The 144,179-nt window shown below is 43.5% G+C and overlaps 2 protein-coding genes across 2 annotated transcripts; one reads left to right on the forward strand and one right to left on the reverse strand.

Moving 5' to 3' along the window:
• Positions 1–4,894: 4,894 nt before the first annotated feature.
• On the forward strand, positions 4,895–79,094 carry STK4 (serine/threonine kinase 4). The gene is made up of 11 exons (XM_077831844.1): positions 4,895–5,031; positions 10,615–10,695; positions 13,640–13,768; positions 15,392–15,506; positions 16,062–16,226; positions 16,678–16,845; positions 17,919–18,056; positions 19,621–19,749; positions 23,386–23,572; positions 37,671–37,828; positions 75,588–79,094. Exons 1-11 carry the CDS (start codon positions 5,000–5,002, stop codon positions 75,744–75,746), a joined length of 1,461 nt encoding a protein of 486 aa, XP_077687970.1. The 5' UTR covers positions 4,895–4,999; the 3' UTR covers positions 75,747–79,094.
• A 22,391-nt stretch (positions 79,095–101,485) lies between these two features.
• On the reverse strand, positions 101,486–119,240 carry KCNS1 (potassium voltage-gated channel modifier subfamily S member 1). The gene is made up of 2 exons (XM_077832273.1): positions 118,275–119,240; positions 101,486–101,941 (listed from the first exon to the last, which is right to left on the reverse strand). The coding sequence occupies exons 1-2, from the start codon at positions 119,238–119,240 to the stop codon at positions 101,486–101,488; spliced, it is 1,422 nt and encodes a 473-aa protein (XP_077688399.1).
• Between the last annotated feature and the right edge of the window lie 24,939 nt (positions 119,241–144,179).

Genomic DNA, 144,179 nt, shown 5'->3' on the forward strand with positions numbered 1-144,179 from the left:
TCACCCTCAGCTCCCCCGACCGCCGCTGCTCTGTGCCGTGTCCCCTCACGCCCCCGCTGCTCTGTGCCGTCTCCCCTCACCCCACAGCTCCCCCGACCCCCCGCTGCTCGGTGCCGTCTCCCCTCACCCTCAGCTCCCCCGACCGCCGCTGCTCTGTGCCGTCTCCCCTCACCCCACAGCTCCCCCGACCCCCCGCTGCTCTGTGCCGTCTCCCCTCACCCCCCAGCTGCCCCGACCCCCGCTGCTCTGTGCCGTGTCCCCTCACCCCACAGCTCCCCCGACCCCCCGCTGCTCGGTGCCGTCTCCCCTCACCCCCCAGGTGCCCCGACCCCCGCTGCTCTGTGCCGTCTCCCCTCACCCCCCAGCTGCCCCGACCCCCCGCTGCTCGGTGCCGTCTCCCCTCACCCTCAGCTCCCCGACCGCCGCTGCTCTGTGCCGTCTCCCCTCACCCCCCAGGTGCCCCGACCCCCGCTGCTCTGTGCCGTGTCCCCTCACCCCACAGCTCCCCCGACCCCCGCTGCTCTGTGCCGTCTCCCCTCACCCCCCAGGTGCCCCGACCCCCGCTGCTCTGTGCCGTGTCCCCTCATCTCCCAGCTCCCCCGACCCCCGCTGCTCTATGCCGTCTCCCCTCACCCCCCAGCTGCCCCGACCCCCGCTGCTCTGTGCCCTCTCCCCTCACCCCCCAGGTGCCCCGACCCCCGCTGCTCTGTGCCCTCTCCCCTCACCCCCCAGCTTCCCCAACCCCCAGCTCCGTGCCGTCAGCCCTCACCCCACAGCTCTCCTGAGCCCCCTGCCTTCAGCTCCATACCTGTCACCGTGAACCCTCAGCTCCATGCCTCTCACCCCCTTACCACAGCTCCCCAGCACCCTCTGGTCCCTCACTGTGGTTCCTTGGACCCCAAAACATACTTGCACACTCTCCACAGCCCAATGCCTACCAGCCCCCTTGCCACATCCTCCTGGTACTCAGCATCCATCAGCCCCCTCGCTGCATCCCCTGGTGCCCAGCACCCACCACCACCCCACCACATCCCTGTGGTGCCCAATGCTCACCAGCGCTTTCACCGCATCCCACGGGCACCCAATGTCCACCAGCCCATTCACGGCATCCAATGGGTGCCCAATGCTGACCAGCCCCTTCATTGCAACCCCCTGGTGCCCAACACCCAGCAGCCTCTGCTGCATTCCCTTGGTGACCAACGCCCACCAGCCCCTTCACCACATCTCCCTGGTGACCAACACCCACGAGCCCCTTCACCTCATCCCATGGGTGCCCAACACTCACTAGCCCTGCGCTGCATCCCCCTGGTGCTCAGCACCAGCAACCCCCTTGCCAAATCCCTGGGGAGTTCAGAGCCCACCTCCTCATTTATATCAGCTCCTTGAAGCCAACTAGCTACCTTGCTGCAGCTCCTGGAGCCCCTCATTCCCAAGTGTAATCATTATGCAGTGGAAGTGCCCCCTCTCCATGGCCCCTACAGCCCTTGCCAGCCAGTTCCCTTGCTGCAGCCCATGGGCTCAACACTCACCAGCGCCCTCCCTGCAGTCTACAAACCAAGGACTGTTTGCACAATGATTTTGAATAGTGAATAAAATTTGAACAATGTGGTGAATTCTCCATCACTTGAAGTTTTTATAGCAAGACTGGCTACATTTCTAATAGAGTTGCTATAGCTCTGACAGAAGTTATGGCTTGATGCAGAAATTATTGGGTGAGGTTCTTTGTGTAATGCAGGTCAGATTAGATAATGATATCTTTTGACTTTAAAAATCTATGAATATCTTAATCTTAACTATAGCAGAGCTGGTATTCTACTATAATGGGAAATGACTGCCTAGGGAGGAGTACTGCAGAAAGGGATCTGGGTGTCATAGTGGATCACAAGCTAAATATGACAGGTTTCAGGGTAGTCTGTATCCGCAAAAAGAAAAGGAGCACTTGTGGCACCTTAGAGACTAACAAATTTATTAGAGCATAAGCTTTCGTGAGCTACAGCTCACTTCATTGGATGCATGCAGTGGAAAATACAGTGGGGAGATTTATATACACAGAGAACATGAAACAATGGGTGTTACCATACACACTGTAACAAGAGTGATCAGGTAAGGTGAGCTATTACCAGCAGGAGAGCGGGGGTGGCGGGAACCTTTTGTAGTGATAATCAAGATGGGCCATTTGAGTCAACAGTAAGCAAGACATGGGAAGTTTCAGAGTAGCAGCCATGGTAGTCTGTATTTGCAAAAAGAAAAGGAGTACTTGTGGCACCTTAGAGACTAACAAAGTAATTCTTCTGCTCTACTCCATGCTGATTAGGCCTCAACTGGAGTTCTGTGTCTAGTTCTGGGTACCCCATTTCAGGGAAGAGGTGGAAAAATTGGAGAAAGCCCAAAGGAGAGCAACAAAAATGATTGGAAGGGAAGATTGACAAAATTGGATTTGTTTAGTCTGGAGAAGAGAAGACTGAGGGGGGACATGATAACAAAAGTTTTCAAGTACATAAAAGGTTGTTATAAGGAGGATGGAGAAAAATTGTTCTCTTTAACCTCTGAGGATAGGACAAGAAGCAATGGGCTTAAATTGCAGCAAGGGAGGTTTAGGTTGGACATTAGGAAAAACTTCCTAACTGTCAGGGTGGTTAAGCACTGGAATAAATTGCCTAGGGAGATTGTGCGATCTCCATCATAGAGATTTTAAAGAGCAGGTTAGACAAACACCTGTCAGGGATGGTCTGCCACAGACCCTGCCCCCACTCCACTTCTTCCTGCCCCCTCCTCTGAGCCTGCCATGCTCTCACCCCTCCCGGTCAGAGCCTCCTGCACACCACGAAACAGCTGATGGGGAAGGAAAGAGAGGTGCTGATTGGCGGGGCTGCTGGTGGGTGGGAGGTGCTTTGAGCAGGCGGGTTGGGGGAAGCTGATGGAGGGTTTCTGACATATTACTGTGGCTCTTTGGCAATGTATATTGGTAAATTCTGGCTCCTTCTCAGGCTCAGGTTGGCCACCCCTGCTCTAGATAATACTTAGTCCTGCCAGGAGTACAGGGGACTGAATTAAAAGACCTCTTGAGATCCCTCCACTACAGTCCTATGATTCTATGATTATATAAATATGGAGCAAGGAGCAATCTTTGTTACTGCTGTATGCTGTAAACAGGAACCTGGTATTATTCATTTCTTGGGGCTAACTTTGTAATGGAAGAATCAGAGCCAATCAAGGATTAAAGGAAGGGAGAAGAGAGAGTAAATATGTATCTTCTGACTCCCCCTTAGGGTGACCAGAAGAAACGGACAAAATATAGGGACACATGAGGGAAGCAAAAAAAAAAAAAAAAGCGTCCGGAGCCGAGTTGCCAAAGCAAAACAAAAAACAAAAAAACGCCGGAGTGGCCAAAGCTGCAACATCGGGACAAATGGCATCCCAACCATGCATCAGTCAGGACACGGATTTTATTGGGACATCTGGTCACCCTACTCCCTCTTCTGCTAATAACAGAGGGGAGCTCCCACTTCTCCTGGGCTGACATGGTGAGCCCTGCCCCTCCTCTTGCAATTAGCTTTAGCCTCTGGAGATAGTGTTCATGAACTACACCAGTCACACTGGTTCTCTTGTGCGAATAATTGAGCATCTTCCCCAGTGGCACCTTGGAGCACATTCACCCCAGTGGCCAGCCTGTACTCCGCTCTGATTTCATGGCCTGCTGGAGAGTTGGTGGCTCCTCCATAGGGACATGAGCCCAAGTATGTACCTGGTGCAGTTCACAAACTCCCCTGACACCTGTCCTTTGTGCAGCAAGAGGGAGACCTTAGTGCACATTTATGTATGGCACATCAGGTTGCAGCCCTTCTTCCAGCTTCTCCAGAACCTCTTACTGAGATTCTAGCTCCACTTTTCCCTACACCTTCTCATTTATGCACATCCCATCCATGGGCCCACAAAGTTGTGAGACCTCCTCCTTGTCACCTTTATCCTGGTGCTGGCCAAGATGGCCATCCATCACACCAGAAGGAGGAAGCTGGATGGTGGGGTGCTGTGCAACTGTGAGGCTTATTTCTGATCCCTTGTTATGTTACGCCTGCGAGCAGAGGTCTTCTGGGCAGCATCCACTGACTCCTTAGATACCTTTAAGGAGCAGTGGGTGCTGTTGGGAGTTCTCTGCTCAGACTGCCCTTCCAGTTCCCTGATTTTTAACCTTTAACCGTAACTCCTGTCCCCCTTTTTTCATTTGTTGTCCCCACAATTTACTTGGGTTCAATGGCCCTTCTCCACTGGTTAAGGGCCATTAACTTTGGGCAAGCTAAGGTCCTCTGTCGCCCAATAACCATAATAGGTTGGTGCACATTCAGGAGAAGGTTGACTGGATGGGAAAGCAGAGGGATAGGAAACAGGGCTGCTGGGCTCTACTTCCAGCTCCCAGAGCAGAGCCTGAAGGGATGGGGGTGGTTCCTAGGGCAGAGATCAAAGGGCTTCAGCGTCCATACTCCCCAGTTCTGGGCCTCAAAGTGACTGCCTTATGCAATCAGGATGATACTCATCCGATTGGATATTTAAATATATGTATCAGAGTAACAGCCGTGTTAGTCTGTATTCGCAAAAAGAAAAGGAGTCCTTGTGGCACCTTAGATTAAATATATGTAAACTGGTATGCAAAATAGGTGGAGGCGCTGGGGCTGCTGGGAAATTGTTGCTCCAGCCCTTAATGCACGGCCCTGTTCCGGTGGCTGACTCTGAAGCAGCCAGCAGCGATGAACAAGAGAACTGCCCGCACCCCCTCTTGAGTGGGGAGGGGCGGAGCCAGTGGAGGGACCACGCCCCTGCGGCCGCGGGAGGCGGGAGGGGCAGCGGTTTCTATAAGACCATGTGACATAACCCCGCCCCTTGTTTCCGGTGTGTGGAGAGGAGGCGGAAGTGAAGCGGAAGTGTCTTTGGAAAAGCGCCGGGAGAGAGCGGCTGGAGTCATGGAAGAATGAGCGCGCCCCCTGCCCTGCTGCTCTAGGGCGCCATGGAGACCGTGCAGCTGCGCAATCCGCGCCGGTGAGGGGCTTGGGCTGTGGGTGTCGGGAGTAGGGGTTGGGTCATGGGAGGTTGGGGGATGAGGGGAGGTGTGGGTCGGTCTGTGGAGGGATGAGGGGAGGTGTGGGTCGGTCTGTGGAGGGATGAGGGGAGGTGTGGGTCGGTCTGTGGAGGGATGAGGGGAGGTGTGGGTCGGTCTGTGTGAGGTTGAGGGTTGCCGGGGGGGGTCGGTCTGTGGGAGGCGGGGGGGATAAGGGGAGGTGTGGGTCGGTCTGTGGGAGGCGGGGTCGGGGGGTCGGTCTGTGGGAGGCGGGGGAGGGAGATGAGGTGGGTGGCGCTGTGGGAAATGTAAATAAAAAACCTGCCCACTGAAAGGTTAAATCCTCTAAAATCAGCCCAGGTTCATAAATGACTCATCCCTTAGATATACCAGGTTTTCCCAGAGAGAGCAGGGAGCCGTGGGATGGGTGACATAGCAACCAGCGTCACAGGACTCTTGTCCGCAGGCTAAAAATTCCCTCAGGCAGCATGTATCACTACAGCTTCACTAATATTGGTGCATGGACCCTATTGCAGTGGGAGTGTTAGATTTATCCAGGTAATTGTTATACTTGGGCTCCGTACATATTACATTTATTTTCCTTCAGTTGTTTATCATCCCTTGATGAATTTCTAACACTCCCACAAGTCATAGAAAGCTAAGAATAGGATTCAGAGTAGCAGCTGTGTTAGTCTGTGTTAGTAAAAAGAAAAGGAGTACTTGTGGCACCTTAGAGACTAACACATTTATTAGAGCATAAGCTTTCGTGAGCTACAGCTCACTTCATTGGATGCATACAGTGGAAAATATAGTGGGGAGATTTTATATACACAGAGAACATGAAACAATGGGTGTTACCATACAGACTGTAACAAGAGTGATCAGGAAAGGTGAGCTATTACCAGCAAGAGGGTGGGGAGGGGGGAGGGACGGGACTTTTGTAGTGATAATCAAGGTGGGCCATTTCCAGCACTTTACAAGAACAGTAGGAGGGGAAATAAATAAGGGGAAATAGTTTTACTTCGTGTAATGACACATTCACTCCCAGTCTTTATTCAAGCCTAAGTTAATTGTAAGAGACTTCAAGACTTTTCCGTAGGTTAAATATTACACAAGAAAGATGTAACCTGGAGTAATTGCAAACTACTTAATGTAAATGTGGTAAGCAGAACATAAAAATGGCCATTCTGGATCCATCTAGCCCAGTATCCTGTCTTCCGACAGTGGCCAGTGCCAGGTGCTTCAGAGGGAATGAACAGAACAGGTAATCATCAAGTGATCCATCTCCTGTTGCCCATTCCCAGCTTCTGTCAAATAGGGGTTAGGGACACCAAACCTTGAAAACAAAAGCCACATATCTTTCAGCAAAGATACCTCTATATAAGGCATCTGTCTTATGACCATCAAACAGGTATGTTAAAATTGTGACACTGTTCAGGATGGTAGAAGATTCAGAAGATAGTCGTCTTTCCCTGAGGCTTTTACAGTCTAAACAGACAACCAAACACACAGTGGGAGACCCAAAGAAATGTTTTATAACCCTCTTTTAAGAATATTTTTTTTTTGCAGTTTTAAGGAAACAAAAAAAAATCAAAATATCTCTGATATACAAGGTACCAAGAAAAACAATTTTTTTAAAAAAAGCTGGCTACAATTATAGAAAGAAGCAAAGAAAAACTGGTATCATCTTATCGTACCTCTTTACTATAATCCAATAGGGAAGACTACACTGGCTGGGATACTGATGTATCTACAATTTTTCTTTTGCATGAAACATCAGTTAATTAGGAGAGTATGGTGCTTGGAGTTGTTGCTAAATTATTTCGTTGAGGGAAACAAACCTGTGGACTTTCCTGTTGGTGATAAATTCTGTGCTACGCAATGAAATAACTGGCTATGTCTGTTTAATTGGTTAGTCACAAATAAATTTCAGTCTACATTTCTGTGCATCCAGAAACTGAATATTTCTGGACCTTGATATACTAAGTCTGTCAAGTGGTGATGATGATTTAGAGACTCTCTTCTCCTTAAGGGAGTACCTAAGGGTTTTATTTTATTGTTATACACGTGCACACACATGAACTCCATCATACCTGTCATAATTGCCATGTCTTATCTGACATTTGGGAAGATTGGCTTCCCAACAAATGAGCACTTGGAGATCAAGGAGGTATGCACTTTAAAAATACCTTAGAAACAATTCTGCCACACTTGTGGTGGCCGTTGCAGGTGATTGTGGTAATTTTCTGTTTCCATTAATGTACATCTCTTGTGACATTACACACAGTGTTATCTTTTAGGTTAGATCTGCTTGGTCCACATGTTCTTAGAATTTTTCAGTTTTCTTATGTCCATTTGTAAGATTGAGGAACTTGAACAAAAGAGGGGGAGAGATGGAGACTAGCTGTAGAACACCATAACCAATGGCAACACTTTGAATGAATGAGGGGCATCAGATTGCTTTAAAGAGAACCCCAGGGGGGTAGAAGCCTGGAATATTAAAACATTAATTGGTTTTTGTTTTTTTGCCACTAGATTAGTTTGATAGTGGGATCAGGCTTGCAGAGATGGGAATTTGTGAAAACAACGTTAGCATAATTGGGCCTCCACCCTTTGAGGAAACCCTGTCAAGTTGTGGAAAAACAAATGACTCAAACCTTTTCTATTGAAAAATGGAAGCATAAGTCTTGCATTCAAAAAACAACCCCCCCCCACCTTTTGTACTAAGAGATGTCAAGTCTGCTGTCAGGTTGCTTTTTGAATTGGTTTTGGGGGGGGGTGGGAAATCAGGCATAATTAGTCAATAATGAATTAGATGTTTAATTGCGGATGTCTCTCCTTAATAATAAGTTATACATCAGTAAAGGTCACTATTGCATGTATATTTGGCAAAAAGTGAAATTATGTTAGTTCTTTGCACTCTTGGCTATTCCATTAAATGGTCAAAATGTTTAGTCGTAGTGCAAACTAATTAGCATGATGGCAAGATGTTTGTTCTTTACAGTTATGCACAGAACCTTGTATACTGTTACTTATGTCCCTCAGTGTTCTTTATCTTATTTGTGTCAGCTACAGCAGTATCTGTTGGATGTGAAGACCAGTTATATCTTGGGATTTCAGTGAAACCTTTGAATAAAGCTGTTACCTTCCTATCATTTCACTGCAGGCTGTACTTGAGCAACCCGAGATAGGGGATATTTTAGAGGCATCTCAGCAATTGAATGAAGTTTCAGTTTGTCAAAATACTATCTGTAGCTTGCAGCTGCTTCTAACGGTATATTTGAATGATGAAGTGAAGAGGCAGCTTCCTTTGTTCTGTGGTGTAGATAGCAGTTGTTTTCTTTAAATGATGGAGTAACATTTCTACTAGTAGAAATGTGCATTTATTATATAACTGTTTATGCAAACATTTAACTATACTTGACCCAGATGGAGTGGGTGTCCATACAGTGTTGGAGTGTTCGTGTCCATACAGTAATGCTGGTTTTATAGTTTCAACCCTCTCTAAAAATGTACACTGTAAAATATAGGATATTCTAAATGAATTGGCTCACTCATCATTGATTCAGAACTTTTTAGTAATGATGAAATAAAACTTGAATTTCTGAGTTCAGAATCTGAGTATTCTGGTGGTGTCTGTAGAAACAGAAGTTAAGATGCATCCTATGAAGTGAGCTGTAGCTCATGAAAGCTTATGCTCAAATAAATTTGGTTAGTCTCTAAGGTGCCACAAGTACTCCTTTGCTTTTTGCGAATACAGACTAACACGGCTGCCACTCTGAAACCAGAAGTTAAGTTGGCTTCTAATGAACTTATGTAGTGCCTGGATTTTCTAAAATTCTAGCTTGATACTTAATGGTTGGGTCTCATTCTAGATGCTTTTTTTAGTATAGTATCTGTCATTTAGATTTCCACATTTCACACTGCTTGGAAATGGTGACTTATATGGTGACTATTTACTGATTTTTTTTCTTTCAAACAAGTAACGTTCTGTTGGTTTAATGCCTATCTTTGCAGAGAAGCTAGTGACTACTTTCAGTATTTCGCCATTTCCTGAGTCTGCTTGTTTGTAATATTTTCTTCGTTTCAGGAAGCCATTGTATATAACGCATGGGTGTACTGCTTCTGCTATATTGCTTTTGTATATAAACATAATAGAAAATGAACACAGCGTGGCTTCTATTCCTGGTTTTCAAAAACTTCATCAAAGCTTTTTACATTTGTACAAGCGTCTGATGAGCCACCTTAGTATCACAAATACAAAAACTGTATTTGCTGTCTTGATGTGTAGTAACTCCAGCTCATAGAAGCCATCAGATGTTTATTTGTAAGTTATAGGCTTACGCACATACTTCATCCTAAACATGGCTTAAGTGTGGGAATCAAAATTGGCTGATAACGGGGTTGTGCTTGACTTTTGGATCCACAACTGAGTTGTTTTCGGTTTAAAAGGAGACAATGTATCTTTTCCTGTGGCTATTATATGTCACTTAGTGGCATATAATAATGTAAAGGATTGGTTTTAAGAACTTACGGCCTTATGGAATGTTCGGAACCTTGTAGTGATTGTATGTAGTGTATGTTAAAAATAACCCGCAAAGACCAGCTTTGTGCTTTTCTTGCTGTTTTGTGATGATTGAGAAGGTTTATTTTAAAATTGAAAGAGCATAGGAATCTTTAACTCAGGCATCTTTGCTCCTAAGTGTTTCAACTATAGGAGACTTAAGCAGTTTGACTAAAAATCACTTTCTATCTCAGTTAATGAGATTTCAGTTTCATTAATTTTTTTTTTTTTGGTCATTATCCTACCAGTTCTCCAGTCATTCATAGTCTTCCAAGATGTACAAAATCTGAATTTAAAATGTGAAAAATAAGCAAGGAAAAGACCTCCCCCAACAAACCTTTTCTTTGTGCATCACAAAGCACGCCCCCCCCACAAAGGCATGAAAATAAATTTAATGTTTGTGTGGGCTCTTGGTACAAGCTTTGTATAGACATCATGATGTTCAAATGGTGTGGAAATGATCCTGAATATATTCTGATACTACATAGAATCATAGAATATCAGAGTTGGAAGGGACCTCAGGAGGTCATCTAGTCCAACCCCCTGCTCAAAGCAGGACCAGTCCCCAATGTTTGCCCCAGATCTCTTAATGGCCCCCTCAAGGATTGAACTCACAACCCTGGGTTTAGCAGGCCAGTGCTCAAACCCCTGAGCTATCCCTCCCCGCATTGAACTACTTACTGTTTCCTGCCACTGAGAGGAAATGTAGATCTTTGTGCTTGATAAAACGCTGCCCCCCGTACTACCTTTTGTAGTAGTAAGAAATAGCACTACCTGGTGTTCTGATTGTGCTAAATGCGGTTTACTTCACACTACATCTAACCACTGTATTTTATTCCTCAAGCAGACTAAATTTTATATTGTTAAGATAAAATGTATTTTTGTCAAATTATTAGAGTTGCATGGTTTAAAATGAGTTTTATTTAAAGTTCTGTTCTCAGAAATAACCAAATTACAGAATCTTAAACTCTTTGATTTCTACATCTTTATATGTATACAGGCAGCTGAAGAAATTAGATGAAGATAGTTTGACGAAGCAACCAGAAGAAGTATTTGATGTACTGGAGAAGCTGGGAGAAGGGTGAGTGTCTGAGACAATGTGGAGAATGTAAACCTGTCCAAGAACATATACACGTAATGGCCAACTATTTGTGAAGACCTGTTGTGTTTTTTTTGTTTTTAACAGAGAAATTTTTTTTGAGTCCGGTGGCATTTTGAATATATTTCTTGCAATTGGAGCACCTACATCTAAGCTCTGAGTTGTGTAAACACCAGTTTTAAACTGGGGAACTATTAAAAATGCTTGAAGGGACACTCAGGAAATAAAATCTATATTTTTTTTGATAGAGCCCTAATATAAACAAACTTTTTACTAGATAAAACAATAAAGACAGTATCAAAACTGTTTTATAGACATACGTACTGCTAGTTCCGTATTTCCAGTCAGTGAATGGGAGTGTTGGCTTTGGAGCTGCATTTTTAATGATACCTTTTAGCAGTGACCTCAGTTTGAATCAAAGTAGACAAAGAATCAGCATTCCTAGTGGAAAGTATTGGGAATCAGAAAACGTAAGTAGTTGTAAATTGTCTAACTTTTTTTGTTATCAACTCTTAATCCAAATATTAAAATGTAGAACATAAATTAAGTAAGAGAAGAATTAAATTGTTGAGAATAAAAATGACCATTTCAATTGTTGGGCGTTACACACAGTAGCCCTTTTGTTTTTCTGGTTTTTAATGTACAGGTTATAGCTAGAAAACATCACCTCGTTACTGAAGTATAAAAACCAAAAATTAATTGTAAACCAAGACACAGAGGCAAGCAAAAAATACATAACACTAGAATAGCAAGAGTGGGAGGCATATTTCCCCACAAAGTGTGGGAGGGGAAAAAAAAATACTTCCCTACTCCTAAGTGGAGAACCTGAAGAGTTGTATTAATGCTGAACATTGAAAACTGAAATTTAAAACGTTTTCCTTTTCATCTTAAAACCCCTTGTTGGAAATTCAGTGGAGTCTAGGGGGAAGATGCTAACTAGAAGAAACATAAAAGTTAAGGTTAGCTTGCATTCTGATGCTCAGGCTCTTCTTTTTAATCCTATACTGTGACTGAATAAGATATGTTGAACAAATCATGAGAGACAACTTCTGTAAACTTAGTAGTCTATTTCAAGATGAACCCATGAAACTGACACTACACTAGTGTCCTGTAGTAATATCTAGTTCTGGCAAAATGGGTGGACTGTAAATTCTTACTAACTGGCATCCAGTTAAACAGTTAAGTGCTGTGTGAAATTCTAAAACCGCAATAACTGAATACAGTGTTGAAGTCTAAACCTCTCACAGTGTACAAACTAATGCTGGAAAAGTTTTTCTTCATCAAGATAGCTGGAACATCTTTGGTCTATTTGAATTACAGTATATCAGTGGAGACAGACAACTGTGTTTGAGACAAGATTTAGGAATAGTTATAGTAGACACTAATGTTGGAGGAGAGGTTGGTAATAAAAAATGGAGAGCCTCAGAAAAGTAAATTCTTATGTTAATTCTTTTGTATTTATTTATAGTTTTATAAGAAATTATAACTTATTTATTCCAAGCCCTGCTGTCTCACAGGAAATTTCTTATTCAGATCCTCTTGTTCATTGAAGCAATAACTTGATTTAATTTTTGGGGTGAGAGGGTTATCCAAATACCTTGATTTTGTAGAAAAACGTAATATTGGAGTGTAGGGGCAAACCCATCTTATTTCTTTGTCTTTCTAATTTGCTTATCTCGGAACATCTTATACAATGTTTACTGTGTGGTGCTGTGAAATAGAGACTTTCTTGGCTACGTCTCCATCAAGCCCTGAAGATTTCTCTATATTATGGTCAGAACCGTGTCTTGTGAGAATCCATGCTGCATTAATTCATCTAGGAACAAAGTCCCTGTGTTATCCTATTTTTCCTGCATCTTTGAAACTATTGCAGTGCTTTACCTCTGTCTGAGATAATCTGGACACCATCCCTGTACCTCATGAATTAGATGGATATAAGTGACAGTTGGGTTTACTTCCCTGTTGCCGGCAAATTTATTGCCATGACATCCACTCATTTCTCAAGAGTTGTTCTGTATGCATTATAGGAAATTGTTGCTGTACCTTATTTGGAAATGGATGAAAACATAATTTTAAACATGCAAAATATGAAACTCCTATACCATGTGCCAATATATAAAAGTATGTAGTATTGCTCAAGATGGTCTAAAGCTCTGGGATGAGTACTGTGATTGACAGCTTCACTCCTCTGGCACAATGGAACTCAATAATAAGAATAAAGTTTGTTATATGGGAGACGGAACTTTCTCGGGGCTGGTCCAAGACACTGGAATGAACTTGATCAGACACTAAGGACCATCGTAAACCTCACCACCTTCCGTTCCAAGTTCAAAGCTCACTTTTTTCACTTTGCCTTCTCTAATATAAACATATATCAACAGATATATCTTGTATTCAAACAGAGAGAAAAAGCTACCAGAAGAAGACACTCCAGTGCACATGTTTCTCCCTCTGGGGAGAGGATGAGAGAACCAACAAGTGACAGATGTATAGTCATGTTGTTCAGTTACTATGGTGATGAGCATGATATAAAAACCTGTATAGACCAGTTTTTTACTGCACCTCAGTTAAATCTATATTGAAAATAGTTTAGACAAATGAGTTTGCTGGAGTTTGGGTAAAAAGGTGTATTTAAGGTTATTGGGAATGGTGATTAGCATCTTTCCTAGGTATTTCTCATTGTTACTATAGCACCAGGAGCTTGTAGATTAACTGAAGTTTTGCAAATACTCCTGTTTTATTATGTCCAAGTTGGATGTGGTGTTCAAAAAATCAACTATTAAGATATTCTTAGTAGGAGAGGTCATTAAACAATGTTCCCTTTTTTCCAGATTATGGTGCACTTCTAAGTGTAAACCAGAAAGTGTGCCAGTTTTTAACCTGTTGTATTGCTTGTATTTAGTATTTCACATTTTGATTGTTACAGATCCTATGGGAGTGTATTCAAAGCTATTCATAAAGAAACAGGTCAAGTTGTTGCAATTAAACAGGTTCCTGTTGAGTCTGACCTGCAGGAGATCATAAAAGAAATATCCATAATGCAGCAATGTGACAGGTAAGTGCATGCAATTAATCCCATCTGCAACCCCTTAAGAAAAGTATTGCATGTGATCTGCTTAGCAGTTGAATCTAGGAAACACTGTGTTGTATTAAACACTTCTCAGAAGTGAGACCAGCTGTTGGACTGAGGTGGACTAGTCAACATTTATCAAAGAGACATGATTTACATCCAGTTTTTTTAAAAATATTCTTATGCTGGCTTCTCCTCAGTCTAGTTTAATAGACTATCTACATTTGTTTACAATAAGTGCCATTTGGAAAACTGAAAGAGCAGGCGATGTATGCATGTTTTTTTTTGTTTTTTTCTTTCTCTCTCTCTCTCTCCCCCTCCCTTCCCCCCACCACCTCAGTATGCCTCCACCTGAGTTCCACTTATGTGTTTCACTTTGCATATGTACAGGCTAGTGTGCTGTCTGCAAAGGTGACAGAATTCTCATTTGCAGAGCCATCACTAGCGTGTGCAGATTTTTGTGCATTAAAATATGTGACTAAGTTGGAGGACACTCAAAATTCCTCTTGCACAAGTAGGGTGGTTGTATTATGAAAGACCAGGCCCTGTGTATCTCCCACTGATTTCACTCATTTCCTTTGAAAAAACTGTCTGAGCAGAAAAGCTTATGAAGAGATCATATACACAACTGCCCTCCTGCTACAAAAGTGTTTCCCTTGCTTAAATACTTAAAAGCCACATACCATTTCTAAGTCCTTACTTAGTCTAGTGTTAAGCCTCCAGTCTGAGGAACTTTATTTTTTAAACTGCAAGCAAGCAACAAAGCTTAATATGAATAAGATTTGCAGTACTAAAACATGGACACAATGATTTATAATTCTGCTGAGTACACTTCTACAGCTGTTCCCTCTTCCTTCTGGTAATCGTTGTCTGACTCAATAAAATGTAACTTTTTTAGAACCAGTTCATAAAGTATTCTGTGAATTAATTTACAAAATTCATTAGGCTTCTTTGAGTGTTTTCTTTTTAAGAGAGAGAGTAGAAGGCCTAAAATGGGACCTTTCATTTTGCCCAACTGCTCGACACTTGTGAGCAGTAGGGATAGTGAATCATGGAATAGCTCTGTTCTCTGCACAAACATTCTGGGGAGACTCCTACATGGTGACTAACTCTTCTGATATCAACATTTAAATTCTTACATGAGAGAGTGTCATTCATAGAGCAGAGTAAGTTTATTTTTGGTCCATTTATAACTGTTCCATTTTTGACAGCCTTTGGCTTCTTTCTAAAGGACAGAGGGTCATTCTCGTGATCTGATATGTTAATATAGAGTAGCTTATTGCTTCTTGGGCAGCCAGGTAGTAGCTGTAGATAAGATAAACTGATCTAGTGTACTGTAAAGACCTAACTCTTATTAGATTAGTAAAATGCATCATGTCTCGGAACTAAATTGCAGAACTGGGAGGAATGGTTGTTATGGTATTTAAGAGGAAATCCCCAAATGCAGGATATGAGCATTTCCTGCACTCTTATATCAGCCTGAAGTCTGGGATCCCAAGTCTGACCCTGAACTCTTAGCATCTTTTTTTGGCTGTGCTTTATGTTGTGCTCCTATTTATAAAATTGCTTTCATCAATAATATCTGACTCTCTCTCTAATTTTCCATAGTCCCCACGTAGTCAAGTATTATGGCAGCTATTTTAAGAACACGGACCTGTGGATAGTCATGGAGTATTGTGGAGCTGGATCTGTGTCTGATATAATTCGATTACGAAATAAAACAGTATGTCCTTTCCCCTTACAATCCATATTTATACAATGCCGTGTTTTAAGTATCCACTCTAAATATTACATATTATAGTAAGCAGCTTTGTAGTAGTCTATGCGTAGTTCTTTGGCCTGATTTTTCCTGAGCATCCTGAGCTCTCATTAGCTGTCCTGTGAGCTGCAAGTGCCCAGCACTCCTAAAAACCAGGATGTTTAGCTAGGTAGCTAACCTGATCCTTCAAGTTTAATGTAATGTTTTCTGGTTAAAATGATCTGTATGTCTGAAAAAATAGAATACTGATTTTTTCAGTGCTGGGATTTTTATAGCTGACCTTGTCTAGTCACATTGGTCATGTAATAGCAAGTTACCTGCGAAAGGGCCATGCACACAAAATACATGAAGGGAGACCAAGTAAACCAGTTGTACAGTGTATAGATAATACTATATCTTGGTAACTGGAACTGCCTAGAATTTTCTGCTAGTTGGTATGGGAATCTAGTATTTGTATTTCAAGGAAATGTCGGTCTTCAGCATGAGATACCAATCTAACTGCTTTTTTTTTCCCTTTAGTTGACAGAAGAGGAAATAGCTACAATAGTACAAGCAACCCTCAAAGGACTAGAATATCTGCATTTTATGAGGAAAATACACAGAGATATCAAAGCTGGAAATATATTACTAAATACAGAAGGACATGCTAAACTTGCAGATTTTGGGGTAGCAGGCCAACTTACAGTGAGTAAAATTGTTACTTGGGTTGTGTATGTAGAAATGTCTCATTCAGCCTACAGGTACAAGTGAAACACTTACTGGAGAGATTATGCTAAATTCAATTGTTTAGCACTACATGAATGCATTGCACATGCACTGCAGTGGGGCCCAGAGGAGGGACAGGCGGGCTGACACTCTGGCTTTCTTGTTCAGAGAACTAAAGCACCAAAACAGTTGTGTATAGTAGCACATACTGTAGTAACATCTACTGTTTTCTACTGAGTCCCCACACAGCTCTGCCAGTGCATCTAAATCCTGATGTGCAAAATTCCTTATTTCAGTCTTACTGAATCATTTTTGTGTATAATCTTTAGGGAGAGTGTTATTTATTAATGAATAGCTGGCAAAGTTGTTCCTTCTGCTTGCCAAATTGTCTGTTCTTCTGCTCTCTTCCCACCCCCCCCTTCCATTTTAGGATACCATGGCAAAACGGAACACAGTTATAGGAACCCCATTTTGGATGGCTCCAGAAGTGATCCAAGAAATAGGGTATAACTGTGTAGCAGATATCTGGTCACTGGGAATCACTTCAATAGAAATGGCTGAAGGAAAACCACCATATGCAGATATTCATCCAATGAGGGTAAGGACTGAGGCCTCTTCAAATATAGCTCTCTTGCAGAATGCAGGTAGCCTCTGTTGGCAGTTAGCTGAAAAAACATTTTATAAGATGCTATCTAGCTTTTAACCTAGAGAAAATGAGCAAGCTCTTTTTTTAACCTGTGCTTTTTAATATTTAGTAAAATAGGGAAAAACAATATTCAAAGGAGAATCTGTCAACTTGATTCTTTTGTGTCAAGGCATGCGAAATTACCAGATTTGTTCAGAATATGCATGCATGGAAATGGGTAGTCTTGAGTTTGATCCAAAGTGAATCTTTTCGTCACAACCACCAGTAAACACAATTTTTCAGGTCATCATCAGAGCTTATTGGTCCAAAATCTCAGCCAAGATCTGGTGTTATCACTTATCTCGAATAGTTCCTTGGGAGTACAGCATGTTGCTAGAGGACAATGTGTCAGTCAGTGCTCCAGTCTTTGCTTAGGGTCTCCACATTTGCCTGTGGGGTCCATTCCTCCGCTTCCACTTGGTCATATTGTTTCCAATCTTTGCCATCCTAATTCTCACTAGATTTAGTGTACACCAGTGTTTTTGTTCGAGGTCAGTTCCTGTAAGGAGATGTTCTGAAGGAACAAGATCATTGGTAATTCCCACCATTTTGTTACTCCATTGCTTTCCACTGTGGTATTTTTGGGTAAGGGACTTTTCAGAGGCAAACCTCTTTTGGGAGTTCCATCCCTTGAGTGGTGGAATGTGTCCATGCAGTGGGTATCCTGTATTACGCACCTGTTTTTCTCTTTCATTTTTAGTAAAGGACTTTTAGTGGTTTAAAATAGCAGATGTCACCCTCTATGCAAAATAGTGGCTTTGCCATAGGAGGAAACGTGCGGAGTACAAATCCCTTGCTCTCTTCGGAGGGGAATATACATAGCATTGGCATAAAGACTTGAGAAGCCACAGAGGGTTTTGGTACATGAATAACTTTGCAAGGGTCTGTCTCTATGCTCTGATCTATGTCTGTTCTGTGTTTTTTATCTTAAAGATTTCCAAAATCAGTTAACTCTAGAACAATACTTATTTTATTTTTATTATCAGGCAATTTTTATGATTCCTACAAATCCTCCTCCAACATTCCGGAAGCCAGAACTCTGGTCAGACAACTTTACGGACTTTGTAAAACAGTGTCTTGTGAAAAGTCCTGAACAAAGAGCAACTGCTACACAGCTTCTCCAGGTTTGCTATTTGTTACCTGGGGTGCTTTCAGAGGGTATCGGAGGGAGTTCTTAACTAAACAAACCGCAGTGCAGGCAATGAGTATTTGTGCAATTTGAGATGTTGGTTTCCCTTCGTGCTTCCCCTGTACAACTTGTACAGTGTAAGATCAAGTTGCGTGAGGTTTTTAAACCTTTAGTTTCTTCCCTAGAAATTAGACCGTCTCCTACTTTCTGTTCCCATACTCATACACACATCTTTATGCCCCCAGGCTTTTGTCAGTGTTTCAAGATTTTGAGAAAGAGAAATCCTGGCACTTACTATTAAGCCATACAGTTTATCCCTTAACTGACCCTATGCTTAGAAAAGAGCCATATCTGATTATGTTATGTCAAAGTCCTCCATTTCCTAGCTATCCCAATTTGCCTCTAGTTGTTCTGTGACCTCAGAGCAGGAGTGGGCAAACTTTTTGGCCGCCACATCAGGGTTCCAAAACTGTATGGAGGACTGGGTAGGGAAGGCTGTGCTTCACCAAACAGCCTGGCTCCCATCCCCTATCCGTCCCCTGACCCATCCAAGCCCCCCCCTGCTCCTTGTCCCCTGACCGCCTGGGGCCCTGCCCCCATCCACACCCCTGCCCCCGACAGGCCGCCTGCTTATCCCACGCTTATCCAACCGCCCCCCATGTTCCCCGTCCTCTGACCCCACCCCCCCCCGAACCTCTGCCCCATCCAACCCCCTAGCCCCCTTACCATGCCACTCAGAGCAGCATGTCTGGCAGCCGCGCTGCCCGGCTGGAGCTAGACACACTGCCGAGCTGCCCTCCATGAGCATGCAGCTCGGCCGCCCAGAGCACTGCCTGCGCGGGGGCGTGGCTGCAGGGGAGAGGAGACAGCGGGGGAGGGGCTGGGGTCTAGCCTTCCCGGCCAGGAACTCGGGGGCTGAGCAGGATGGTCCCGCAGGCCGTAGTTTGCCCACCTCTGCCTCAGAGGCTACTACTTACAGAGATCCAAGCAAAGCTAATCAATTTCTAAAGCACTCTCTGCGTTTTAATAACTAACCTTCCTTTTGCTGTCTTTGAGCTGATGGAGGTTACCTGCCCTCTGCACCATGTTAGAGGAGCCCCAGTTTTTTCCTCTAAAGTACCTCTTCCTTTCCATGACAGAGGTGCATCTTGGTTCATGAAGCATTATCAAGGGATTATCTCTATGGCTTTTCAGTTGATCCTTAGAATGTCAGAAGCAGAAGGCAAATAACGAAGGCAGACTGTTGGCCTCTTATTGGAAAGCGATAGTCATAGTGTTATCTTGGGTGTCATGAATTTATCTCATTTCTAGATATGCCAGTTCAGAAATAAAGTATGAATGCAGGGTCATACAGGAATGCCCTTTTAGCGTGACTCAGTATGGGTCTCTCATTCTCCATCACTAAAAGGGTAAATTATGAAATAAAAGTTTATTATAGAGTTTTTACTTGGTTGTGTACACCAACTGTAATTCAGCAGGGATAGGCATAGCTCTGGATAACAGCGTTTTACTGCTTTGTCTTCATATTTGCTGCTTATAAAATGTATCTACTTTTTTAGCATCCGTTTGTTAAAAGCGCAAAAGGAGCGTCAATCCTGCGGGACTTGATTAATGAGGCAATGGACGTTAAACTGAAACGTCAGGAAGCACAACAGCGTGAATTGGATCAAGATGATGAAGAAAACTCAGTGAGTGTTTAATGGACACAATAACTTTAAAATATTGATGCTGATATATGTGCGAGTAGGTGCCTTTCCCAAACTGCTCTAAAGTAGTCCACATATGTGGTAGAGTCTTATATTCCTCCCGCCTGATTATTGTCATTGTTTGTATTATCATAATACCTAGGAGCCCTAGTCTTGGATTAGGACCCCACTGGCTGCTTTAACACAGAAATTAATAATAATACTACATAGTGTTCAGCTCAGTCACTGATTCCAGCGTTGATTTTTTCCTGGGTTTTTTAGCTTAGGACTGCTCAACTCATGTCCTGTAGCTGCTCTCTATTAGCCCACTCCCACCTCCTTTATATTCAACCGTATTGAGCTACTTGCCTTAGTGAGTCAGCGGAACGTAGACACAACACCTACCACAGGACAGTTACTAGCCCAAGAAAATACTTTTAAAGATATGTAATAAATTTGTAGAAGACTTCAAATACATTTTCCCGGCTGGATTGAGTTTTTCCTATAGTAGAGAGGCCTTTTGTTTGTAGTCTTTGATGTGTTCTATTTTGCCATATAACACAAGTATGTTGTTTTCTTCATGCCATCTTCCTGATTTAGAAACCCCTTTATAGAAACTTCATACTTACAATAAGAAACAGACACAAATTTAAGGAGAGGGGATGTGTGCTTAGACTTCTTTTGATGGTGTAGTGCTGTGAGCTTGAGTTCTGTGCTTTTTTTCAGTCCAGAGTTGCAGACTAAGTAATTGCTTGTTCAGATGCTACGTTTTGACTTTTGAATAAGTGTTGTAGTGTGAGTGGTGGTTTTTCAAAAGCATGTCAAAAGCCAACTTGAAGCATGCTCCGTCAGTTTCAACCTGACTGAATAAAATGGACAACAGACGGTTATTCTATAGAGCAAGCCTCTTTTGAAGCTAGATTTGAATAGCATGCTTTGCAATGAAATATAGGTTTGTTAAATGCAGTGTTTCCTCACTGTGAAGTTAGGGCTGCATTGTGCTTTGGGATGGAAGTAATCTTTACTCACAGTGTCAACATGATATTGACTTTAAGGTTATGTGCAGCTGCTTATGTGCCTGAATTGTGATTGCATCACTGACAGCTGATGCCAGATAGTTGGAGGTGGAATGATTCCTCTAGTGTAAATGTTTTCCTGTGGCCTCTCTGCCCTGCCACATTACCGCTGCTAGAAGGGAAGAGTTACCAAGAGCTTCCGTGGCACTGTAGGTTTTCTGCTGCAGCGTCTCACAATGCTGGAGGGGGAGTTTATTGCCCACCTGCAGTAAAACTTCATCCCATCCCCCTCCCCCCCCCCAATTAACTTTTGAAGTTCATCCTTTTCCCAGTCTTCTCGGTTTGGTGTTCAGGAGGTTCGGCTGTGAACTACCAGCACCCTTAGTGGGACAGAGGCCTCAGACATGGAGGCACTGGAGGAGGGCAGTGTGGGACACCATGTTGACAGTGGTGAGACCTTGTATTGTAGCTCTGTGAGACGTGTGTGCGTTAGCCCTGTGACACTAGCTTGGATCACAAAGGCCACAATCACATATACACAGCAACTGGGGGCTTACCACTTATAACAAGTGGCCTTGTGAACATCATGGATGATTTTTTTTATGAAATTCACGGCAGTGTCAAGTATTGATATCCCTCCCCCCCACCCCGAATATGCATGGCCGCTGAGTCCTACCCTCCCCCACCAAACTGCTGCGATTTTTTCAACAGAAGGGAGGTAGAAGTGGGCATCTGTGTGCACTTGTCTCTTGCTTAGTGCAGCTCATAGCACCCGGCAGGCCTTGTGTTGGAGCTATAGTTTGGGGGCGGACTGGATTTGGTGACCAGTTTTACGCAAGGCACAGTAGTCAGCACCACAACTGCTTGGAACATGTGCTACAAACCACACCGAGCACAAGATCGTACATGCTCACTTCTGCTTCCTTGCTATTGGGAAAACTGAAGTAATTTGTCCTTGTCCTGCTCCCTTCTGACCTTTAAAGCTGTACAGCTCCCGGCCTTTTACTGTGCTATACCCAGCAAGCCAGCCTGCCTAAAGGCCAGTGCCTGAGTGTTGCTTTCTCTCTAAAGACTGTGAACAGCATATTGCCAGCAGTTACAAATTACCACACTGCTCTTTCTAAGCAACCACCTTTATTCTTAAGGTAAACGCATTACAGAGAAAACAGAAGTTTCTATATGCATGCTTAAAGCTTACCAGAGGTCACCCCTCAGTCTTTCTGTCTTAGCAGGGCCCCAGGTCTTTGCAGACTTTCCACAAGGGTTGGGATCCCCTTTGCTCAGAAGGTCCTGTCCATTTGCTGGATCAGAGAGAAGGGTCAAGAGTCAGTTTAAATGCAGCGTTTTTATACCAAAAGCTCTTTCTTTGTCTGTTAGCCTCTGGAATACCGACTTTGAACTAGTATGTGCAAGCCTCCCTGGGGTTGGTACCTCTTTAGTTTTTACAATCTGAGTGTTTCACCTTAATCACCGCGCACTATTTTTAGTTCGTGGTGAAGCTGTGCAACCCTCCTCCCTCTGGAGTTTTGTGCAGTCCCTGGCCCACAATGTTACACAACCCAATCATAACTATCATACAGTATGTTCTCCCGAAGATGCTGCGTGGGATTGCAATATCTGTCACAATGTTAATGTGTGGTAACAAATGGAAAAAAATATTCTCTGAAAAAAATGACTGGGTTTGATTTTAATGTACAGTTCTTTTTTTTTTTTTTAAAGGCTTGCAAATTCAGTTTATTTCAATTCCTTAAGAGTTTATTACTAGTGATAAACTATTTTAAATCTCAGCTTCTAAAGTTTGGCATTATCTCTTCAGCATGCACACACACACTATAGACTAGACTGAATACTGCTGCCATCTAATAACTGTTCAGTGATCTCTAGATCATTTCAGAATGGAATTTTAGGTCAACTGTATCTGGCAATCTTTGGGCTTGTCTACACATCTATGCTGCAGGGATCGATCCACCGGGGGTCGATTTAGTGGGTCTAGTGAAGACCTGCTAAGGCGACCGCTGATCGCTCCCCCATCAACTCCGGTACTCCACCGGAATGAGAAGTATAAAGTAAGTCGCCGGGAGAGTTTCTCCCATCGACCCAGCATGGCGTAGACACCACAATAAGTCAACCTAAGTTCACGTAGCTGGAGTTGCGTAACTTAAGTCGACTTAACCCCATAGTGTAGACCTGCCCTTAGAGACAGTAAGGGCTGAATGAGTATTGCGACTTAATTACTCCTAGTGATAGGCCATTGGGTCAGGGCTCAGATGCCAGCTGGCTGTGTTGGGACGCTTGTACTGCTAATATCGCTCTTATGTAGTTAAGTGGAAGACTTCAGTCTGCAAAGTGGTCATCGCAGCATATTTCTAACAATAGATAAAGCTAGAGGAAAAGGAATGGAGAAGATCTTTCATTACCCATTTGGGAATAGGAAGGAGAGAACAAAAGGCATAATTCGTTACATCTTGCTGACCTTACAAAAATTTTGTAAAACTCTGATACCAAAGAAATATTGGAAGTTGGTACCAGTTCCCTTTGAATGTTGCCAGTCTTTTTTATTTAAAAAAAAAAAAAAAAAAAGATAACTCTGATCAGTAAATGCATGTCTTGCATCCTCCTACAGGAAGAAGATGAAACAGATTCGGGTACCATGGTGCGGACAAGTGGAGATGAGACTGGTACTATAAGAGCTGCCAGTACAATGAGTGATGGAGCCAATACCATGATAGAACATGATGGAACCCTGGAATCCCAGCTGGGTACAATGGTAATAAACACGGAAGAAGAGGAAGAAGAGGGGACCATGAAGAGTAAGAACTCCTTATTTTTAATGATTATATAGTCCCTAATTCACACACAGATGAAAATGCAAAGGTTGAAGTGGGGAAAAACACATGAATGTCTGTGGTCAAAAAGTACAATGAGGCCATAGTAGGATAAAATGTCAGCAGAAGGGAGAAAGCTAAATGTAACGGAAAGTTAAGATTATTACAATAAATGTCTTCTGTATGGCAGCTAAGGATGTTTTAATTACAGTGAGTAATAGCTTTCAGCAAGCTGCTCTGCCAATGGGACATATTAGTTTTATGGTAATTTTATGTACTTTCACTATGCTATTTATTGTAGATACTCTTAATGTTGCTCTAACTTCCCTTGACAAAAAATACTAAATAATTATAAATTACTAGTTAAACTCCATCCTGGGTTTTCTAACTTTGAATTCAGTTAATGGTTTTTCTATTATGGCATGTCACCCTCACTTCCTGTTTCTAAGGAGATGTGCTGTCTGAAGTTACTAGGTGCTCTCTGTTGTCCTGGTTCCACTCAGTAGATGCAAGCATTTTATTAGAGAGATTTTACTTCTAAAAGGTCAAGTAGTATTGCTTATTTGTATTGTGAGTGTGCCTTGGGTTCCCAGTCATGAATCAGGGCCCATTGTGCCAACACTTAACAAAAAAGATGATGCCTGCCCTGAAGAGCTTGCAATCTGAATATAAAATGAGACAACCGGTGAATATAACATACAGGGAGAACGCAAGGTGGTAACAAAACAAAACTGGACAATGTGACAAGTAGCAGTCACAGCACACCAGCTGTCTAGCACTATCTGGGAGGGTATGGGTGTGGGGGTGAGATGGTGTTTTTTGTAGGCATCGTGGCAGAGGAGAGCTTTAAGGAGGACAATGCAATGGCTTTGCAGATGTTTACAGGGAGTTCCTCCCAGGCATTGAGGTGACATGGGAGAAAGTGCAACAGTACTTCCTTTTTTAAAATATAAAAAAGAAGCACTGGTGATCTGAGTTTAAGTTCTCAGTTACTGAACTCCCATGGAAACAATCAATACAAAGATTTGTGACTTTAGTAGGGGGTGCATTGGCCCCTTCCGGGAGCGGCATGGGGCCAGGGCAGGCAGGGAGCCTGCCTTAGCCTCACTGCGACGCTGCTTGAGGTAAGTACTGGCAGGAGGCTGCACCATAGCCTTGAACCTCCTCCTGCACCCAAGCCCCATCCCAGATCCAGCACCCCAAACCCCCTCCTGCACCCCAAACCCCCTCCTGCACCAGGCTCAGCCCGGAGCCTGCTCCCACATTGTGAACCCCTCGGTCCTGCCCCAGCCTGGTGAAAGTGAGTGAGGGTGCGGGAGAAAGGGGGGGATGGAGTGAGCAGGGTGGGGCTTTGGGGAAGGGGCGGGGTAGATACTGGATTGTCCTTAAATTCAAAAAGTGATTTTGGGAGTAAAAAGGTTGGAGACCACTGGATTAGACCAGCTAAGAATAATTGGGTATAAACATTATACAAATCACTAAAGAAGAAGTAGTACTTTTCCCAGGAATTCCTTAGTTCTGTCAAATGAAAACTCTTTTCCACTTGTTGGCTCTTTAGACTCACCATCTTCTCTCGGTGAAGACAGTTTTTTCTAACAGAAGAGGGAGCACATAGTAATATGCTTACAAATCGATACAGAGCTCTGCAAACTCTGGCTTTTCTGCTGAAATTTCAAACTTTGGCAAATATTGATTAGCCATAAGTAACAGGGGAAGTCTGCTTTTATAACAATGGGAAGAAAGGAAACGGAGTTATCAAAGCTGACTTGCATTTCAGTGTTAGCATGACTGAAACGGGATAATAGTCTGTGACAAGGAGAGAGATGGAAAATCAGGCATCTATGTACAGTAGTTTACTGTAATTTAAATGATTGCCCAAGAAGATGTGGCAAGGGCTGTTTTAAGGTGAGAATACCAGTTGTTCAGAAACAGAAAACGTATTGAGTTTTTTCCTTTTAAAGAATCTGAGTAATATGGCTTTTCAAGTTTTCAAGGGAGCAGAAATCTAAAGGGTTTTTTGTTTTCTGTTCTAAGAAAAAAGCCTATGGTCAGTCTTCCACTTTTGAGTATTTCCCCACACCTCTGCTATCACTTGTTAACTATTCACTAGCTTCACACTAAGGGAAGAATGCTACCAAAATTCTGTTTAAACTTGCATGGAAGAGGGAATTGCTCTTTGATGTGAATTAATGTATCAATTACAAAGTTGAACAATGCTAAACCGCTTCATTTTTGGCCTATTTCAGTTCACTTACCATCACTTACATTCACCTTCACCTCAAAAGTTTGTGGTCCTTACAAACTGAAAATAAATACTTCTGTCCTCCAATTACTCTCTCTCTATAGAGGATGTATGTGGTTATTTTACTTTCACAGATGAAACACCCAACTTTAAAACCAGCATTTATTTTGTGGTTAGGGACATCCTACAATGGCTACTGCAGTTGTTGGATATGTCTTAGCATCTAACCAGAAGAGGGAGCTCCAGAACAGGCTGCTGGCAGCTGCTGCTTGAATTGGAAGATGAGCTTCTAAACATTTGGAAGTGTCAGAGGACTTCCTCAGTCTGAGGAATGAATGTGAGGTTCCTGGTGCAAGTGGCAACGTCACTTTTGTGCACACTACTTTCATGTACATGTACATTTAATGCCATAATTTCAAGAGGATCCAGAGCAGCTTGGTTTCATTCAGCATTTTTGCTCTTGCTGTCAAAGGAGTACCTACATTTAAAAAAAAATATATATCTTCAATGCGGTTGGTTTGTTGATTTCATCATTTGGAAAATTACCATATCAGGTTAAAATTTAGCTTACACTCCTTTTCCTTTCTTCTCCACCCCCTCCAATAGAATAACATTGAATTCCTAAGTGTAGCCCAGTGCACTGTCCATATTAATATTCCTTTGAATAACTGTTTCTTGGGGAGATGGCTAGGCAATAATCTCTTAGGAGTTTGCAAATGCCTTTCCTGTGAATTGCCTCGAATGCTCCATTTTTTTCAACTTATTTCCATGTTAATGTTTTTCTGAAGTTCAGTTAAATTGATTGAGCTATAAAAAGTCATCAAACCAGCAGCAGAACTCTTTTGAGGAAGGATTTTTCAAAATCTTAAGTGGGTGAAATAATGGTAATTTTAATGCATTGGAATTGGAGAATTTTCATTAATTCATGTATTAAAAGTGATCTGTCTTTCAAATAACTGGTCTAGCAAATCATGGTAAAGAGTGTTCAGGTGAATACAGTATAAAGATCTAAATTCTTTTACATAGCAGCAGTGGTAGAGTAGAATCTTTCCAGGAGCCTGAAACTCCTGCGTGCCTAAAACTGGTTCTCGTACCATTTAAAAGAAACAAAACAAAAAACCTGCCTTTTAAATGAAAAAGGGTCTGAGAGACATTGAAATGTCATATTTAATACTAGGCTTTCTATGGAAGTTCTGGGAAACAGTTTCCTCTAGCAACTCATACTATGTGTGATGAAACTTTGAGAGCCATACCTTCTGTTCTTAGATGAAATTTTTTTTAAAGGATTTGATCATGTAAATATACTAGATTTTAAATGTACTTGTTGTGTATAGGGTTGAATACAGAAGTACCAAAATCCATCATGTACTAGTTTTGGCTGGTTAAATATTTTACAATTGTTTGGTGGTTTTTCCAAAGAGATACTCAAAACAAAATATTCAAACATGTGCAAAAAAACAACCCCCTTTCCCCCCAAAAGCCCCCCAAAACAAGAATATCACTAGATATCCTAGTCTTTTCTGCACTAACCCTTGAGTCTTTGATTTTTCTGAGAACTGCAACTATTTAAACTGCACTGCTACACATCTTCTTTTTTTGTTGTTGTAAATCCATTGTTAAGAGCTTACTTGATATGAGTTTAACTGCTTTGGAGCAACCTTTAATTTTAACATTTAAAAGCTAGCCTTCTGAAGCACTAAGGAAGGGCACTCATTTGTAATATAAGGAACTCTTGTTCTGCTCAGAGACCAGAATAATTATTTCAATATAGCCACAACAGATCTTTTTATTGGCTTTTCTTATTAAAACATCTACTAAACTACACTTCAGCCAGCCATGAGCTCAAATTGCTAGTGGGGGAAAAAAGTTGTCATTTCCTCTTTAATGATAAATTTCACTAATATTCATGCAATTGTTAAGTGTATTTAATTTATTAAAATTTCTTCTCTTATCTCCCAGGCTATTTATGTGTGTATGTTTGTCAGTAGACATATTTCCTGCCATTTGCTAGTATTCCTAGTGCTGGTAGACACTATTGAAAATCTTGTCTCATCCACATCTTGCTTGTATTACTTGCCCATAAAATGGGTAGGACTTGAGATGAGGAAAACTGGTACCTTGGAGCTTTTTAGGTCTAAAGAGTAGAAGCATACCTGATGTGGAAGGTAAGATAACTATACTGCCTTCTTGGGCTGTAATCATAAGTGATCTCAAGTGAGGCTCTTTATTGTAGCATACAAATGCAGCAGTGTGGCATTAGCAGCTCTAATAGCGCTATGCCCTTTGTCATTTGGATATGATGTAAAATATGTCTCCGTTTGTGATTGTTAAAGATCCTCTAGCACTCCTCACTGCGAAGGTGTATTAGCCTCAGTGTCTTAGCTAGATTCCAAATCCAATGATTCCATGAATTCACCTGGAATTTCCAATTACACTTGAAATCTCTTCCTGTGTCCTAAGCTGGCAAATGATTGTGCTCTGTTACGAAGCCACCTCCTATTCTAGAGATGGCAGCATTTCATTAATGAGTGAAAGTGGTGTGTGTGTGCGTGAGCTCTGCAATTTTTTTAGGTGAGAAGAGCCATCTGAACTTGTTATAGTCTTGGTAGTCTTATGTTAAATGTACAAGATATTGATATTTTAACTTAGCTAAAGTGAAATATTTAAGTGCCAACATTCAATAGGCTTTTCACTAGTTAGAAGTCTAATTTTTCATGTAAAGCAATTAATTTTCTATGTAAAAACTGTAATTTAAAATGCACAGCATAATTAAATGTGGGTGGCTTAGAAGGCATCCACTAGGTGTTACACTCAGTTATTGTTGCAAATGAATAAAGCGTTATTTATCTATACTTATGAGGCAGCTCTAGGTGGTTTAATGACAGTCAGTGTCTGAAATTGTTTAGTTGCCTGGCATTGAAATGGATGATGTGGTTATTGCAGAAGTATGTCATTGGCATTTTTCTGCTATTCTTCAGAAGATGATTTTCCATAACACTACTTCTGGTTCATGTATTAGGTTGAGTTTTCAGTGGTAGAGCTTTATATCTAAAATGAATTGGACCATTTAAAAGTAATTGGGACATAAAGCATTATTAGCAATATGTCCTCAGATATTGCGATGAGCATTGTATAAATACCTAAATTGACTAAACACTTCCTTCCCCCCTGCTATACTGTTGCTGCATGGTGAATATAAATGTCCACAAATGAGAACTTTCTTTCAGTACTGGGCATGTTTCCCTGTGGTAGTTATAGTCTGTATTGCTTTTCATCTTCACACACCAGAAGTACTTCTGGTGAAGATGACTGCTCTTTGTTTGTTTTACTTCCCATCTGTGCAACAGGAATATCATGTCATGTAGCTGTGAGTGCAGTCATGTAGACTAGCAGTGGGAGTACATATACAGCCATTATGGTCTTGACAAGAAAGTGGTGTGTTTTTTAACAGTAGAGTAATGTCTTCTAAAACACATTGAGAATCTGAAGGCATTACCCAACAGATTGTGTTTTAAAATGGGTTACAATTGGAGTCTGAGCTACACACTTGTCCACTTTCAGTTCTTTGCATGCTGAATATTGTACGTGGCCTCACCATTAATAAAGCTCATAATACATGAACATAAATTCCATCCAGCATTCTGAAATTGGAAACAGACATATAAGTGTTTAATGTAGCAATCTTGGAAGTATACAGCTGAGTGCCTTTATTGCTTTTACAGTACTGTGTATCTATGAATGCCAGTGATAGAAACTAGAAGAAGTTTTCCGGACACGGGCAATGACTTGATCAAGATGGAGATCATGAGTAATGGAGTACTGAGTAGTATACAGTGGGCCATATACCACAACAGTATCTTGAAAGATGTAGAGGAAAGAGGTGAATTATTTATGATTAGACACAACTTTATCCCAAAATAGTAAATTTCATCTGCAGGCTAGCTCTGACCTACCTGTCTCCTCTAAGAATAATTAGGAGTTTATTTCCTGTGAGGACCAGAATGAACTGTGGAGGAAATGTCCTCCTCCTGGGAACAAATAGTTTCTCAAATAAAATCTTAAAGTACTTTGATCAAAGAGAGTGCCACTTCTAAATTGGAATTCCTCTTACTAGCCATTACTTATGCTATTGAGGATTTTTCTCCCAGAAGAACAGCAACAAATGTGGTGTATGAATATTAGCTTCTGTCTTAAGCATTGGTAAGTTTTATGGCCACAAACGTTAAAAAAGGAGTTGCTGACATGTCTGTATTCTCATTCAGCTGTATACCAATCAAAATCCTTAGATTGTTGTGTGCGAGACCCTGGATATAAAAGATTGCAACACATCCAAGTAAAGTTGCTGCTGGGTAAGATTATGATATGGGCTAGGAATGAGTTATCCCATCAGAACTTGTCACTGTTTCCCCTTTTTCAGCTTTTCTCTCCAGTGCCTTCATGTATTTAGTCCAATGACTAAAGCAAACAAGCTGAGAGAGAAGAATTCCCTGTCAGAAAATCCTGTGGTGATGTATGGGGAGGAAAGCAGCCTCTGTCCCTTCATTTGCTTGTGGGCTAGTATAATATTGTCATAGTTCTTAATAAAACATACTAAAGAAAGATGTCAAAAAGGGTGGTCCTCAGTTTAACTAGCTTTCTTGCATCACAGAATATGCACAGAGCCTTTTATCATTTTATAGAACGATTCCTCTATCACCTGTACCATAGACTTTTCTGTGTCATTACGAACAAATATTCTTTCTTGAATGAATATAAGATACTTCATAGTTTACAAAATAAATTAGTTTGGATGCTTTGAATTAATTGTAATGGTTCTCTGTTGCTTTGCAGTGGTATCAGGACCCACTAGGCATGGTTTAGATTTCATTTGGGACTGAGAATTTTTCTCATAGTCATGGGAAGACTTATCAGTGTAAATTTAAGGAGTTGTGAAATGCTGCATGCCTTGCACTTCATGTGGGTGAATTGCAGTTCATGTTACTAAAGGGTACGAAATTAATTAATGGTGGAATACTTTTTGCTGTAGTTGAATACATTTGCCTCTTTCTGCTATGCTGAATGAAATGATGCAGTTCTGTTAATCTTCCTTAGTTTCTGTACAAATTATCCCAAGTGGCTTTTAAACTTCCATTGTAGTTCTCTTGAGGAAAAGCTTGATGCAAACAGAACTACAATTTCCATTTAAAATTTGCATATTAGGCATTTATTATATGTAATCATTGGGCGCTATTATTGTTAAATGCTTAGCTTAGACCTTTGAGTTAAACTATAAAAGACAGCAATGGCTTTTCTGATTTTTAAAGTTAAAACTAACAAGATACATCCTCACAAAGTTTGATCAGGAGCTTTTCTATACAGGGACTCTGTATTCCTGGATGTGGAGCACCATGATCCTTATTTTGGGTCTCTTCATGCTACCACAAAACAAATAACTTACTATTTCCAAAGTCCTTGGTGTACATGCTCCTGCCACCCTATAGCCCATTATCGCAAATCACGCACTCTCTGGAACTTAATTGTAGTCCTCTAGTAACTTGTCTAGATGCTGCAGCTTACTAGGATCATGAGCAAACTAAAGTCTGTCTAACAAAGTCAGTCAAGTTCTTTCCTAGTACTCTAGTATGTAATTCCAGAAAGTATGCCCAACTACTCAGATTTTGTCAAACTTTTTCTCATTCTCAGTGGATAGGCATATCAAATGGTTCGATACAACAAGTCTAAGCCATGATGAAAGACAGAGTACAAGAAAAATACTTTGTATTTACAATCTTATATCCAAGAATTTCAAAGCACTTACCTGTGTGTAGTTGGTGGGAAAACTCCAAGATAATCCTGTGTTGATAGGTTCCTCATATAGAAGTTTGTAGTCTAATTAGCCATTGGTGACATCATTTGTCACCAAAAAATACAGTCTGACTTAATAAAAACAATTCATGTCCTGACAGTTTATGCACTAGTGCAATGTTTGTGCATTTGGGCTTTCAGCACTTCATGGTAATGTTTAAAAAGAAATAGCTTGTTTTTATCCTCAACATTTTTAATTAAAAACCTTTCTATTAAGTTTAGAGGAAAGAATCAAATTTTTGTTTTGATAATCTTTAGTCTTCCTATCAGGAAAATATACACATGCTCAATATCTAACTTCTCTAATATAATATTACGAACCCCATAAGCGAACATTTTATGGTTTTAGATAGAATTATAGTTCTGTACATGAACATGTCCATTAGCAAACTGGCAGGGCTGCAGGTTAAACATTTAATTTTAAAATCTTAATGTACTTGCAGTGCAGTTTCCCCAGCTCTGATTTGGAATGAAGAAAATCTACATGCTTCAGGCATAGGTCTCTTTAAAACAGAACAGGGATTTAAAGAACACACAAGAGGTTATAGAGTACAGGTTTCAGAGTAGCAGCCATGTTAGTCTGTATTTGCAAAAAGAAAAGGAGTACTTGTGGCACCTTAGAGACTAACCAATTTATTTGAGCATAAGCTTTCGTGAGCTACAGCTCTTGAAGGAATAGGTATACTTCTATCATAGCCAGTAACAGCTCCGGAACGTGCTTTCGGTGATGGGGCGGGAATCACTATAAAGAGGGAAAAATAGTAAAATAAGGATTTTTTTCCTATTGCATTGGTTTCTATTTCCCATTTATTTTAGTAGGAGAGAAACATTCTTGTTACGTTCATAGTTTTACTACTCAGCAAGCTTACTTGAATAATAGGGTGGAATTTTCAAAAGCATTCTTCCTTGGCCTATTTCTACTCCTATTGAAGTCTTTTGGTTCTGGAAAATCCTGTCCAAATGCCATTAGAGTTTATTGGGCAACACTAATGAAGATTCAAAGCAGTGGCTATTTACCAGACACAAGGCTATGTTTAACAGTAATTTTGAAATTTAATGTTAATATGGAGTACTTCGTATAGCACTGATTTAAAATTCTCACCTTTGGGTGTGTGTGGGGGGACTTGCCATACATGATTTGCGATCTTCCCTTCACCTGAGCAGCCATGGCAGTGACATTTCACTGCTGTTCTTTTTTAACATCTGTCCCAAAATAGATTTTAAACATTAATATTTCTCAATTTTCAAAGAAATTATACCAACAGCACAGTTGAGTGTTCTCTTTGTTCATAGTTCGTTTTTGGGTAGGGATTCTGATCTTTATTCTTCGTTTGGCAAACTTTACAATAACGTGCTATGAGCACTGAAGGTGCTAAATAAATATCCTAAACATGTAATAGACTGGAAAGGCTCCAACAGAGCTGTTGTGTTCCATTTTGTAATTAATATGGCTCCTAAAATGATGACTACATATTTAAATGATGAAACATTAACAGCTCCAGAGGAGCTATATTGATTCATCTCCATAAGAGGCTTTTTTTTTTTAAGGTCCTAAGTATGTGCTTACATAAAGAAGTTATTCCAGTCTGACATGCATAATGCCCACAGTATAACCAGTAGCGATTCTCTATCTCTCTCTGTGCACTTTCACTTCTGTTAAACATTAATATTTTGATATCACCCTGTAATACTAGGAAATGTCCCATCTAGTCTGGTGTCTTCCTCCAGCAGTGGCCAATATCTGATACCCTTCTTTACAGAACCAGACTTAGTTTTTAGTTTCTTCTTTGGTTTCTATGAAAACCTTAAACAGAATTAAACAGGTGAACTTTGTATTGAATTAATAGCAGATGACCTTTCTGCAAAGCTGGCATCGATATAAGTCAGGATTACAAAAATAAATCTACCATGCCAGAATGACATTGACTTGGTGTATTGTCTTTCCTTCTCAAGGAGCGTTTCTGTCAATCTCTCTAAATAAGCAACCTGACTCTGAAATTATAGTAGCAATTAAAATTTATAAAAATCCCCAGAGCTGTGCTAGATTTGTCATTTTACAGTCTTTTTCCATTCATCATTTCCTCGTCAATTAGTAAACCTGCATCTTAATCAGTTTAATAAATTATTCCAGTAAATCAATATTTAAGGTTAAAAATATGTCCCGTACAAATGTACTTAATTGGTAGCTATTAAAGACTGAAGGTTATTGTATCTCTCAAAGGACAAAGCTGACTTCATGGTTAGCGGTGGATGAGAAGTACAGTACATGCTTTCTTTTAACTATTGTAGAGTTATCAAAATCTAACCCAGAAGCTGCTTGTCGTCATTTGCCTTTTATTTGTATCCTTATGTTGTTCTTCTGTGTGGAAACAGAAATTTAGTTGACTAAACATCAGAAATGTGTAATTTGGTTTCACTGAAGTTACCAAAGGACCCTTCCATGACTGAAGTAACTAGTGATGTGATTGACTGTACCTACCCCTGGATGTTACTGTGAGCAACAGTTAGTTGGTGCAGAATAAAATTTTACTGTTCTGGGAAGAGGGGGAGATTTTTTTAAAATTTGATTAAAGGTTACTTTCTGAATTAATTCCTGCAGTACAGCAACTACATCTAAGCAAAATGATCTTTCTGTAAGAATATAAACTCATGAAAATCAAGTAGTACTCTGTGAAGGAGTATTTAAAAATGACTTTTTCAAACCACTAATTTGACTGTTCATTCTAATATAGATTTTTAAAAAAGAACTCCAGACCATTATAGAGTGAGTGTGTGTGTGTGTGTTTACACAGATGAGTTCATGCTGCTGCCTCCTCGTTCTTGACACTTTGCTTATTCGGGGTTGGCGACTCTTGTATCCTTCTTCTCTGCTGTCATGCAGATTGGTCTCTCTGGAGTCCACTGATATCCGGTCTGTGTACAGAGTCTTTGGTCTCCCCATTAGCCATCTTTCGTCAAGAGCCATCCCACTGATATAACTCTTGGGTCTCCGCTGGATATGCCCGTACCAGTGTAGCCCAGCCTCCTTCAACTTGTCCTCAATTGGAGCTACTCACATTAGGCCCCTTAAACCTCATTTCGATTGTACTGTCCAACATGAGTTCATGCCTATTCTACAAAATTCCACCACATAAAACGTTGCTTTGTATTCATTGACTTTAACATTTATAATGTGCATCTTGCTTCTAACAGTGTCTTGCAGTTGCATAGAATGAGTATGCATAGAGTATCTTCACTCTCTAAATAAATGTTTTGTCACCACAGTGGGTAATTAGAGTTCTATACTACTTCAGTAATTATCCCCAATAGCACAATATTTCTCTACTTTGCAAACACGTTTCCAGACTCTGACCTTTGATGCAGTCTGTCTGAAGGTGGCTTTGTTGATCTGATTCTGTACAATGAGGCTTTTTAAAAAAGGAAACTATTGCCAGTGGTAGAATAAAATAATTTGTCTTAACGTCTGTTATGATGCAGATGTGTAAGCATTTATTTTCATCTTTCAGCTGTTTGCTGGCTCAGGAAAGACTACAAGATATTTGCAGCTTAAAGAGTTGTAATGATATTTTCATATTATTTGTACAGCCACCCCTTTGTCTCTTTCAGTATCTGAAGCCAAGGATCATGCTAAAATATCTTATTGCTTTATGGAAGTTCACTTTACTCTATATTTAACACTTCTGTAAACACACAAGATGTCCTTAAAATATCAAGTTGGTACAAGAATTCAAACCATTATATCTATTAATAATCAAATAAAATCTGGAAATGAAGTTCTACAATATAATATGTCAGTTTTACTTTAAAGAATTACTTCTGTGACTAAACATGTATGGATTTCCAGATACCAAAAATAAAGCACCAGTTAATAACATACAGTCTCTTGGAAAATTTAGATCTTTGACAGGCTTATGTCTGCATATCTCCAAAATGTGAAACTCTTTGCCAAAGATTGTCTTATGGACATCTGGCAAATCACTTAAGAGACTATTTTATGTATTTTAAGCCCCATTTTTTATTAGTTTTGGCAATTATACTTAATTCACTTGTGTGGCACTTAATGGTGTAATCTTAACTACCCAGTCTAGACCTGGCTTATGTTTGGCTAATTTTGGTGCCATTTATACTAGCACTTGACCTGGGGTAACTGTTGTGGGAAGCTGAATTTATGAGTTGCCTGGCTTTTATGGACATGTGAGACTTGACTTCTGTAATGCTTAATGTATTTAGACATGATAGATTTCTTGCATTGTGTAGCAAACTGTGTTTTTTATTACAATGAAATAACATTCCCTTTTGAAAACAGGGTCTTCAAAATAGGTTAGTTGACTTGCTCTTCCAGAACTAACTCATATGTAATGTGCACAAAAACCATATGCAGCAATTTATCATAAATGAAAGCAATTTTGCGTTTAGCTATGAATAATCTTTGTAAATACAGTTTCAGTTTTCATGATCCTAAGGTGTAGCTTGCTGCAATAGTATATCTTCTGTACAAGCATATTTTTATTCTTATGCTGAGACTCTGTACAAAGTATTATCTGCTTTAAATCTTGTTTGTCAGCTGGACATAAATTTGAATACATATTAAACAACATCTGAAACTGCACCAGTTGCACTAGCAGGTAAGTCTTAAGTTTGACAGTCCTATCCTTTTATACTGTCAAGAAGCCACACTGAAACTTTCAATATTTTGTTACTTCTAACAGTTCTTATATTGTCTAAATCCCCCTCCTCCCTCCCCCCCGCCCCGGTGCTTTGAGGCTACAGTCTGTTCACTTTTTGTCTCTTTTCCCCTGACCAATAACCCCATATGGCATCCTAATGATCCTTCAACTGAGGAAGGCTGGGCTTCTCCTAGATCCCATCTCATCTATACCTCAAATCTCGTCCGTTTCAAACGGCGTCAGTGTCCTAACTGAATGTATGGCCATACACTTCCACTTTTGACATAAGATGAGCAGGGGTGACAGTGTGCTAGAGGGGATCGGTTGGGTGAATTCATGCTTAAATGTCCACGGCTCCAGGGGTGCTGTAACAATATTTATAGTGGGGGTGCTGCTGATGGAAACCATGTATTTGGTGTTAAAACTTCAAGCCAAGGGGTGCGGCTGCACCTCCAGCACCTCTAGTTCCAGCACCACTGCACAGATCACATTAAACCACAATCCAAATGTAAATGTGGCTGAAGGAAGGCAGGGCATGTTACCATCCTTATTTCTAATCCAATCTAACTTGTGTGACCCAGTAGGAGAACCTGTATTTGACTAAGGGAAATATCCTAGCAAAAGAATCTGCTAGAATAAGTGTTGATTTTAAAATCTATTTCTCCCCGACCCCATGCATACCTTAAAAAATTAATAGTCCCTTCCCACGCCTTCAGGAAAGGATAGGGTATGTAACCGTTATACAAAGGAACTTACAGGGGCTTTCTTGGAGTGTGGTGGCAGCTGGCCTTCTGTACTGTTCCAGTCAAATGGAAAATGTAGCATGTTCTCACTTGTAAAACAAATTTTGGTTCTGATCTCATTCATTATTGAACTTTAATTTTATATCCTTTTTTTCACATTTTATAATGCATACAACCTAGTTTGTAATAAATAAGCTGGCATCCAGCTGGCTGAAGTCTGTATGCAGCTTGTAGTGCATATCTTAGCAGTCACTTAGCAGTTTGTTCTGATGGACTCAGCACAGGTCTAACAATCAGAACCTCTGGACTTCTAATCCTGGCTCTGATGCAACTGGCTCTGTGGTCTCTTAACCTCTTACAGATGGAGAAACAGAGGCAAATGGGGATAATACTTCTCTCACAGTAATGGCGTGAAGATTAGCTATTTGTCTAGTGCTTTCCACATAGATAGTACTTTGTCAGCTTTGCCAAATATTATTAGTGAACTAATTGCTTGAGACAGATTCTGTTTGGTGAAATATAAAATGCTCTAGTTTCTGATTTTTACAGAAGTGACCATTGTTTTACCATTTTTTAAATATTTCCAGGGAGCGATGAAACAATGCAGCCAGCCAAACCATCATTCCTGGAATATTTTGAACAAAAAGAAAAGGAGAATCAGCTCAATAGCTTTGGGAAGAATGCATCTGGCCAGACAAAAAATTCCTCTGACTGGAAAGTACCACAGGATGGAGACTACGAATGTGTAAGTATATACTTTGAAATGTAATACGGCCATCTTAAAGGTTTTCTGTTAATCTTACTGTAACAAGTTTCTTATTTGGAGAAGGTACAGTAGAACCTCAAAGGTACAAACACCAGAGTTACAGACATACCGGTCAACCGGCCACCCTGTGGAACAGGAAGTAATCCTGCAGCAGTGGAGGGAGACAAAGACCCACACCCACATCCACCCACACACACACCCTTCATTGCCTCAGGCCTTTAGCTCAGGGGTTTAGGCGGGGGTTGGGGCTGCAGCTGCAGGGTGAGGGGGGTCAGGGCTCCAGGCAGGGAGTGGTGGTCAGGGCTTCTGATCCTTGAAAGTACTGGGGCTTGGGGCTTCAGCCCTGTGGCTCCTTTCCTGATTTCAGACCTGCAGGGGGCATAGCGGCTTGGGGCTTAACTATGAGGGGAGCGCCGGTTTCAGCCCCATCGTGCACCCTTCTTCTCTCTCTCTCCCTCCCCCCCCCCCCCCCCCGGCTGAAACCAGGAGCAGAGCTGCAGGGCTGAAGCCCTGAGTCCTGGCACTCCCCCAAGATCTAAATCCCTGAGTTTTAGTGCTCCCGAAGGGCAGAAGCTCTCACCCACCCCCCACCTGGAGCTCTGATTACCCTGCACACCACCCTGCGGCAGCAGCCCCAACCCACCCCCCCCCCCCACCCCCCCAGCATCCCACCCCCTCCAAGCAGCTGAAGTCCGTAACATCTTGTTCAGAATTAAGGACATTTCAAAGTTACGGACAATCTCCATTCCTCAGGTGTCCGTAACTCTGAGGTTCTAGTGTAATAGAAAGTCAAGGAAAATTTAAATGCTAACTCATTACAGCCTCTGGGTATATTTTTCATGTAAGAACATCTAAGATACAAACATAAACTTTTTGTAATTTTATTCTTTTTTGTTTGAAATGCGTAATGGCTAAAATATAAACAAAATTCCACATGGCTATTGGAAAATATTAATCCTTAATGTGTAATGTGTGAATCAGTGTTGCCAAATCTCATGATGATTGGTATGTGTTATCTTAAAGCTTTACCTCTAGGAGTCACGTTATTTGCAAATCTCAGCCTTCATATTTTTTAAAACAAAACCTGTTTCTAGCCTTCATAGATAGTAATGGAGAAAAGCTGGAAAATGCAAACCTCAATGTCTCAAAACCAGAATGCAAAACAGGACCTTAAATTTATTTTATTTAAAATCTCATGATGACTCTTAAGCCAATCTCACCTTTTGGGGGATCAGACTTAAGATTTTTGAATGATTTCTGGAGTTAGCAGTACTGCAAGATGGATAATCCACCTTACTGTGGTGTTTTTCAGCTGTCTCTTTCAGTGATATTTCAGTGCAAGTTCTTTCTGTGTTAGCTGCTTTTGTTTTATTGTACTCTGTTTTAACTTACCTTGAATCTTGGGTAATATGAAGGAATCAGATTGAAATAATTAATGTTGAAATTTACTCCAGTATCATAAAGCCATGCAGGAAGCAAAATCTACCTCCTGGTCATGACACAGTGCTTCAGAGGAGGCCTTGCAGCCAAGGCTGGTATAGTATCTGCAGTTCTTCTGTGCCTCTTGCACTGATTCATAGGGCCGCTGGAGCCAGGGTAGCACAGATCGTGCAGTCTCTCCACTTTAGCCTAAATAGGACCGGCATGGAGACTCCACTAGAGGACCCACCGCACATTTCTCCTGTAGCCTTTGTAACACGCAAGCCCTGTTTTGCCCCTGCGCACCACTGTTAATGTTCAGAATCGCTTCAGAAACACATTTTACAAAAATAGTATATAAGCAGCAGGCTAATTTACCAGCCTATGCACCAAAGAGCACTCCAGCCACAGGATTCCAGTCCCTTTTCTTCAAGGACTTCAGAATAACAGAAAATATATCAAACATGTCCTTTTCCACTTGACCCAGGGTTATCTTCAGGAGCCTATCTACTCTCTACAGGATTACACTCTGTAGGCCATCTGCCTGGGAATCAGGGCAAGCCTCTCTGTTTCCTTTTCCTTCCTAGCCTGTTCCTTGCAGATTATGCACTGCAGGCCATCTGCCTGAGAGTTTTATATAAACTGGCCTCTTCCCCTGACCTGGGGACTACTGCAGGAGCCTTCCTACCCCTGCAGCTCTCCAGCTAACCTGAGTTACTTATTACCTGTTGGTTTTTATGAGGACCAGGTGATCTTCAAGCTGTCACCTGAATCCTGGCCTCACAGCCTCAGCTGGGCGGTGGCTCATTAGTCACAGGTAGGGTTAGGCCCAACTCCTTTTAAAAGGGTCAGCCACCCTCTGACATAATATAATTCTCTCCCTCTTTTACTTTAAGGGGTGCTGCATATTTTTCCTTCTTCATGTGTGCACGCTGTCATTGAATAGGTGTTCGTATTGGTCAACAATGTGAAGCTAGACACTTTAGCGTAGTAAAGGATACACATTCCTCTTGAAAAGAGTTGTGGAGGAAAAATTGATTTCTTCTGTTTTAATTCTAATAGGTTGATACCAAAATCCATCTAAAAATTGTTCATATAAACATTCTGGGACTTTCTTGAAAACTGTGAAGACCCCAATTTATTACCATAGAATGGGGTGTCCTCTTATGGATCAGTGCACATCTAGTTCACTGGGAGTGTGCACACAGTGAGGGATGTGTGTAGTGTAGAAGGCACAAGGTAAAGAGGAAAGTTCTGTGACATAAGAATGACCATACTGGGTCAGACCAATGGTCCAGCTAGCCCAGTATCCTGTCTTCTGACAGTGGCCAATGCCAGGTGCTTCAGAGGGAATGAACAGAACAGGTAATCATCACCTGCTGTTGCCCATTCCTGGCTTCTTGCAAACAGAGGCTCAGAACATTGTAACAGAGAAGAAATATTTTTAGACCTGTGATGAGTAGCTGTTTTGACTCAGTTATATGCCCTTGGTTACTGCCTTCTGTTATTACTGAAGTATTGCTGTTTACATAGATTACCAGTTTGGTGATAACACAAAAAGGAAGCATTTTGAAAGCAATAAATCAAACATTATTTAAAAGTGCTTGGGTCCCCCTCATACATTAATTTGTAAAAATCTCACTTCTAAGCAGCGTACACTTCCTTAGTTCAGTTTTCTCTCCATGCATGAATATGCCACAGTCTTGCATTTTAATTCCATAATTGAGCTGACTCTCCAGTTAGTTTTTCTTTTATGTAGGATAAGTACTTGAAAACAACAAACATTAATGTTTAATATACACAAGGGTTTCCTGCAGCCCTTAAATGAGGGTTACTAACAGTAACATGTTATGTAATCCAATCAAAGACCTAAAGCTGAATACCTCTCCTGTTTAGTTAAAAAAATTGAATAGAGTAACCTAATGTTGGGCTTTAGGCAAAACTCATCTGTTAAACTGCTTAGTAATTGAATGCCCCAATATCATAAACTGCTTGAAGTGAGAGTACTTTCACTAGTTAATATCAAGCACATTCAACCTAGACTGAACCCAGCACTGGACTAATTCTGCTTTGTCAGAGGGGGTGGACAGGAGCATGCTTTTTATCTTAACCTCTATGCTTCCAAGCAGAGACCAGATCAGTCAGCTTGGAGATAAATATTGGTTTCTCTGAGCCTCAGGAAATGTGATTTGAAATACTGTTTGGTTTGTTAGCACAATCTGGTTAACATTTCTCTTCCCTTAAGTCCGATATGGTTTCTCCCTCCTAGCTTCTATAAACTGGAGACTCCTGGTTTACAAGCAAGCAACATTTAATTACAAAAGATATTTTTACCCTTTCCCTTGTGGAAAAACATTTGACCTTTTCCTGGTTAGAACTGTTTCTCTGAAGCAGGCAAATGTGAAGTTATTTATACACCACAGCAGTGTCCTCTTGGATTAGGGTTCCATTATTTTCATCCAGACTTCCTGTTACTTGTTAAGTGCTGATAATGTGCAAGGCACTGAATATTTGTTCCTTGGGTAGGTATTTATAGACTGTAATCAAGTCACCCTATAACCTTCTTTTTGTTAAACTAAATAGATCGAGTTCCTATAAGGCATGCTTTCTGATCCTTTAATCATTCTCGTGTCTCTTCTCTGAACCCTCTCCAGTTTATCAACTTCCTTTTTGAATTGTTGGCACAGAACTGGACACAGTATTCCAGCAGTGCTTGCACCCGTGCCAAGTATGAGTTAAAGTAAACTCTCTACTCTTAATCGAGATTCCCCTGTTCGTGCGTCCTCGGGTTGCATTAGCTCTTTTAGCCACAGTATCTCACACTGGGAGCTCATGTTCAGCTGATAATCCTCCATGACCACCAAATCTTTTTCAGAGTCTCTGCTTCCCAGGATGGAGTACCCCATTCTGTAAGAATTTCCTGTATGCTTTGTTCCTAGCCATATTAAAATGCATATCGCTTGCTTGCTCCTAGTTTATCAGGTGATCCAGATCCAGCTGAATCAATGACCTGTCCTCTTCGTTATTTACCACTCCTGTAGTTTTTGTGTCAAACTTTCACTGATGATTTTAAGTTTTGTTTCAGGTCATTGATAAAAATGTTAAATAGTGTAGGACTAAGAACCAATCCCTGCAGGACCCCACTGGAAACAAACCCACTTGATAACAATTCCCTGTTCATAGTTACATTTTTGAGACTGATTTAGTTAGCCAGTTTTTAATCTCTTTAACGTGTACCATATTAATTTGATATCTTTTTAATTTTTAATCAAAAGTCACAGGGTACCAAGTCAAATGCCTTACAGAAGTCTAAGTATATTACATGAACATTATTACCTTTATCATGCAAACTTGTAATCATATAAAAAAAAAATCAGGTTAGTTTGACAGGATCTATTTGTTGATTCGCATTTATTACATTATCCTCCTTTAGTTCTTTATTAATTGAGTCCTGTATTAGCTGCTTCATTGTCTTGTCCAGTATTCGTGTCAGGCTGACAGGCCAATAATTACCCAGGTCATCCTGTTGTCCCTTTTTTTAAAAATTGGGACAACATTAGCTTTCTTCCAGTCTTCTGGAACTTCCCCAGTGCTCCAAGACTTACTGAAAATCTACATTAACAGTCCAAGAACTCCTCAGCTAGCTCTTTTAAAACTCTTGGATGCAAGTTATCTGGACCAGCTGACTTAAAAAAATCTAACTTTTTAAATCACAGAAAACTTGTCTTATGTTAACACAATAATAAATTCCTGCTCCATGCTTTCTTGGCATCATTATGATACTGAAAGCTGTGCCAGATTCCAGGGGAAAATGGTGAGAATAAGATGAGAATAACTTCCCCCCACTTTTTTTAGTTAATCTGCATCCTTTTGCTGTAATGTGATTTTTTTTTCTGTCTAATTCTAAATGGCTCTATATAGCAATGCTGAGCTTTTGCTTAAGATAATATATTACTACTTTTGTCTCACTAATCAAAAGGTTGGCTACAAATTCTAGGTTATTTCTTGGAAGTGAGTCAAATTTAACCAATACTTAGTGTTGGACACCATTGCAAGAGCATTTGGATATCATCTTATGTTTCCCTACGGGCACCTGTAGCTATGTCACTTCTACTGCAAAAAGTTAGGATTGAAGCAGAATCTTCGATTGTATCTCTCCAAATGTATTTATTAGCACTAGGGTCAACCCCTGATGCCTTAGTCTCAAATGAGCATTTTGGGTTTGTTTGTTTGAAGCCACCTGCACAATATCTGTGCTTTTGAAGGCCTGTTAGGGGTGCTTCTCTTAAGAGTTATGTTAATAGCCCAGCTGTATTTAGCCATTTATGCTACTTCTAGCTTCCAGAACTGCTAGTGAATACCTGGTAGAAATCCAGTTGATGAAAATGGGTATGCTTTTTTGTTCAAGGGATCCCAGGAAAGCTTTACTCATTGCCTGTTAGCTCTCATTAAAATCCTCTAAATTCTCTTAAACTATCAGGAATTCCTGTACTGGCAAGTTTTAGCTCTGTGGCTGGGCAAGGAGATAGCCGTTCAGAAACAAAATTCATGGCTCTTCCCTTCAAATAACCCACCTTCTTTGGGACCAATCTGATTTGGTTCATGCCTAGGTATTGGTGAATAAGCTCTTTCCCATCCCTGCAATTACTGAAAGCCAGTGTCTGCCTGTCATCTTCCATGACCCAGCCCTTGAGCCTAATGATGAATGTCTTCCTTGATGATCTCCAAGTTTTCCTGTAAACTGTGTGTATGTGTGTGTTTCATTCCTTTCATAAACCAAGTCCGTTATAAAACTGCTGTAAATCACTGGCGCATAAATGCATGGTGCGAGGCAGCAGAGATGACTTTTGATGATTCCCCTTTGGCCTTCTGTGGAGACGTTTGTGCAAGGACTGTGAGAAGCTGCTACTGTACACAGCATTTGCTTACATTAGGGATGTAAAAGGTTAACGGGTAAGCATTAGGCTTACCGGTTAACCAAAGTTAACTGTTAACCCTGGTGGCCTCAGCTCCAACCAGGCCGGAGCAGCCCTAGCCCCAGCTGCGCCAACAAGGCCCTGGCTACTCCTCATCGACCGGCCAGACCCCAGCCATGCTGTGCCTAGCTGGGCAGCAGGACCCTAACCTCAGCCGCACCACACTAAGGGCATAGCTACACTTGCAGATGTAGAGTGCTTTGAGTTAAACCAGCCTTCATAGAGCGCAGTAGGGAAAGCGCTGCAATCTGTCCACACTGACAACTACAAGCACACTGGCGTGGCCACATTAGGAGCTCTTGCAACGGCCACAGAGGGCAGTGCATTGTGGTAGCTATCCCAGGATGCAAGTGGCTGCAACATGCTTTTCAAATGGCGGGGGTGGGGGTGGAGTGTGACAGGGAGTGTGTTTTGTGTGTATGTGGGGGGAGAGAGAGTGGGTTTTTGCAGGGGCTGAGAGCATGTCAGCATGCTGTCTTGTAAGTTCAGACAGCAGCAGACCTCCCTCCCGACCCCCGCCTCTCTCTCTCACACACAGCATTCCACAGTAATGGTTGCTTTGTCTCGGAGCAAATAAGCATGCCGGCTGTCAGAAATGGAGCTTTCAAAGGGGATATCCACATTCCTACAGCGAGTTCAAAACAATGGGACGAGTGGCCACTTGACTTCAGGGGATTATGGGACGTTTCCGGAGGCTGATCAGAGCGCAGTAACGCAACGTCTCATTCACACTGACGCCCAGGCGTTTCAGCCATGGCTCAGCAAGCGTTAATCTTCTCACCGAGGTGGAGTACCAGGAGCGCTCTAGCCGTGGAATCAGAGCGCTCTACGTGCCTTGCCAGCGTGGATGGGTAGTGAGCTAGGGCGCCCGGGGCTGCTTTAATGCGCTCTAACTCGCAAGTGTAGCCGAACCCTAAGTCAAGCAGCCAGCTGCGCCCCAACCCTGGCTGCGCCAGCCAGACCCTAGCCGTGGCCACGCCGGCTGGACCCAAGCGACCTCAGTTAACAGTTAACCTGTTAAATGAAATAATTTTAATCGTTTAACTGGTTAACTTTTTAAACTGATATTTACATCCCTAGCTCAAACAACAAGGAGTCCTTGTGGCCCCTTATGGACTAACAAATTTATTTGGGCATAAGGTTTTGTGGGCTAGAACCCACTTCATCGGATGCATGGAGTGGAAATACAGGAGCAGGTATAAATACATGAAAGGATGGGGGGTTGCTTTACCAAGTGTGAGGTCAGTCTAACGAGATAAATCAATTAACAGCAGGATACCAAGGGAGGAAAAATAACTTGTGAAGTGGTAAGAGAGGTGCCCATTACAGACAGTTGACAAGAAGGTGTGAGTAACAGTAGGGAGAAATTAGTATTGGGGAAGTTAAGTTTAGGTTTTGTAATGACCCAACCACTCCCAGTCTCTATTCAGGCCTAATTTGATGGTATCCAGTTTGTAAATTAATTCCAGTTCTGCAGCTTCACGTTGGAGTCTGGTTTTGAAGTTTTTTTGTTGAAGAAATGCCACTTTTAAGTCTGTAATTGAGTGACCAGAGAGATTGAAGTGTTCTCCTACTAGTTTTTGAATGTTATGATTCCTGTTGTCAGATTTGTATACATTTATTCTTTTGCGTAGAGACTGTCCAGGTTGGCCAATGTACATGGCAGAGGGGCATTGCTGGCACATGATGGCATATATCACATTGGTAAATGTGCAGGTGAATGAGCCCTTGATGGTGTGGCTGATGTGGTTAGGTCCTGTAATAGTGTCCCTTGGATAGATATGTGGACTGAGTTGGCACTTGGGTTTGTAGCAAGGTTTGGTTCCTGGGTTGGTGTTTTTGTTGTGTGGTGGGCAGTTGCTGGTGAGTATTTGCTTCAGGTTGGGGGGCTGTCTGTAAGCGAGGACTGGCCTGTCTCCCAAGGTCTGTGAGAGTGAGGGATTGTCCTTCAGGATAGGTTGTAGATCCTTGATGATGCACTGGAGAGGTTTTAGTGGGGGCTGTAGGTGACGGCTAGTGGCATTCTGTTACTTTCTTTGTTGGGCCTGTCTTGTAGTAGGTGACTTCTCGGTACCCTTCTGGCTCTGTCAGTCTGTTTCCTCACTTCACCAAGTGGGTATTGCAGTTTTAAGAACACTTGATAGAGATTCTGTAGGTGTTTGTCTCTGTCTGAAGGATCAGCGCAGGTACAGTTGTATCTTAGAGCTTGGCTGTAGACAATGGATCGTGTGATGTGGTTTGGATGAAAGCGGGAGGCATGTAGGTAAGTATAGCGGTCAGTAGGTTTCCCGTATAGGGTGGTGGTTATGTCACCATTGCCTATTAGCACTGTAGTGTCGAGGAAGTGGACCTCTTGTGTGGACTGGTCCACGCTGAGGTTGATGGTAGGGTGGAAATCGTTGAAATCTTGGTAGAATTCCTTGAGGGCCTCTCTAGCGCATCAAGGATCTACAACCTATCCTGAAGGACGATCCCTCACTGTCTCACAGATTTTCATTTGTTCAGATAATGCACAAAGTGATGAAGGGAAATCTGTCAAACAATTGAAGGAAAAATTACTTGTAAAATGTATTTGCTTTAACTAATTTAACAAATGTACCCCCATCTGTTGTGTCTCTTAAAAACTCCCTGCAATGCATTGGGAATGCAGTTGGTATCAGAACTGTAATTAACAGATGTATCCTGAAAGCAATTAATGGTGCCATCTCAGTTTTCTCAATTAAATTACTTTAAAGGGTGCATATTTAGACAAGACTATTTCCACAGGGCAATATTAACTATCTTCTGTTAGTTTTAGAAGCAGTCATCTCCATTTATGTGTACATGATAGAAGTTGTTGTAATTGTGTACATGTCTGTAAGCTAGTTCTGGTCCGGAGCTTTTAATTGATATTGTCCAGGTCAATTCCCTTCTGCAATATAATGTAACCCAAAGTGAGCCCTTTCTCTTACTTGAATAGGAATGTAACACTTTTTTTCTGAGCTCTTATACTGAGAACATCTCAACATGTTTTAAAAACAAAGCATTTCCCCCCCTCTTGCTGTGTCAGTATCCCTTTGTGGCAGTGTAGTCTTGGATCTGTTGTATTTAGTATCTCGCTAATTTCTGGGATCTTTAAGTCAAAACAAACATAAAAGAACAGTTGTAATTTTACTAGCAGGGAAGAGAAGGAAAAGTATTTTAGAGATTAGTAGTAGCTTCCTCCTGCAGAATTGTTGATGAAGTGCCATTGTGGATTCCCCTCCCCTTTGTCTAGACATATTAATTTTGATTCTATGATTTTATATATATATAAATAAATAGGCATAGTTAATCCACTTCCCTGAGAGTGAGTAGCTGTGTTGATAGGAAAAGCTTTCCTGTTGACATGGCGCTGTTTATATGGGAGGTTAGGTTGGTATAACTACATCACTTGGGGATTTTTCACACTCCTGAGCAATGGAGTTATACCGATCTAGGTCTGTAGTGTAGACCTGGCCTAGGAGGAGATCTGAAGAGCCATCTCAAATAGTGAAAAACCACACCAAGGATTCATTTGTAGAGCTGGTTGTACAGACAAGGTTTTTTAATTACATTGTTAAATGGAGTTTTTGCTATACCAATCTAGGGACACACCCTGACCTTGTGTGAGATGTTTTTGAGCTTGTTTACCACTTAACTTTTCTGCCTCTGATATGTCCCTCTGAGTTTAATTCACTTGTATTTATGAAATTGCTTGGAAAACAGAAGTCAAAGTTCCAGAGACAGAAAAATGCATAGTATCAGAGGGGTAGCTGTGTTAGTCTGTATCCACAAAAACAACGAGGAGTCTGGTGGCACCTTAAAGACTAACGGATTTATTTGGCCATAAACTTTCATGGGTAAAAAACCCCACTTCTTCAGATGCACCATGCATCTGAAGAAGTGGGGTTTTTTTACCCATGAAAGCTTATGGCCAAATCTGTTAGTCTAGAAAAATACATAAGATCCCAAAGAAGTCTTATTTTGTTGGTTCTACCCTATCACGTGGCTTGAATGGATATTGTAGGCTGAAGTATCAAAATCCAATTTGGTGGTAGTGGGAAAAAAATCCCTACTAGAACAAAAAATCCATCTTGCACATTTACAGGTCTTTTATATGACTTTTAGTATTCTTAAATTAAATCATTGTGAAAAGCATGTGTTTTAAAATAACATTCACTCTGATTTTTTAAATGTACTTTTTCTGACCCAGAGCCTTATGCAATGAATTAAGGTTGTTTGTATCAAGAATTCACTTGAATGTCTTCAGTTTTTGAGTAGGGCAAAAGGAAGCTTCCATTAAAACATTACTTTCTTCAACTGCACTGAATGTTTCATGACTAGACCAAATGCTTTCAGTGAATCTTGAGGGATTTCTCTGTCCAAAATTTTCTCTTCTCCATCTATCATATACTCCCCTTTCCCACTGGCAGTGGCTGGAATAGAAAATACTGCTTAGGCACTAGCTTTTAAAATAATCATACTTTGATCATAAAGTGAATTTATTTGGCAAGGTATTCATAATTTTAACTAGTCATGTCTGGAAACAGTGATGGATATTTCTGTCTACGTTATGCTGTACTTCGTCCCTATTCATAGCTGGAAAAAATAGACATATAGATTATACTGTATTGAATCCATAATGCAAAAGCTGCTTTTGGTGGGAAAACACTCATGCTACACCCTACTTAGAAGGAGAGGATTTTAAGTTAAAAAAAATTTTAAAAAGCTTGTTTCTTAAGACTGTAGAGGCTGAAAGGAACTGTTATGAATTCCCAAGATTGAAATTATACCCCTCTGATGGGTCCCTGCTAATTGAAGGAGACCTTTCAGTAAAGCATACTATCTAGATCAGGGGTTCTCAAACTTATTGTACTGCGACCCCCTTCTGACAACAAAAAACTATATACGACCCCAGGAGAGGGGACTGAAGCCTGAGTCTGTCTGAGTCCTACCGCCCTGGGTGGCGGGGGCCAAAGCCCAAGAGATTCATCCTCTAGCAGGAGTCCTGTAACCTGAGCCCTGCCACCCAGGGCTTCGGTCCCAGCAAATCTAATCCCTGCCCTGCCGACCTCATTAAAACGGAGTTGCGACCTCCTTTGGAGTCCTGACCCACAGTTTGATAACCGCTGATCCAGATATAATCTTCACTGTGAAAGTTTGATTATAAGATGAGACATCTTTCTATTGAGGCACTGTTTTATTCGTTGGTTTTAAATGTCACGTCTTGACTTGTAAAATTATCCATTTCCATTTACCTGCCCAGCCCTCCTTATCCAGCAATCCCTGCTCGTTGCATACGATCCTTTTAAGCAAGTGCTGCTGCTACCTTTCTAGCATGTTTGTCACATCCTTTCCAGCAGTAATTTTAATCAGTGATGCTTTTATTAAAAGTTGAATATCTTGTAATCTCTTAATCAAATGCTCTCCTATTAGAAATGAGCTTTGGTGTAAGAACATAAAAATGGCCATACTGGGTCAAACCAATGGTCCATCTAGCCCAGTATCCTGTCTTTTGACAGTGGCCAATGCCAAATGCTTCAGAGGCAATGAACAGAACTGGGCAAATATCATGTGATCCGTTACCTGTTACCCTGACTGCCAGAAGCTGGGACTGGACATGTCTACACTGCAATTAGACATCTACAGCTAGGGGCTCGGCCTAAGAGCTGTTTAATTGCTGTGTAGATAACCAGACTCTGGCTGCAGCCTGAGCTCTGGGATCCTCCTACCTCACTGGGTCCTAGAGCCCAGACTCCAGCCTGAGCCCAAACATCTACACTGCAATTAAACAGCTCCTTAGACTGAGCCCCAGGAGCCAGAATCAGCTAGCATGGGTCAGCTGTGGGATTTTAGCTGCACTGTAGACATACCCTCAGAGGCTTAGGGATACCCAGAGCATGGGGTTACCAACTGATGCTTTCATATGGGCAATAATGACCAATACAAAGTGCTGTACATGTGAACAGTTCTGAATCTCCATCACAAATCCATCAGTTAGTTAAAAATATGTGAAAACTCTGTAGTGTTACCAGATTGATTCTGCAATAGTTTGCATCTACTGTCTACACTAATTCAGTCCTATGTTGATATCTTCTGCTCCTGCCTGTTCAAAAGATTTCTACGTCCATTATTGCTTATAATCAATCTCTTGTTTGTTTGCTAAATGTGACCAAAGTTTCAAGGTCATTTGTACTGGGAAGGTGATCTTGAACCTGCATTGCAAACCACATAAACGAATTCATGGTTGCTCCAAATTGCTGATCTGATTTACAGCTAGCTTCTTGTGTGTAGGTTTTATAAAAAAAAAAACTGAGTTCTGAATTCCATTTTAACACAAAATAGGGACACATCACATTTTGGATTGAAAACCTTGTGACAATATTTGAAATGGAAAAAGTCAAGTAGTTCAGTGGCTTGAATATTTTTTTAAATATCTGCCATGGAAGATAATCATTTTTTGCTCTCTCCCCACCCCACCCCCGCCCCCATTGGGAGGAAAACATCTTGTAAAATAGGAGTCATCATTCATTCATGCTGTTTCACTTTGGCACAAACTGACATTGATTTGATTGCAGAGCACTCACTGTTATAACTTATTCTTGCTGCCAAAGTTACATTTTTGTTGCTGTATCCTATATAGCAGTCTGTGCTTGATATATAGCTTAATTTAAAAAGTATCCTTTGGGTGAATTAAAAAATGCATGTAAAATATATAAGCTGCTATTATGGTTTGCAATGAAGTCTTTTTAGATTATGGCTGTACTGTAGCCTATCAGCCCTCTTAAATGGAAGTATTATGAACCTAACACCGTCCTATAATGTTTACAGGACTAAACCTACAAAGCTATAAATGGATTGGCTCCTGGTTACCTTAGAGATACCTCTTTCCTATGTGACATTACCACCTCAGCTGATCAGCTGTTACAAAGTTGAAAATTCCTTAGATCAACCATAAGAGGCTGGGCTAGGGTATTTTTAGGGAGGGGTCCGTTAGTGCAGAATTTGTTTCCTCAGAGCCCAGACTTACTGACCTTAAGATTATACAAGGTCCACTTGTTCTCTTGGGCCATTGTGAGTCATGAGGGATAAGTAGTTAGGTGGGAGTTGTGAAGACTGGAAACATCTTTGGTTTTGGGACGCTTGGCCCTATTTGTGAATTTTCTATGAAGAAGGTAGTTGGGCACAAGTGCTTTTTAAATTTATTTTGATTTAAGTGCTAAAACCGTGCTTGGTGGTGTACAAACCAAAGGAAGAGACAGTCACTGCCTAAGGAGCTTAGTCTAAAAATATTTATAAAACATTTCTTGGCTACAGTCTATAAGTAGTACATGGTTTAGTTTGGACAAATATCTGAATTTCTGTGTTAGGCTGGTCAAAACATACTTGAATCTCATTTCTATGCCTCTCTTCTTCCTTTTGTGTTTGACTCTGCATGATACGTTTTTTATTTCTTTGTTCAGTTTTGACACATGCATAGAAAAGTCTAACTTGTGCTCATTCTAATGGTGTACTAGGTGTATAATTACTCAGTAGTCTTCCCTGTTTATCTCTCTAAAGCCCCTTTGCTAAGGTTTTATGCTGTTATCTGTAGTAGGTATCCTTCAGTCCTGAGAGACCACTGGGATGTGCCCCTGAGAGGTAAAGAATTTACTCAGTTGGTTTTATGGCAGCAATGGTTGTGGCTGAAAAAAACCACTCGAGACAATCTCTGCCGCATCTGTCGCATTTAAAGGTGATGATTTGACCCTTTGGGCTCTGCCTTCTGCGAGCTCTTTTCTCCTCTGCTAAGTTAGACAGCTTCCTCTCAGAACTCCGGAGACCTTTAAGTTCTTGTTTCCAAAGGCTGTGGTCCTGAATGTGATCTTCCCAGTTGTCCGCATCCATTTCTTTGAGGTCTTGCACACATCCTTGAAACACAATTTTGGGCATCCCTTGGGTCTTTTTTCAGATACCAATTCAACATAGAGAATGTCCTTCGGGATGCGCCCATCATCCATTCGGCACACATGCCCAAGCCAGCAGAGGCGTCTTTGAGGAGTGTTCGCATGATGGGTATACTGGACCGCTTGAACACCTCAGTGTTGGTGACTCTGTCCCGCCAAGAGATTCCAAAGATTTGACGAAGGCAAGACTAGGAGAGCTTTTGAACCCCTTTTCCTGATAAGACTATAAGGTCCATCAGGGTGGATTTGATTTAAATCACTAGTCAGGAAGACTCAATTTAATCATGGATTTCTACACAAGTGCATTCTTGTTGGTTGTTATAACCTTAATACATATTCTTCGCAACTCAGAGATAGAAATGTAGGTTTCATTTTTAGAAGGTACACACTATACATTTTTAAAGTGATTTATTTTGAAAACTTTTTTTCAGATTAGTTTTACAGCTATATCAGAAAATGAATGACTGTTTGGTTATTTCATTTACCAAAGGTAATTGAAGTAGATAGTTCACCTCCCAATGACTTCATAAATATCTCCAATTCAACAAGTTAATCATTAATATTTGGAGGATTTTCTTGCCATGCTGTATCAGGAGGAGAACATCACCAGACACATTTAAATTGTTTTATTTAACTAAAACAACATTATGTATTCTGGATTTTTTCTTCAACAGCAAACATGTAATATTTTAACAAAACAAGTATATGAATTTTTGAATTTAGTTAAGCATTCAATTTTTATTTAAATCAGGTTTGTTTTTGTTAAAATTGTTTTTAACTAAAATAGTTAAATGAAATCTTAAAAAAAAATTAAATTGACTGTCAGCCAGGTCAACATGAGAAACTTAAAATATTGGCTTCTGTAGCTAACTCAGACGTCTTCACCTTCATTTTCCTGTTTGTTCATAATCTGGAAAAGAGAAACAGGCTTTCCTGCTTTTTCAGGTCCCAAACGATTTCTCCATTTGGAATGAGTTAGTCCAAAGGAAGAGAATAGGCTTTCTACAGAAGAAGCTACTGCTGTTAAAAGTGAGATTATCACTTCAATAGTCTCTGAATCCAAGTGCTTAAGTGACTTCCAATTCACTGGTGTGACTTTCTTTAAAACATCAGCAAACATATTTCTTGAATGGTTCACCCTTAGCTCTGAAGTTTATTATAGTTGGCATTATGGAGGGAGGATTGCTGGATGTCCATGTCCATAGCCAGTTCCTCCTCCTCTTCATCAGTTAAGGTTTGACCCTCGTACCGAGTATTGAGAATATTTGCAAGAAAATGAGCTGGTGATAGTGCTTGTCCCATTTGTTTTTTTAATGCTTGTAATTTTAACTGTCATTGCATATTTCTCTTTTTAAGATCTCACTCAGTGCCTTCCAAATTTCAACAGCGTCAGCAATAAAACAGCGATTTCCCTGCATTTTGTTCAAGGCTACGGAAATAGGCTTCAGGGTACTCAGCATGTGTTCAACGTTTCTCTTAAGCCCAGTGTTGAGAACTTTTGGCTGTGACAGCGCCATCTATTTTTTCATGATTTTGTTCACAAACTGTCATCAGATGATGCCAGTTCTTGATACAGTGCTCAAAACAGTTCACTCCTGAGTTCCATCACACCTCTTGTGGGAGAGTTCGCTTGAGTCCTCCCACTTTTTTCAGAGCAGCTGCTGCAAAGTGGTTGTTACAGAAATATTTTGCAATTTCAACAACATTAGCCTTTATTTCTGGAACACTGAAATCTTTGGTGAGGACTTGCATCAAATGAGTACTGCAACCATATGTTATTAGGTTGGGACTCTCTTGGATACATTTGCAGCATAGTCTGTGACCAAGCTGCATACTAGACATTTGAATTTTTTTTTCAGTTTTGTTATAGCTTTTACTGCTACTTCTTGTAAGTATTCTGCTGTGTGGGCATTTCCTGATTGTATCAATTGTTTCTGTAAGGAAGACATTCCCTCCTTCTGTTGTCACACAAGCACATACAACAGGAGCATTGTGGACATTGCTCCAACCATCAAGACTCAGGTTAACAATTTTACCCTCTAGACCTTTTGCACGCTGATCAATTTCTTTTTCATACACTTCATCCAGCAATTTGCCTGCGACATCTGCTCTGTTGAGTGGACTGTATCCTGGTCTTAATGACTGAACCATGTTAATGAAGCGTGGGTTCTCTATCATATGGAAAGGAGAGTTTGTTGCATAAACAAACTGGGCAATTTTTTCATCAATTACCTCTTTTTGTAATCTGCTGGTTCTTATCACAAATTTATTTATGGCTATTTCTGGATGATGGAGATTTTTGCTACAGGTGATATACTGTGACATACATGATGTGACTGAAACACTATCATTGGCAGATAACTCTGAAACTATAGAAAATGATAGTGATCTTGAAGGTGGATAGTCTTCAGAATCCTGTATGTTGAGGATGGATTCTCCTAAACAAAATAAGTCAATGCAGTTATTTACCAGTAATTACCACCACCATGCTGCTCATTTAGTATTACTCATTGCATTCACTGACCCTTAGTACTACTTTAAAGGTGAAATTGTAAAAGGAAGATCTGCCTATTTCAGCTGTTTATTTTTTTATCACAACTGCATCTAAAATGGTTGTACCATAGAGTAACAACTATATTTTTTGCTCAAACATGAGAATTCACGAATAGTCCAGAAGGAAGACAGGCAGTCCTTAAGAAAGAAGAATGAAATAAAAAAAGTTTACCAAGATCCTGCATGTTCAGACATGTTCCTTTCATCATCTTCAACTCAGCTTTCTCCTGAGAGGGAACATTTCTCATGATGTTGTTTCATTCGGCCAACCAGGCCTTGCATTTCTTTCTTGCACTGTTTGCATTTTGCACGCATGCCTGTCTTATCCACAGGTAGAGGAACTTGATTAAAATATCCCCAAACTGGGTCTCTCTTATGGCCTGTTGCCTTTATAGGTTTTCCCTTCTAGTGAGAGAATGGTCTGATAGATCTCAAATCAATGAAGGCTACACTCAGGCCTCAAGAATGCTGGAATATGCTGCTCAAACAGTTTCACTTTTGTTTCTACTGCCTGTCCCTCCCTTCTCACATTTATCTCAAGACTTCTTCTTCTTGTCCAGATCTATTCCGCCCCCAACAATCTTCTATTCATTGAATTTTTTGAAACTTTGCACTTTTAGAAAGAGGTAAGGGATTGACTCTGTGTACACAAATTTGCAGAGGGACAATAGGGTTGAGGTCTGTTGTTTCTCACCTTTATTTATTTATTTTATTTATTTTATTTTTTATTTAAAAACATTTTTGCTCTTAACAAGGATGTTATCTCTGGAGACACAAATCCAGTTTGAGAACTGCAAAACTAAGCATCTCTGACGGTATCTTCTAGACTGAACACTGAGTCCCATTGGGTAGATAAAAAGATTAACCTAAATAATCTATACAGAAGTCCCTGGAACCCCATAAGATTGGGTCCCTAATCCATGAAATACTGGAACTCATTTACAAAACTTTTAAACATTACATGAATATATTGTCTCCTACTATAGAATTAGAATGTATAATCCCTATTCCATGATGAGAGGTTTTTTCCTCAAAAATAATTTTATCAAAAATTCATTTTAAATAAAAAATCCTATTTTAAAATTTTTTTTTTACATCATTGATTTTTATATCCACCCTGAGGTCTGTCTTGTTCACGTACAAAAGTGTGCTGATAGCACATACAAAATACACATCAATCTTTGTGTGTTCTGTCAGTTTGTTTTGCCATACCCTCTGGCTCAGTCTAGACATTGTTGTGGTGGCTTTTCCAGTGCGGATGTTGAGTTGTTTCAAGTGAGAGGTTGACTGCGATAGTGGACCCCAGGTATGTAAACTCGTTCACCACTTCAAGTTCATAGTTGTTGATCTTGATGGAGGCTGCTTCAACTACTTGGCACATTAGGTTCATCTTTTTTAGGCTTATGGAAAGCCTGAAGTCTTGGCAGGCTTTGGAAAAACTGTCCATGAGGTTTTGGAGATGGGCTCTTAGCGAGTTGCCACTGCTGTCATCAGCGAAGAGGAGGTGGATGAGGGCCTCCCGAGTCTTGGTTTTAGATCTGAGTCTTGAAAGATTGAACAGCTTTCCATCAGATTTTTTTAGGATATTACTTATGGAGGAGTTAATGCAGCTGAATATTTCCAATTAGCTGTGGTGGAGTAAAACAACTAATGGGCTCCTTAGAAGGCTTGCCCTGTCATATTTCATACTGAACTCCATGGACAGCAGTTTTAAAAAATTCAGATTTATAATGCCATTAGAGTAGAAAAAAAGATGTAGATCCACATAGAACCTATTGAGGTAAAAACCTGTTGGAAATACTTAAAGTCCCTGAAAACTAACAGTCCTATTGAAACAAATAGTGTTTGCAAGTGACTAGTCTAGTTTCTTCGTGTTTTGTGTATAGCTGCAGCGCCATAATAAATAGTTAGACGGACGACTACTAGGAATCAAAAATAAAATTTATGAAAATCTGGCATGAGAAAATAGTCATTAACTAGACAGGGGACCGCATATGGTGATATTGCTCTGAAAGGTCATCTGAATCTTTGGTTGAAATCTCAAAGATTTGGTCCCTGTTTCAACGACAAGCACCATCTCCCACGTTCCTGCAAGCTCAAGCTGTTCCTTTTAAAATACCCTATAAACTGTTCATTTTCAGTGCTTTTTCACAGGATTTTCAAGCAACTCTCATCCCTTTTGCACTCAGATGAAGTGATTTTAGTACCTTAAATTGACTGAATGTTGTAGTGGATAGAGGAATCAGACTGGCATTTCCGGCTGTACTCTAGAATTGCCTCTCTACTCCAAAATGGCCCCATGGGTACAATCCTTCCTCTATAGCACTCTGGGCCTTGGGAGCAAAGATATAAATTGCAATGATTGTTTCTAATCTATTACTGGTACTTAAGAGTAAGCTTGGAAAAACCACAAGCAGATCCAACTCAGGGCCTTCTCTAATAGACATTAAGCTGCTTTGTTTAACTCAATTATCAGTCTTTATGGGAAAAAAAAAAAGCTGTGGAAATTGCAGTGTACTGTAGCTTTAAAATGTATCAGGTCTTTGGACAAATTACCATAATTCATTGAAGTTATCCCTTGGGCCTTATGCCTTTTACTAACTAGAATTGATTCTAAGCCTATCAGAAGCTCAGCACAATTAGAGTGGGTCAGAGAATTGCAGAATCTGTCAGTCCATTGGGAGTGGACTGTAGCTGGTGAAGTGGTTCAATTCTTGTAGTTCTTGTTTGTGAAGTTCTGTTCTCTCCTTTTTTCCTTTAACTAGCTAGGCATTGAGCTTTTGAACAAATTTTCCAAAGTTGCATGTCTTCCAGTAGCATTTTCACAGCAGGGTATAATAAAAATGGAAGCTGTGTGTAAATCTCTGCAGAATGCAAACAGTTTCATTACCACTTAATTATAACACTTCTTCGGTAGTAAAAGCTTGCTGAGTACTTTTCTCAAGCAGTGTTGTGTGGAAGGCATGACATGAACTTTACTCCATGTTTAATTTTACTGCTAGCAGAAGCTACTGTAATTTATTGTGATGTGTAAAAAGACTTTGAGGATTCTATTTAAGGAAATCAGACAAATCATAATCACTTGGCAGGGGGAACACATCTGAAATTGCAAGAGAAAACTATCATTGTGTAAGGACCTTTTCTTAGTGCTGTTTCCAGAAAATAAATCTTGTGGATAAGCAAGAGAGGCTGAGCTCTCCTGTTGGTCCAGACAAGATGACCTTAGCTTGGGTTCTAATTCAGTTACTGAAAAAATAGTGAGAACTTATCTTTGTGGTTTTTAGGATTAGTCAGCTACTTTCTAGGTCCCTGAAGGAGCTTAGATTTTAAAATGTTTGAAGTTCAGTGCTACAGAACAAAACTATTGAGTTTGTCACTTTCTTTGTTTAGATGAAGTGGTCTGGCGTGTGTTTTCAGATATGACACAGGTTACTTGCGCTGATACTTGCTCAACTGAAAAAGGAAATGGTCTTGGATCTCATACGATTAAAATGTACTGATCAAATCTGTGTTTAAAAAAATCTTTTTGATAATTCAAAGCAGAGAATGGAGTTTTGGAGCCAATTTCCCCTGTAATGTAACTCCTGTACATTACTGATAGTAGTAACAATACGGAGCAGCTGTATGAAAGCACTGATGGAGGAACCTCTCCTTTCTCAACCGTTTCAGGCATTATTATAATCAATACTGAAATGGAATTCAGCTAATACGAGCTAGTCAGTGATGGTCTAGTTATTGATGCGACACTGCATGGTGCTTCCTCAGTTATACAGTTCCCTACAATCTGGAAGTGGGTGCCTGATTTGCATAATCAATGTACAGTCACTTCACAATAACTGTGTAGTGAATGTACAGATCTTTACTACTGGCCACTATGATCCGTCTGTAATTGCTTCCTGTATTTGGAATTTTCTGACTGTTTGCCAGCAACAAAGATGCCATTTTAGCTTCTCATTCCCCTCAGAGGAAATAGAACAACTTCCAAATGGTGAAAAGCAAAGAAAATAAATCTGTCAAAAAGGTGAAAGGAGAATTTGTGTTTATAAAGCTACAAATGCTTGTGACTTCTGATCCTCTCATTTTTCTCCCTACCAGCCTCCCTGCCAGCTGGCAGGGTCTCTGTATTATTAAACTGAATGGCAGGGAGGGGCTGGAATATTCCCATAATGACTGAAAATAATCCAAGAGAGAAGGGCCTTGCTGACCTGTAAGGAGAGAATGGATGTGTATAAACAGGAGGGACAATAGAATTGTGGTGAGCGCTAAAGTTATTTGCTGTCCTTGATACAGAAAACATGAAGTCTGAACATAAACTGGTATATAACAGTAATCCTTTCAGATAACAAGGGGTCAGAAGGTCAGATATGTAAGTGGTGAAATTGTAGTGAATATCAAGGAAGATTGAGGTCACTTGGTTGTGGTGTATGAGTACCTTCACAAGGGGCAAATAGCTTGTACCTAAGGGCTCTTTGATTCTTGTTATGCCTTTCTTAGCTAGATTAATGGCTGAAAGTAAAACCAGAGAAATTCAAGTTAGAAATATAAAGCTTTTTTCTTTTTAAGCAGTGGAAGGTGATTGTTCTAACTGTCCAAATTACCAAGGGAGGTCATAGGATCTCCATCTTTTGGTGTCTTCAGATCAAGACTGGATGCCTTTCTGGAAGATGTGCTTTGAGGCATGTATTCACTGCAGTTAACCCAACAAGAAAATGGTTTTCAGTTCTAAGCACCTGGTTAGCCTAGCCTGGATGTGAGCAGCCACACTGCAAAGTTGTGCTGGCTAGAAAACAAGAATTCAGTTTTGTGAAAAAAGTTCAAGGTTTTAAGGGCTCCTCCCCCCTTCCATTCCCTTGTGAAACAAAAAACGAGACCTTTCCAATTTTTTTGTAAAACAGGAAGACACAGAGACTGGAGAGTGGATATCAGAGGTAAGCTGACTCTACAGTGTGTGTCTACAGTGCAAAGAAAAACCTGTGGCACTCAGTCTCAGAGCTCAGGTCAATTGACTCCAGCTCATGGGGCTGTGGGACTAAAAATAGCAATGTAGATGTTACCGCTTGGTCTGGAGCCTGGGCTCTGAGACTCGATACCATGAGTTTTCTTTGCAGTGTAGACGTGTTGCAGGTGGGGCTGCAACCCAGCTCATTTAAGCATCTGTTTCCACTGAGGTTGTGAGGGAAAGGATCAGGTGATAGCTTGAAGATCACGTGATCCTCTTAAAGCCAGCAAGTAGCTCAGTTGAGCTGGAGACATGCAGGGAGTTGGTAGACTTCTGCAGGAGACCATGGAGCAGGGAAAAGAGCCCAAATTACATAGGATTATCAGGCAGATGGCTTGCAAAATGTAATCTACAGGGAGCAGGCTAGGAAGAAGGAAGAAGAGATGTTTGTCTAGACTCCCAGGCAGATGGCCTGTGGATTGTCTACCAGTATGGAGTAGATAGACCCCTGCAGAAGACCCTGGGAGGTGAAAGGACATGATTGTGTTGAACGTGTGTTAAATAGCTTTAATTGGAAGAAATAGTACTGAATCCCGGAAGAAAAGGGACTGGAATCCCTGGAGAGTGTTCTTTGGTATCTGAACCAGTGATGAAGCCCACTGGCTTACAGTGGAGAGGTAGAAAATTTTAGATGATTCCGCAATCCCCAGGTTTCATGATGGATTTGGGCCCTGGAAGAAAGGGAGTGGGAAGAAGGATGCTTTGTTGTGTAACCCTGAGACAGTGAGCTGATTCAGCTGCAGTGGCAAAAAGCCCATATTCATGAACAGTGGAGTGGAACTGACATAAATGTACAAGTCCCAACTGTCCTGGATCTGTTGTAACATAACCAATCTGTCTTAAATACCATCACTTGATTCAGCTGGGAGTAGGATTCCAAGTATGCTGAACTATGTCTTTTCTTTCCTTCATAGCCAGTAAGGTTTGGTCTACACTCAGGTTTTTGGGTGAGGTGGGGTTTTTTTGTTTTTGTTTTGGGGCGGGAGGCGGACTCATCTAACTATTTCAGTTAGGGGTGTCATTTTTATACCAATATAACTAAACTGGTATGACTCCTAGTGTGGACACAGTTATGCTGGTGTGAAAGTGCTTATTTCCGTGATGGGAAATCAGTTTCTAAACCACTATAGTTAAAGCAATACAAAAACTCTGTGTAGAGATGTCTATGCCTACTGTTTAGTATCAGCCCTCTCTCCCTCTTGGAAATTCCAGCATAAGTGATGGTATGAATCACACCACATGCTACAGCCTACAGTGTGTGTAGCCAGAACACTACCTAAATAATTGAGTTACATTAAAAGCAGAAGCTTATGCTGTTCAGATTTTTATTTTTCAAATCCTTTGAAAAATTAATATCTGTATTTTAATCTTACAAGAAATCCCACAGTGTTTGCATTCACCCATTCTCAATGATGCGAAGGCAAACTTCACTGACATTTTAAGGCTTAAAAAAAAAAAATCGAGATTAGAGCACTGTGGTTTGTGCTTATTAACTGTAATATCTTTTCATGACTTAATTTAGCATGTTTAAAATAATATACATAAAATCAAGCCCTGTGGTATTTAAGGCAAGATGAGTAAGATTGACTGCAGATGTTTGACCATGTTTATAATTAAATCTATTAGTGGTCCCAGTTTTGTGATTTCTAAAACAATTTCTTGCATTGGGCAACTTGTTCTAGAGTGATAAAATATTTAATGTCTGTTTCCATGGGTATTGATGTAGATGAGAATGAGACCTTAATTTTTATGTTAGTGTTTAATATATGCAGGTAATGTTGAGCCAGCATTTCAAGGGAAAGTGCTAGAGAGGAAAAATACTTGTTTTTAACAAAGCCAAAATCTTGCCAGTTTCAAGATCTGAATTCTGTACCACTCACTGCTCAGCATATGAAATGCCTCTCTGCATTTACCTTATTTTTGCCAGAAGAATTACAAACTTTTTGCTGGTTGATTGGGACCTCAGAAAACAAGCTGGTAGCATTGTTCAATAATTTGCTGTACTCAAGGACTCTTATTTTAAAAAGTGCATATTTTTGGCATGATGCTTAACCATTGTTTCAGGGTGCAAAAGGCTTGTACCAAGAATGGCCTAAGCTCTTACATCGGTCACAGCTCTTATACTCGAAAATTTGAGACTTTACATACTATCTGTCTTAGTGTCTAATGTAACACACTGAAGTTTGGATTCTCGATACAGTTTGTTGGGTTGCAAATAAATTGGGTATGAATAACGTCAAATCAGCAATTGTGGCCCAGGAATAAAATTCATGGTTTACAAATGGAGAATGAAAAGTACAAAAATGTAGGTGGATAAGCATCAAAAACAGACTAGTAGGAGGCTGAATAATAAATTTCTAGGTATTGACCTAGGTTTTATTAAAGGGAAAACATCCTGATAGTATTGATGATATAGTTCTTTGAGCCAAGGTCATTGAAACACAAGTGCACGTAGTCTCTTGAATGAAATGTCTTCCATCCCAAAGGATCTCTAAGCACTTAACACACTATTTATAGGAATCCCTTCACCTGCCACTGAAATGTAGCCACTTCTGGGGTTAAATCTGGCAACTCCATGCAGCTTGATCTGTATTGTTATGTACAAGAGGCTCAGATATTTTGTGAGATTTACTTATTTTATGGTATTCCAAATTGTTGCAAAATATCCAGTTCATGAAGACCTGAAATTTGAAGCAAATAGTTTGGTAACAATTAAAATGTATGCCAAATTTTATTTTGAATGAGTTCATATACCTGTCCATCTACATTTAAGGTTCTTTATCTGTGTGCCATGAAGACATAAAGTGAACCGGGATATGTTGCAACTTCTATATAACATACAAGCATGCTATTTATAACCTGCACCCTGTGACCCCTCCTGCCTCTCCATCTACTGTCACATCTCTCTTCACATATAAGCTCCCTGAGCATGCTGTCTGCTCCTAATACTTCAACTTCCTCTCCTTTCTTGGGCTATTCTGCAATCAAACTTTTGCCCACCCGCTGAGTCTCGCTAATGTCACTTAAGGTCAATAGCACTTGGCCTTGTACAAGTATCTCTTCTCAGTTCTCACCCTGCTCAGTCTGTCCACTGTCTTCAAAACAATCAATCACTCTTTCCTCCTTAGGGTTTCAGAGTTTTGTGCCCAATTTGTTTCCCTTCAATAATTAATGCAGCATCACCCTTTGCGGATGGTGACCCTTAACACCATCCTTATTTGCTTCTTCCTTTCTGCACCCTACATTTGGGTAACCTCTTTATAGTGTAACACTCCTTTGGCAAGGTTTTTTCAAAAGTGACTAATGATTTTGGGTGCCTCAATTTTTGGGTGTCCATTCCAATGATCAGTTCCTTAAAGGGGTTTGATTTGTAGCAGATGTACTCGCAGAACTTTTCTGAAAATCAGGAACCCTTTAATGTGTGTGTCAGCTCAGGCACCCAAAAATAGGAGCAGCCAAAATCACTAATGGGTCTCAAATATTAGCTTCCTACTCTAATTTATAGCATGCCATTTTTTGTGTAATTGTGTTAGATTTTAATGGAACAAATATAGGAAACAATACTTAATCTGAAAATCCATATCAGTCCTAAAACATGTTGTAATAACATTTTCAAGATAAAAGCAGAAAAGAGTCCTGTGGCACCTTATGGACTAACAGACCTATTGGAGCATAAGCTATCGTAGGTGAATACCCACTTCGCTGGATGCATGTGATTTTCAAGATACTGGATCTCTAGTAGCAGATCACATTTTGGCATTTAATGAGTTAGCATAGCTTGAGTAACTTTTTTCCCCCAAGTCATATCTAAATTTCTCCTGTCTAATACTCACAAGCAAATACTCAGTTTAGTACCCTGCTGACATAAAAATCTAAGCTGTTTTGAATTTCCTTGGGGCATTTTAGATGGTTGATAGGCGTTCAAAGGTTGTTAAATTTTGGTGTGTGAACTGAGCATAAATGGAAAATACATTTAATAAAAGTTTAAAAAATGTCATTTTGTTAGCTTTACTTGTCTGGCTCAGATGTATTTCAACCATCAGGAGGTTCTTTCCCCATGAAGCTTCAGCTTTATTCCTCTTGTATTTTAATCTTGGAAACTTCCAAACCTCCTGATGAAATTATTTGGCAAAACCTATTTTCTATAGACAACAGAAATGGAGGTTTGACACTGGTCAGGCACAGTAAAAGCCAGTCAGAATATGTGAGCAAAAGGTGGTAGGTGAGAACCAGGCATATGAGAGAAAATCAGTTGAAAACCATTGAAAAGTGTGTATGGAAAGTTGGAAGAGTAACTGGGGAAGGAAAGGGGACTCCCCTCTGTGCACTAGGTACAAGTACCTTTTCACTGAAGTCCTTCTAAAAACCCTGTGTTTTTCTTGCTAACAACATTTAGGTTTTGTTGTATTTTCCTGAAAAAAATGAATCTTACTAGCAACTAAGTTCTAGCTGTGGCTACTGAGGTTGGCTTTGGAAATGCTATTGCGAACATCCTGTTCCCTTACCTCTTGATACTAGCATGAGATTTTAATAGTGCCCTGTTTCTGGCAAAAGGTTTTGCATGGCTGCCAGCCTTTTAGGATTTGTTACTTAAATCTTACCTGCCACCTTCCTCCTGCAGCAACTTTGGGATGTGTTTTGAGCACAGGTTCACTGCTAAAATTAGGTTTAAGTTGCTTGATGATCAGATGGAGAAACTGTAAATCTGCCCCTCTGATCCCTAAGAATAATGGTCAGGTTAACAAGAGTGGAAGGCAGCTGGGTGTTTAATAAAACTGCAAAATCCTTGCAATTTCTAACCAATCTTTCTGTGGCTTCATAGTGTCTTGACTTTAGGAATTTAATTTATCTTTTTGAAGAGCACTTTGTTTATTTATGGCCTCCTGTTCTTTCATAAAGCTTTCTGTTCTATCATTTGTGTACATTCATCTTTGTGTTTGGCTGACATGCACTGTATGTAGGATGCACTTCAGAGGTGAATAACACCTTATTTTGAAAACTCAACAGTTGAGTCAATAGAGACAAAGCACAGAGCTACATAATCAAATGAGAACTCTCTAACCAATTGTGAAAGGAATTAAACTATGTCCTTTCTGCTAGAAATAAAGCATTCGTGTATTAATCACTTGTAGCCAGGATGAAAGACAGTTGGTTATGATGTAACTGGTTCAAACTATATCATGTTCCATTCATTTGTGAAAGGCTGTCTGGAAAGTTTATTTTCTAAAATGAATTTTACAGCTTAGTTAAGAATTTGACACTGTAGAGGTTAATATAGTTAATAAAATGTGCAATTGTTTTGCTACTAAGACTAAGCATTTTTTATTTTGTGCTATAAAACTGCTTATTCAGCCATTGTCAGTTACTGAAAGTGTGTGTGGGGAGTGTGGAATGATTGTTTTTTAGCCTCAGTAGTTTGCTTTTGTAGCAAAAATCAGTACTTGGTGGTGAATTTGCACTGTGGTGCTGAAAGAACCATGTGCCCTTATTGGCAATGGAGTAGGGGCTGTGCTCTTGTGGAGCAAATGCAACACCGGCCTGTGTCAGGATTTGTGGGACTTGAACCTGGGTCTGTGGGGCTCCAGGTGAGCAGCGCTTCCACCAGGCAACCGTGGCAGAGGCACTGTCAACACACAATACATCCTGGGAAACCAGTCACTGCAAGAAGTGCTGCCCACGGTAGAGGTGACTGGCAGCTCCTCCCATGACCTCTGATTGGCTCAGACCTACTATTTAAGCCCAGAAAGAGGGCCAGGAAGTCATCCATGTAAAAAGGTAGATCCCTGACCTGTTGCTGGGAGAAACCCCCACCTTGTTTCTGGTTCCTACCACCTCATCTGGCCCCCCAGTTCCTAGCTATTGACTCTGGTTCAATTTGCCTACAGGTCTAACCACTGGATCTGACTGCCCATACCTGAGTTCCTGACAGCCTGCTGGCTTTAGAGAGTCTATTTTTAAAAAAAAAAAAAAATTTTAAACGGCATGAGCCGTGGCAAAGATGCTAAGAAAGGGCTTTGTGCTAATTGAGGGGTGAGGTTCAATGTCAGCAGATAACGAGAATTGCAAGAAGAATTGGGATTCAAAGGTTTTAGCTGCCCTCAGAGACCATTCTGTGGCTTGTGTGCAGTTTGGTCCGAATCTGATTTCATACACTGGAGCCAGAGAACTGGCTTGTAGAAATACTAGCCTGTAGGGGAAATATATGAAAGCTGCTGGTAAATTGCAGTTGCATCTTTTCTATTCCTAACTTTTCTTATATATATATATATATATATATATATAATTAGTCACAAGCTATGGACCTTTTTACATCTGTCACTAGTTCAGATCTGGTCCAGATCAGTAGTGACTTCACATTGCTAACGGGCTGTTGGCAAAGAGCATGTAAAATAAAATTGGTTTCAGACTAGCTCCTAGTGGGCAATGTCAGCACAACTCAGTTGACACCATCAGTGGCATTTTTGTCACAAATGAGACATGACTCTTTCCCCTTGCTCCTAGAAATGGTCCCTGAAGACCAGGATTAAGGTCACTTGCCAGGGAAAGCTTACACTATCACTGCTGTACCTGTTCTCTGGATAATAAAAGGACTTCACTATGCTATTTAATAGAACCCCTGCTTGCTTGCTTCTCTCTTTGGATTTTGAATCATTTATATTGGAATACTTGCACTCTAGTGTCTCCTGTTTTTACTTGTTTAGAGCAGTGGGGAAGGGTGGTAATTTTCCACCCTTAGTTTGTGTTTTTAAGCTAAATCTTTTGTGCAATTTAAATCTGGCATAGTCTGGCTAGAAATACTGTAGCTGTTATAAGACTGTCTCTGGAGCTGGCAGAATTGTAGAGGTATAAATTACAGAGCACTGTGCCCTTGGATATATAACCGGTGGCTATGTCTAACATGTCTGCTTAGATCCATTATTTATTCATTTTTTTTTCTGCTTAGGATCTTTTACATTCAATAAAATTAAACATCGCAGTGACATCTCACTTGACTAATTAAATGTGTTAATCTTTTTCCTATTTTTTAAGGATTGAAATGAAAAAACAAACTCAGAGAAGCAGATTGATCGTTTAAACATTACATGACATCAGGTAGAAAGTTATCTATAAGTCTTCCTGATCTGACTGCAAAGGGATGTCATGGATGCCTTGAGTCTTTTCTCAGCAAGTTGGGGCGTGGGTATAATTGTCTATCTCTAAGGTGCCCATCACCTTATCTAATATAGAGATGTAGGGATATTGAAAAGCAATTTAGTCCCCTTTTTTCTGCAGTTTGGATTATGTATGGGAGTTTGCCAGAATAGAAGCGTGATTCCTGTACTCTTTACAAACGATGTACAAAATTTGAAGGACAAATGTATAAATTTACAGTTGGTTGAGTTGGTGAGACTTCCTCATGAGCAGCTGCATCACTGATCAGATAGTTTGTCTCCTGTTGTGTATCAGTGTGATGTAAGGAGGTCATTTGAAATATCTGCAGGAAAAATAAAGCTGTTAATTTTGAGTAGTTCTAAACGAGATCAGAGAACTGGTAGGTAAGCTCCCACGGGAAGAAAATATAAGGGAAAAAAGGAGTTCAGGAGAGCGGGTTGTTTTTCAGAGACACAATATTAAAGGCAAAACAGCAAACTATCCTGAAGTGAAGGAAAGATAGGAAGAATAGTAAGAGGCCAATATGGCTCGATCTGGAGCTCTTTAATGACCTAAAAATCAAAAAGAACTCCTACAAAAAATGGGAACATGGACAAATTACTAAGGATGAGTATAAAAGACTAGAACAAGCATGTAAGGACAAAATAGGAAAGGCTACAGCACAAGTGAGGTGCACCTAGTAAGGGATGTAAAAGGCAAGGTAGTTTCCTAAATACGTTAGGAGTAAGAGAGAGACACAGTGTAGGTCTACTACATAACAGGAAGAAGATGACATCAAGAAAACCGAGGTGTTTAAAATCTGTTTTACTTCTGCCTTCAGTAAAATGATAATGGAGACCAGGTATTCAATATAATTAATATTAACAACAAGGGGGAGGGTAACACAAGCCAGAATAGAGAGAGAACAGGTTAAAGAATATTTAGATAAATTATTCAAGTCAGCAGGGCCTGATGAAATTAATCCGAGGGTACTTAAGGAACTAGTTGAAGGAATCTCAGAACCTTTAGTAATTGTCTTTGAGAACTTATAGAGGACAGATGAGCTCTCAAAGAACTGGAGAAAGCTAGTATATTTGCCTATCTTTAAAAAGGGGTGGGGGAAACAGACCTGGGGAATTTATAGACCAGTCAGCCTAACTTCAATACTGGGACAAATTATTAAACAGTTTGTAGGCACTTAGAGGATAGTAGGGATATAAGGAATAGCCAGCATGGATTTGTCAAGAAGAAATCATGCCAGACCAACCTAATTTCCTCCTTTGACAGGGTCAATGGCTTAGGGGAGAGGAGAAGCTGTAGATGTGATATGTCTTGAGTTTTAGTAATGCTTTTGACACAGTCCCACATGACATTCTCATAGGAAAACCAGGGAAATGTTGTCTATATGAAATTACTATCAAGTGTGTACACAAGTTTTTGGAAGACCGTACTCAGATTAGTTATCAATGGGTTGCTGTTAAACTTGGAGGATGCATATAGTGGGGCCCTAGTCAATATTTGTACTAATGACTTGGATAATGGAGTAGAGAGCATGTTTATAAAATGGGTAGATGACCCCAAGCTGGGAGGGGGTTGCAAGCACATTGGAGGACAGGATTAAAATTCAAAATGACCTTGATTGATTGGAGAATTGATCTGAAATCAACAAGATGTAATTCACTAAAGACAAGTGTAAAGTACTATACATAAGATGGGAAAAATCAAATGCACCATTCAAAATGGGGATTAATTAGATAGGTAGTAGTACTGCTGAAATATATCTGGAGTTATAGTGGCTCACAAATTGAATATGAGCCAACAATGTGATGCAGTTGCAAGAAAGCCTAATATAATTCTGCTGTGTATTAATAAGAATGTCATATGTAAGGTAATTGTCCCGCTCTGCTCAGTGCTGGTGAGGCCTCAGCTGGAGCACTGTGTCCAGTTCTGGGCACCACACTTTTAGGAAAGATTGTGGACAAACTGGAGAGAGTACAGAGGAGAGCACCAAAAATGATAAAAGGTTTAGAAAACCTGGCCTATGAATAAAGGTTTAAAAAAAAACCTAAAAAACCTAGGACATGTTTAATCTTGAGAAAAGAAGACTGAGGGGGGACCTGATAAGCCTTCAAATATTTTAAGGGTTGTTATAAAAAATGTTTCAGAGTAGCAGCCGTATTAGTCTGTATCCGCAAAAAGAACAGGAGGATTTGTGGCACCTTAGAGACTAACAAATTTATTTGAGCATAAGCTTTCGTGGGCTACAGCCCACTTCATCGGATGCATAGAATAAAAAAAGACAGTGATCAATTGTTCTCCATGTCCAGTGAAGGTAGGACAAGAAGCAATCAGCTTAGTCTGCAGCAAGGGAGATTTAAGTTATAGTTAGAAAAACTTTCTAATTTCTAAGGATAGTGAAGTACTAGAATAGGCTTCCAAAGGAAGCTGTAGAATCCCTGTTGTTGGGGGTTTTTAAGAGCAGGTTAGACAAACACCTGTCATGGATGGTCAATATATATGTGGTCCTGCCTCAGCACAGGGGACTGGACGAGACTACCTCTACCCCCAAATATCTGTGCAGCATGAGACAATTTTTCCTTTCTTTCCTATCATTTTGCTTCTGGCATTTTTTCCTAAAAAAAATAAATTCCAGTCAGCATAAATTCATGGGATACTGAAGTTTGTGACACTGCTCCACGACAGATATGTGTAAGGTAAAAATGTAATAGATTGTAGAAAATAATGGTCTGTATGGTTTGTATTGGGGCCCCAATTACCCAAACAGAATGGGGGCCATGACATTTTTTAGGCAAAAGAGGAGTTTATTTTGGTAGTGATACAGTGTGGGTAGGGAACAACCTTAATAAAATGACCTTTCAGATTAGTGGATTCAGATTGTAGTGGATTTGAAATCCATTACAATTGTGATTACTGACATATGAAAAGGGTTTACACTAACTGCATAAAGAAAACAGTACTTGTGGCACCTTAGAGACTAACAAATTTATTTGAGCATAAGCTTTCATGAGCTATAGCTCACTTCATCGGATGCATTTGATGAAGTGAGCTGTAGCTCACGAAAGCTTATGCTCAAATAAATTTGTTAGTCTCTAAGGTGCCACAAGTACTCCTTTTCTTTTTGCGAATACAGACTAACATGGCTGCTACTCTGAAAACTAACTGCATAGGGTTTCAGCAAAGATATGTGGTTTATATTGATAACCCCATATAATTTTATTATAGATTAAAGTGAAGGACTCATAGCCCTAGCTTTGGGTAGGTGCGATTTTTGTTTCCTTCCCACCACTCCACCAATGCGTCTCTCAACATTGATCCACAACACCTTTGCTGTTCCAATTTTTCACCTCTTTTCAGGTTCTTGTACCCTACCCATCAGCATGGTGTCTGAGCATCTTTTAGAGATGCATTAAGCAATATGTGCTGTATATGGTACCTTCTCCATGTCTCTCCTCTCACCAAGGGGAGAAATAGTCTATGGATTTTATTTTGTTATGAAGTGCTATGTGCTTTTATTTATGAAAGCCAAGTCAAAAGCACACCCTGCACTTGGATGGAGGCTGGTGAGGTGTGATCTTGGTTTCTGAAAGTGAGAGTTCTGGTCCCAGAATGGCTCCAGCACAAACAAGTATTAGGCTTGCAGTAGATAGTTGCTTTGGGCATAGTTGACAATTGTGGTCTTCATTCCAGATTGAGGTTACTTAAGTGTCCCTGGCCTGTGTCAGTAAGAGCCTTGAAGATGAGGTCTGAGACTTCACATGTACTGTGATGTTGGGAACATAAAAAGTGCCATTCTGAATCAACTCCTGTGGTCCACCTGTTTCAGCATCCTTTCTCAGGCAGTGGCCAGCATCAGCTGCTTCAAAGAAGGTGCAAGAAACCCTGCAATAGGCAGAGAGAGAATACTCTCCCCAGGGAAACCTCCTAATCTCTAGTAGTTAGTTTGGCATAAACCCTGAAGCATGAGGTGTCATGTCATTTCTAAAACTTCAGGTTTGTCGTATTAATGCTGGCTGTTCTGTGGGGAATGATAGCCATTTCAAGGTTTAAGATGATGTAGCCATTTAATCTACATACTCGGCATTGAATTAATGTTTTCCTCTTGTCTGACTTTACTTGACTATGTTATATTCCCCAGATTTCTAACGGGGAGAATATTGAATAATTATCTTCTCTAAAACAGATTGTTAAATCAGTACAAAAAGATAACAGGTGCCATACATCAGCTTTAGACTGCTGTCTAAAAGTTGTATTAACGTGTTTAAAGTATATATATCTGATGGCGAACACCACGTCTTTCTAGTGAACAATTTTTATACTAGATAGGCAAAATCACTCTGTATCCTTGCTAAAAAGCTTTCTTGTGCTAGGATTGTTATAATGTATGTATTAATAATGATCTTAAAGTAGTTGCTGGTGGGAAATGTCTTATCTTGCATAAAAACACTAATGAAATTCCAAAAACTGAGTCATGCTGGATCTACTAACAGATAACCTTGTGACTTCCAAGAATTATCACTCTACAGTCTAAGAAAAGTCTAGGAAAGGAGTAACTAATTTGCTGAGCACTTAAGAGAAATCCAGCTAGTTAATTAACATTTTAGTACATTGAGGACTCTGAAATTACAGCAATTGTCATTAGAAGTATAAGGCAAATTATTATTTAATAGGAAATAATTGTGTTAACTGTGTGGTATTGGTTGGTAAATGACTAAACAACCACTATAGCTGCATAATTAAAAATTAAACAATTAGAGGAGTGCCATTTGCATTTAACAGAAGTAAAGAGAAATAATTAAAATGTTAGTTAACCTCTAAAAATATATTTTGTTCACATAAAACCACAAATTCTATTGCATATTTTATTTGTCCTTCCCATGCTTTCCTGCAAGAAGTTCTGCAGAAAATATTGTCAAGAGTTGTGCAAATATTTATAGAAGTAATTGCACACAAGTGTGTGACTGTTTTGGGGAGATGGGAGTTGGTAAGTATTTTCTGAGTAATCCGCAGGCTGAAATGACCACCAAAACCATTTGTTTAACGGATTTAAATAATAAATTTATTATTCATTATTTATTCAAGCCTAAATTAATGGTGTCCAGTTTGCAAATTAATTCCAATTCTGCTGTTTTCCAATGAGAAACTTAGTTTTTACTTTGTGTAATGACCCATTCACTCCCAGGCTTTATTCAAGCCTAAGTTTCTCATTGGAAAACAGCAGAATTGGAATTAATTTGCAAACTGGACACCATTAATTTAGGCTTGAATAAAGCCTGGGAGTAGATGGGTCATTACACAAAGTAAAAACTATCTCCCCATGCTAATTTTTTTCTCCCCTACTGTTACTCACACCTTCTTGTCAACTGTTTGAAATGGGCCATTCTGATTATCACTACAAAAGGTTTTTTCTTCTCCTGCTGATAATAGCCCACCTTAATTGGTCTCGTTGCAGTTGGTATGGCAACGCACATACACACACATGAAAAAATGGATCTTCCTACTGTATTTTCCACTGCATGCATCTGATGAAGTGGGTTTTAGCCCACAAAAGCTTATGCCCAAATAAATTTTAGTCTCGAAGGTGCCATAGTACTCTCTCTTTTATATTCAGTTACCATAATCAGTTTTCAATTCTTTAGTACCTCAAATACATTTTTCATGTTTCCAGTACTCCAAGGATTAAAAGCATGTACTAGTCTTCAGATAAATGTTTTTAAGAGTGTGATCCCCGATAGTTGAATGCTTTGATGTGAAAGGGACAAACTTACAATATCAAAAGTAATTGCTTAAAGTTATTTCTTACGTCACTTTTTGGCTAGTTTGTTTGGTCTTACAAAGGGGAACATGCACATAACATTACTTACTTAAAAATCAAAATATGGTTACTTGAGGTCTCACCTCAACAATGTGGACTCAAGACAACTTTCAGTTATTTATACAGAATTATTCTGTTCTTTACGTTCTGAAACAAACTCTCACCACTTCTTAGCCCTGTGTAATCTTGGAGGAGGGGAGAGCTGTTCATAAGGCAGGTCCAAGTCTTGTCTGAATTCTGAAGCTTGCTTGTGGATCCATTTAACTCTGCTTCATCCTGTAACTCTGGAGGAAGGGAGAGGCTGGCTGTGGAGTTTCAGCAAACTTTGCAGTCCATGCGTTGGCATGAAGTTTATATACCCTGTTTCCAGGTTCTTGGAGGAGTACCGTTCTCACTTTCTATTGGGCACTGGTCACCTGGGCACTCAAGTTGCAGGTCTAAGTTTCTCTCTTGCTTCTGCTAGTATCCAGTAGATGGCGGCAGTGTACAACAAATTTCTTCAATGCTTCTCTTGGACGGAGGGTTTTTGTTTGATTTGCTTCGTGGATTGTATTTCAATATTAGCCCAAACCAATGGGAAGTTCCCCATTTTATGAAATTTCTTCTAATATTTCAAAGTTTAAACCCTGGTTAGGTGCTTATCTTTTCCCTTCTTATGCTATACAATTCCTATCATTTTACAAAGAAAAACATCCCTTTGGTCCTCTAAATCCAGTGGACACATGGTCCATACATACTTTTTCATTTCACATCTTTCAGGGCTTATCAAATACATGAGATGCTACACTAGAGGAACAAGACACATTATTCAGATATAGCGAGATGTATATCCAATTATTTTACTAGTGGAATGGAAAGTTATCACTGAGAAAGTTTACAGATGACAAAAATTGTAGGAGTAATAAATAGGGATGCCACCCAGCTGGATTTTACCCAGACAGTCTGGTTTTTGGCTTTTGTGTCCAGGTGCCATGTAGGGTTGCCAGGTGCCTGGTTTTTTAGTGTAAAGTCTGGTCAAAAAGGGGACCTGGCAGTCTCCGGTCAGATATACTGACTGGACACCAAAAGCCTGGTTACCGCGGAGTAGGGGAAGGTGCTGGGTCATTAACTCTCACCAGCCCCTGCTCAGCTGAGGTTGCCTCCTACCTGAACACAAGCTCCTTGTCAGGCTGCAGCAGCTCCTGTCCCAGCCCCGAAGCAGAGGGAGCCCAGCTAGGAGAGGTGGAGATGATCTAGGCGCAGTAGGGAGAGGAGCGAATGACTGAAGTGGGGAAGAGGCAGAGAAGGAAGCAGGGCCTTGTGTGGGGAGAGGTGGGGCAGGGCCTTGGGGGTCCAGTTACCAGCCATTACAAAGATGGCAACCCTAGTGGTAAATAAGGAAGCAAACAGGTCATTGATACAGACTATCTAGATCTCTTGTAAGGGGCCAAGCAAACAATGTGTCTTAACACAGCTATATGTGTACATCTAGAAATAAAGAATGTAGACCATACTGCTTCTCAGGATGGAGTCCTCCATCCTGTGACTTTGAAAAAGATGTATATGGGGATAATCAGTTGAACATGAGCTCCCAATGTGACTCTGTTTTCAAAAGGGCCTATGCAGTCCTTGGATGCATAAATGGGAACCTCGAGTAGGAGAAGAGAGGGTATTTTACTTCTGTAATTGGCACAAGTGCTGGAATACGCTGTCCAGTTCTGGTGCCCACAGTTCAAGAAGGATGTTTGATAAATTGGAGAGAGTTCAGAGAAGAGCCACAAGAATTATGATAAAACCACACCCTATAGCCATAGACTCGAGGAGCTCAGTCTATTTATCTTAACAAAGAGAAAGTTAAAGGATGATTTGATTAGTCTAAGTACCTACATGGGGAACAAACATTTAATAATGGGCTCTAGAATCTAGCAGACAAAGGTATAACACAATCCAATGACTGGAAGCAGAAGCTAGATTAATTCAGACTGGAACTAGGGCATACCTTTTAAACAATGAGAGTAATTAACCATTGGAACAATTTACCAAGGGTTGTGGTGGCTTCTCCATTACTGGCAATTTTTAAATCAAGACTGGATGTTTTTCTAAAAGCTCTGCTCTAGGAATTATCGTGGGGAAGTTCTATGGCCTGTGTTATACAGAAGACCAGACAAGATTATCACAATGGTTCCTCCTGGCCTTGGAATCTGACTTGATTCATAAGAAAGATGAATGTACTATTTCTACTTCGCGATTTGGGATGAAAGATATATTTTGGACATCGTAGGGTATCAGTAAGTTTGACCTCTGGGACTTCTGGCTTTTTGGGTCTCATAGCAAGCTATTCCTAGCTGGTTATAATTTACATTTTCTACACTCCTCTCTGGTTCTTAATTCCTTGTAGCTAGACAGTGAGTGGGAATTCTTGCCACATACACATCATGAGAGGTTCCTTTCTAAGGGTTTTATAATAGCTTGAAGCCTAGGCACTGACTCTTTGCTTTCCTGGGAATTGGCCCACCTGTTGTGATGTGTATTTGATCCCACTCTCTTGCTTCAAGAAGCAGCTTAATTTTGGAACGTGCATGGGGATGATTGGCAGTAATCCTGGTTTTGAAGAGAAAAGGGTGCTTGCTTCCGGATTATGTAAATCGAAAGGGCTATAGTAACCCATATTTGACACACATACATTTTACAAGCATGTCACTTACTTGTCCTTTTGTTTCTCAATTACCCCTTCTTGCTTTTTCCTTGGTTAGTTCAGAACCATTTTTCTGCCTACTGTTAGGATGCTGTGTGAATGTTTATAATCTGTCAGAGCAGAATTCCCTGCAGAAATGTTGATCTTTTCTGTCCAGTATTTGCACAGGCTCTGATGTTGGTATGCATTCTGTTTCCTTTCTGCTAGTTAAAGAGCTGGGGCGTAGAGGAACTTCAGAGGAGACTCTCTGCCCTCGATCCCATGATGGAACAGGAAATTGAAGAGATCCGCCAGAAGTATCAGTCTAAACGGCAGCCAATCCTTGATGCCATCGAAGCCAAGAAACGTCGGCAGCAGAACTTTTGAAAGCGCCACTGGTAGAATAAATGTCCACCCTCTGAAACAATCAGAACCTTGCTTTTATGACTACTACGCAGATTGATTTCTATTGAAATGTGTTAGCAAAGTAGGGAGCAAAACTTCTGCTCACTTATTTTTCCATAGCACCTTTCTGAACTCAGGAATGCCATTAAGTGGGACATCCTGATGGATGGATAATGGTATGTTTTAATGTTGGATATATTTAAAATAGAAAGTGTATTATTTCAGAGGAGTTATGTTACTGTTTTTAGATTAAACTTGTTTTAAATCAGGGGAACAGATACAAATAAGACTAACGTTGGTTCATTTTCTTGACGTAACTTTCAGTAGTCCATTTTCTTCCCTTTTAATATGTACTGTGGTGTTTAAAAGCTGCATCTTTCTTTTTTTTTTTTTGTACGGGCTCAGTTTCAAACATTTTAACTATCTTATTACTGTTAAGGTACCATGGAAAGTGTTAGCAAATTGAAGAGGTCACTGAAAAGAGTAGACAAGAAGATGCAGAAACTATTCCCACCTTTGGAAAGGAACAAATCTTACTTTTGAAAAGCCTGTAATAAGCCCCATGCCTTACCCGGTGCGCTTTAAGCAAATGTTTTTTGAGACCGTAGTTTTGTCTTGTGAGAACTGTATAAATTAATAGTGGTAGATTAAGCATGTAGCTCTATTTCCATCAAATGCTATTCTGCAGTTTAAAAGTCTCTCACTTAAACCACGCAGAGTTCCAATGTAAAATGCAGCAAATGTCCCTTCATCTGCATCCTGGGAAATATCTTCATTTAGTTCCTACTAGCATTAGAGAGCTAAAAAGTTCTGTGTGAACACTCACTTGGGAAATCAGATATTTTTTGCTCCAGGAAGGAGAGGATTTAAACATTTCACTAATTATGGTGATTTACAGGGCTTTACAATTTCAAGCCTCCATCTCTAGATGAAAAATTGCATAATGTTTTACTTAGAGGTCAAGTATGGCAGAAAAGCTAAGCTGAAAATAAAGTTAGGTTACCCAAAAGTTTAAACAACAATATATTGATGCCAGAGGAGCTGGGCGACTGAAGTTCCAACTTAACCTGTTCTGCATTTAATATGGCTACGATCAATCTCTCTTCCAGTTTTTCTGGATACTGGTAAACAGTGTGTTTTCTATCTGGGATAACTATGGAAAAGTCTGCCTTTTTCATGGTATTAACGAGTTGTGGAAAATCACCAGATTGTACACTTACCATCAGTGTGAGTCAGGTTACCTTAAAATGGTTTAATAACTTACACTGACATGATGAAGAGCAAAACAGAAAACGTAATCCAGGTATCTCCAGTCATAGACGCAGAGACCTCACAGTGGGTGTGCTGTGCTTTGGCAGTGGTAGAGCAAAGCTAATGTTGAATTTAATTTTAGGATCCACTTGTAGTTGTATCTAGTTATTCCACATAAAATGAAATGTTTGTAAAGAGCGAGTATTTCAAGTATTTTCTCTCTGACGGAGGGCCTACTTTTCAAGTCATCCTTCTGAACCAGACCTTGGTACGATACACACAATTAAATATCAGTTTCCTGAAATCAAACGCTTCTAGTAACAAGAAGGGTTCCAGTCATAGCTGGTGGAAGCATTATAGTTTTAGACCTTGTTTCTTGGGATTGTACCCTCAGCTGCTGTAAATCAGTGAGCTCAGTTGGCATAGGAGTCATGCCAATTTACACCCCTGAGGATCTGGCTTTTAATATCTTCAGTTTATTCTTCAGCTGCAAATAGACAGAGCTAATATAACTGACTCCAAGAGCTCAGCAGCCTAGTCAGGCAGACTCTGGAAGGAAAGAGGCGTAGGCAATTGCTTCTGGCATGAGCTGGGAACAATACATTTCATGCATACCCACATTAACAAGCTGTTGGGAAGTTATGATTTTTGATAGCCTCTAATATTGCAAAAGTTTCTAGGATGAAGATCTTGAAAGAAATCAAGTAAACTGAGTTAATCACTTTCATAGCACAAGCTAAATAATTTAAACCTCTGTTTGTGTTAGTAGATGACAATCTCTTAGCAATAAGAATCTGGCAATTTAAATGAACCATGCAGGCTAGTAAGTGCCTGTGTTGACAATACAGCACACTAATAATGCTGGACATACACACACCATCTGCAGTACTTATTAAAAATTCATCCAATGTGTGTATTTGCTCACTCAAAAATATTTATTAAAGATGCTGAAATGTGGGTTGGGTTTTTTTTAGGGCTAATGTTCATTACATTCCCTTGGTTAAATGAAGCTTCCAGTGACAAGATGCAATTTTTTCATTTTAAATACTGGCTCATGGCTTAGTTACTTCTAGTACATATACATTTTGCCTCTGGCATGATGCACATATACAATATGAGTGACTTGGTAGCAAGCTATGTGCATTGCTTACATGTCAAGTAGACCATTCTGTTAGGAATGGTTTCCTTTGTACTATATTTACCACTGATAGACCAAACTTCTTTCATCAACAGGAAGACATTGAGAAGCCCATGTTTTACTTAAAACACCAAAGTTGGGTGCTTGACTTCAGTTTTCACTTTACTGAGTACATAACTTGATTGCTATAATTAGTGCTTATGACTAAAGACGTGTTAGTGAAATAACTTTCACTGAAATGGTTGCTGATGAAAAAATCCCAGTAAAATAACCCAAATATGTGAAAGTAAGTGGTCCAATGTTTTAATTTTCTCTTAAATCTGCCTTTAATCCCCATAAGAGTTGAGGCTTACAACTAGATTTGCTACTCTTGGAGTTTGAACAAATATGGGAATTTTTTCACCTTCAGGAATTGGTCATTTTAACTAGAGAAAACATTTCCTGTTTCAGATCCCCTGCAGGAGCCTCATATATGCTCACTCAAATTCCTCCAACCTGTGACAACTGAGGCTTATATCCTGAGGAAAGGCAATTCAGGCAACATTTTTAAGCAATATGTTCATTTCATTGTGAAATTATATTCACATGCTTTATGGGTCCATATTCATTGCTGAAAAGTGTTTTGGACAAACTGTCATCTTCACTTTCCAACCTGCAAAGATGCTGATGCTGTCAGTTACGTGAGACTTAATAATGTGAAATTTGTAGCTTTAACTTTTTGTAACAAATTAGTGATACCAGCATAAAGTGCTGACTTGAAATGCTATTTTGTAAGATCTGACTGTTTGTATATATTAGTATTGTCATTAGTTTGTATATGTATGAAATAGTGACTTATTGCATTTCCTTTGAGTTTGATACAGGAGATTTTGTTTGAATAATCTTGCTCAAATATCTTGCCTCATTTGTTCAAAATGACAAATAAACTGCCCTAACTGAAAGTCATAATGCCTTGACTTTATGTGGAATTTAAAAAATTCTTAATAGTACAGTATTTGCTTGCTTGAGTCAGCACTAGAAACACTGAAAGATCCTCAGATCTTTCAGAGCATTTTTCTTGAGGATAGGTTGGTTCAGAAATTGGTAACAAGATGTGGAACCCGTTGCCATGAGAGAACTGGTTCCAGTCTATTCCTGTTCAGCAGTGGGCCCATAAATTAACCAGGGGATGACTCTTCAATGACCTAGAAGTTGAGTCCAGTTTCTATTGGACATTTTCCACAGAAATCAGTTAGCACCTTTTGTTAGTCTCTACAGCAGTCAAGTGCATATGGAGACAGAACTCATTCCCTCTGAGGGGTACCTTACACTGCCTCAGCTGCTTGCTGTACCTGCTCTGTGCCTAGGACTTCACTCTCCAAGGGTGAAAAGGGAAAGTGGACATGTTACGTTGGGGACTTAAGTGCTTGAAGCTGAGATTTTCAGTGCTACAAAACCCTGGCTCATCTGGCACCTAAACACTCTCCACCTGTGTTTTTGCTGTACAAGTTCCATAGGCACCTGAGTTTCTGTCTCTGGGCATACAAACTACTGCCTCCTCCAAGTCATCTGGGCACCTCTCTCACACTGTAGCTCCAGCGTGATCCTCAAACCAGGTGAAGATGAGCACTCACCTAGGCTATGGAAGAAGCAGGGGAATGCCTTAGCCCCTAAATTAAAGTTATAAAGGAAGCAGCATGGGGACCACCGGTGCCTCAAATGCCTTAGATGTCTAAACTGCCTGACTCCAGGAGAAGGATTCATGGCTATGGTTTGCAAGCAGAGCTAGGTGCCTCCCTCCAGCCTAGACTTAGATGCTTAACTCCTTGAGGGGGGCAGGGTTCAGGATACACCTCATGAGCATCTCCCACTGGTTAGTTTAGGCAGCTCCCTGCTGAGTATGTTGGGTTTCTCAGACACTACTCTCCAATGAAGAGGGGGTAGGGGGAGAACAGGGCACCTAGACACAAATGCAGCTTTTGGGCGTTGTAAATCAATGGAATCCTCAAAGCCTAAGTATGGTCATGCTCAGCATCCCTGTGCTTGTTCTTTTGTGGTTCTGGGCCATAAGGCATTGGTGAGCAAGGGAAGAGTTTCTTTATCCAGCTTTATACTTTGTCCCCTGCAGAAGACCTAGGTCTGCCCTCGTTAGTTTAGTTTTACAGTTTCTGGGGATGGAAGATGGACATGTTAGATATACAGAATTTATAACCTACACATTAACCTAATGGTTCCTCTAGCTCTGTAGAGCAGAATGAAATAATTGTTTGGGGGTTGAGGGGTGTATTTGACCATTGGGTCATTTAAAAACATGGGAGCTAACTCATAATTCCTGAGAGCTTGAAATTTGAGTTAGCAGTAAATTAAAGAAACTGTGCTGTCCTTCTCTTCCAGTGCACTCTGTATTATACACCATTTCCTTGAACTGCTGCTGCAGTTGGAAAAATCTCTAATAGAGAAGGATGACAAAGTGAAGCAGAAGAAATTGAATTGATGCTGGCTGCAGAGTCATCATCTTTGGTTAGCCATGCTGGAAGAAGTTAAATTAGGCCAGAGCATTTAAACACAATTCCTGAATTAAAGAGTGGGGGACACTGTAGGTATTACAGCAAAATGCCTAATGCCTGAAGATGGGGTATAGCATGGGCCTATTCAGAACACAGGTTACTGGCACATTTTGGAAGGGCAGAATGAAGATAGGAGTTGTCCATGCTACAGCAGAAGTTGCACATCACCTTCGAACTGTTGTGTCTCAAATACTGACTAGTTCACGAACATAGGATTAATCTAGGAGCATCATTCACACTGCCATCCATAGCTATTTTTGCAAAGTATATAGCTAGCAAAGGTTCAAGAATGCAGAAGAAGCTTCATGAGCCAGGAGCTGGTACTTAGACCATATGCCCCTGAGCTTTGTCCCATGTAAATGGGGAATATCTGGCAAGATTGGTAGTTATAACACGGGCAGGAGGGCCCTCTCTCCCCTCCTTCTGTGCATCTAAAACAAATAGCACAACCAGCAGGTTAGAGAGACTTGAAGGAGGTATAAATTAAATGTAAACTCCCAGAACTATTACTGTTGCCCTAACAGGAAACCCTCATCTCCTTTAACCTTTTGATAAGTTTCTAGGCTCACATTCTAATAGTGAGCTGGGAAGTCTTACACACAAGCTCTGTGAAGGGAGGAGAGCCCAGGTCTCCTGGTTCAAATACTGACCTGGGTAGTTCAGCATTTTATCGGGTGCCACAAGAGGAAAGGGCCACAGGATGCTCCTATTCCCAGCCATCCCTCCAGTGGCCTATATTCTCCCTTCGTGCTGGTAAACAAGAGCGCAAGGGATGAAGGCTAGAATCAGGCTATAGAAACAATGTTTGATAACTCTTCCATCTTGCTCTTGGATCCAGCTATTTTTGTGCCAGAAGGAGAACAAAACCTGCCTCTGCTCTGATGAACAAACACAAAAAGCATGATCAGCAGAAATATCCTCAGTCTCCCAAAATGCCAGTCAGCTACTTCTAAGCACAAATTGATTTAAATCACTTAAGTGGCTAAAGTCCCAGCAGACAGCCAGTTTTTGTTTAAAATATGAATAGAATTTGGCTCCCCCTGCACTCCCAGCGCATGCCACTTCACCACTCTCCCCCTAAAATAAGTATGCTAGAGCTGCATGAAGAAAAGGAGGACTTGTGACACCTTAGAGACTAACCAATTTATTTGAGCATAAGCTTTCGGGAGCAACAGATCACTTCATCGAATGCATACACACTGTAACAAGAGTGATCAGGTAAGGTGAGCTATTACCAGCAGGAGAGTGGGGTTGGGGGTGGACCTTTTGTAGTGATAATCAAGGTGGGCCATTTCCAGCTGTTGACAAGAATGTGTGAGGAACAGAATGGGGGGAAATAAGCATGGGGAAGTAGTTTTACTTTGTGTAATGACACATCCACTCCTAGTTTTTATTCAAGCCTAATTTAATGGTGTCCAGTTTGCAAATTAATTCCAATTCAGCAGTCTCTCATTGGAGTCTGTTTTTGAAGTTTTTTTTTGTTGAAGAATTGCCACTTTTAGGTCTGTAATCAAGTGACCAGAGAGATTGAAGTGTTCTCCGACTGGTTTTTGAATGTTATAATTCTTGACGTCTGATTTGTGTCCATTTATTCTTTTGCATAGAGACTGTCCAGTTTGGCCAATGTACACGGCAGAGGGGCATTGCTGGCACATGATGGCATATATCACGTTGGTAGATGTGCAGGTGAATGAGGCCCTGATAGTGTCCCCGATGTGATTAGGCCCTATGACGGTGTCCCCTGAATAGATATGTGGACACAGTTGGCAATGGGCTTTGTTGCAAGGATAGGTTCCTGGGTTACAGAGTAACAGCCGTGTTAGTCTGTATTCGCAAAAAGAAAAGGAGTACTTGTGGCACCTTAGAGACTAACCAATTTAGTCTCTAAGGTTTCTGGGTTAGTGTCTTTGTTGTGTGGTTGCTGGTGAGTATTTGCTTCAGGTTGGGGGGCTGTCTGTAAGCGAGGATTGGCCTGTCTCCCAAGATCTGTGACAGTGATGAGTCATCCTTCAGGATAGGTGGTGGATCCTTGGTGATGCGTTGGAGAGGTTTTAGTTGGGGGCTGAAGGTGATGGCTAGTGGCGTTCTGTTATTTACTTTGTTGGGCCTGTTCTGTAGTAGGTGACTTCTGGGTACTCTTCTGGCTCTGTCAATCTGTTTCTTTACTTCAGCAGGTGGGTAGTGTAGTTGTAAGAATGCTTGATGGAGATCTTGTAGGTGTTTGTCTCTGTCTGAGGGGTTGGAGCAAATGCGGTTGTATCGCAGAGCTTGGCTGTAGACGATGGATCGTGTGGTGTGGTCTGGCTGAAAGCTGGAGGCATGTAGGTAGGAATAGCAGTCAGTAGGTTTCCGGTATAGGGTGGTGTTTATGTGACCATAGCTTATTAGCGCCGTAGTGTCCAGGAAGTGGATCTCTTGTGTGGACTGGTCCAGGCTGAGGTTGATGGTGGGATGGAAATTGTTGAAATCATGGTGGAATTCCTCAAGGGCTTCTTTTCCATGGGTCCAGATGATGAAGATGTCATCAATGTACTGCAAGCAGAGTAGGGGCATTAGGGGACGAGAGCTGAGGAAGCGTTGTTCTAAGTCTGCCATAAAAATGTTGGCATACTGTGCGGCCATGTGGGTACCCATAGCAGTGCCGCTGATTTGAAGGTATACATTGTCCCCAAATGTGACATAGTTATGGGTGAGGACAAAGTCACAAAGTTCAGCCAGCAGGTCTGCAGTGACTGTTCCTGATGGCTTGTTGTCCATCTTTTTGTGGAATGTTGGTGTAGAGGGCTTCTACATCCATAGGGGCTAGGATGGTGTTTGCAGCCCAACACCGTCCTTTATTGCAGCATCCTTTGGTTGGTCAATGCAGCTGAATGGCATCCCAAGCCTCCTTCCTTTTAATAAGTGGTTTGTTAAAATGGGGGATGTCCTGACCATTAAAAAAGTTGAACTATAAGAATGATTTATGCTAAACCAGTCACTTAACTACCATTCACAGGATATAGGAATGATCCTGCTACAAATATGCCAAAGACTTACCAAGTTTCCCTTTTATTAATAAGTAAAAGGTTGTTACAAGGAGGAGGAAGAAAATTTGTTTTTCTTAACCTAAGGGTAGGACAAGAAGCAATGGGCTTAAATTGCAGCAAGGGCGGTTTAGGTTGGACATTAGGAAAAAACTTCGTAACTGTCACGGTGGTTGAGCACTGGAATACATTGCTTTGGAAGATTGTGGAATCTCCATCATTGGAGATTTTTAAGAGCAGGTTAGAAAAATACCTGGCAGGAATTGTCTAGATAATTAGTCCTGCCATGAGTGTAGGGGACTGGACTAGATGACCTCTCTAGGTCCCTTCCAGTTCTGGGATTTGGAGCTGTCTAACATCTTGATGGACTCATGATTTGGTTGCATGCATGTTTGTTGGAACGCAGTATCCTGCTCTGTCTGCTCCCTTGTTTGTATTATTGTCATCATACTTTTTCTCTCTGTTGAATGTTTACACACAATAGTCCAAAATTCTTCCTAGCCAGCTTCCTGAGTAGCTTAAACCTATGGTCTATCCAACAACCTCAAAGAGATAGTTAAAGGGAGAACTTGAAATTTAGTCAAATTTTTAGAGTGGTTTTAATTAAATTTGTTACCGATGCTTAAAATGCCATTACTCATGTCATGGATATAGAACTGGACACATGCAACCATGCACATGGGAGGACTCCCTTAACACTAGAAAAATGAGTGAATATTTGTATGACAACTATATCGCAATAAATGCAAAATGTAAAGTATAACATTGTTTCTCGACTGATTGCTATTGGACTCCAGAAGGCCCCCACTGGAAATAAAACACAGGCAACAGACTGATTTCATATCTATACCATGGAATTGTGTAAGACTGCAGAAATACTGGGGAAAATACGCAAACAGCAAATGAACCGTGGGAGAACTGAACATTTTTCCACTGCATCCAAAGATGTTCTCTTGGAGACCCTGCCTGAAGATTGCTGTTTCTCAAAGAAATATTTATATTCTCATGCAATCTTATGTATTGCACAGCAATAGAAACCAAAAAGAATCCCAGTGTTATAGGCATGGATTTCAGCAGTCTCCAGCACACCACCACTGAACAGCTAGTTCAGAAACGGAGATACAACTCTGGGAAAATTAAGGAGCCCTGAGCTAGGGAGAATGGTATAAAATGGATTCTTCCATGCATTGTGCATGCAGAGAACTCAGCTACAGAACACACTCATCTGCAAAGAGCTATTTGTTTATCTGCATGATCTCTACCAGAAGCGCTAGGATATTCCTTTATATGCACCTTGCACAAACAAGCTGTAAAGACCACTTCACCCACCCGTGTCCTCCCTACCATCTGTTGTGGTTTTACAGTAAAATTTTCCTATTTATTTTATGTTCACACTCCCCCCTTGCTGTGTGAAAGGCACACAAAAACAAGAGAAATCTGACAGACTACACACGGAATGCTATCAAATGCATAAAGCAAATAAATAAACTGCAAAAATATTTTCCTTTAGCAGAATTTTCTATATTAGTGTCGCTAATTCATAATTTTATTAGGAGGCTGGAGAGATCTGATGTTTTGCTTAAAACCCCAGCACTTAGAGAGACATGACTAAGAGAATCTCAGCTTTCATATTAAAAAAGGAGTTTCTAGCCCTCATTGCTGTAGAGAAAAGTCTGATGCTGTCACCCACCTGCAACAATTTAAAGGCTCAAAAACCAGAAAGCAAATAACCCCAAATGTGTGGGATTTGCTTGTTTTTAATCTCATGAGTTTTTGTGGGGCCTGACTCATAGTTTTTCAGCTTTTGAGGTAGGTAATGCAGTGATAAAAGGTAATTAAATTAACTCTCCTTTTAATCTTAGTTTTATAACCTTTAGCTAGAAGAAAACACTTAATCAGATTACCTTTTCATCATCATCTCAAGGCAAACTAATCAATATCAATCAATCATTTTTTCCTCAGCCTGGAGAGCAACTTTTGTAGCAGCAACTTGATAAAGTGTTTAATTGATTTACCTACTGTACCACATGAAAATACAATCAGTCTTATGAAAAGTGATTAGGGAATTTGATTAGCAAGATTATGAAGACGGCACCATCATGACAATGTTCACTTAAGGGGCCCCATGAAAGCGAGCGAGTCTGGTACTGTTCTTACAAATTATGCTTTCAACCCTACGGCTGGTTTTTGCAGCCCTTTTTTGCACTTGGATTCATGCAGTGAAGCATGGTGGGTAACACAATGGGCTATAATCAATCACTTATTTTTTTGAGTCACACAGTCCAGCCTTCATGCTCTGACTTCTTTCTAGCTCTGACAAACTCTAGCATTGCACATTTTATCTCGTATGCTAGCCATTAGGGTTTCCCAATAGGTTTCCAATCCTGATATAATTACTTAGTAATACAACTCTTTGCATCCTCACAAAGAGCTGGAGAGGCTCAAATCATCCTAATCCTTCAGTCTCATTCTGTGGTTCTCAACTGAGCAAAGTGCCCTTTGAAGACAATGGTGGTTTTGCTCAATTGAGGGCTGCAGAATTTGCCCCAGGTGTTATTGGTTTTGCTCTAGCACTAGGGTTCAGACAGGTTTTCCATTTGAAACTCTGGTAAAGATAGGGTAGCACTGTCATTTCATAGAGCACAGTGGGCTAGAATTTAAACAAGGTGTTTTTATATATAATTTTTTTCTAGCTGTAAAGTAGGTGAAAATTAAATCCCAGTTTCTTGCTAATCTTTTGGTCAATTCTAGCTAAAAAGACAGCTTGATAACTCTTTAAACAGTAGAGGCCTACACTTCCCTCCCTATACATTGCAATTCCTTCCCTGGGGACAGGTGCTTTAGAAGCCAGAAAGGTGGTTTCCAAGTCCTGTAGAAGTCAGAGTACCAGGAACCACTCCAGCTCTTCTGAGTTTGTCATTTGAGCTGTCTGCCTGCAACATTAAGGACAAAGAGTCAATATCAATGCAGAGAGTCTCCTAGGAGAAGAGTGTGGGTTTTGGTTTTTGGAAAGCAGCAAGGGCTACTTCAGAGATACAGCTGATTGATTCTGCCAACTGTACAACGCCAGCAGCAAAAAGGTATGCTGGGGAAAAGTTACTATAAAAGAGGGCAAGCGTGTGCTGTAGAGCATGAGTAGGAGACCGACACAAAAGGAGGGTATTCCTGGTGGATTGTTATATCACAATTACAAAGTGGGGCTGCTAATAGTTAACCCTCACAGGTCATTGTATGGTGTAACTATTTGATGCTTGTGCAGTTCTCTGAGGGTATACAGCACTATCTCAGTGCTCGGTCATTATTCCAGACTATTAGTTTATCTGGGGGGAGGCACTTCCAGACCTATGAGCAAGATGGACCACACAGGGTTTTCTGACTATTGTTAAAAGCAGGGGTGACCACAGCCTGGGCGTTACACAGCTTGGCTTTGATATGGTGATGCAAGCCAGGCCCTGGAGCCTCCATGCCAGCAAGGCTCAACATGCACCCAGCAGACTGTCTGGCACCTGGGATTTTTCATGAGCTACACCTTCATAGAAAAGAAGGTGGCTGCCCTTCTGCTCCATTGTGCGACCGATCCTGCGCCCCTGCCTCCCGTGAGCAATGCTGTTGACGTCCATAGAATTGCCTGTCTGAGTACAGGTTGCAGGAGGAACACCCAGGCGGCCAAAGTTTGAAGCCCTAGGAGATATATTTCAAATAAGGCAGCAGTGTATTAGCTACTTGATCTCTAGTACAAGTTTAAGTTACTCCGCATTTCATTATCCGCAAGAACCCCCACATCAGCTGGGTTTAATATCTAATGAGCTGAGGGGAAGCAAAGAAGTCCAGAAGTAAGATACGAGTATCTGAATCTAGATGCTTTTCTGTCCCCTAGATCGTTAGAGAGTTGGTGTTCTCATCGCCCCTCTAGAGGAAGAATATAGCAAAAGCATTCACTGAACTTCGGGTCAGGTCTGTATTGTAATTCCGGGAGCCTGCCAGGAGTCCGTTTTCAATAGGCAAAAAGTAGTAGATGCCCACAGAGATTTTCATTTGGTTTCACTTTCGTGACAGGGGCCGAGGTGACGCGGAGCATAAGGTGCAGGGAGTGCAGAGCAAAGCACCTTGCTTGTAAAGGTGAGTGACTGTCAGGGTGTTCTACGTTATCCTGGGCACCCTACAGAATCCCCTTCACCCTTAGGTCCTGGGTGCTGCTGGCTGGGAAGTTACTGGTTAATGCCACACTTACCTATAGCTCAGCTGGGTTAGTCAGCCACCTCACTGTCAAGTGGCAGACATAATGCCTTATCTAGCTATCTGTTGAAGAGTCCAAGATCTATGACTGCTGTTTCCTTCGGTCTCTCTGAGGTACTTACATCGCTGCCCGCAGCACTGCGATGTCTGAGCATCTCAGACTCGGCTGTATTTACCCTTGTAACACCCTGTCAGGTAGGCAGTGCTGCCATCCCCATGACAGACTGGGAACATCACAGAGAGGCTTAGGCCCAGATCCACAAAGAGAAGTCAGCATTGCAAGGCTGAGAATCACGGTGCTCAATTCATAAGCGCCTGGGGAAAAAAAAGTCACAGGAACACCGCTGCAATGCACAATGCCTGAGAGACAGCCAGGCTGTACAGTGCCCAGGGAAAGAGGTGCCTTACAATGCTATCCACAAAAACCAGCATGCTAGCTGGGGAGCCACCGAAACGAACCAAGGGGAGAGGCCACTGTGAGCAGGTGGCCTAAGCCCCACCCTTCTCTCAGAAATAGGCATGCAAGTCCAGGCTGCAGGCAGGTGCTTCTTCTGGGAATGAGTCAGGTGCCTGCTTTGTGCTACTCCAAATGGCTAGAGAAGGAAGAGGATATATAACTTTCCACCCAATAGTTGCAGCCCTCACCTGGGATGTGGAGACCCAGGGTTAGTTCCCCTAGAAGGAGGAAAGGAACTGAACCCAGGGGAGAGCTCTAACCCCTGAACTAAATGCCGCACGTACGGTGGGCAGCAGCACTGCCTGTTCAGGCCAGGTTTTGAACGGGAACAGCTACAACAGGTGCGCTCAGAGGATGCCTACTCACAGGAAACTTAGGTGGCTGAACACCTGTCTCCCCCCATTTGTGGATTGCTCTGGGGCTTAGGTGGGAGATGGGCATCTGGCTGCCTGGAGGGAGGCAGCAGTGCACACGCCCAATGGCCGAAACAAAGGCACCAAGGGAACTTTTCCACTGAAGACATAGGTGCTGAGTGAGTGGAGAGACTCACGGGGTTTGACAGAAGTTTGGATCACAGTGGAGTCAAGACTGGGACTTTAGTGCCTACGTCTCTTTATGGATCTGGGCCTAAGTGGCTTGCCCAAGGTCTCACAGGACGGCTGGCAGACCTGGGTTCAGGTACAACAAATTGCAGGCTAGCTCTAACCAGTGGGATCTCCTTCCTCTCACTGGATAATCCTTCCTCTGTTTAACTATTATCACCAAAAATCCAAGGCCTTCTCACAAGCCTACGTACTGCAGGAGAATGTCAATGTGTGTTATTTTCTCCGTTTCCTATCATCTTGTGATTCTCGCTAGGTCAGTAAGAGGTGCAAGAAAGGCAGCAGGTATTTTTCCTGCCGTGGACATCAGGCAAACCTTAGCCTGACTGGCACATGGTTCAAAGGAACAACAGTTTTTCCTTTATGTTGGTACGGTTCAGGAGCAGGGGGACCAGTTCCTTAATTGGTCTGAATACAGAGGGCCTGAGAGCTCTTGCCTCCTTGCTGCTAAATTGTAGCTATGCCATTAGTGGTTAATCTGCTAGCTTCACACATAAGCACATCGCAGAGAGAAATAGTTGGGAACAGAGCAGTGGTTCTCAGCCAGGGGTACACACAACCCTGAGGGTATTCAGAGATCTTCTGGGGGGTACATCAACTCATCTAGATATTTGCATAGTTTTACAACAGGCTCCATAAAAAGCCCTAGAACAGTCAGTACAAACTAAAATTTCCTACAGGCAATGACTTGTTTTGTACTGCTCTATAAACTATAAAGTGAAAAGTAAGTAAAATATTTATATTCTAGTTGATTTTATAATTATACAGTAAAAAGGAGAAAGTAAGCAATTTGTCAGTAATAGTGTGCTGTGACACTTTTGTATGTTTAAGTCTGATTTTGTAAGCAAGTAGTTTAAGAAAAGTGAAACTTGAGGCATGCAAGAAAGACAAATCAGACTCCTGAAAGGGGTACTGTAGTCTGTAAAGGTTGAGAGCCACTGGCTTCTATAAAATCCACTAGTCTTTTACTGCAAAGATGCCTTTAAAGAGGTTGCTAATGTTGATAAATGCAAAGTAATGCACATTGGAAAACATAATCCCAACTATACATATAAAAGGATGGGGACTAAATTAGCTGTTACCCCTCAAGAAAGATCTTGGAGTCATTGTGGATAGTTTTCTGAAAACATCCACTCAATGTGCAGCGGTGGTCAAAAATGTTAACAGAATGTTTGGAATCATTAAGAAAGGAATAGAGGCAATATATTTTCTGTCTTATTATCTATATAAATCCATGGTACGCCCACATCTTGAATACTGTGTGCAGATGTGGTCGCCCATCTAAAAAAAAAAAATTAAAAAATATTGGAATTGGAAAAGTTCAGAAAAGGGCAACAAAAATTATTAGGGTATGGAACGGCTGCCATATGAGGAGAGATTAATAAGACTGGACTTTTCAGCTTGGGAAAAAAAGACTACTAAGGGGGAATATGATAGAGGTCTATAAAATCATGACTGGTGTGGAGAAAGTAAATAAGAAAGTGTTATTTACTCATAACACAAGAACTAGGGGTCACCAAATGAAATAAATAGGCAGCAGGTTTAAAAAACAAAAAACCCAAACAAACGGAAGTAATTTTTTTTCCACACAATGCACAATCAGCCTGTGGAACTCCTTGCCAGAGGATGTTGTGAAGGCCAAGATTATAACAGGGTTCAAAAAAGAACTAGATAAATTCATGGAGGATAGGTCCATCGATGGTTATTAGCCAGTATGGGTGGGATGGTGTCCCTCACCTCTGTTTGTCAGAAGCTGGGAATGGGCGACTGGGGATGGATCACTTGATAATTACCTGTTCTGTTCATTCCCTCTGGGGCATCTGGCATTGGCCACTGCTGGAAGACAGGTTACTGGACTAGATGGACCCAGTATGGATGTTCTTATGTTTAAGTAGCTGAAACAGAGGTTATGACAACAATGTCTGTTTTTAAATTTAGCCCTTTCTATTTTTAGAAGGTTCCCACCAGACTTAGGTTAAAGGTTGATTTTAAAGCAGGGAAGGTTACTAGGAGAAACAGCTACACTCAGCTGCAGCCTTCTGGAACCACATTTACCAGATGGAGAAGGGGGAAGCCACCACTCAGTTTTAAGCCTTCCATTCCCGATAGTTTACAGAGCCCCAGGAGTGCACAGCCTCTTAAAACACAACCCGGCAAATTGCTTCTTTGTTTCGAACAGCATCTGATAGGCCTGTGAAGTCAGAACAGCCTTTTCATGGGATGAGGGAGCCAGAGTTCAAATGGGGCTTGCTTTATACCTAGGAAATGCAACATTAGTTTTTAATGTTAAGGATCCTTTCCATGCATGTCTCACACCCAGGTGCCTGGCATACTTTCACTCCTATTCACAAGGCTTTGGAACTACTAGTCCATGATTTCACACCCTGCAGATACGACACAGACAGTTTAATGAACTAAGTGTAAATTACTGGTGGGGTGGCTGATCCTAAATTTACCAGGAGGTAAAATCCAAGTATCTCAGCAATGTGTAAGGTCCCTTAGCCTGCCTTCTAGGGGAAAGGCAGTGGGAGAGACACAGTTACTTCAGGTTTCAGAGTAGCAGCCGTGTTAGTCTGTATTTGCAAAAAGAACAGGAGGATTTGTGGCACTTTAGAGACTAACAAATTTATTTGAGCATAAGCTTTCGTGAGCTTATGCTCAAATAAATTTGTTAGTCTCTAAGTCTCCTTTTCTTTTTATAGTTAATTCAGTTGCCCTAGGAGAGCTCTCAGGATGTTTTAACTCCACTTTACAGGTATCCATGCTATGGAACTAGATGTGTTTAGCCCAAACAGCTTGGGGTGTATGGTGTGTCTGTGTAGAGAGGGGGGCATAGCAAGAAGACAAGAAGGACAAAAAAAAAGAAAAGAAAAAGATGAATTAACCCAGTCAGGACTAGGGCCCAGATTCTCCAAGCTATTTAGCTGTCAGCAACAGACTCTGTTCCAGCTCACTGACATTCCCTTGTAAATACTCACAAATGTCCAAGGCTGCTTTTAAAGGAGCTTGTCACAGGCACCCCCCTTCTACGACTCTCTCTCTGCAAATCAGGAATCAGACCCGTGTACCACATGGTACACAACAGGGCATTGCCATGAATATGCTGGTTTGCTGTATCCATCAAGTCATTCTGGAAATAGGAAGTTTGCCCCCAGCTATTGAAGTTTCAGCCAACCTAACGGTCCCAGCCCAAACAAGCCAATTTAATTTTGCATAACATTAAAGCTCTGAGCTGCCCCAGAAAGAGAATCAGGCTGCAGAGTGGGTCACTTAGATCTTTAATAAAATATACAGTTTGCATTCCATGCATAGATATAAAATTACTTTACATGCTTTTTAATTTGCATAATTCTTTCAGTTAACACAGTTTTCACATTTAAATACATTTTGTTACTGGAATATTTAAGGAGTGAAGGGAAACCCCTTCTTTTATTGTGTAGTAGGAGCTGGTAGACTCCCAGAGCAGAAGGGTAATTCCTCAGTGATCACTTCTCACTGAGAGAATGAGTGAGGCTTGGATCACAGCGATGTTGATTTCTTCATACTGGAAGACTCTGATGAATAATATCAGTCTAGCTGCCTTTCATCGCTCAATGTCTCTCTTGGAACCAGTTTACAATGCACTGTTGTCCCTCCTGCAGTGGATTTGAAAGGACTAAACAGCTGTTTCTCATCATCTAACTCTTCCCTCTGAGCAGCTGCTCCTATGCTGCCATGTTGCTGAGAGCTGCCATCCCTACAGCTGAATGAAAATCGGCAGGGGTTGTTGGCAGGGGTTTTAGGCCCAGATTTTCACACATGCACAGGCATAAGTGTGCACATGCACATTTGATCCCTTTGAATCACTTAGCAGCTGTGTGCCCATGTGCGCTACCCTAGCTGCCTGCACAGATGGCCAGTTGGGACATCTCATTGCAGAAACTTCACACCTTGGTTATTCATCTGCACAGATACGACAACCAGGGCTTCATTGGATTGGTGACCATATTATGTTCTGAGACCTTTAAATGATGGAGCATCCACATTGTCCTCCAAAAACTTGACTTTTTTAAAAAAAAAAAAAATACATTTCACTATTCAAGCATATACTCAAACTATGGAGCCTGGGATAAGAAAAATATCTGTGTGATTAACACTGAGCCAGGAGCTCTTCTATCAGCAACCCTAATAGGAAACCCCTGTGTGTGAGTGTGTCTATTTGATCCCTCTGTCTGCAGCCTTTACTGTATTTCCTGTCCGGTCAGTAATCTGCAACATCCTAGTACCCAAAGTGATTCTAGGCTTGAACTCATGGCAGCTCCCTGTACTGGTGAAAAAACATAACAGGCCAAGTCCTCAGTTCCCTTCCCTGGTAGTTGGGGTCCCCTAACAGAAGGGAATTCTGGCATGGCATAAAGCTGGCTCTATGGCATCTACTCCCAGCTCCCACCTCTCTACCAGTGTAAGGAGCTGGAAGGGATGTGACACTCCAGCAGTCTCTAGCTGGCAGAGTGGTCCCTGCTGGACCAGTCCCCAGCCCACCCTGGCATCAGAGGAACAAAGAGGTGGCTCAGAATCAGTTTTACCAGCTCCTCACATCCCACACTGAGCCCAGCTCAGCCAGACCCAAAGATACAACTTGATATTTACAGCCTTTGTTTCTGCAGCAAGAAAGCTGCTTATTAAAACCCAGCATCCTTGGCCTCTACATGAAGAGTCCCCTCTCTACAGGGCTCTGCTTGGTTTCCAGGGAAACACCCTCTCCCCAGCATCAAGGTGCACAGATACTATAGTGATCAGGGACCATAAAATGGAAAGCAGATTCCCCAGTCAAGGAGTCCCTGTAGCAATGGTTCATTCACAAGTAGATGGTGAGAGCTCAGATAACAATTGGTCCCAGGCTTTAGGAGCAGGCTTGGCAGGGAGCCCAGGACCATGCACCATGGATGGCAATAAATTATAATCAGAACATCTCAGCTTAAAACAACAACCACTTATTAATTCTAATGCATCCTGAGGTCTAGTCTTGTCGCTTTCCCCTTTAGTTCTAACCTGCTTTTCCTGATCTTGGTGGCTGCAGAGTGATTAAATCATCCCTAGAAGTCAATATTGAAGGTAAATGTAATGTAATTTTTTTTGGCTGAGGCCATGGAAACAAATTGGCTGTGGCTACAAGAAAATTTTTAGAGCTTTGACCTTCCCAATGCCCCTTCCCTTGATCCCCCCGGCCATACTGGCTCAGAAAATGATGCTTGTTGGTATGTTCCAGTGGAGGGCATGCAATCAAAGTATTTCTATTTGCATATAATTCATTTATAACATTAAGGGCAAATTTTCAAGGCCTATAGCTAAGCAATTGCAGGCCTGATTGGCGCAGGCATTTCCTGCAACTCAGGTCACTGCAAACACAAATGGCTGGCTCTGGTCACCTGCACATTGACCCAATATGCATAGGTGTGTTAACAGTGCACGGAGATACAGTTACACCCATCCGCCCCCATCTTCATACACTCAGTGTGGAGTAGCACAGAAGTCTCATTCCATCCTGACCCACCCCCACCTTCTAAGCTTTGCACAATGCTCGTTGCCTTTGGCAAACAGAACAACTAATCTAGCAGTTGAGCAATGCGGAGCTGGGGTTTGTGTGATAAAGCCTCCGGCTTTGCTGCAATACAAGGCAAGGAATGCCCTAAATCAGGTTGTGGGGTTTTTTTTGTTTTTTTAAATCTTTTAGAGGTTTCCCAAATTCCTCCCATCTCTGTAGGCACCGGGGCTGCCTAGAAGCTACTTTTGCACTTGAGAAAGATGATTGTCTCCATGTCCAGTGCAGATGAGATACCGTTGCAAAGCATTAGAAGGGAGCAAATCCCATTCATTTAAAGGGAGTTAGATTAGCATTTCGCTGTGGTTACAGGAGGGCAGGGAAGCTCTAGAATAGCTATTTTCTGCACTTAACTACAATGGGATAGAGCCTCAGTTGATGTAAAGCAGTGTCATTGCTCTGAACTCAGGGGAGCCATGTCAAATTGATGCCCACTGGCAGTCTGTTCCTGGGTCTCATGGAATAAGAGGCTCTCAAGGGAAATCTTTGCTAACCTTTATAAAGCAAACTGAACCAAGTTAGCTTGTTGCCCCAGGTTACAGATCCCTAAATGTTACAAAGGGGGCCTGGCTTCTACAAAGAAAGAATGAACCTTTACCCAGGCCATGAACGAGAAATGTTGGTGCCTTTCCAGAGCTGCCAGCCCTGCTGTTTGTTAATGGCTTGGTTTGGGACAGGTTGTGCCAGTTGGGTGGGAGGAGGGGTGGAGGGAGGGACACTCACATAATTGTATTTTCTGCTCTTGATGCTGAAGACCCTAATAGCTAAGTGCGTGGTACAGTGCACCCCTATGCTGGCTCCAGCCTTACGTTGAACGGGACATAAGGAATTGCTTTCAAAGACTAGGTTCTCCAGGAAGGGACAGTGCAGGGAGTACCTGCCACCTCCGGTTTCTGGGGGATTACAGCTGCGGAGGGTCTGTTCCTACTTGGACTTTTCTGGCTAGATTTACTCTAGAAGCTTCCAGAAAGCATGGCCAGTGGGGCTGGGTTAAAGCTGAGTGCCTCTGGCGGAGGCCTCTGCAGTGCATGGTGCCCAGAAGAACACTGATCTGCCCAGATCCCAGACAGCATGCCGTCTACTCCAATGCAGCAAAGGCCAGGCCCAGCCCCGCTCATTTTAGCCTCACAAGGCGGGCTTGGCCTATTGCTTGGCTTTGCAGCAGCCCACGGAGGGCAACAGCATCCCTTTCACCGCCATCACCCACACAGCAGCCTCTCCCTCACCAACCAGCTGCTTCATGCCAGCCTGGGTTCCTTTGCCATGTGCAGTCTCCAAGGGGGCAGCTTCTAAGCAGCTATGACCCATACAGTCCAAATGGACCCCACACCCCTTCTCCTACCGCTGGGCCCAGAGGAGCCCCGTTCTGTCTTGCCTACCCTGCCCTTAAGGCCCCTGAGCAGGGGCGGTGGAGCATTCCCGCCTCTGGCTGCCTGCAGCGAGCCCCAGCCCCTGAACTCTGCTGGCTTCGTTTAGCACAATTTCACATGAGCACCACTTGCCTTTGTGAGCAAACTAATCTCTATCTGCTGGCTGTAAGGTTCTTTGTTAGGGGTAACACCACTGAATTCATTACAGTCACTCAGGGGTCCTGCTTTGGAGCCTGCTGAAGCCAATGGAGAGACTCCCCTCAACTGCAGTGGGTTTTTGGGTCAGGCCTCAAACAGGGACAGAGATTAGCACTGCGTTTTCAGAAACCCCTGGGCCAGCCTGGCTGTCTCAGACCCTCCATCACGCTGGGAGGCCTGTCAGTCTGAGTGGCTGTTTTCCCAACCGCTCCCAGCAGGAAGCCCAGCCTGATGATGCTGTTGGAGAGCAGAAGAGGCAGCTCAGCATCTGACACCGTGACCAGCGCAGGGGACTCGAACGTGGCTTGAGGGGAGTGCTTTTATTTTTAGAAAGACAAATTGGTTATTTTTTCCCCTTTGATGACGTTACCAAGAAACATGACCTAGAAACCCAAAAGCCACCCTGGAAACAAGGCAGATCTGTAGAGAGCCCAGCTATGTCAGTATCCTGGAGGTACACTCACCGCAGAGATGCCTCCTTGAGTCTCATCCGGGGATTAGCTCTCATCCAGTCTGATGCCCCCTCCTTCAGCTGCTCACCCCATAGGCTTGGCCTCTGGACTCAGGTTACTCCCTCTTCGTGACTCAGCCCTCCGGGCAGGTCACTATAGTCCTCCCCTTCAGGGACAACAGAGTCCCTCCGGACTAGCTGGCAAGGTGATATCTCCCACAATCCTGTGCCACTTCCCAGCAGCTGGTAGGGGAACCCAGGCCCAGTTGCTACTCTAGGTTCTAGTCCAGGGACCCTATAATCTACAGCCAAGGTCTGCACAATCCTTCACCTTGATTCTCCTTCCCTGGGCTCCATCCTACTACACCTCCCACAGGCTTTCTTCTCCATGCTTCTGGGTAAACCCTACCCTCAGGGCCAGGATCCTAGGGCTTCTCTCTCTAGGTTTCTTCCTTTTCCCTCCTTAACCCATAGGTTAACTACCACCTTCCACACCACAGCCCCTTTCTACTACAAACTTCCTAGCTGTATACCTTAGTCACCCCTCCCCATCAGCCATTAGTCATTTTCAATCAAGCCTGACTCTCCACCAGGTGTGGCCTGCAGGGTTAATTTGACCTATCTGTGCCATTTTAATCCCTTAGGGTTGGTGTGGGGTGAACACCCCATTACATGCAGTTAGCACTGATATACCATCAGTTGACATGAGTTTATATTATTTCTGCTCCTGATTTCCCCCTATGCAGAAGACACCTAGCTAGTCAAACTCAAACAGTTAGGCCCCCAGTCCCGCCCATGCTTAACTCTATGCACTGCGAATTACCCCAAGGAAATCAATGGAGCAACTCACAGCCTGCAAAGGTAAGCAAGTGCATAAATCCTGGCTGGGACATTACACTTAAAACAACAAACCAAAGTAGTGGAAGTTTCAAAGGCACTGAGAACTCACCAGGGGTCAGATTAAAATGAGCCCCCTCACACAGCTCTGATTTTTCATTTATTTCTGAGAGCTAATAGTGGGCTTGTTTGGTTTATCCAGGGAACTTCCCTTACCAGTTTGTAACTGGCTGGTTTCCCATTTGGTCCAATGGCGAGCTGCATTTTCTGTGTCTTGACCTATGTCATCAGATGTGTCAGAACTGTATCTCTTGTTGGAGAGTCATTGATCCTTTTTTGGAAATTCTGTTTAAGATGTTTTATCAATAATTTCTTTTGCCTTATAGTTGGTGGGAGTGAATGGAAAATCTTTTACATGAGTCAACAGGCCAAATCCCAGCCTGGTGTGACTCTGCTGAAGTCAGTAGAGTTACACCAAGGATCAATGTGTGTCCCTGAGTGTTTTTAATTGCTTCTGTCTGTGTTTATTCCTGTTTGCTGCTGGCTGGCAGGGCAGAGATCAGTGATGAGTAAGGCTACGATTTAGTCACGGAGGTCACGGCAGTCATGGATTCTGTGACTTTACCGGGCCTCCATGACTTCTACGGCTTCAGGAGGCAGAGCTGGGACTGTGCGCCCCTGCCCTAAAACTGGGGCTGGCTGGAACCAGGACCCTGCAGCTCTAGCCCTGCGGCTTCTGCTGAGGGCTGCAGCTGGGTCGCACACCCCTGTCCCGCAGTTGTGACCAGCTTTGGAGCCGGGGCTGTGCCCCCGCCATGGCAGGGGGCTTGGTCTGTCAGTCCCCCACTATGGGATTCCATTCCTCCCCTGTACCTAGCCCTGCCCCCCTCGCCCCCCGATTATTTTTAGTAAAGTCATGGACAGGTCACGGGCAATAAAATATCACAGCCCGTGACCTGTCCATGACTTTTACTAAAAGTACCCGAGACAAAATCTTAGCCTTAGTGATGAGTTTTCAGGAGATACTAGAGAACTGATGTCTTCATTGCCCTGGCACCACACCCCAGCCCTGAGAAGTGCAAGCAACTGGGACAGGGACACTGCAGAACTGCAATGGGGTGTGTGTGTCTGGGTCAGGATTGCAGAGGATGGGTTGCGCTGCATGCTGGAGCCCAGGAATGGAATAGCAGGGGGGTACAGGTCAGAAGTGAGGGGCATCAGCAGAGCTTGGGGCAGGGAGTCCGGGGCTGGAATAGCATAATCAAGTTAGCATTTTCTCAAGTAATGTTGTGGCTGGTGAAAGGTGCAGCCTGGCAGAGCCTGAAACTCTGCTAAATGCACAGACAACCAGTGTCTGAACTTCCCCCCACCCCCATCATGTGCTCTCTTCCTTCTGCCAACGTGTCTCAACCTTCCTTAACCCACGAGGACTGTTTCTGGGATGGTTTACTCCCCCCCTCTACATTTAGGGCTTAGCCTTATTGAGGGCTGGAACTGCCAGCAATCCCCCCCCCGTCAATTTCCTATCCATTAGTGAGCTGGTAAATCGGAGGCCACACATGGTAGTCATTGGTTTCTTGTTTTAATCTGGGGTCAGTCAGATCACCCATTGGATGTGCACACTGTGTTCTGGAGCTAGCTCCCAGCTCTGCTCTGCTAAGCTAAATGATAAACTCTGCTGTAAGGAATGGGGGTGCAGGAGTGTTAAGCGATGAGCACCTGTGCTTGTGAGCAGGGTTCAGGAGGGGGACAGTGACGGTGCAAGAACGTGCTGGGCAACTTACATTCTAAAAGTTAGGGATCGGAATGAGCAAAACAAGGCCTTGGCTGCTTCTAAAAATGTGACAGGTTTCAGAGTAACAGCCGTGTTAGTCTGTATTCGCAAAAAGAAATGGAGAACTTGTGGCACCTTAGAGACTAACCAATTTATTTGAGCATGAGCTTTCGTGAGCTACAGCTCACTTCATCAGATGATTGGTTAGTCTCTAAGGTGCCACAAGTTCTCCATTTCTTTTTTCTAAAAATGTGTCTCTGGAACCAAAAACGCATCCCGGCAGAGATCTGGGGATGGACGTTAGCCACTCTCTGTATGCAGGTGTGGAGCGGGGAGTGGAGCAAGACCATGCGAATGAGGCGTTTCAGGGGGGTGGGTGCTGGAAGGGCCAAGGAGGTGTTTGAAAAGCCTTGGAGGGTAACAGAGTTAGAAAGGACTGGAGCACATCCAAGGAGGCAGCGGAGAGCAGTGGGGAGGGTCAGCGAGAGATGGCTGAATTTGGAACCAAAACTAAGTGTGGAGATTTCACAATCCAGACACAGCAGACTATCCTGTCCAGCAGTTCAGGGCATTGGAGTTTTGTTTCACTATGTAACTAGCCTGCAGCAGACAGTCACTGCACACAGCCGAATGGCCAGTACTCGGCAATTTCGCCAGAGGTAGAAAGCTGTGAGAATGAAGGCAAAAAACCCTATAGGGATCATGGAGCATGTGTCTAGGTACAGGCCATGGTTTATCACTCTGCTTTAGGGCATCACGCATACAGCAATGACATTGCCTCTTCTTGCTACATCTGTCAAATCTCTTGCAAAGCTGCTCTCTCCGGGGCTTTCCTATCAGAGCACTGGCAACCTCTGCCAACAAACACACTCTCTACACATCTCTTGGGGCAGATTTGGTGTGAGCAGTGGGTTTGCTGGCTGTCTGGCCAATGCACACCATGCCAGTTGCACACAGGTATGCTATGTGGCTCAGTGCCAGGCTGGGGAACATGTGGGAAATGCTGGGAAACATGAAGTCATCTCACAGCCTTACTGAGATCTCTCCTAGGACTTCCCATGTGGTGTCAGAGAGCCCAGGGCAAACCCAGCCTTCTGCCTCTCTCCAGAACATTGCTCCTTGGGGGGATGACGCTCTGAATACAGCAAGTGTCATGACTGCATGTCACTAATGAAGGCAAATGCATGCGCTGAGATGAGGGTCCTTCCAAGGGCAACTGAGGATGATTCCAGCTTCGACTATGCACTAGGAGTAAAACAGAACATCCTATGTAACTCTCTCTCTCTATTTTCCTGGTACGCCCCTCACCATGGTATCTAGGCCCCATTAACTTTATCACCCTTATTTTTCCTCTTTATTCACTGAAAGGATATGACCAGCTTAGGCTTTTCCCAGGACTGAAGCTGTAAGGAGGATGGGACCCAGCGTTTATATCAGCTCTCACTGTATACCCACAAGGCAACCAGCCAGGTCTGAGATGGGCTTACTCATCACTCTCCAGTGCTGCAGAGAAGACATTGTGAAGCCGTGCATTCCACCCCCCTCCTTTGGCAACTTTATCCATTGTGAACACTATTGCAATTTGGATTTCACTTCTTGTCTAGGGGAGGGCAGGGAAGGGGATTAGGGGCTGGCATTAACATTATGATGGACAGTGGCAGAATATTAGGCTGCAGGATGATTGCCCTTAGCTAACCAAGGACTTTGGGAACCATTCCTGGAGGCTAGTTGGATACATTGAGGTCTCCCTGTTTCTTCTGTTGATTTCCTTTTCTAAGTGCATTATGTTTAATTCCAAATTTCCTGGCACCCGCTTATAGGTCCTTTTGGGGGCACTGACAGCATTGCCATTAATACAGTAAATATGGTTAATTCAAGAAGTGCCCAAATGGGTACAGCTGCTGTGTGCTGCCCCACTCAAGATGGGTATACTGCTTTGAGCCCTTGGCTCTGAATGGCCCTTGCTCGGCAGAGGATGAAGTCCAACATTGTGTGGAGTGCTAAGGGAGGCCAGATGAACGTCTGGATAGCTTGGGCACCACAGAGTCACTCTTGTTCTAGTTCTGGTAGCTTCATCATCCTGGCAGAAGAATGATACACTGCGTGAGCAGGTCTGCAGTCTCCGCTCCTGTTCACTTCCAGTGAGAGAGGCGGTGAGGGGAGAAGGGACAGTACCATACAAACCAGATCCTTGCTGCCATGCGTCTCCAGGACAGAAGGTGCCAGAGAGGAGCCGTACTCTCTAGCCTCAGTACGGTCAGTGAGCAGGAAGGGCGTCTCTGGTCAGGTCATGGAAATCCTCTCTGCCTTCTGCCTGGAAGGCTTCCCCCAGAGCCTCTGAGTCATGGTTCTGGCTGGGATAATTCTCAGAGTCCTCGGGCTCCTTCTTGTCGCTGTTCCGCACAGCAGCCTCGAGGGCCTTCTGCCTGCGGTAGAAGTGGGAGAACTTGTTGAAGATGATGGTGATGGGCAGAGCCACCACCAGGATCCCGCCCAGAATGCACCCCGAAGCTGCCAGCTTGCCGGCCACGGTCACTGGCACCACGTCGCCATAGCCCACAGTTGTCATGCTGACTGTCCCCCACCACCAGCAGGCAGGGATTGTGTCGAAACCAACGTCTTCTTCCTTTTCGGCTGTGTAGGCCACTCCAGAGAACACGGAGACTCCCACCGCTAGGTAGAGCAGCAGGATGCCCACCTCTCTGTAGCTGTGCTGAAAGGCAAAGCAAAGGGAGAGTCAGCAGAGGCCCTGACGCTGTCTACGGGGCCAGAAAACAAGACCTAATGAGCATGAATACAAACCAGGCTTGCTTCCGACATCCCTCCCTCTCGTTCTCTAATATTCCGACTGGTTCTCCTGCCTCGTGTCTCATGTTCTTTCCCTGGAACTTTGCTCTTTGCCTTGGTGTCACACGGGAAGGCGGGAATCCATCCCACTGAATTAGAACTAGCAGTCTCTCTCCCTTCTCTCTGGTGTGTGGGCACCTTAAATATTCCAGTAGAGGATTTCAGGTTCCCACCATATGGGGAAAAGGCATTTCTTTGGGAATGTGGGAAGCCGAGCTGGAGACAGAATTCTGCACTTGTTGGGTGCGGGAGCTTCGTGCTATTCTAATTGTTTGCAATTGGCAGTCTTGAGCCAGCTGCTGGGTAGAGTGTTCACTTGCCGTCTATCCAAGAGCTGGCACCAGTTTGAGCTACATATGGGGGCAACTGAAGCTCCCTGAAATCCATGCCCTGCTGGGGCACCTCTCCAGGTCTGACTCGAGCTGCACTGCTGATTCCAATTCCTGCCTATTGCAGGATCAACCAGCAAAGCCCTGGCCATTTCCAGTGGTGTTACTGTGAGGGAGGAGTGAACCAGGGAGGGACCAGTGACTCTCCTGCCTAGCGCTCATGGAATTTCTGCACTGAGCTACTGGAGTCCAAATGGCCCGAGTGTCCACTGATGCTTTAGACTAGACTCTGGTTTGTATGCAGCTGAGATGTGAACCTGTCTGGGATCTGTAGCATTTGTCAGGGACACAATTGATTTCCCAGTAGTGAATCAATATCTGTCATTCTCTTCCCTTTTACCATTTGTAAGCCTGCATTCATAATAGGAAGGAAGCACCTCCATGGAGCCAGATGCTGGGCAATGAGCAAGGCCCTGCCAGCAGCTGTACAGCTCAAGAGAAGGGCATGAGCCAGGCAAGGCTAGTGTGGTTTTCTCTCATTGTTTGTCACTGCCATTTCATGGGAGGCTTGTCTGGGAGCCTCCTGATGATTCTTTGTACCCCCTCCATACCACCAGACCCCATGAGGGATGGATCCATCCTTCTGGCAGAAGAAGATTAGCGACAGTGTGTCACCATTGCTAAGTTAGTTTCCTGGGGAGCTGGGGAGCAATGCAGGGTGCTCCCTGTCCTCGGGAGCAGAGCATTCTGCCTTCACAGAACTCCCAAGCTAGGAGGGCCAGGGGGAGGGGAGTTGTGTCTGAGTTTAGAACTGATGCAAGCCCCCTGCATTAGATTAATGGGGTCTCTGTGACTTTGGTGCTTTCTAGAGCCCCACAAACATCTGCTCACTGCTTCTGTTCCAAAGGTCCAACACTGCAACCTGCAGCGTGAGCAGGAACTGCAGATGGACGGGGCAGCTGTGATGGGCTTGGAAAGAGGATGGAGGATGAAAGAGGCGCAGGTGCAACTGCGGGGGTGAAGGCAGGCGGGGCACAGGCAGAGATCAGAATAGCCCCAGAGACTCTTTTCCACGACCAGCAGCTCAGTCCTGCCCCCTGACCCACTCAGTCCAGCCGTACGGTCCACCCCATACCACTGCCAAGCCTATCGGTGCTTCCAGACTCCTCTGCCCCCTGAGGCTTAGAGGTGGGACGTAGGCTGCGAATGAAGGCCACAGGAGGTTTAAATGCTGAAGGCTTCACTTCTTTAGCACAGATAACACTGACCGGCATTTTCAAACCTGGGGGTCTAAAATTAGGCTCCCAAATGCAGCTTTAGGCCTTCAATGTACATGGCTGGATTTTTAGAGGTGATGGGTATCGACCACTCCCCTGGACTTGGCGCTCCACTGGAGTTTAAAGTGAGGGATGGCTGGAAGCTGATAACTTACAGTCAAACCCGGGTCCACTGTGGCCTGGGGTCGCTGCCTCTGCTGTGGGAAGCACAAGGGGTGGTCAAGTTCAAGGCTGGAGCCCTGTTAATTCCGCGGGCTGAGAGTTTGGTTTCATCAGCACGGTTTGGCAGTGCTCCTGGCACTGCTGCCACATTCGGGCAAAGAAGAGCCGAGGACAAGGACTCTTCTGCTCGGCAATTGCCACGTGCACGTCTCAAGAAAGGCTGCTGTGGGCGGGGCGCCTTGCACACGCACCAACCACTCTGAGCTGCTGTCATGCCAACAGGCCAGGTCCGTAGTGTGTCAATCCGTCAATGTCACCACTGCATGTCGTGCTGTCACATGTCAGGTGGGAAACAGCGGGCGCAATTCATCAGAGGGGAGGAATACAGAGTCACGTGGGCTGAATGAGAGCTATCGGGCAGCCTGCTATTTATAGGCAGCGACTAAGTGACAAATCGGGAGGGACAGTAGCACAGCGACAGCACATGGAAGTCAAAACACAGAACAGTGCGGACAGCTCAGAGATACAGATCTCATCTTACACAACATGGAGACAGAGGGTAGTGAGGGGAGGCTGTTACAGGAGGAACTAATCAAGGCACAAGAATCCAGAGGTCAATGCAGCAGAGAAAGGGTTACAGGAAATAAACTCTCTGGATATGTATGTAATTTACACCTGGAGCTAATGGGACGCAGCCTCCTGAATCAATACTGTACTCTAACCTTTTTATAGCAATCATTACATTACTTTCAGCTTCTACTCCTCGGCCTTTGGGGAGGAGAGGAAAAATATCCTTCCCAGAAAAGCTTCTAAATAGAGAGGCTTCCCACCCCTTCCCCCATCACCCCTGCTAATATGGTCTCCTCTAATTACACTTGGACACATTCTCCTTTTATTTTGGCAGGACTCTGGATATCTTCTAATGGGAAGTTTCTCCCCCACTGAAATAATTTTCTTGTGTTGTTGGCAGGAGAGGAAGCCTTGTGTTCTTGGGAAGGAATAGGAGTGAGGGGGACTGCACCTAGCAAGGGAAGGGCTGTTTACTTTAGAAAGCCCCCATCCTACTGGGTGTTGGAGAAATGGCTAATGAGAGCTGTACTGACTGAATTGATGAACCCACTTTGCTCCTCTAACTGAGGCTGATAACATCTTCAAACCTTTTGAATAAGCTCAGGCTTTTGGTGGAGATTTATTTCTATTCACCTGGCAATGTTTGCTGTATGATCCCAAGGGGAGCTGACAGGCAGAGTGACAGCTTCTTCCTTTTAACAACCTCCTTCCTTAAACATGGGCAGGCTGCTTTTGACAGAAGCATGTCATCTAGTGTCACTTACCAGCCCCCAGGGATAGTTACCTTGCACTGATCTGGAGTCCTTTCCTGAGTCTTGGTAGATCAAGGCAGGACAGGAAAAAGATGGAAATCTTTAAAGATGGGATGTTTTCTACTGGGCTTGTTTACACAAGGTAGTCACATTGGTATCACTTAAGGTGTGAATTTAAACTGATAATTAAACCTGTACCAAAGGCCATGTGGGACATTCATTTCAGTGTAAGAGTGGTTTAGTTTGGTTTAGCTTAAGTCGATTGGAAATAGGTTTCACTGAACAGAAATAAAGCATTTTCCTAACCAGGAGAACTCTATGGCCAGCAGAGTTAAGGACAATGATTTTTTTCCAAGTATATTAGGAACAAAAAGAATCCTAACAATGGTACTGATCCAATACGAGATGGAAACGATAGAATTATCACTAATAATGCAGAAAAGGCAGAAGTGTTCACTAAATATTTCTCTGGGGGGCGGGGAACCAAATGATGTCGTCATATCATATGATAACTCTTTCCATTCCACTCAGTAGCTGCTGTTTTAACATCCTCCTAAAGTTAATCCCTTGTAAATCAGCAGACCCAGATAATTTACATCTCACAGTTTTAAATAAGATGGCTGAGGAGTTCACTGGACCATTAATGTTGATTTTCAATAAGTCTTGGAATACTGGGGAAGTTCCAGAAATCTGGAAGAAAGCTAATGGTGTGCCAATATTTTTAAAAAGGTAAACAGGATAATCTGGGTAACTTTACCTCTGTATTTGGCTCTGTGAATATTGTGTCCAGTTCTAATGTCCACAATTCAAACAGGAAGTTGAAAAATTGGAGAGGGTTCAGAGAAGAGTCATGAGAATGATTAAAGGATTAGAAAATCTGCTTTATAGTGATAAACGCAAGGAGCTCAATCTATTTAGTTTAACAAAGAGACGGTCAAGGGGTGACTTGATTACAATCTATAAGTGCCTACATGGGAACAAATATTTGATAATGGGCTCTTCAGTCTAGCAAAGGTATAACATGATCCAATGGCTGGAAGTTGAAGATAGGCAAATTCAGCTTGGAAATAAGGTGCAAATTATTAACAATGTGGTAATTAAACACTGGAAACCTTGCTTTCTCTGCTGGCTTTCTCTCTCACGCCTATCAATCCCTGAACCCCTGCATGTGCAACCAATCCTAGGGTAATCCCTCAGACCACATGGCTTACGCTTGGTCTACAGTTAAAAGTTAGCTTGACATAGCTACGATGCTCACGGGTGTGAAAAATTCACAACAGAGAGCTGTTGCTATGGTGACCTAACTCCTCATATAGACACAGCTAGGTCGATGGAAGAATTCTTCCGTCTTCCTAGCTACTGCTGCTTGCAGAGGTGGATTACCTACAGCAATGGGAAAACCCCTTTGTCGCTTCAGGAAGTGTCTACTATGCTATGGCGCTACAGTACCATACATGTGCTGCTGCAGCACCTGTAATGTAGACATGGCCTTAGCCCTATTCAAGCTTTGCAGCGTGTCCCAGTGCTTTGGACAGTAGCCTCCTATTGTTTCAGTTATCACAACATAAAGAAGTATTTAATTGCTCCTTCCATTTTGCCTGAATGAAGGATGCTTAGGCTTTAACCAGGTCTGTAACAGTTTATAGATCAGAGACCTGCTGAATGGCATCTATGAACACCTTTCAGCAGAATGATATTAAACAAAATGAGATTAATCTCCATTCGCTTTTCTTCTCTTCCTGCTCCCCTGACGCAAACACAGTCCCCAATTTTCCAAGCCCCTCTCAGGCTGGGAGTCACTCTCCCTCAGTCTTATTCAGTATTGCTCTTTCCTATGTTAGTGTCAGTGAAAGGTGCTGAGCTGACAGCCCCGGAGTCGGTTTATCCATAGAGCAGCGCGCACAGCCACAGCACAGCACCATCCACCCCCAGCTACTCAGACTCCACACAGGCAGCTCAACGTTGGCTAGCGATCAATGGTCTCAAAAGACCTGGCATTATCAGTATGGAAAACTGTCTCCCATCCATCACTCAAATGAGACCATCCATCACACGGACAAACGTCATCTCCAAGCTGTTCCGGGGCCTGAAACCAGCCAGAAAGAAGTCCGAGAATCCTAGTCTGTCCAGATGTCCCTGGAAGTAAGCAAAACTGCCACTTGACTTCATAGATGCTGGAACTAGGGGTGGCTTGAAGTGGTTTCCATTATAGACAGGGTTTACAGTTTGGTTCAATGGCTCTTGGCACCCCCACGACACAAATTGTTCCTGCACCCCTGCTTGACTCTCTTTGATGCCTTAAGCACAAGAACAGAATCTCTCCTAATGGGAGGCTCTCACAGGACGCTCCTCGTCCTGCGAAGTTGACACCCCCCTCCCCAGTAAAGCACTAGATAGTAGCTAAAACAGAAGAAATTCCCCTCCCCTCCCCCTCATCATAAAATGGATTTATTTGGGGTTTGAACCCCGTTGGCAGTCGGGCATCAGTGTTAAAGACAGGAACGCTTCTTAAGCTGCTTTTAATTAAGCTTGCAGTTTGTGGGATGTGGTTCAGACCTGGGCCTGGGTTTGCACCAGGCTAGCGGGTCTGGCTCAAACTAGGCAGGGCACTGAAGTCCCAAGCCGCCGGGGCAGAAGTAGTCTCGGCCCATCAGTTGGCAGTTCCCAAGGGGGTTTCTGTGATCCAACCTGCACACTGGCTCTGCCTTGCTCAGGTCTCCAAACCCAAGAAGAGGCGATGCCCGCTCTACTGTTGTCACGGAGAAGAGTGTGTATCGAATACTGACCTAACACAGAACTGGCAAGGACTGGATGGACCGCCACCAGTGAGACAACAGCCCCTACCCCCGATTCTGCCTGCTGACACAGGAAAAGAAGCCTGACTTCTCCATGGGTTTCCATGCAGTGCTGAGGAATCCGTGCCACTTCACCACCCCAGATACTTAAAGGTGATGGCATCACTCGTGTGTGTGTCAGTATCACATGTGTGCACAACAGAACTGCTCATTCAAATGGATCCTTTTATGCTCTGACTTTTTAAATCAGAAAATCAATGATAAGGCAACAGTGCAGAAACACCAGCTGGGGACTGGGGAAGTGTGAGACTTCCCCCTGTCCATGCTCAGGAAGGCTTCTGATCTGTTAAAACCAATGTTCATGCCCACAGGGTGTTGTGTTTCTCACTCAGAGCTAAAATACAGCATTGTAGGCAGGTATCATCAGCTGCAGCAGAATCCCAGGACCCTAATCTCACTCCTCAGAGGGTAAGCACAGGAGGAAATGGCTTTTACACAACTGAGTTTTTAAATGTGTTTCCTTCTGATCTGGAGCACAGAGAAGCAAGATACCAGAAAGCAAAGGGCCCCAACATGCATTATTGCAGGTGTCTATGTACAGCAACCAGACTTGCTTCTTAAGTTACAAAATACACCAGGCACCTCCTTAATGTAGCTGTCACCTTAACTCTGTGCAGCTTTTTTGGAAACACCTTGCAACTGCAGTTGCCCCCCACTGAATTAGAGTAAATGACCAATGCTCCTGTTCTGCAGTAACAACTGACCAACTCCATCTAGAGCCTGATCATGCTCTCCAATAACCAGGTCATGCACCTCACTGCACCCCAGGGCCTGCACAGTACAAACATGCAGCATCTGATCTTACAAGGGGCTCATGATGTGCATCCATGCCCTGGGAACAGGACTGAGTCCTGAGGGTATAAATAAAGGGAAGAAAGCAGCAACCATCATGCTAACCTATGGTGCTGTACACATGATAGAACCTATATCCAGCATCTGAAAGGGGGCTGAAGAAAGAGGAGGCCCTGGTGTTAAATATCAGGTGCTGTGCTGGGAATTACACAGCTGCCTCTGCTGGGCCTTACTGTTAACAGGTCTTTGTGCATGGCAGTAGAGAATAACTCTTTTCAGCAACCTTGAAAACATGCACTGGTCATGTAAGACTCAAGAGCTCACTGCTAATGCTTGAGCAATTTATGAACATGATTATATGACAGGGCTACCTGTGATAGAAGAGGGCTGGACTTAATGATTAAGCAGTTCCGTTCCCGTCCTATGTGTTACCGGGATAGCCCCAGCAGCTTAGACATGGGGAAAAACTAACACAACAGTAACTTCCCAGTGTAGCTGACCAAGTCAATCTCTGTACCATCTGTAAGGATAGCATTCAGCAGCTGTTGTTTGCCTGAACACTTAGGTTAGCAAGAGAGCACCAGTGTGTAACTGAAGGAGGATGGATCAATGATGATGGGTAGGGCCCTAGCAAATTCACAGTCCATTTTGATCAATTTCATGGTCATAGGATTTTAAAAATCAAATTTCATGATTTCAGCTATTTAAATTTGAAATTTCAGTGTTGTAATAGTAGGGGTCCTGACCCAAAAAGGAGTTGTGGTGGGGTCACAAGCTTATTATAGGTTTCAGAGTAGCAGCCATGTTAGTTTGTATCCGCAAAAAGAAAAGGAGGACTTGTGACACCTTAGAGACCAACAGATTTATTTGAGCATGAGCTGTAGCCCATGTAAGCTCATGCTCAAATAAACTGGTTGGTCTCTAAGGTGCCACCAGTCCCCCTTTTCTTTTTAAGGTTATTATAGGTGGGTTTGCGGTACGGCTACCCTTATTTCTGGGCTGCTGCTGGCGGCAGCACTGCCTTCAGAGCTGAGCAGCTGGAGAGCGGCAGCTGCTGGCCAGGAGCTCTGAAGGCAGAGCCGCTATCAGCAGCACCACAGAAGGAAGGCTGGCATGGCATGGTATGGTATGGTATGGTATGGCCACCCTTACTTCTGTGCTGCTGTCTGCAAAGCAGGGCCCTCGGTCAGCAGCCGCCACTCCCCAGCCGCCCAGCTCTGAAGGCAGCAGCGCAGAAGTAAGGGTGGCATGGTCTGGTCTGGTATTGCCACCCTTACTTCTGCACTGCTACTGGTGGGGTGCTGCCTTCAGAGCTGGGCACCAGGCCGGCAGCCGCTTTGACTGCCCAGCTCTGATGTCAGCACAGAAGTAAGGGTGGCAATACCGTGACCGCCCCCTGGAACTCCCCAATTTGAGAAACGTTGGTCTCCCACAAGAAATCTGTATAGTATAGGGCAGCACTCCTCAAACTGGGGTCTGCGAGGGTACTCCAGGGGGTCCACGGGCCCTCCCCCTCAACTCCTCCCCCTGCACGCTTGGGAACGGCTGTTCCACAGAGCGCAGGAGGCCTTGGGAGGGAGGGGGAGGAACGGGTGGAATCATATCTGGGGCCACCGGCCCCACTGATCAACTCTTCCCCCTCTCTCCCAGTGCTGGGGAACGGCTGTTCCACAGAGCGCAGGAGGCCTTGGGAGGGAGGGGGAGGAACGGGTGGAATCATATCTGGGGCCACCGGCCCCACTGATCAACTCTTCCCCCTCTCTCCCAGTGCTGGGGAACAGCTGTTCCCCAGCGTGCAGGAGGCGCTGGGAGGCATTAGGGGGAAAGGGTGCACTCAAGGGAGGTGGCATAAAGAGACAGCGTAGAGGAGAGGCAGGGTGGAGCGGGGGGGAAGAGGTGGGGTGGGGCAGGGGCCTTGGGAGAAGGGGTGGAGTGGGGCCAGGGCCTGGGGCTGAGTAGGGGGCTTGGAGGTCTGTGGCAAATTTTAAAATCAAAATGGGGGTCCTCGGGTTACTAAAGTTTGAGAACCACTGCTATAGGGTAAAAGCACACAAAAGACCGGATTTCATGGTCTATGATGCATTTTTCATTACTCTGAATTTGGTAGGGCCCTAATGATGGGGGATAGGAGAGGCCAGGAGGGTGACCACAAGGGCAGATGGGTTAGTGATGGCAAGCACTGATCAGGATTTTTCTGTCAACATTTTTGAATTTTTTGGTTTTTTAAACAGAAGATGCCTTTTCCACAAAACTAAAATGTTCCATGGGATGTCTGGCCAAAAAAATGCAACTTTCCATTACAAAAATCAAAATGAAGAATTTTGTTGTGCATCAGGTTGACCTGAATCGATACACTTTGGTTGGTCAAGCCAAACTGGAATGTTTGGTCAGTTCTACATTGATCTACATGTGCTTGGGCTACTGCAGTGCCTCATGGCCCCCATTCTCCTCAGTAGGCCAAGGTTTGACTACATCTCCCATGGTGCACTGTCATCTCCTCTGGTTGGACTGCTGCAGGACATCATGAGTTGTACCTAACCACACTGTATCATGGGAGATGTAGTCTGGACAGGTAGCTGGGCCTATAGAGGACCATGGGGACAAGAGTTACCCAACCTACAACTCCCATGAGGTACCATGACAGCTCAGAGTGACACAGATTAATGTCAAATCAAGACAACACCAAAACATTTTGACGTATCTGAATTTCAGAATTTTCCATTCCACAAAACATTTCAGGATTGAAAGTCAACAGATTGATTTGGGACAAAAACAAATGTTAAAATAATGGAATTTCCTATAGGATGGAAATGCCAAAGACTAAAGGAGGATTAATCCAAGATGGTTGATCCTTCATAGGACTGGATTTTCTTTGCTTGGCAATTTGAGCCAATTATGGCTTCTGAAGTGGTTTGTCCATCTGCTGGGAATGTGTAAAAACAACTACAACTCAAAAGGCTCAGGTCAGAAAGGGAAGACATTCTGGAAGCAGAAAGGATAGTAAGTGAAGACCTCCAAAATCAAATGAAACTGGGGGAAAAAATCCTGACCCTATTAAAGTTGATGAGAGTTTTGTCATTGACTTCAACAGGGCCAAGATTTCACCTTGGGAGTTGTGCATGCAGGGCAGATGGCAACCACTCTGTCTTCTAGCCCTGAGAAAAGGAGCTAAGCCAGTCAGTATAGCAAGGACAATTCAGCAAAAAGGAAGCAATTTCACTTGGTTTTCTTACCTTATATAAATTCACCCAACTGCTAAAAGGGACATGTTTTCAATGTGGGACAGTACAGAGATGTGTGTGCAGGTGAATATCCAGATGACAAAACCCAGGGCCATGTTCTGAGTGCAGCAGTCCTAAATGCATCACAAATTATTTGTGTGTGTTCGTTTTATAGATAAGGTCATGGGCATAGTTTGGAGGAGTGAGGGGCATTGCCCCCCCCGAACTGCAAGCCTTGGGCAGGCACAGAATTTTCCTCCTCATGGGTGGCCTCATTGACCTGACTGGAGCTGCCCCCACCCTAGTGTAGAAGTCAAACTCTGCCTATGGAGAAAGTGCTGCTCATAACACCACGTGTTCAAAATGTGAGGCTAAAACTTAGGGTGTTCTCTCTGCAGAGTTCACTCAGGTGATTGGCAACTGGGTCTGAGCGCCCAAGTTAGCCTGGGCCTGATGTGAGCAGCCACACTGCAAAGACCTACCTGAGTTACTGCATCTGCACTGTAGCTGTACCACACCACCCGCATTATGTGTTGCTAGGACACTTGGGGACATATCCCATGATTCTTTGTGCTGTAGTAAGCTGAGCTGCTCTGATCCTTTCCCAGTGAATAGTGGGAGAACTTTTCTGTCCTTCTGGGCGCACAGAGGGAATTGTGGGAAGGCACTGGAGGATTATCAGCACTCACATGAGTCAGCCTACGTTCTCAGTGCAAAGTGGGTAGGTTACCAGCCTGAAAGTGGAACCTGGGCTGTAACCCAAACCCCCAGCCAGGCCAGCTTGCCTTGGTTGAAAGCACTAAACTCAGGTGAGAGGGGTGTGTGTGTGTGTGGATGGGAGGATGGTTATGGGCAACACCTGGGTAAGAGCCTGAGCTAGCTCTGCAGTGAAGACATACCCACAGAGATGGACAAAACCAGCATGAATCAGTGCAGACTGTGAAAAAGAAAAACCAGCCAACCTAGAGCTAAACATTAAGCGATTAAGAACTAGCTGAGTTAAGAGGTATACTTACCTGATACTAGTCAGAGTGCCCAATGCCTCAGATGGGAGGGTTCCTGGTGCAGTTCAGTAGCTTTCTGATTGTAACTAGTGACTGTACTTAGCAGAGTTTTTGTGTGTGTGCGTGCAGTGATGTGGCACCTGCCAACTTGCTTTTCACCCGTTGGAGGAAGGAAATCAGAATGTGGATGTTCAGGTGTCCAGCAGCTGGTGTGTGTGTTTACACACGTTTTACTGGACTGTGCTATTTAGCCATTAAACAGTGTTTACAGATACAGATCCTCCCAAAGAACATAGAAGAGCAAGCGACTTGGGAAAAGAACGTCCATGGTCCAGATGAGAGAATAAGGAGGCTGATTCCACAACAGGGTACAAACAAGGCTTTGCTTAGAGTGCGATCAGAAACTGCACAGCTCCTGACAAGAATTCCAAGGAGGAACAAGCTAATCTTCCTCTACCATCACCTGCAGCTGTGGATGCCAACGTGACATCCTGTGGGGAAAGCTAGGTCAGAGTGTGCAATGCAGCCCCTGACTTTCAGGGACTTACCAACTGGCTATAAAACATTTGCTCCAGGCCAGAGCATAGCAGCACCTTCAACAGCCCTAGCCTGGCAGCAATAAGAGAAAAATTGTTTATACATTTTTAAAGAGTATTGTTTAGCTACTGGGAGTTACTGGAGGGCAACAAAAGTAGGAGTTGAGTGATTCTGTAACTCAGACATTTCAGTTTTACAAACCGCGGCCAGGACTAGAACACAGGGGCTTGAGGAATCCGAGATTGTCATGTTCGGAAATTGGCAGCTGCCTGCGCACAGTCATTTGTTTTCAAAATGCATTGCTCCTTGGTAACTCCATAAGAACACAGCTGCTTCTAGTAAGTGACTGTGCAGGAGAGATGGTTGGTTTGGAAGAAATTACTATAATCACCCCAATACCAGCTGCTTTAGAAGACTCCCTACTATGCAACTACTGGAGCTAAACTACTGGCTCTGATGAAATTGGAGCCCTAAAGCCAGAGAGGTTTGCCCATAACTGGCCTTCATGTGAGTCAGGGTAGTGCTTTTTCAAAAGAGCACACAAGATATTTTCTCTAATGCAATAAAGGAAAATCAAATCAAGCTCAGCTTCCATCTTAGGACATTAGGGTGATGATACAAATGAATAAACAAAAGGGACTGCAGTGTGAAGACTGGAAGTCACTCCTTGGCATATTCTATTGTGCCCATGTGGCGTAAGACTCTGGAATCACGGTCCCGCCCAGGCACAAGTGAGAATTAAGGGGAGGAAGGAGGTTCTCCTGGATAGAGCACTGGACTGAGACTCAGGAGACTTGGATGCACTTCCTGGCTTAGCTGTAGGCTTCCTGTGTGACTTTTGTAAACCTAGCCCTAAGTGACTTGTCCAGGGTATTTAGGATTTAAAGATACAGATAGATGCCTACCTGGGATTTTAAAAAGCGCCTGGGTTAGGCACTACCACTGACTTTCAATGAGATACAGCACCTCCCCTGTATTGCATGATAGCTGCATCCAGTATCACAAATTGGCCTTCCAACCCTGAAAGGGGCTAATTAGAGCAGAGAGGTTCTCCGATGTTTGCTGCCACTGCTGCCTCGCTGGCAGCATCTTGTGGAAGTCAATTTCATGCAGGCAGCCTCTTCGCAGCATGGAATGCCAGGGCCAATTGTTCAGAAAGTCAATAAAAATAAAAGAGGCTGGCGGGACAGAATAAAGTACAATAGCTAGGAGCAGACAATGAGGTTGGGGTGAAGTGGCGCTGGCTTGTAGCAAATCCTCCTTCCCATGGGCCTTTGTCCCCTGGAGAGGCTTTGTCAGAACCAAGAGCTGGATCCAAAGACCACAGAAGGCAATAGGAAGGCTCATTACTTTAATGGGTTTTGGATCAGGCCCCAGGTGATTTGATGAACATCCAGAGTTTCTTTACAATAACAAACAGCAGAAATCTCACCACTCATGTCTCTGTGGCACTAATGCTAATCAGTCCACTTGCCAAAGAGGATACCAACTCCCTATTTCCCTCTTATGTCAATGGGCTTTCATTCCTCTGATGCTGTGTGCTCTTGCAGAAGGGAGGAAGTTAATGTTAACAATACTTTGTAATTTATTTGCCCAGCAAAAAAAGACTTAAAATCTGACACAGCAGTTTGGTGTTTTCAGTGAGATTTCAATCTCTCCCAAATGTTACAGCTGAACTCGATGGGATCACAAGTAGATCAAGAGACTTGCTCAGCGAATCAGTGGCTCAGGCTGAATCAAAGCACAGGAAAATCCTAGTTCCCCAGGCTTTACCCCCTCCATAACATACAATGAGCCTGTCAGTCCCCGCTCTGTTGTGCTGTCATTCACACTTAGCTGCAATACTGAAAGAGTTCAGGGAGCCTTTCCCACATCTACAGCTTTATTGGAATTCTGCAACCAAGAAAGTAACAATTTTACATTATGTTTGTAGCCATCCTTTGCCAGATTCCTCAGCTAAATGCTCACTTTTGAGACAGGTTTTCAGAAAGAAATGGAATTGTTTTATCTACTTAAGTAAGAACAGCTATGACTTTAGAAACAGCAATCTTAAAAACCACTTGAAAACATGGGCCTTAAGACATGTGTTGTGTTTCAGGCCTTTAAACATGTTTGTGATTTTAAATCACACCACTTTTCAAGTGTGCTGGTCTGGGTAGTGGGCCTCTCGACCATACACTGCAGAACCACATATGGGGATCATAATATAGGTCCCTGGGACCCTAGCACTAACTATTTTTGTCTCTGTGCATGTCCAAGAATTAGTCTTCCCAGTTTCTCAGGTTTCGCAGCCATTCCACCACTGTCAATCCAGTCCTCCTGACCCCAGGCTGGTTTTGGTGTGTATGCTGTGCTGGAGTGACCACAATACTGAAAAATAAGAAATGAAAAGGGTTAAAAGCCACAGTGATACCCCATCTATTCCTAGGAATTCCAGGATTTATTATTTGTATTGCAGGGGTGGGTCTATGAGTCCAACTCATGGACCAGGTGCTGTATAAACATGCTAGGTGACAATTTCAGTTCAGTTTTGAATTCTAATACCTTCTTGGAAGGTATTGACTGTCTCCTTGGCTAGAGATAAAGGGCATACAATAGAAATTAACAGACACTTAGGAAAATAAGGGTATGTGGTACTGACAAGTTAATATGGGGGGCATGGGATGGTAATTTTGTATGACTAATAATGGTGACCAGACTTTTGAAAACAACTCTTTGCAGAGGGGCCCATCAAGAGGGAATGAGAGAAAACAAGGGGGAAGTCTGATAAATTTGCACTGGTGAACTATTCACATGGATGAGGATATAGGAGGATCATCTGTATGTGTTTTTCTGTGGGAGTGGAAGCAAATATGCATAGCCTCACACTTTGATAGCAAGGAATCTTTATGAATTTTTTTTTTTGGACATAGCTGCCAAGGCCTGGAGAAAAATACAGGCTGAGATTAATTGGTATCTCCATTAGCTTTCTAAAGATGTATTTGCTGTCCGACAGTAGGTGGGGCGGGCAGTATAGTTATTCCCCTAACTCTCCTGGGATGTGGTAGTTTAGATGTATATCATTTTGCTGGCAAAAGGGGAGTAGGACTGTTTCTCTGAACAGTAACTAGAAAGACAATGAAGTGCGTCTGCAAGTAAAGAGAACAGCTGCATGGTATTTAGGTGCCTCTGTCTGGCATGTGGGCTGATGGAATTCAAAGGAGAGGTTTTGGCCACAGTGCCCAATATGGAATTTTTTACAGTAAGAGTCTCTACTGTTTAGACGACACATGATTGCTATTATTATGATTAATTGTTTGTATTGCAGCAATGCTTGGGAGCCTGAGGCAACTGGGGAGCTGACCTTGAGGAATTACAGCAGGATTGAACTGACTGGGCTGGGCTGGGCCAGGCCTCAGCAGCTGCTATTTATGTGGTGGTGAATGGAGAATGGCAGGGGGGAACTGGTATGGCCAAGAGGCCAGTGGAGACTGGGTTAGGGATGGAGATTTCAGCCTCGTGAGGGTCCTAATACGGACACTAATAGCAGGGTTTGTAATGACCTCCGAAAACTCTTCCTCAGCCCCCATCAGTTCATTGAACAGTAAAGAGTTAAATACCTTCTGTAGAGGGCCCCTAGTCTGCAGACTCCTCTTCCTGCCAGACTTGTTTAACTGCTGTCTCTTCTGCTGTGTCTGAATCCTGGTCCGCTCAAAGAGATCCTGCCAGTGTCTCAAGCATCTCCCTGTCTGGACCTGTGTCCCACTGGCCTGCTCAGGACAGGGTGCTAGCGTTCTCCAGCTCAGCCCTCAGAATTGCAGCCTGAGAGACTACAGACTGTGTAGAAGGGAAAGTGCCCAGAATTCAGTCCAGCTCTTTGTCAAAAAACTACGTTTTCTGCCTTGATCTGGGCCTCTTGTTGTGTCCCAGGCCCTGTTATACTGGATGTACCTTCAGTCTTTTGGCCTTCTCTTGGCACCTGCTTGCCACTCCAAGCAAAGCCCACCTCAGCCAATCACTCAGACCACTAGAGCATTGCGAGCGACTGAGCTGACCTGGCCCAGGATCTCCTCATCTCCCTAGAGGGAGAGACGCCAGTGCTTGAGCGTTGGCCTCAGGCGAGCTGGCAGCATGCTCCTAGGAAGGCCCCCCCTCAGCCATGCCAGAGACAGAAGTAGAATGAAGCTGAAGCAGCTGGGTTTTGGGAGTAGATCACACAGCTGAGCTCCACGTTGTGTGCCATATTATTAGAACATTAAGTGGCTTCTGGCTAGCTTGGCACGTGTGGCTCGTAGAACACACAGGCCAGATGAAGCCAGGAACTAGTCACACCACTGGCTCCATTACACCTGTGCTTTCTGACCACTCTGGTACTTTATTGGCAGAGACTGGCATAGTGGAGTATCACATGGCCATTAGCTTTCCTTGAAGCATGTCTACAAATCCAAGTGTGAATGCCTGTGTACCTTTGGGAGCAGTGTGTGTGGATGTAAAGTGCTACAGGCATTTTAAGGGGAGCACACAGTGCCTAGCATGCCAGATTTTTTTAGTATACTGCAAGATTTGAGACATTACCCTCAGGAACCTTCCAGCTTCCATGAGCTGGGACCCCAGTGGAAGTACTGTAGATACCTCTACCAGCTACACCTTATTGCAATACCAGACATATCTTTCACACCTAAACACCACAGCGATAGATAAGGACATAGAGTGGCGTTTACCTTCAAGGTGGCCCCTAGTGACCTCAGTCCAGTTGAATGCCGAGCCAGCTTCAGCACCCGGAATATCCTCATGAGCCGGAACACCTGAACCACCTTGCCCAGGTTCCCCAGCTCTGACTCACTGCCCACTGTCACATCCACCAAGAGGGTGATGTAAAAAGGCAGCACTGAGACAATGTCAATCAAGTTCAGCGGGTGCGTGAAGAACTTCTTCAGGTTGGGTGCAAGGAGCAGGCGGGAGGACACTTCAAAGGTGAACCAGGCAATGCAGAAATACTCCAGGTTGTGCAGGACGGGGTCGTCTAGCAAGTGGTCATCCGCGTCCAGTACCTGGTACTCGGGTATGCTGTGGATGCACATGGTGGCTATGGAAACAAGCACCACGCTGATGGACACAAAGCTGAAGAGTTTGCTGGGGATGGAGTAGCCTGGGTTCTCCATGGTAAGCCAGAGGCGCTTGCGCAGGTTGCCACAGCGCAGGGTGCTGTAGCGGAGCAGGTCGTGGTTGAAGTCCGAGATCTCGTCGGGGGATGTGTCCACGCTGCTGACCTCGCTCTCCTCGTCCCAGTTGTAGTGCCGGCTCTCCAGCTTACGCTCGTGGTAGCGGTAGCTGCAGCAGGAGTCCAGGAAGAACTCGTTGATGCCCCAGTACTCTATTTCCTGGCAGAAGGAGAAGACGCACAGCTCCTCCATGACATGCAGCTTCCCGGTCTGGTAGAAGTGCAGCACGTATAGGAAGAAGCCTGGGTTTCTATCAAAGTAGAACTCCCTGGCGCTTACATCATAGTCATCACAGAGCTGCAGGATGGACTCCTCCGAGTCGCAGGACAGCAAACGCCCCAGCCGGGTGTTGGGGAATTTAGAAAGAGCACTGGAGCTGAGCCTTCTTCGCAGACCCCCAACGTTAATGTTGATGACATCATCCTCAAAATCAGGATCCCAGTAGTTTAAGGTCTTGTTGACCATGATCAGTGGAGCTGCTGCTGGTTTAGCCTGTAGATAATAGACAGTGCAGTTGAAGTAAAGAGGTACAGTCTCTTTATGTAGTGGTCTTAAAAAAAAAAGTGCAGTTCAGTTAAAAGTCATGGGCCAGATACATCCTGGGTGGCAGTGGATTAATTTTCCCTGTCTTTTTAAACATGATCTGCAAAGGACTTAAAATTGGGGGGGGCGGGGGGGTTTGCATAATGTTACCCAGAAGGCCTGAAAAGATTTTCCCCCTTCTGGAGAGGTTCCTCCTCCCTCCCCTCCCCCACGTTTCTTTTTTACCTTCAAAATGTGAGCCTCCAGTTTTGTTGAGGGCTACTGAGACATAAGGGAGTTAACTGTGACCTCCAGCACCTTAACTGAAAGGATGGAGGTGATTCCCCTGTTCAAAGTGATAATTAGCAATTGACGTTGGATAGGGTTTATTCCTCTCCCCCGCAAAGAAAAGAGTTTTAAACAGTATGACTAAAAACCCTCTTCCTCGTTGTAGATTAAAGTTTATACTGTCAGCTCTTGTAGCATCACCATTTCATCAATTCTCCAGTCAGAGAGCCTTACAGCCTTAAGAACTCTTTACTTTCTTATTAGAGCTGGTTGAAAAAAATGTCCTCGTCCATCAGAAAATAAAGTTTAATCAAAATCAGAATGTTTCATGGGAATGTGCCTATTTCAATGAAATTTTTGGTGGAAAATTTGCCACTAACATCAGAAATTATGAAAGTGCAGATATTAAAGTCATCTAGACACACTTTCAGAGGGATGGCTACCTGACTTCTGCTTGTGAACTCTCAAAACTGTGCACCTGCCCTTTGTTGGTACAAACACCTGCAGAATCTTTTAAAGATTCCAGAGGTATCCGAAACTGCACCCGTAAAGCCCGCTAGGGCAAACAGAATTTGTGCACAAAATCTAACACTAGAATTCTTTCAAGCTCACATGCAAGGGTTTGCATTGCAAGATGCACACCACCTTATCTCAAAGTAGTCCTTTGGTGGGATGGGACAGGACAGGAGTGCTGGTCTCTTTGCCAACAGACATTAGATTGGTGCTCAGTTTCAGAGATTAAAATTTCTCCATGGACAGACAGTTTCTCAGGGTTTTCCGTTGATGGTTTTGATCAGCCTGGTGTTAAAAAAGTCCCTTTGCTCCTCTGCCTCAGTCACATGGTGAATTTCTCAAAACACACAAGTTGCACAAAAACAAAACACACCACACACAGAGGCCATATACCCTGTGGAAGACAGGGCACTAATAGTGAACGCTGCTGTGCAGCACAATGGTTGGAGCTCTGATCAGAGAGATTCCCTTACAGCACTTCACAGTGACGATAGTAGAGGCTCAACTCCAGGGATATTGCTGATGCGGTATTTTTCCTGCTCTGAACTTCTTTTCAAAAGATCTCAATGTAATATTCCAAAGCTTGCTGGCTTCAAAGTGGAGCTACTGATGCTTTGAGGTTCCTGTAAGTGCTGCCAACCTGTGATTTCTCTCTGTGAAATGGATTGAATGAGATCAAGTAATATCCATTAATTATTAACCCTCTGAGTGTGGAGCCTGTTTTTCAACAGGGAAGGAGCAAAGAGTTTGCAATTGGAAGTTTATACACAAGCTCTTCCTTGACATCTTCAGCCACATTGCTGAGCGTTATTCACCACCACGTTACACAACTGCATCCCCAGGACATGTGCTTTTTAGAACATTGAGAACTTGACATTTTTAGATTTCTAATGGGTTCATAGGTCACTGGGCAAAACACCAAAGCTGGGAGTGGCTGGACGTGGCTTCCACTGGTCTCTGAAATCCAGTGAGAATGTTTTGAGAGTCAGGGAGGGATTGCATATATTTCTCACTTCTAAAGCTATGTCTACACTCGTGGTTCTCAACTTTTCCAGACTACTGTACCCCTTTCAGGAGTCTGATTTGTCTTGCGTAACCCCAAGTTTCCCTCACTTAAAAACGACTTGTTACAAAATCAGACCTAAAAAATACAAAAAAAGTGTCCCAGCACACTTTTTTATTACTGAAAACTTGCTGACTTTCTCATTTTTACCATATAATTATAAAATAAAGCAATTGGAATATAAATATTGTACTTACATTTCAGTGTACAATGTATACAGATCAGTATAAACAAGTCATTGTATGAAATTTTAGTTGTGTACGTACTTTGCTACTGCTTTTTATATAGCCTGTTGTAAAACTAGGCAAATATCTAGATGAGCTGATGTACTCCCTGAAAGACCTCTGCGTAGCCCTGCTTGAGAACCACTGGTTTACGCGAAAGCTTAGGCTGGTATAATTTATGTCGCTCAGGGGTATGAATAAACCACCCCTCTAAGCGACATAAATTACACCGACATACGCGTTTGTGAGCACAGTGCTATGCTGGCAGGAGAGCTTCAGCCATTCATGGAGGTGATTTTATTACGCCGACAGAAGAGCTCTCTCCCATCAGCGAGATACATTGATACAGCTATGCCACTGCACGTATAGCCATGGCCTAAGCCTGGAGTTGAGCAGGGAGCCTGCAACTTTTGCTACAGAAGGATCCTTTTTGTCTTGGGTGGGTAACGGCGTGCCCGTTAACAGAGATGCAGGCACAAAAAAAGCTGAAAGGGACTTTGGAAGTTCCCCTTTCACAAGCCATGTCTAATCATAGGAATAAAACCCAGAGGCAGGTTTGAAATGGAGGGTCTGGGAGAGAGACTAATGCCAGATTTGTGCTAAACAACAGCCTAGCAAAGGCATCCTTTAACTCTACTGTCTCTCTGAGCCACAGCTCCTTAAAGAAACACGCTCATCAATGCATAAAACAAACGCTCACATTTCACTGTGTCTGGAGGAAGCGATTGTCTGTGATAAGCCTCAGAGCTTAATTGCATCAGTGTCTTTCCTTTCAAGTCCTTTCAAAATCAACATTTAAAAAAAAATATGAACATGGGGAGGTGGTGGGGGTATGTTACTTTTAAGGGAGAAAATGGAATTTCCATGACCTATAATCTTCTCCATGGAACACTTCCTAGCAGTCCATCTGTGGCGAAGTGATGACTAATCCAGGTTCCTTCCAGAAGGATGCTTGTGAATTCAAGCTTCTGTGGGGAAGAGACATAACCCGACATCGTGCTGGAGCATCTGCATACACCCCATGAAGCAGCAGCTCAGAGGTCCTGAGCCAGAGGTCACTGAAAACAATGGAAACTTCAACTGACTTCAGTGGGCTTTAGATCAGGCCCTCGGGGGAACAGGCAACTTGTGCCTGCTCAGAGGTTTGCATCTGCAGTCAGGGATGGTGTCAAAAGCATTTGAATGCTGTGCTCCATCTTAGAATTCCTTTTACATGTGATAACTTCTTCTAGTAATATCTTCAGATAAGAGATGTGTGCATCACCCTTTAAAGCATCCGATAGGCTGGCCCTGGCTATTTCCCAGCTTGGGAAAAATGGGCCTGTGGAGGTCACAAGCCTTTTGTATTAGAGGGAAAATCCCCATTCTTGCATTGAAAATATTGGGGTAGGGTGAGTGTCATCAACAATCTGAGCTGGTCTCTTCTGATGTTAGTTTTCTAATGGGTGACATTAGTTCTGCCCACATTTAACTCCGCTGTCTAGAAATGCAACAGTAAATAATATTTTGATGGCTCTCCCTGGGGGGTTTCATTGTTTTTTTTTTCTTGCACTTACATTAGTGACAATGTTCAGCTTAAAAAAAAAAGCCCTGAGCCAAGACCTAAGCACTATCTCCAATATCAGGTAATAAGACATGGAGCTGTTTTACACTTAGAGAAATAAGCTTTTGTTTTCTCGTGGATTTTTGGAGAGCTTTTTTACAGCACAATGGACAATGAATACGAATGAGACTGTCTGGAATTATGTGTAAATTTGCAAAATTTCCCCATTAGTTTAAAGTACTCATTCAAAAATCTATACCTTAATGGAAAAATACATTGGGATAATGCTGGTTTCTTCTTGCTAAATTTACATAATGTATTTCAAGTGTTTTAAGGAGACAGTCATCAGAATTACACAAGTTTCATATAGATGGATGCTAAAAATGCATTGTGCTTTTAAATAAAAAACAATCTTGTGAAAACATTCTCTTTTTGAAGCAGGTGTCTGAGGCAGTAGATATATATCACGTACATATATATATATGAAGTGCATCCATAGAACATGCTAAAACAGTTTCCTTGGACAACACACTTTTTTCAAATACAACTTTCAAATAGAAGGTATATACATTTATTCTAAAATGGCCAAGACCTTTTTTCTCTGAAAATATTGGGAAGATTGAAATATGTATTATGCACTTGCTGAGAAGCTTAAAACTTGAATCGCAGCCCTGAAGTAAACACATATATGTATTTTTCTTGAAGTGTAAAGTGTGCTTGAGATTAACAGCTTTCAAAACTTTGCCCAACACATGGATACTTCCCATTTTGACTGAGATTAAAAGCAAATTTCCCCAGCAGAAGCAGTTAGCGAGGCTGGTATTTTTTAGTTTTAAGGCACACTTCCTTTCATTGTAGCTCACTTCTAAATCCTCACTCCTGCAAATTCTGTGAACATATTTTTGACAAACTGCTGCAGTCGAATCCTAGAAACGTTTACATGGTACGTGAATTACGATGCACCAGGTATGAAAGTCACCTGTAAAGTGTCCCTTTGTGGGGGGAGGGCAGTAGTGCTGATTGCATTAAAACACATGGCTGCAATATCTAAGCTGTTTTTCTAGTGTGTGAAGACAAGGAAGCAGATCTGCAGGGGCTATCTGGGGGAAATGCACTTTGGGTCCAGCAGCACTCATGGAATTCTTAGCAATAATTTTATTACATGCAAAGTGCCTTTGCAGAGTCCTCCTGCCTCTTCCCCTGACTGATTTCTGTTTGTCAAAGGATGCCCAACAAGCCATTGGGAGCCTGGCCTGGAGAGCTGCAGTTTGCCTCTAATGGGCACTCCCTGTGATGGGAGAGGGACACAGTCCCTGCTGCAACCTTTGCCCTCCTGGGCACCCTCTTTGTTCTTTGGAGGCCTGCTGCACTGAAATCAGTGGAAAGATTCCCATTGATTTTAATGGGCTTTGGGATCAGGCCCTGGGAGGTTCCCTGGACCCCAGTGGAGAAAGCAGTCTCCCAGGGGCTGATGCTATGGCTCAGCCAGGTGCCTCAAGGGGCCAGGGCAGAGGTGCTCAGACTGCTGCATTAGATGGGGATGAGCAGCTTGAGGTTTCCTGCAAAATCCCAGGGCCAAGGACTGGGGATCCGCATCCCTGCTCCCTTCTCAGTTCAGAGAGGCTTCCCCGCTCCCTGGGGTCCCATCCAGATGGCTGTGGCAGCAAATGTGCATCAACCTCACTGCAATGGGGAAGCACCAGACCCTGCTTGGGAATCCCCAGATTAACTGCAGGATTCTCCAGCCCAGAGCCACCCCCCGCTACTCAGCCTCTGCTCCAGGTGGGAAGCAGCAATGCCAGAGATTGCCGGTGGGAGCCCCCTCCTCCTTCAGCCTGCGGCTCTGCATGGAAAGCATGTGAGTGACTCAAGGTCCACAGCCCCGGGGCAGCCAGAAAGTCCTGGGCAAGAGGAGAGGGCAAAACAGGCTGCCACTAAAGCCCACCTGTGCCTGGGGAATAGGCTAGGGTGTCCTGGCACATGGGGTGCTGCCCAGGGGAGGGGAGGTAGAGATCCTGCACAGGATCTGTGTGTGTGTGTGGGGGGGAACAACCCCAGGGAGGAGAAACAGAGACCCTAGCACAGGGTGTGTGTGGGGTGCCACCCAGGGGAGGGGAGGCAGAGACCCTGCACAGGGTGCGTGTGTGGGGCGGTGCCACCCAGGGAAACAGAGACCTTGGCACGGGGTGTGTGCCACCCGGGGGAGGGGAGGCAGAGACCCTGCACAGGGTGCGTGTGTGGGGGGGTGCCACCCGGGGGAGGGGAGGCAGAGACCCTGCACAGGGTGCGTGTGTGGGGGGGTGCCACCCGGGGGAGGGGAGGCAGAGACCCTGCACAGGGTGCGTGTGGGGGGGGGGGTGCCACCCGGGGGAGGGGAGGCAGAGACCCTGCACAGGGTGCGTGTGGGGGGGGGGGTGCCACGCGGGGGAGGGGAGGCAGAGACCCTGCACAGGGTGCGTGTGGGGGGGGGGGTGCCACCCGGGGGAGGGGAGGCAGAGACCCTGCACAGGGTGCGTGTGGGGGGGGGGGGTGCCACGCGGGGGAGGGGAGGCAGAGACCCTGCACAGGGGAGGGGTGAAGAGGGAGACCCTGGCACGGGGGGTGGGGAGTCGCACCTACGGAGGGGAGGCAGAGACCCTGGCGCAGGGGGGTGGGGATGCCCCTAAAGCCTCCCCGAGGCGCTGGGCACCGGGTGCCCCTCTCTTACCTGACAGCCCAGCAAGCCGCAGCGCTGCGTGTGCGCCTCCCGGACCAGCCCCTCAGCCCCTGCGCCCTCTCCGGGGAGCCCGGGCAGAGCCTGGCGCCTCCATGCTGGGACCCTGCCTCTGTCTGGCCGCCCCGCGCGGCCGGCAAGCGGAGCTGGGAGGTGGCCGGCCCTCGCTCCTGCTCTCCTAGCGCCCGGGCTGCGCGGTGCCGGCTCCGGGCTGGCTCCGGCCGCTCCTGCGAGGGGTGAGCGCGAGGCACCTGCCCAGCCTCCCCGGGAGCGGGCTGCCCGCGCCCATCCTCTGCCTTTTAAAGCCCAGCCCGTCCGCCCCAGGAGCCAGCGGACAGCTCAGTGCTAGGCACCGTCTGGAAGTTCCCCTTGTATCCACTGCAAGAAAAAAAACTCCTTAGGGATCAGGGGGCATTTGACGCACTCCGAGCTGCCATCTGCTCCTCTCGGCCGAGCGCGGATCTCCCCTTGTGAGCTCAGCAGCAAATCCCCGAGAGGAACCCAGGCTGCTCGGGAGCCGGTGCCCAGGCCCCCTGCTGCATTACAGTTGTGCTGTGCCCGGGCGGCAGCCTGGACCCCCCGGGGGGAGGGGGGCAATTAATTCGGACAGGTGGTGTCCGAACGGGAAAGTGCCCCGTAAGGGGTCTCTGGCATAATAACCCCCGCAGTCAATAGCTGCTGCATTTGTTTCTGATTGTGCATCCGAGAGAGAAAGAGATTCCCCAAGCTGCGGTCTCCAAACGGCCCCCAATAAGTGTCAGACATAAAAGTCAGCCCCAGGAGCGAGCTCCCCAGGCTGGAACAGGCAGGGCATCTGCTGGGACGACCGACCAAAAGGAGGAGGAGAGAGGGGCAGAGGGACTTTGGGGCTGATCCACAGCTCACCAAAGTCAATGCCCGTTGGTGCCAGTGGGCTTTGGATCAGGCCCTACAGGGATAAGACACGCATGTAGTGGAATAGTCATTGGAAAAACTAAACATGCATAACATTCAACATGTTCTTCCCGGGGCACTGGCAGCATAACCAGGTGTGATGTGTGAACAAACCTGCAGGGGCTTTAGGGGAAATGACAGCCCCTCCCCCACCACCCCCACATTCAATGAATATTAAAGGCCTGGATTAAGTATTCCCAGTGAGGATATAAAACTTTTGCCTGCTCTGGCAAGGTTAGGACAGATAATTCCCCCTTGGCACAGCTGCAGGTGGTACTAGCAGTGAGAGATGGAGCATGGCCCGACATTTTAATACTGTCATCTGACCCGCCATCTACACTACAGCTTGTCTAGCTTGTGAAAACCTCCTACCACCAGTGCAGCTCTCCTGAGCTCCCAGCACTGGGAGTGCTGCCATAGACTGGCTGCTCTGAGCAGGATGAGATAGCATCACCCAGGGGCTAGGCTAGTGCTGGTGGAGGAGGAATTCTGCACCCAATTTTGCTAGTGTGAGCAAATTTATCCTGGGTGAAACTATCTTGACATGAGTGCAGTTATGCCAGGGATGCATCTATCCCAGAGTGTTCAGGCTCCAGGCACATGGTCACCATCGTTCACTGGCACACCCAGCACAAGGATGTGACCCTGGCAGCAGTTCTTGTCCATGTATTGCTAAACTCTGTGTCTGGTGGAAAGGTGATCTCAGGAAAGTTAAGACAGCGGGCAATCTTCAAAATGCATTTAGAATCTTGCAGAACCATGAGGCAGCATTGTGCATGTCTGGGAAACCAGGCTATGCCTCACGTTTGAGATGCTCTCAGGACAGGACGTTTGGTAGGCATCTTCACTGACTTGGAATGACCTAGGCGGGGAGGCTTAGGAGGACATTGTCTCTTTAAGAAGAGATTGTTGTAGGATGAATGAATCCAGAAAAGCCCCAGGCATAGCAGTCATCCCCTTTCAGCTCACTGGGCTGCCTTTGCCACCCAGAGCAATCTCTATGAATCAGGAGGGCCCAGAAACTGTTACAATCCCACACACTATATCAGAGGTCAGTTACCAGGGTAGAGTGATGGGAAAGGAAAAATCTTAGCACTCCATCGGGTGTGGGCTGGGGGTTACATTTGAATGCAACGTGGCTGTGTCGGTATTTATGAGAGTCTGTACAGGTGATCTCTACACAACCAGCCCAGAATGAGACTTCATACTATGGGATTTTATCCCATGTCCTCTTTGTTCCAAATCTGGTGGCAGGTCACTGCCCTCTCTCACCTTTCTTCCAGGTTAGACACAGTTTTCTCTTATTGCTTTTTGATAAAAAATGTATTTGTATCTTCCTGGTTTTTTGAGGAAACCTCTGCCTCCTGCTCCCTTGTGTTTCAGACACAAACAAGGGCCCCATGCTGCTAGGTGCTGTACAGGCGTGCAATGAAAAGATGGTCCCTGCTCTACAGAGCTTACAGTCTAAGTAGTTTGTGCAGAAAGTCAATCTCTGTCAATGTCTTCTGGGTCACGTTTTTTGTGCCATCTCTCCTTTTTGTGTTTGAAGTGTGCTTCATGTCCCACAGGTCCTGGATTGTAGTTTTGGTGAGAGCCTGCCTGGGTTTTGCACATTTCACTCTGTTGGGTTAGTCATTAGTGTAAGGGTTCTGTGCAGCAGAATGAGCTCGTTCCTGTTGGGGGATCTGTGTATTTCCATGTGTGATGTGTCAGTGTCTCTGTGTGTTTCAACCCGCTTGTTTACGTGGGAAGGAGGCAGCTGGGGGGAGGGAGTCTTCAAGGGAGGCCTCAAAAGACAAAGGGAAATTCCTCTCTGCTGTGATATGAAGCAAAAGTTATTTATTTTTTATGATAATTAGGGATGGCTCAGCAGCCTGGAAACTTGGGAGTAAATGTATGTGAATTCATCTGAACAGAGCATCCCAGAATAAATATGTGGCCGTATAATTAATTATGGTGGCAGATACCCCAGCCCTGAGAGTGGGATCAGGAATGTATTTTAAATTCAGTTTTCTCAGCATCTCCTTTTCACGTGATAGTCAAGTTGGATTTTCTTTTTCCTCCAAATATTTTTTAGACAGCCATTTTATTGGAGAGGAAGTTTGCCCTGAAGCCCCTGCTTTATGACCCTTTGAGGGAATACTCCAGATTGAGTTGTTTTATTTCTTTCTTGTATTTAGCTGTAAAATATGCACTGCCCATCAGTAGCCCCTGGTGCATTTACTTAAAAACCACCGTCCAGCAAAGATAACCGTCAATGACAAGAGTCCTCCAGCATAAAGCAGAACTTCAAGCCCTGCCCAGAATGAGCCCCACCCCCCAACTCCCTTTCTAACACTCCAGCTGACAGATGAGGCAGTGACTCTTGTGGAGAAGGACAGGTCCCTTATTATTTATTTATGGAGAGTCATCAGTGCCCACAGGGCTTTGCGGGGAAGTGAAAATGTCAGGGGTGAAATCCTGGCCCTGTTGAAGTCAATGGAAGTTTTGCCATCAACTTCCATGGGGCAGGATTTCACTGCAAATTGTTGCCCCAAGGAGTTTGCAGTCTGAAATCAGGGACTCTGGAGTGCCGCAAAGGACTCATCTTGCCTTCATTTGATCTTTCTAGCTAGGGAAGGGGCAGTGGATTCAAGCTGGTAAGGGCCACCAGAATCCTGGGCATTTCGTGATACTTTCTATTGATGCCAACAACCCTGTGGACCCTTTGAGCATAAGAAGTCAACGAGGAAAAGGCACATTTGGGGTGAAAGTCACCCCTGTGCAGAAGGCCAGCACAAGCCCTCAAAGGACTTAACTGAGACTTGAGGGCTTACCTGGGATTTAAGTGGTGCACAGACTTTGTGCTGAGGTGAAATTCCCTCTTGCTGCACAGCCTCAGATGTGGGTGAGAACGTTCTCCCCTGTTAGCAAACCAAGGTCTGAGCTCTTCTTTCCACAAAGCCCTTTCACCCCACCTTACAGGGGCCTTGCAGTGAGCAGGACTCAGTTACTCCCACTTTCAGGCCTTTTATGCTGCCAGAGCCAGGTAACAGGGGCCACAGTGTCACTGAGAATCAGGCCCCCCTCTCCGTTGTGAGCTCTCTATTTGCGTACTCCAGATGCCACTGTGTATAGCAGTGCAGCGTGGGTATGTGTACTGAGCATGACTTTTCTGAACTAACTCAGGATGATGTGGAGATGGAAATAGGCACGAAAGCAGGTCAGCTGAAAATGCCTTACCGTCTCTTCCTTGCAAGTCTGCCCCCTTCTTCCTTTGTGCAGACAGGTGTCTCTCCTCCCACCAATGCCCACTGGCTTTGCGTGGCTATCCCCGGGGATGGTAAATTCCCTGCACAGAAATGAGAGAAGAAGCCTTTTTCCTGTGTGTTCTTTACAGTTTAGAAGCAAATCACAGAGGTAGGGATAGTCTGAAGCAAGCAGCCATCACAAGAATGCAATGAGTCACTGCAAAAAGCACTTGGCTTACGTCGGCTTTGTTGCCTCTCCATTGCCGATGGTAATGTAGCAGTAAATAAATACAGGGGAGAGGATAAAAATGAATCTAGTGCATCTGTATAACTCCTTTCAGCACAGAAGGATCCTAAAGCACTTCCCAAGCAACAAACTGACCTACCAACTACACACAGGGATCACAGAAAAGCAGCCACCTCTGGGGCTAAAGGCCACAACCGTTTGACAGCATGTAGCTCCACAACCCAGCAGTTTAAGATAGGAAGGGAAGAAGGATCCTGTATCTAATTGAAAATGCAGGAGGAGTTTATGAGGGAGAGAGCCATCACCAAACTGGCATTCGGTTAGCACACTGGGTTTTAACATCTAGGTGTAAAAATAATAGTAATCCTTTTCCGTTCAAGAAAACTAAATTAGGGCAGAAGTGGAGATGGCTTTTGTTAGTCTTCTCAGCGCATGACAGCTGGGCTCTGCACCAACAGACCAGTTTGCCCCCCTTGTGTTGTTGTGAGCCTTTTCCACAGGGGAACCCTCACACTCTGTAATGATGGGGCATTGGTCTGGAAAAAAAAAAGATATTCTGCACTTCTACTCCCCCCCCCACACACACACACACATCTGCTGCCTGCTGACAGACTTGCTTCTCCCCATGCCGTTATCTAGAGACTCACTTCATTGTCTCTTGGGGTTATCGCTATAGGAGGCATCCTGTGTGCCAGGCTGTGAAACTGCAGCTTTCAGAAGATAACGTATTTCAGACCATGCACAGCTAAGCTGCCTTCCTCAGGCCCTGAGTTTAATTCCCCTTCTGAAAATGCAGAAATGCATGGAAGAGGCAAATGGCCACACGGTGGGCTTGTCCTTGGTCACATAGGGAGCCTGGGGTGGAGCCGGGATAGAGCCCAGGTCTCCTGACTCTTAGTCCAGTAGTTTACCTGCTCAACCACCCATCCTTCCAAGCCAACCACGCTCAAGCCCCGGTTCCACTGAAGTCAATGACAAAACTCCCATTGACTTCAATAGGGCCAGGACCAGGGCTTAAATTCAGCGGGAGCTGTCCGGAGTGGCGCTTCCGATACATATTTTTAAACCAGTGGGGCTGACACCCTGGACCCAGGCACCTCCCAGGGTGGGACTCTGGGAAATATTCTTTGACAATTTAAGCCCTGGCTAGGACTAGTGCACTAGGGCCTCCAAGGTGACCTTGAAACGTCAAAGCTGCAAGGATTGATTACCATAAATAAATGGAAATCCCACAAGCATAAATAGCCAGGAAATGGAAACAAGCTGGAAGAAGCCACAAACCTTAATAAGTGCTGGAGCTTTTACCACACAACCCTGCTCGCTCCTCTCTGGCCTGCCTCAGTGCTTCGGGCCATCTGTGGTGCCTTCAGTGTAATGATGATGATGAAGATGACGGGCTCTCACTGTGCTCAGCGGCCAGTTGTAAGAAGATCGGTTAACACAGAGAAAGAAGAGTATTACCAGAAACCACAGGAGAGGCCATCAATAAATCCATTCAGACTCTCTCGTCGGGATTGTCTATTAGAGGCAGAGCGTCTGCTAGCATCAATGACATTTCTCCTCCTGTAGTACAAATAGTGAGATGTGATGGGCATGGGACACGCTTGGACTTGTTACCTGGCAACTGGCAATAGCTGTGACATGGATCACAGGGCCTTAAACTTTTCCAAAGTCTGGACCATGTCGTATTCTTCCCCTTCCAGTCCCAAATGCACAACATCCCTGGGCACCTACAGCAATTCCTTGCCTACAACAGTAATGATAGGAAAGTATTTCCTGTATCTTTGGTTGTCTGTAGCGCAATAAATGTTTTATCATTTTTGGAAAATACGTCGATTGCAATGTCTACATTTACCCTTCATTCAGTCTCCTTCTCCCATCTGTTCTTTCTTGCAGCTGGAGGCAAGGAAGGGAGCCTGCAGCACAGCCAGTATCTTTGAAAGCTCACGGCTCCCACGTAGGCACCAAAATAAGGGAGTAGGAGTAAAATTGTCCAAAGCACTTAAGTGTCTCAGGAGTCTGACTTCCATTTTCAAAAGGGGACGTAGCCTAGTCTCATTGAAAGTCAATGGAACTGGATTTCTAAGTCTTTTAAGCACTTTTGAAGATTGTACCCCAGATTTTTTAAAAAAACTTAGCCCCTTTGGATGCTGAGCCCTTTTGAAAATCTGGTCAGAAGGGAGAGCTGCTGAGCCCTTTTGAAAATGTGACCCCATGTGACCAGTGTTCTCTCTGCAGGGGCCCTGCAAGCTCCCCTCGCAACTGCAAAATCAATTATTTGCTGAGTTCTATCGACAGGCCTATGGAACATCCCCTGGCAATTTTCATATGACTCCGAGTTTATCCAGGTGCAACCAATGCAAATCTCACCTCTCCTCACCCAGTTAGTCATGTCTACAGCTTGAGGATGCCTATCTATCTGTGGTGATGCAGTCTGATATTTCAAACTAAAATGATTAATTGCTAATTAATTGTCACTGATCCTGATATTTGGCAAGTGGGAAATGCCCCAGTAGTTTTATGTTTTCAATAAGCTCATATCTTCTGTTCCAGGACTGCCTCCAATTAACTTGGTGCTTGACTGTATGTTTGAAAACAGACTCTGTTACAGTCTGAAGATTAATGGAGCCCCAGAGCACAGATCCAAGAGGAAAGTCTCAGCTGTTTTCCCCTGGATAGATTTTGCCAAATGCATCCCCCACTTGTGCTTCCTACAGCAACTTTTCAGTGGACTCAGAGCTGATGAAAGACGTCCCTTATGGATAAATACCTGCAGGACACAGGCACAGTGAATGCAAGGGATGTACTATCTTTCCCACACATACCATCCTCTCTGCCTCTGAGCCTCACTGGACCTGGAGACACTCCATCTGGGGAAGAGGGGCATTCAGACTCCATGGCCCCATTCAGTCCTTGTGCTTGCCACTGATGCTGCCCACAAAATGAATAAGGCAAAGAGGGAGCAGAGCAGGGAGGGGGGAAGACAGGACGAGAGCCCAGCATACTGCCAGCACCGGCAAAGGCCTCCACCAGCAAGTTTCCTTTGTGAAAGGAGCGGCGGAATTGACAACTGTCAGTGAAGAAGTAGATGCAGGAAAGCTGGCACACCAGGTGCCAGCTCATGCCCAGGTCCCCATGTCTCAAATGAACACTAGCAAATACATAACTGGAGCCAGTCTGGGTCACCTCTGTGGTGCAAGCATTGTTATAGACTCACAGACTTTAAGGCCAGAAGGGACCATCATGATCATCTACTCTGACCTCCTGCACATTGCAGGCCATAGAACCTCGTCCACCCACTCCTGAAATAGACCCCTAACCTCTGGCTGAGTTACTGAAGACCTCAAATAATGGTTTAAAGACCTCAAATTACAGAGAATCCACCATTTACACTAGTTTAAACCTGCAAGTGACCTCTACCCTGTGCTGCAGAGCAAGGCAAAAACAACCAACCAACAACCCAGGATGTTTTCCAATCTGACCTGGGAAAAAATTCCTTCCTGACCTATTGTTAAAATAGATATTAGAATTATAATAATGTGTTTAGTGTTTAGACTTTATTGTTGCTTGTGAGTTGCTGCCTGCATTAATCTCACTTATAGCATCTGTATTCCATATTGTAAGGTAATATTTAAGCATTTGTATTGTAAGCCTCTGTGACTGTGTAACAAACTCACCAGACAGGAGAGAGACATTAAGGAGTGTGAAGTGCTGATCTCCAACAGAAGGTGTTACATCTTGGCCAACAAGGAAGGCCCATTGACACCAGGCATACCATTGGGGAACATTAAAGAGGACAAAAGACTTTGTTGCTCATCTCTTCCCCTCACCTCAGGGAGATGAGTCATGAAAGTGGATTCCTCCCATCAGCTGAGTTTACAGCTCAGAGCACATGTGGGGAAGGGAGTAAAAACCCCTCACAAGAAGGAACGATATCTCTATGCTGCTTGGACTCTGGGGAGCAAGGTTTTCTAGGCATAAGCAAGAGAACCCCAGTGCTTAGCCTGGGTTAGCCCTAAAGGACATATAGAGCTTGCTTACTATAGAAGGGTTCTATTAGCTTTTGAAACTTCAGATTGGTTTCAGAGTAGCAGCCGTGTTAGTCTGTATCTGCAAAAAGAAAAGGAGTACTTGTGGCACCTTAGAGACTAACAAATTTATTCGAGTTGCTCACAAAAGCTTATGCTCAAATAAATTTGTTAAACTTAAGATTGTAACTCATTTGTGTATCTGTGTATCATTTGTGCTTTAACTTTATAAATAACTCTCTTATTTCCTTTTCCTATTTAAGGAATATGTGTACATTTTATTATAGGATTGGCTACAAGCATTATCTTTGGTGCGAGATCTAGGATACAATTGACTGAGGGTAAGTGACTGGTCCTTTGGGACTGGGATATTGCTGTGATTCTTAGTATAAAGAACCACCTATCACAAAGGTAAGTTTACCTGAGTGGCAAGATAGAATGGAAGTACCCAAGGGGATTGTCAGTGACTCCATATTAAGGCTGTTATAGGGCCTGGGGAGTTTCCACTTGAAAATTGGTTGGTGAAATAAATATAAAACTCACAGCCAATTTGGGATTTGTACCTTGCCTCTTAACAGTCTGCCCTGAGGTTGGTACTTATGCTCTTGAGCCACTGCAGGGCAGCTTGATAAGGAGGACTCAGCATCACCTCCCAACTCTTTGCAGAGCCTTGGGTCCAGCACCACAGGTAACTGTATCGTCTATATGAATCCCAGGGCTGAGGAGGGTCAGGGGCTACTGGGTTAGGCTGCATAAGCAAAACTGCATCAGGAAGCAGCAGCGCAGCTGCAGGATGCAGGGGGTGAATGGAGGGCTAGCAATGATGTTCCCCATGTGCTGGTAGTTCAGTCTGCAGTGTGAGATTGTCAGCTGTTAACTGCCCTGGGCAAGGGCCATGCTCTTACTAATCTTAGTTTGTCTGCTGACAGATCAGTTCTCTCTTCATGTTTACAAATCCCAAACAAGGTTTGGTGAAAGCTCCGTAAAAGGACCCGTTTCAGAGTAGCAGGCGTGTTAGTCTGTGTTCGCAAAAAGAACAGGAGGACTTGTGGCACCTTCTCGAAGAAGGTGCCACAAGTCCTCCTGTTCTTTTTTCATAAAAGGACCCGTGTGCCAGCAGGGACATGGCTTTATGGCATTTGTGTTACAGCAGCGGAGGGAGACTCCTTCAGGGAGGCAGAGGGAGGCATTGACTTCCCTGCTAGGTGTCAGAGCTAGGATAATCTCCTCTTGCTGCTGGAAATTGGCTTTGAACCCCATCACTTGTCAGTTTTACCTTCCTACTTGCAGAACTTCCCCAACTAGGACGTGAGCAGGAAATAGGGAACTTGCTGAAGCCCAGTTGAGTCAGTTTGGCAGAGCCTCTGACAGCTAGGAGGCCCCTGCTGTGAGCAGCAAGATGGACCCAGCGGGGCCAAAGGCAAAGACAGGTTTGCTCTGTCACATGGAGCATGGACAGGCCTCACATACGAGCTCTGATGCCAGCAAAGTGGAAATGTGGCACACATGTGGGAGAACATCTGTGTCCTACACACAGTCCTGCCATCGCCCAGCAGCAAAAGCCTTCTGGCTGGGAACTACCTGGAAGAGATCTTGTAAATGCCTATCAGCAGGCTGCAGGTACTCACAGACAGCATCTGGTGTGTTTCTGAGGGCTGATCAGTTGCCAGGGGAGTTGTCTCAGGCCCCAGATGCCTTCCTTGTGTCTGGTCATCACTCAGACCTCACACAGAGCAAAGCCTTGTACCCAGGAGACTGGTTTCTAGGGGGCTGTTTGATAGGTCTGGGGCAAGGGAGTTGTGGGAGAGCACTTGCCATGGGCACATGCTTTAGGGCAGGGGTTCTCAGGACAGATTTTTTGGTGGCCTCAGGGTGTGGCCACCAACTCTTGCTGGTGGCTGCTTTCACACTTTTCCCTAAAATACTTAATTAGCTTCAGGAAAAACAAATAAATGTACACATAGACATGTTTCAAATCATTGTAATTTATTTATTGCTAGCTACTAAGTCTTCTGTGAAAAGTGACATTAACAAACATACAAGTATCACTTCTCACATACGAGTATCACTTTTCACAGTAGACTTATGCAGCCCGGCCAAGCCTGAGGACAACTTAAGCCCTGGATGAGGGGCTTGGGGAGGCAGTGTGGGGCTAGAGCCTGAAGCCCCACTGCTGGAGCCTGGGGCCTACCACCGTGCAGCCTGAGCCTGGGACCCTGCCACCCCAGGGCTGAACCCCAAAGCCTGAGTCCCATCGCCCTTGGGAAGGTGGGGAACTCACTGGCTGCCTGCTCCTCCAGCGTTGTGCCCCTGGTGTCTCCAGGGGGGACAGGGCCCAACCCCCGCTGGCGGCCCCAGCAACCAACACCAAGGTGGTGAATCCAGGAGCAACAGGGAGAGGGAGGCGCTGTTACTCCCCCCCTCCACACACACACACACAGCCCAGGGAGCTGTGGCCGCAAGGAAAGCCCCTCGCAGCCACATGCAGCCACTATGGCCGCATTTGAGAAATGCTGCTTTACGGTTTGGTAGTTGGGGGAGGGATCAGGCAGTGCTTAAAAGGGTGTATGGGGGCAGGGCTTCAAGGGGTCACAGGCCCAGCCAAAAAGCCAATGACATAAATATTGAGCTGGCTCTTTAAGCATTGTCTTACCAAAGCTGCTGCTTCCATGTGATGATAGACACCCCCTCCCCCACCTCCCTTCTTTCAGACCACTTTCGGGGGGCTTCTCCTGGACACTGCAAGAGGCTCTGATTCTAGGAAGGGAGTCAGGCAGGGGTGGTGGGGGACTTGTCCCTGGAAGGGGTTGGTGGGGAGAGAGCTGCAGATTTTGGCAGCTGAGGAGGGGAATACAACCCAATGGGAGGAGACAGGGAGGTGGTGCTGGGAGTCGGACACAAGCAGCAGGAGAAGAGCAGAGCTGCCGAAGCTCAGTCCCACAGTACATCTGAGGCGATGTGGTGGTAGCCACACAGTGTGGCCCCCTGGGCTTTGCGGTGTTACCCCACAGTGCATGGTGGCTGGCCAGGGCTGCCCCACGGTACATCTCTGCTGAGTGGCGGTGTATAGGGAAGGCAGCTAAGATTACTTTGCCCTAGGGTTGACATTTCAATGGCGATTATTCCAGGTTTTCTCTGTGTGCTGAAACCCAGCTCTGCTCTTTAACTATTGCCAAATTTAAACCAAATGTCAGTTCCAGTCTATCCTGGAATCTTTCTCAGTTCACTTGTTTCCCACGAGAAAAAGCACAACAGAAAATCAACATCAGGACCTGTTAGATCCGGACTATCCCAGCTCCCACTATGCAGCTCTCTCAGCCCCTTCCTGTTTTTTCCATGCCAGCTGCACCTGCTTTCATTCCACCCCTTGCACTTGGAACAGTTTCCCAATCACACTGACAAACCAACCTCCTTCTTCTCCTTCCAAAACCACATGATTGCCCACCTGTGAAACATCCCTCCCCACTCTCACGGTGTTCGTCTTGCCCTGCAAAGTTGGAGCTCTTTGGGGCAGGGCCCTCTTATTGGCTGGATGTCTTTTACCCGTTATGCTCTTACTATGCCATAGAGCTGAGATTTTCAAAGGCCCCTAAAGGAGTTAGGCACCCAGATCACACTGAAGTTCAACCAAAGATGGGCACCTAACTCCTTTAGACTCCTTTGAAAATCCAAATCTGTACACATTAATAGCAATAACCACAATATTCCCCTGTTTCAGGCCCTCCCTATAACTAGAGCTGCTCTTGATCCCCAATGTGACCCACACCTTAGATCACAAACACCTGCCTCCCAGTTGCTCACTTTGTGCTGACTACAATAAATTCATCCTTCAACCCAGCTCTCATTGTCTGAGATGACAATGGGACTTGAGCAAGACTCCACAGCCAGATCCACAGGGAGAAGTACAGCCCCGGCCAGTTGTGAGCCCAGAGTAGGTTTGGCTAATGTCTGGCTCTGGAACTCTGACCCGCTTCCTGTCCGTGAAGTGGGATTGCTTGAGGGCTTCTGACAGGAAGCCTTTGCAAAAGATGCCTGCTAAGAAATGGATGGTGTGTGTAAATGAGAAAAGCATGTTGACCCTATAATAGACCGTTGAGTCACTGGGTTGGCATTTGTAGACCAATTTGTGAAATGAATGAGCTGGCCAAGAAGATGAGTGCTCCGAGCATTCAGGTCTCTCTGACTCGCTCCCCTGTACGGTGAGGGCTACAGAACCAAGACAGTTTGGAGCTAGGCTGTTTAACAGCTTTTGTCCCTCACGCTGAATGGAGCTCACTGACGGGCTCCTTTCTAAATCTGGAACGTGCTACGTCAAATATAGAACTTCCCCCGCTGTACAAATGGCTTGGTTATTTGTCAGCTGTATTTTATGAGGCTTTGAATTTTAACCAGCAGAGGAGTAGTGTACAGAGTACTGGAGCTGACATAAAGAAAAGACAGGGAGCAGAAATTAGACCCAGCTCTGTGTGACAGAACCATCCTGTCTGTCCTCATTTGCCCCCAGCACCCACAGGGGTGTCCCAGCAGTGAGGGATCACTGGAGCGCTGCTGCACTCTGTCCCTGCCCCCTACCCCCAGTCATGCCGCCTATGCTGGGTTGGAGGTGGAGCATAGAGCCTACTACACTGTTTCTGTGCTACCCTTATTCTACTATGCCCTTATTTTGAGGCAGTTGTCAGGCAGGGAGCTAAAGTGGCTTTGCTTCACAATGGGGATTAAGGGCTGGCTTTTTACAGGGACTCAAGCGTGGAGAACAGAGCTGTTTGGAAAAATGACAATTCCACTTCATGACAACTTTTGAGGTTTTTTGACTTTTCTTTTTTCATTCCACATTGCAACAAAACAAGAACTTTCAAAAGTTTTTGCAAAATGAAAGTGTCGAAATGTCTGGTTTTGGATCAGAACAGCCAGGTTTTTGTTCTCTCTCTGTAGCTCTTCCACTTCCCCCTCCCCGAGAGTCTACCCTGGGCCTGAGAAACTATCCTGTCAAAACTTACATAGTAATTGATACGTTTTCACAATGTTTTGCTTTTGATGCAGTGGGACTTTTCAGCAAAAAAATGTTTAGTCAATAAGTTTCCAAACCACTGTCACAGAGAAGCAACAGGTGTGTCGTCCTGGTTAGATCCCTTCCATATTTCTGACCTGGACTTTGGAACAACTGAAGAAGTGTCTACTGCCTACGAAATCATCCCTGGTTTTACAGTAAGTCTGATGCATTGTGTGTGTTGTAGTCATCGCTGGGCAGATGCCCAGTTTTCCCCATACACTGTAGATGTGTCCAATAAAAACACTTCAGTGAAGAATTTTTTTAGTCATAGTTCCTAAGGCTGATAATTAGTTACTTTAATACCAAGCTGTAGTGCATTGATCCAGTGAGCTTTTGGAGACGAGAAACAATACAAAAAGCAGTAGTGCATCTCGGAAGATGTTCATTATCACAGAGCCAGCTGCCCAGGCCTGATTAAGAAAAGCAAGACACAGGAACTCCCGCTGCAGGAAGATATTTGGGTGATGGATGACTGCTTGCATTTCATATCTCAACAGCCAGGCTCTGATCACATTGGGATTTCTCTGCTTGACACCATGTCTCTGATCTTTCCTAGTAAGTATAAGCCACATCTCTTTGTCTCTCTGGGAATATAATGTTATCATCTATAGTATAGTAAACTTTTGCTCATTTCTCCCCGATTCAGGTTAAATCCAGTGTCATGAATAATTCACGGAGCCTTAATTAATATAATTTTTTCTGACATCCAGTGTTTGGGAATAGCATCTTGGGATATGTTGTTTGCAACCAATGAACTCCAGAAATAATGAATGGATGCTTATCCCATGTGAACTGGGAGCATACAGTACAGGAGGGAAATAAAGAACAGTAGGCATGTACTGTCCAAGGGACTCACTGATAGCTCTTTAATAAGGATAATGTGAAAAAGCTAAACATTGACACAGCGTCACAGTTTTCTGTTTCTTGCAGTCACATGGCATGTTATTAACCTATATAACTGTCAGTGACATGTCGGCACAAAGAGGTAGACAAGACAGGATTGGCACTTGGGGAGGTGTGAGGCCACATTCGGAAGGAAACTACACATCCTGAATTGAAAACAATCTTTGATGACTGGAGGACTCTGGGCTCTTCCATGCTGTCTTTGCTACAAAACCCCTCTGTGTTTCCAAAAAGTGACTTGCCCCAATGTGACAGCTTGTTTAAGATACGTGATGCCCCTGTGTATATGTCAGATGTGCATTTGCCTGAATCCCAGTGCAGATAACTTCTGTCATATATGCATAGCTGTGTGGGTGTGCAGGGTCCAAGGTGCCTGAGCTTAGTGGTTTGCATTGTGTATAGATGAGTGGTCCAGTACAGCCCCTGTGCAGATAGGTATGTGTTCAGTGTGTGTGCGTACAGGTGGCTGGTACGTGTGCATATTGGTTTGTTTTGTGTGTGGTTGTTTGCATGCAGGGGTGAGGTCGCAGTGCTTGTGCATATAGGGGGTTGCCACATCAAACGTCACACACCCATGTGATGGCCTCCTCTCCCCCTTTTATAGGGTGGGGATGAGGCACAGAGATATGCTTGACTTGCTCAAGAAGACACAGCATTTAGTGGCAGAGCCAGGATTAGGCCCCAAGAGTCTTCTCCCTTGTCGTGTGGTGTGACTCCTGCTGTGCTTGTGTAGATATCATCATTGTCATTTTTTGTTACTTGCAGAGCCCCCTAGATGTGCCTGGTACTTTACGAAGCACATGCGTTCTGCCTGCCCAAGTCACTGACAGTCTGAGTGCAGGATACAAAAGGAGGAGGAGAGAAGAACACAAGGAAGGTAAGGCTGAGAGTCAGGGTCACTTGTGAAACTAGTGCAGACCTCTGGACTAATTGAATGTACTAATTTGTATTCAGTCCTGGACACACGTGTCTGTGCAAGTCTTTGCCATTTTAACTTTACTATATTAAAAATATAAGTGCTTGTGAAGTGTTTAGATAGAGCTCGGTGTCCCTCTCTACTGAGCCAGAGTTACCTTCAACAAAGTTACCTTCAAAAACAGAACGCCACTAGCCGTCACCTTCAGCCCCCAACTAAAACCCCTCCAACGCATTATTAAGGATCTACAACCTATCCTGAAGGATGACCCAACACTCTCACAAATCTTGGGAGACAGGCCAGTCCTTGCCTACAGACAGCCCCGCAACCTGAAGCAAATACTCACCAACAACCACATACCACACAACAGAACCACTAACCCAGGAACTTATCCTTGCAACAAAGCCCGTTGCCAATTGTGCCCACATATCTATTCAGGGGACACCATCACAGGGCCTAATAACATCAGCCACACTATCAGAGGCTCGTTCACCTGCACATCCACCAATGTGATTTATGCCATCATGTGCCAGCAATGCCCCTCTGCCATGTACATTGGTCAAACTGGACAGTCTCTACGTAAAAGAATAAATGGACACAAATCAGATGTCAAGAATTATAACATTCATAAACCAGTCGGAGAACACTTCAATCTCTCTGGTCACGCAATCACAGACATGAAGGTCGCTATCTTAAAACAAAAAAAACTTCAAATCCAGACTCCAGCGAGAAACTGCTGAATTGGAATTCATTTGCAAATTGGATACTATTAATTTAGGCTTAAATAGAGACTGGGAGTGGCTAAGTCATTATGCAAGGTAGCCTATTTCCTCTTGTTTTTTCCTACCCCCCCCCCCCGCCCCCAGATGTTCTGGTTTAACTTGGATTTAAACTTGGAGAGTGGTCAGTTTGGATGAGCTATTACCAGCAGGAGAGTGAGTTTGTGTGTGTATGGGGGTGGGTTTTTGGAGGGGGGTGAGGGAGTGAGAGAACCTGGATTTGTGCAGGAAATGGCCTAACTTGATTATCATGCACATTGTGTAAAGAGTTGTCACTTTGGATGGGCTATCACCAGCAGGAGAGTGAATTTGTGTGGGGGGGTGGAGGGTGAGAAAACCTGGATTTGTGCTGGAAATGGCCTAACCTGAAGATTACTTTAGATAAGCTATTACCAGCAGGACAGTGGGGTGGGAGGAGGTATTGTTTCATATTCTCTGTGTATATATAAAGTCTGCTGCAGTTTCCACGGTATGCATCTGATGAAGTGAGCTGTAGCTCACAAAAGCTCATGCTCAAATAAATTGGTTAGTCTCTAAGGTGCCACAAGTACTCCTTTTCTTTTTGTGAATACAGACTAACACGGCTGTTACTCTGAAACCTTCAACAAATGCCCGCCCTGAGCTCCCTTATCAATGCTCCTTGCAAAAAACCCCAAAAAATACAAACAAAAAAACCCTACAGCCAGTGACAAAATGGACCAGCTCCACTGGCCCCACTGGCTGAGGGCCCTGTCACATGTTAGGGTGGGTGCAATAGATCATGTTGTGCTTATTCGACTCTCAAATGCTATTTCTGTATCCAGTTGTTACAGGGCACTGATGGTTTTCTTTGTTGTGCCTTTCCACCTCTTCAGGACTAAGTTAAGAGCTGTTATGCTTGGCTTGCAGTAAATATCAGATAATAAAATCCCAGCTGCTTCTAGCAAAGGAAGGAAACTGAATGAAGGAATTGGGAGAAAACACCACTGGCCAGACCTTGCTGGCAAGGGTGTAATTATAGGGACAAGGGGTGAAGTCATGTAGCCTCTTTCAGCCTAGCAGGAACAATGTCTTCTCCTCAGCATCTTTTGGCTGGCTGTGGAGGTAAGGGAAGGGGTGGGGGGACACTTCTGTACAGGGGGAAGAAGAGGAGGGTCTGAGGATAGTGCAGCAGTGCTTCAAATTCCCCCTTCTTCAGCTGTTGCCGCTCCCTAGCCTGGGTCCCTGGCTTTGTTGCCTAACCACACTCTCAGGAGGTAAGCCAGCTGCCTCCCCAGTAAGAAATCCATGTGGCTGCTCAATTGTAGCAGCAGGTCACCAGTTGGTTGACGTGGCTGATCACAGCCACTGAGATCTCCAGATCCTGAGCTTTCGGTCAGCACCACGTCCACATGAACCCAGTGGGGAAAAGATTCCTTGCACATGAGACTTGGACATGAGTGAATTTGTGCGGCGGGGTGGAGGGTGAGAAAACCTGGATTTGTGCTGGAAATGGCCCAACCTGATGATCACTTTAGATAAGCTATTACCAGCAGGACAGTGGGTTGGGAGGAGGTATTGTTTCATATTCTCTGTGTATATATAAAGTCTGCTGCAGTTTCCACGGTATGCATCCGATGAAGTGAGCTGTAGCTCACGAAAGCTCATGCTCAAATAAATTGGTTAGTCTCTAAGGTTCCACAAGTACTCCTTTTCTTATTTCACCAAACTGTCTAGAGGATGAGGGAGCAAGGTGTGAGACGGGCTGTGACGTGATAACCTCCACAAAAGCAGCCGAGCAGGGAGAGAGCACAAGACTCCCACTCTGCCCTGGCAGCAGCACTGGGCTTTCGATTTGGAATAGCACAATGGGCGTGGGATGAACGGTCCCTGGCTAGCTGGATGCCGTCGGTGCCCTTTGCAAGGCACAAACATATTGTTCTTCATCGCTTTGTAGAACCCAAAATCTTCTGCAGCAGATGGGTGCTGTGGTTCCAGCTTCTGTGGAAAGCTGGATGACACAGATCCCAGGGAAATCTTCGTAGATTTAATTGGGGTAAAGAGCCAAGAATCTCAGCTTAGAAATACATAACTCAAACGTTTCTTGGCTCTCTGCAACGCCACTGTATGCTGTTAGCTCGAGACTTGGAACCTGTTCTGTGCTAGACTGAGGTGACGCGTCATGCTGTGCATCTGAGACTTGGCCGAGCTTTGCGTGGGAGATGAATAGCAGCAGTTTACTAGAGCAAAGAAGACATGAATTGACCCCCAGCAAGCCATTGTGCATTGTACTGTCTCTGTGCAGGATCCGCTGCATTCAGAATTCTTGGGCCACAAGTACAACATAGAACAGAGCATCTTCCAACCAACTACCTGCAGGAACCCAATAAAGGAACAGAGATCGCAGTTAAAAGAAAAGGAGTACTTGTGGCACTTTAGAGACTAACAAATTTATTAGAGCATAAGCTTTCGTGAGCTACAGCTCACTTCATCG

Source organism: Eretmochelys imbricata, chromosome 13 (assembly GCF_965152235.1).
Source record: "Eretmochelys imbricata isolate rEreImb1 chromosome 13, rEreImb1.hap1, whole genome shotgun sequence".
Classification (NCBI taxonomy): domain Eukaryota; kingdom Metazoa; phylum Chordata; order Testudines; family Cheloniidae; genus Eretmochelys; species Eretmochelys imbricata.

What these genes read in the sequence shown, in the direction of transcription:
- STK4 (XM_077831844.1), top strand. Translation starts at nt 5,000, where the DNA reads ATGGAGACCGTGCAGCTGCGCAATCCGCGCCG. An exon ending in GGGTAGCAGGCCAACTTACA is followed by an intron (nt 16,227 to 16,677) that starts GTGAGTAAAATT and finishes CTTCCATTTTAG; the next exon opens with GATACCATGGCAAAACGGAA. An exon ending in CAGATATTCATCCAATGAGG is followed by an intron (nt 16,846 to 17,918) that starts GTAAGGACTGAG and finishes TTTTATTATCAG; the next exon opens with GCAATTTTTATGATTCCTAC.
- KCNS1 (XM_077832273.1), bottom strand. Translation starts at nt 119,240, where the DNA reads ATGGTCAACAAGACCTTAAACTACTGGGATCCTGATTTTGAGGATGAT. An exon ending in CACTAGGGGCCACCTTGAAG is followed by an intron (nt 101,942 to 118,274) that starts GTAAACGCCACT and finishes TTTGCCTTTCAG; the next exon opens with CACAGCTACAGAGAGGTGGG.